Source organism: Passer domesticus, chromosome Z (assembly GCF_036417665.1).
Source record: "Passer domesticus isolate bPasDom1 chromosome Z, bPasDom1.hap1, whole genome shotgun sequence".
NCBI classification, from domain to species: Eukaryota; Metazoa; Chordata; class Aves; order Passeriformes; family Passeridae; genus Passer; species Passer domesticus.
The window spans coordinates 51,511,748-51,653,645 of NC_087512.1; the positions used below are offsets into that span (position 1 = coordinate 51,511,748).

Consider the following 141,898-nt stretch of genomic DNA (forward strand, 5'->3'; position numbering starts at 1 on the left):
CCCGCAGCGGGGCACGGCAGCCGCTCCTGGAACCGAGCCGCTGCGCGGGATGAACCCTCTTCCGTCGGCTTGGAAAGCACAAGGGAAAGCAAGGACCATAAAGGCTGCTGTCCTTGCTATGCTGTGTCCCAAGAACGTTTGGGATGGGATGGATTGCTCCTGTGATCACAGATGAAAAATTTTCCTAAGATGTTGGGCCTTACACATTGATTGACTCTGGCTTTTATTAATTATAAAAAATACTACAATTCCAGATATGCCCAGCTAAAAGGATACAGGAACTAGTAGCTCTGTTTTTATGAATTTGTAGTAGCTTTTTTACAGTGAATTTATTATTCATAGATTTGTATCCATAAATCCAATATCTATCAAGACAGGTAGAGAAGATTACTTTTTCATTCCCAAATACATAATATATCCCCTTGTGAACAGCTAAAACCAGAAAATCTTTTGCCATTTTCTCACCACTCTTTTCTCTGTTTACCCAGCATACTGGACCTGCTTTACTCACAGGAAAGGGGAAGCCTTGGTTTCTCTGCCTCACCCAAGCCCTCCTTACTGAGGAATCCAAAATAAGCTCCATGCTATTATGTCAAAGGCAGATTAACCATTTTGATTACACTAGTAGAGAGCTGGAAATGTTATGTGCTATTGAAACTACCAGCTTTTTCTGGAGAAAATAAAATGCTTCAACTCCTGCAGGCTGTTCAAAAGTCTGGGCTTTCATTTGAAAGTGTGCCTGCTTCAGTGGTGGGTGGTGCTCCCTCTGGAAGACTCTCACTGGTTTAAACAAATGTGACAAAGGTTCTCTTCACAGTGAAGAAGACTGGGCTGTGTCAGGTCTTCAGAGCAGTGACCTGTGGCTTGAGTAGCCACTTTCCTTCTGCTGTCTTACATCTGGCTCTGTGCTTCTCACAGTGATTGCTAGAGGGATGTGCTGATTGGCAATTCAGTTCCTAAATTGCTTCTCGAGGTTAACCAAGTGATGACAGGCTCTGCTTGCCATGCAGCTTGAGATCCTGGATGACATATGCTTGCTAAAGTTGCTCAGAATTAGGATACTGCTTCAGGTCCCTCAAAACCAACAAGTCCTACATAGTCCTTGTAGAGTGGGTCTCCAGAAAAAGCTGCATATTTTTCATATTCTTAGCCCTGTTCAAGCAGCTTCTTTCACTGAATAGACATGTTGCCTGGGCAGTAACCAAAATGGCCTACAGTTGTTCAAACAAACCATTTCTGTGTTGGAGAAACTTAACAGTATGTGGTTGACAGGATGACATGTCAGTTGTGTACTTTCTCACAAGAAGTTTCAGGTCCAAGTCCCTTTTTCAAGTTCCACCTGCAGATTACAGCTTTATTTCCAGTTTGTCCTACTGAGTGCTTGTTCCAGTTTGCAGTTATAGTAGTGTACCAAATGAGGAAATTAGTCTTTAGATAAACTCAGCTACAAGCTGAAACCAGCTGCTGAGATGTCATGGTTAACTCTACTGGTGCTAAATGAAATTATTTCTTCTACAATGCTGTGCTATCCAAGAACATTTGCTGCCAAAAAACAAATTGAGGGAATTTTTTCTTGAGAGTGCATTCCCTGGTATGAACTATAAAGGGTAAAGAAAATTACAATAACTGTGAACTGAGTGATGGAAGGGTGGCTAGGGAGGTAATTAAGAGCTTGTGCTGAAAGGTTAAAATATTTGGAAGAGTGTCATTGTAACTGTAATATTAAAACATTTCAGTAATTTACAAGAACTATTTCCTATGGTGGAGCCCAATTTACTGCTGTTTTTGGGCACTCAATGACACCTTACAAAGTCTAATTCTGTGCAGCATCCTTTGTAAATTGTCACTTGGATGGTTAGCGCCCATCCCTAGGGAATTGTGTGTAACAGAAGCAATAGCAACACAGACTTTTCAGGTTTGGTCTCCTTAATTTACTGGGGGCAGGGCGGAGGCCATTTTAATCTCAGAGGTTATTACAGAAATTTCAAATAGTAAAAACTGAAGGGTTAATTTGAAAACATATCTCCTAAGCTACAAAAAGAGCAGAGTATGAAATTGATAGCATCAATCAATTGATAATTGATTATCTGATCTGTGTTCTGGAAAAAAGGAAGACAGAAAGAAACTTATGCACCTGATGCTATATCTAATGTCTAATGCTTAACACTGATATGTTAAATATAGCTTTTATTTGAAATGGTTATTTTTAAAACAGATACAGACTAAAAAAAAAATTTAAAAGCACGTTTTCTTAATAAACATTGAAGATTGCAGTGGGAGAATCATCTTCCTTCACGAGCTGTGCCAGTGTTTATCTGACAACATCTCTCACAAGGGTTCAGTCTCTCAGATGTTGTAGAACAGGACTGATAGTAATGAGAGCATTTTAGCTGCAACAGGATAATTGGAAATTGGATTTTTCTTTCTGTCATGTCCTTTGGGATCTTCTACAATTTGACAGATAATTGTGATGGTAATGCTGGTGGTGTAATAATAATAATAATACGAAGGATGATCATAAGTATGTCTTGTAGTTGAATAGCAGCCTGAGACAGTTATTTGGGAGAATTTTTATTAAAAGCCCCAGCATATGCCGAGAACAAACCCATTATCCACCTTGTGTGGAGCTGATAATGGTCAAAATGATATTTTTCTCACTTCTATTCAAATTAATCACCTTAGGCAATCAGGGAAGAGACTTTTTCTGGTCTGAAGTATTTAATTTTTTTCTTCACAAAAGCTTTGCAACACTTTACACAGTAATCAGTCACCATATTCCCTTGATTTGGGGAGAAAAACCACCTGAGAACCTCCATGCAAACAGTATGTTGGTGAATTAGAGTAGACAAAAGAAATAAAAAGAAAGGAAAAGAAGGTAAAGAAGAGAGAGGGAGAGGGAGAGGGAGAGGGAGAGGGAGAGGGAGAGGGAGAGGGAGAGGGAGAGGGAGAGGGAGAGGGAGAAAGGAAAATGGAAAAGGAAGGGGAAAGGGAAGGGGAAGGGGAAAGGGAAAAGGAAGAGGAAGAGGGTGAGGAAGAGGAAAGAGAAGAGGGAGAGGGAGAGGGAGAGGGAGAGGGAGAGGGAGAGGGAGAGGGAGAGGGAGAGGGAGAGGGAGAGGGAGAGGGAGAGGGAGAGGGAGAGGGAGAGGGAGAGGGAGAGGGAGAGGGAGAGGGAGAGGGAGAGGGAGAGGGAGAGGGAGAGGGAGAGGGAGAGGGAGAGGGAGAGGGAGAGGGAGAGGGAGAGGGAGAGGGAGAGGGAGAGGAGAGGAGAGGAGAGGAGAGGAGAGGAGAGGAGAGGAGAGGAGAGGAGAGGAGAGGAGAGGAGAGGAGAGGAGAGGAGAGGAGAGGAGAGGAGAGGAGAGGAGAGGAGAGGAGAGGAGAGGAGAGGAGAGGAGAGGAGAGGAGAGGAGAGGAGAGGAGAGTGTTGAAATCACTGTCAGTAGTTATGCTAAAAACGGCAAAAAAATTATGATAACAGCTTTACCTGTGGTGCATCCTTGCCTTTTGACATTTTTAATGGTTGTTGTTCAGTCCGCTCCACACATCACTGGAAGCCAGGCCTGTGCATCTCCTTGTGACTGTACATTAATCTGGGCTGAAGGCTTTGGGCTCTCCCTTCTGTGCACAGAGAGGAATTTCCAACCCTCTAGAACTGGAAACCAGGATTCTCTGGGGTTTGCACACTCCCTCACTGGTGCCGAAGTTGGGAGGAATATTTTGAAAGTATATTTTTCTTGTAGCACTTGATATATTTTCAGCTCTGTGAGATTTTTGGCTTCTTACAAAAACAATTTCCTTATTACTGTTACTGTCATCAAGACAACTACAGGGAATTATTGAATTCAGAATTATTTGTTGTTAAAAAAGGAGATTTAGATGCAAACAATCTTTGCTAGCAGTCATGCCTAACAGTTTACTATAGAAATGATACTGCAAATATTATCCAGGAATAATATTAACCATTAAAGGATGGCAGGTTCATTAACTTATCAAAGAAACTTCCATTGTGAAGGGTCATGTGGAAGAAATGTGATGAAGACTCCATATAGGAAATGTATCATTTATCTGGACAAACAGGATAATATGTAATAGCATAAGATATTATAATGGATGTAGTTCTTACCTCCTTGGATATGCAGGCACTCATTATGAGACAGAGAATTAAAGAAATAAGACTGACATTAAATTACCTAAACACACATGGAAATTAACATTGAAAGTAAATTTTTGAAGTGATCTGTGATAAAACATGTAGGAGATTAATCATATTGAAACTAAACACTAGTCAGTCACTGTTGAAAGTTTATCTGGGGTCTTTTAAGCTACTTCTCAGGAAAACATTCTTTGCAACACAGACTGCAAAATTTGTTCCTTCAGAACTGTCGTATGTAAACTGCAGTTTCTGGAGAGAACATGGAGTAGGAGATAAAACTGCACTTCTGGCAGTGAAAGCCAGTGAAAAATCCCATATTGTTCCACTTTCATTTTCTAAAAGCAGAACAAAAGATTTATCTGCTTGTCTCTTCTCAAATATTTGCAGCCAGTAATCCAGTTGAAAATAGGACATAAAATATGAATAGCTTTGTCTTCCAACTATTTATATCAAACATTTATATACATAATGAGTTTTAAAACTCTTGTTTTTTACTTTGTACCTTTTTCCCAAATAATATGATTGGTCTGCAAAAATTCAATGTAGTGCTGTATGGTATTTTTTGGGAAGTAATTGAATGCAGGAGTATGCACTCTTTTCTTGCTAAGCTTGATAAAATGCACCCTGGGAGAGCTACCAGTTCTCCTCAGGATAGTCTAAAATCCAAAGGAGGCTTGATTAGTGAAAAAAAATATCTGAAATCAATCAGGTAAAATAATTATGGGCTAGTGTGAAGTCAAAATAAAAAGGAAGGAGAAAAACACTAAAATGGTGAACAAAAAAACCCTGTCTTGGCTGCATTTTTGCAGTTCAAAAAACATGCAATATGTCTGGAAATTTTAGAGAAATTGAAACAGACCATTAGCCAAATACACATGATACGCTGAAAAAGGAAAGGAGTGACGTGTGGGTATGAGTTAAAGGAATGGTGTGTGTAAGAAACAAGAGGCTACTGTTTCACAGCAGTGAATGCTCAGGGTATTGACTCCACTTTGTGACTTTATGTTTTAAGAAGGGTCATAAAAAGATGAGAGCATTTGGAGGAAAATAATATAAACAAGGGACCTGTGAATTGTATTAGTTATGAGCTCTCAGAGGAACCTTGAGGAGTCCTCTGCAGTGACTAAGGCTTCACAGCCTGGAAAATGCTGCCACCAAGAGCAGGAAAAAGAAATTATTTTGGTTTTCAGGCAGGCCTCTTCTGATGACCAGTTTGGAGAAAAAAGCATGACGAAGTTCAAGGGTTTAAAAATGAAAACAGCCTGCCAAGCTAAACTCTGCCGCTGGAATTAAGTTCAAAGTATTTGTCAGGAATGGCCAAAGTAGATGTGATCCTGCACGAGGTTGGGAGGCTGGCACAAGTACCTTGGGAATGTGCTTTACAGCTTCTTTCTGACTGGGGGGAAGAATTAAGCTTCACCATTATTACTTAAAAAGCAGCCACCGAGCTTTCGATGTCACCTGCTTTGGTTTGTCAATCGTTTTCATACACATGAGCTGTCATCAACGTGCTGAAGGTTTTGATAACACTTTGCTACCAGCTGTAAACACTGCAAGATGTTCTTGCCTGACTGCACAGAAACAGAGCTCTCCCGTCACAGAAAAGTATATGTTTTATTTGTAATGTCAAAATTACAAAAGAAATTAAAAAAAAAAAAATCAGATGGTTCAGTGAGGGCAGTGAAAAATCTTATGAACAGCAACAGAGCTAAATGAGGATTATACAGTCTCAGAGCAATATTCCTTCACTGCTCTGCCTTAAAATACACCAGGGAGGCATAACTATAACAATGTTTTAGAAGTCTTTTGCCACAAGCAGGGCAGGTTTTAGACATATACATCCCATGGCAGTGTGCCTGTTACAGTCTCCTACTCAGTCTGTGCAGCTAATTAATTAACAACTGCAAGAATTGCACCAGCCTAAAAAAACCCAACAACAAGACCAGAAAAAAAAAAAAAATCCTGGACTGGCCAAATTTATTTCTGAATTTGAGGTATCCCAAAATCCACAAATAAGACCAAAACATTGGTAAAGCTTTGTAATGATAACAAAAGCTCGGGATCTGAATGAAAATAACGTCTGGGCAATTTGTGTAGCAAGTGCCGTCCTGCTGATCTTACCCACTTCTTTAAGTTTGACAAGGAAACATAATGGGTGAAGGGAAAAAGGAAAAAAAAAAATAAAGTGCCCCGTGGAAGGGGTATTTTTCCTTTTACCCAAAATGAGGAAAATTTATTCAGAGCAGGGTACAGCAGTGAATTGCCACAATTTACAAATCGAGCTCTGTTTCCAGTTGGAGAAGGATCCCCTACGTTGCTGGCAAACCTCTTTGCCGTTCCCACCAGGTGGCACTTGGCAACAGGGACAATTCCGTCCCTGTGTCTGCAGTGACTCAGAAAATATCAAAGCAGCCAAACTCTTAAGAAAATATCAGGAAAAAAACTGTTAGAATGCTAACACTCTGCATAAGTCTGGAAATTTTAGAGAAATTGAAACAGAGCATTAGCCAACCACATGATGTGGTGAAAAAGGAAAGGAGTGACGTGTGGGTATGACTTAAAGGAGTGGTGTTTGTAAGACACAAGAGGCAACTGTTTTACTAACTGCAGTGAATGCAGTTAATAAAACGCACTCTGATTTTTCACTCTGCATAAGCCTGGAAATAACCTTTACTCTTACTGACTGAAGTGTGCTCACTTCCAGGACTCGGAGTTGCTCCCATAGCTCAGGATTCTGCCTTAGGATCTGTGAGGAGGTGATGTGACTTGCTTCCTCTTATCTAAGGGAGGACAGTTGCCTTGAGAGTTTTCTTTGGGAGGGCCCCTGATGTGCCACTGTAGTCTTTAGTCTACCTTTGTTTGTAGATAAACGTGCGAAATTCAGCTGTGAAAGAAACTTTTTGACTACTGATTGCTTCCACAATTTAGGCCGCTCAGCGTCCACGAAGTGCTGCTGATGGTCTCAGTCGGGTTTCAGAATGGGAGCCTGGATAATTTATTTGCGAAAGATCCAAGCTGAGTGTAAGAAGCCATCTAAATGAACTGGAGGTTAGTTGTATTTTAATACTGCTTGGGAGATACAAACTGATATATGTGTGCACAAATACGTATGTGTGGGTCTGTTTCTTTTTCTACAGAAGTACGCATTTATATACGCAGGAGTTTTTAGAGGAACCTTAATAAGAGAGGTTTTAACTACAGGCTTCTGCATATTAGTATCTTTTCCAATTTGGAAAGTTTATAGGGAGCGTCAGCCAAAAGGTGATAGCAAAAACTGGGGATTTCCTACTCCGGTTCCGTGCTTATCTCTTGAAAAAACTGTGTGAATGATCATTCTGCGAGCCTGGCAATGACGTTTCGCTTTCTGGGTAAGGCTGGGTGGCAGTTCCTTGAACTGGAAAGCAGGGAGTTGGTCTGAGCAGCTGATCACGCGCAGATCAGTTAACTGTCTTGGAAATGCCACACTGGCACTTAAACCGGTCTTCCCAGCACGGTGGCTTCAAAGGAAACCTGCATTTGCTGATCTTGAGGACAGGCCACATGTGGCTCGGAGCAGGGTTTTGGGAGCAGGCAGCAGTACTGGGCTCATGGTGAGGACAGCAGCAGGGAGACCTGGAAGCCCTCTCTGCTCTGCCCTTATCAGGCCAGCCCCAGCATGTCCCTGGCGCTTATCAGCCCTGGCAGAGCCGGTTTCTGATGCGTTGAGCCTCTAAAGCCCCGTCATAGGGTGCTACAGGGCCTGGCCCCGTTGCCTCCTGCTTGCACTTAAAGGGGCTGAGAAGCACCTTGTGACATATGGAGACAAGGCAGGGCAGTGGTGACAGACCGTGAAGGGAGGCAATGTTGGACCTCATCATCCTCACCCTTCATTTCTTCATCTGCTTTCTCATCACCATTGCAATCTGGTATGGACCAAAGGTACAGTGCAGCCCCCTGCAGCCAGAGAGATACCCCGTCCTCCCCCCATTCCGTGGTTCCCCTTTCTGTGTTTATGAAGACCTGGTTTAGCTTTATTTTTCTGAGGAACCAAGGTTGTATTGGGCATTTGGGAAGAACTGGAACACAGTAGCTAATTGAGTAAATTCAAAGGGAAAGTTGCTTTCATGAAACTGCTTATATTCTCTCTTGTGAGAAGAAAAGTCTTTTATATGTTTGAAATATGTAAGAGAAAGTAAGGAAAGGCAGGAAATTTTGCTAGAAATGTCAGGTTGAATACAGCTTCTCAATAAAAAATGTTTTCTTTCCTTTGCAGAATTTTAATCACTTTCTAGTCATAATATTATGTTAAAGTATTGGATTTACATGTAAATGTTACCTTGCATATCTGAACTGTATAGTATTTTACATTTGCCATCCTTATATTTGTTTGCACATGGGTTTTGAGGGGTGAAAGTGGTTTAGGTGCAGAGTAAACTAATAGTGATTGAAAGTTTATCTTGCCTGAGCCTCAGGTATCTGGTTTCCAGCAGCTGGTTTTCCTTGTCATGTCAGTTCTGTTAGCGAACACACTAACTGAACATTGTCACCAAGCTCTTGTGCTTTTCTACCTCTGCATGTTGATAGTCTTTTACTGAAACCTTTTCTCCCTCTCCTCACATGAAATCCAAATATGAATTGCTTTATAAGTGACCTTTTCCTTTATTTGTCTGTGCGTTTTAAGGATGTGGATTCACACAGCTCAAGCACAGGAGGAGCTGAAATGGAGCCAGATGGTCTTATATTCATTGGCAAAGAAGAGGACATAAAGAAATCTCAAAGAATAACAGCCAAAATCGATGGCAGAGAAATTGTTGTTTTCTACCATGAGGGGAAATTTCATGCTCTGGATTCTCGCTGCTACCGTAAGATATTTGCCTGAGTGATCTCAGTGTTAGAATTAAGCGTAAAATCTGCTGCATAAATTAATATGGTACTCTCTCCTTTTTTAGATGAAGGAGGCCCTTTATGTCGTGGCGAAATAGAGGTATGTAAGCAAAATAAAAATAATGCAGAGGCATAGAGTCATGTGAAAACTCTAATGGATTTTTTGTAATACTTTAATCTGAACATCATATAGAAAAAAACAGACATATACATATAACCTCAGACAGCCACACTACCAAACATACCTTTTGTCCTAGAAGATGACTTGCTATCTTTTCTTCTTCTTCTTCCTGCAGGATATCGATGGACAAGCGTGTATTGTTTGTCCTTGGCATAAGTTTAAAATTACCTTGGAAACAGGAGAAGGACTGTACAAAGGAATAAATCCTCAGGAGCCATCACCAACACCAAAGTGGCAGTCAAAAGGAGTCAAACAAAGGATTCATAAGGTCACAATAGACAATGGAAATGTTTATGTGAGTCCTCCAGATTTGTCTGTGAGCTTTGACTCTGATTATTTTGCTGAAAAGTACAAAATTGGTGGTGAATTAGCTATTGGAAAACCAAGCAACTTAGAAGCCATGGAGTAGGTCATGACCAGAAAGCAGAATCCTGGGGAATGCACAACTGAAGAATCTTGGTTGGGAAATAGAAATGTACTCTGCCATGAAGATTGTCTCCAAATTAAATTCTAATATTGTTATGTTAAAGCATTGAAATACATAGAAATGATAAAAATAAGATGCTTTGCATTGTCAGAAATCTGACTGATTTTGTGCTGAGGATTTTTTTTTTTGCACTTGCATTTCAAAAAAGACTTAATTACAGCACAGTGCCTCACAATATTTGATATTTTGCTAGAACTATATTAATTTTAAGAGGGGATATAGTATACTACGGCTTATAAAACTTAGTACACAATTAAAAGTAGATAGGTGTAAAGGTTATCTTTATATACTTAACAGTTTATACTTCTAATACCTGTGGTAAAAATGACATGGAAATTTTTAATTTTTAAGATATTTGCGTGATCTCTAGCTATTTATTAAATGCCACAAAGGGAAGCACAGAACTTCAGAATATATTGGTGCAGTCTTTTATGCCTATTTGTGCATTACTACCTTGAGTATATTGATTTCTTTTCCTTCTTCTCACTGAATTCCTCTTGTTAGTTCATTGAATAAGCAAGGATTAATTATGTATAGCTTGTTCTTCCTGGTTCTGTTGGTTAAAGAGGGAGCTGTTTGGTGTGATATGTGAAGTAGTGGCCCTTGTTTGATTGTTTTTCTTTATTGTAACCACAGTTTTCTACATTCATTTGAAAAAAAAAAAAAGTGCTTTCTCTGTAGAGGCAAAACCTGTGTTTTTCTCTGTGTGTTTGCTATCCAGTATCAGGTCTGCCCCAAAAAACCCTTCCAAGGACGTTTCTCTGTGAGCTCTGCTGCACTCCAGGTTGTGGTGGGTTCTGCTGTTAGCCTGTGAAGTGCAGAGACAGAACACAGAGCACCACAGAATCACTGAGGCTGGAAAACACCTCTAAGACCATCAAATCCAACCATTAAACCAACACTGCCAAGCCCACCAGTAAACCCTGTCCCCAAATGCCACATCTACACCTCTTTTAAATACGCCATCCTGCAAGGCTGCAATTCTTCAGTGTGGGTTTTTTGTGTGATTTGTTGCTTTTTTGCAAAGTTCATTCATAGCCAGGTTCAGTTTGAAATGCCTGCTCTCCATCTCTAAGCTCCTCTTGTGTTTGCAGCAGGCTGTCTTGCTTGTAATGTATGTCACAGGTAACTAGGCCTGTGTCAACACTGTTGTTGATACAAATGTGTTTAGAAGTAGTGAGGCACAGGGAAGAGTCAAAGGAAAATTTGTACTGCATTTATTACAACGGAAAAAAAAACAAAGTACACAATCAATTAATTTCACTGCACCTAAAATGAGAGGAAACTTCCTCTGGTCATGCCTCCTTGACATGGTTTTTGCAGTTGACAGGGAAAAATTGTCACCTTGAAAATACTGTTGAGCTGACCTACCCCAGTTCTGCATTTTATAAGAACTACAGCGCAGAAATGCTCTTCTTGTCATCCTCCTCTTCCTCCTCCTCCTCTTTCTCTCCCTGACCACTCAGCCAGGCAGTGCCAATGATCAGATGCAAATGCCTGCCTTCTGTCAGGTGAATCACATCTTGATTATCTGCTAGAAAATGTTGTTCTGCACTGACCAGTTCTGTGATTTGTTGGGCTTTTTTATTACAATTTGTTTGCTTTTAAATGAATATGTCAGCTTCTCCTCTTGAAGCCACTGGGTAGATGGCAGGAAGGTGGAGCAGGTACCTTCCTGCCATCCACCCCAGCTGGTGCCCCACGGGGCTTGGGTGGCGTCAGGGCGATCGAGAATTGCTGCCCTTCTCTCCCTTCTCACCCAACTACCCGCACCTGAGACTAAACTTGACCACAAATATTGTGTCCTAGTAAAAGACATGGATCATATAAAAGGAGAGTTTTGCAAGATCTTCAGATACACCTGCATTATCTCATGTGTTTGGTGAGATAGTATTTTTATTGACTTGTCTTGAAGTAGTGCATTACTAGAAATTGACTCTTTAAATTAATAAAGATGCAGCTCAGTTTAAGAAAGCACTGACTGAACAATATGCTATTATCTATATGATGCTTAGAAGAATGATGAAAATAGGAAGTTTTATTTGAAAGCTTCATGGACATGTTTATGCTAGTGGAAGAGTGCTCAGGATTCTGCAGAATTGCATTTGCTGTCTAGAATTCAGAGAAGTGTTTAATCCTGGGCTTATGCTTAATCATATTGAATAAATGCAACTGCATGTCCAGGCATAGGTAAATCCTTTTTCTTCAGTACTTCTCATGCATAATAACTATTTGCAAGAGTTTGTGGTTATTCTGACTCTTTTTTTTCTTAACTGTTCTTTCCCAGGAAGGTTGTGTTAATTTAAAATCTAAAGTTTGCCCATTAGATTTCTTTCCCCTCGATTTGCCTGTTGATGATCACAGAAGGAACAGAAAATTATTAACTTAGGCAGCTGTGAACAGAGCAGGGAAGGTTGGTGGGTTGTTAGTTTTTAATTTTGTTTTACCCTTTCACCTTTCAGTTTTTCCCTATTTCCTTTTTCATTTCTTTTTTCCTTTTATTTTTTTCTTCTTTTTCCTTTTTTATTTTCTCTCTTTTTTTTTTGACAGCAAAGAACAAAGCCTCTCTTTCAACATATTAAAGTCATTACCTTTAAAAAAATGCATGCACTATTCTGAGCTTTGAAGTGCTAGACTATGCACCCAATTTGAAAATAATTTAAATATTTAATGTCCTACAGTGAACATTCTGAGTCTCTTATCTTTCCAGTGCTTTCTAGGTTCCTAGTTATAGTGGTACGAGTGCATGGAGACAGGGAAAGCACAGGGAGGGAGATGAAGAGTGGTTGAGTCAAGGCACTGATGCTGAGGTGGCATTTTAGGCACAGCGAAGAGGCAGAAGGAATGAGTAGCTGTGGGCAGGAGGTCAGTGAGTCAGCGGCTGGATAATTACCCTTTCCCAGAGAGATGTGTTAATGACAGCGATCAACCAAGCCATTCCGGAAAAGTGTTTTGTTTGTTTGTGGGGAGGGAGGTTTAGTTTAATTTGACATATGAACAAATACCATCTGTTTTTCATCACAGATCAGCCAGGTAGGGAGCAGAGAAATGCATTCTGTGCTTTGGAAGGAAAATTTTTGTGATGATTCTGCAAGGCATTCAGTCTCTATAATAAGAAGCAGCTTGAAAACAATAAATAAGTCATGTTATGCTATCATGGAATCATCTTTTCTAGAAAGACAGATGAAAACTGTAGCAGTTTGAAGTGCAGCATGAGCCTTGACCTGATGAACCTGTGCTGCAACCCCTGATTAGACAGTGTTGACTGTAAGGTGGCGCTGTCCTCTTCCTTCTATTTGTAGTGCCTTGTTTTGCAGTGCTCCCCTTATTAAATTAAGGACCCCTTCAATGTAAAACGTGCCATTAAGCTGGGACTGAGAAGTTCATTATGGAGCATATAGCTTGGGGGAGAACAGTTTGCAGGATGGCAGGACACTGAGACAGAAAAATGTTCATTCTGTAGGAAAGCAATCTTAGAAACAGTCTTTCACCACTGAAGCCCTTTTCAATAGCTTTGTGCAGTTCCTAATTTAATACTTAATATTGGAAAGAAATCAGTTCTGAATTTTGTAGCTCTGGTTTCTGAAATGATCAGAAATATCTCTTCTGGTTCCCTTGCTGCTGGTACAAATGTGGACTGTGAGAGTCAGTTCACTGACCCCCATCACTCTGCCCCACTGGCTTGAAAACTTCTTTCCATGGTTACTGGGGAAGCAGGGGATGAGGAATGGAAATAATAGCGGAGAGGTCCTTCAGCCTCTGTGTGTGTGTGGGGAGGCTGGCCTTTTCTGGCAGAGCCCTGCGAGAGCTGCTGCCACTGCAGACCCTGCAGGGCTACACATGAGGTGTCCAGGGTCATGGTTTTATGCTGGGCCAGCAAATTAGCCAGCTGCATCAGCAGGTGAGCAGGCACTGTGCTGAGAGAGGCAGTAGTCAGTGAGGTTTCAGGGGGTGTGACAAATTGGGTCAGTTCTTCAAACTCCATTCTGTGAACGCTGTTTTTGATGTGGCATTTATTCATACAAACCCATGGATTTCACTAAGTGGATTTTTTAGCTGAATGAAGAGTTGCGCAGTTTTCAGCCTTTGCCATCTATAAACTACTAAAGCAGACTAAAAATGAAAGTGACAGTTTTGTCTATAGGTAAGAAAAACTGCAAAAACAGTGTAGATGTCCTAATTAGCCCATTTGTGAGTCTTCCTCCATGAGATTAAGAAGGTTCCCTGACGAGCACTATCTGAACAGTGGAATTGTTCTCCTGAAAAGTGTCAGAGAAATATAGTTTATTGTTGCCAACAATAGTAGTTAGAAATCCAAGGCTTATGAAGACAACTCCAGAAATAATTATTTTACCTGAAAGTAAAATATTTTATCTTTTTAAAACAAACAAACGAACAAACCAACAAACAGTTATTAACTTAATTATTAATTAAATAATTGTTATTAATTAATTTAACTGTTCAAATTGCAATTAATTTTTGTGGCAGCTGTGGTTGACTAAGGATCCACATAATGCAGAGATTACCAGTAAAGGTGATCCCTCTTTATTGAGGCAGTAAAATGGTGAAGTTCTTGCCCTTACTAAGGTAGGTCAGCTGCACCTGAAGGTTTTCTGATTTTTTAAATGTATTTTTTTAATGTGAGTTGTTTAATGAGAGGTTTCACCTCTGCACATATATGTCCTTCCTTGATTTAAATTAACATTTAGATTCACGTTCAAGGGAAAACTATATATTTTTTTATTACTGTGTGTGCTGAACAACCCCCTCTTCCCCCACTCACTCTCCCCCTAAAAAAAAAAATAATTGTATATTTATTTGACACAGATTGCTCCAGGAAAAACTGAATACTTGTGTAGCTTTGCTTTGGCCCAGGAAAGCACAGAAGAGTAGTGAAGTGATGCCCCCCTTTACATTCATTATAAGGCCTTGAGTACTCCTGCATGGCACTGGCTCAGCACCCAGGAGACCAGCATGCCATCATTTGAAAAGCCAGGGATGCTCAGGATCAGCAGCACTTCCCTGGAGGCTGCGTCACCTTGCAGTGCTTATGGTATTTTTCATGAGACTCAGGTATTTTTCATTAAACAATACCTAAAGCTAACAATAAGTTTGGAGGCGCAGGTGTTCACACCAATTTTCATTATTAGTTTTCTTGTGCTAAGCAGAATGGAGGTTTGATGTTAACTGAAGGGATATGCAAGGTCCTGCACCTGGATCAGGGCAATGCCAGGCACAAATACAGGCAGGGCAGAGAGAATGGAAGCTGTAAGGGGAAGGAACAGGGGTGTTGGGACATGAGAAGCTCAAGATGAGCTGGCAATGAGCTCAGACTGCCCAGAAGGCCAAAATGTCCTGGAGCAGAAAAAGCAATGTGGGCAGCAGGTTGAGGAAGGTAATTCCACACTTGCACTCAAGTGAGACCCTGCCTGCAGTGCTGCAACCACCTCTGGAGTCCCACTACAGAGGGATGTGAACCTGTTGGAGCAAGTCTAGAGAAGGCCACGAAGATGACCTGAGGCTGGAACTGCTCTGCTATGGAGACAGACTGAGAGAGTTGGGGTTGTTCAACCTGCAGAAGAGAAGGTTCTGGGCAGATCTTAAGAGTCCCTTCCAGACTGTAAAGGTACTCCAAGAGAGCTGGAGAGGGACTTTTGAGAAGGGCCTGGAGTAACAGGACAAGGGGAAATTGCTTCAAACTGACAAGGGGGCAGGTTTAGATTAGGCTTTGGGAAGAAATTCTTCCCTGTGAGGGGATGAGGCCCAGACACAGGCTGCCCCAACCCTGGTAATGTTCAAGGCCAGCATGGATGGGGCTTTGTATGAGCAGGTCTAGTGGGTGATATCCCTGCCCATGGCAGGGGTGTTGGAACCAGACACTCTTTAAGTGTCCCTTGCAACCCAAACCATTCTGTGGTTTTATGGTTTTATGTGATGTGATACTCTGGTTACTTTTCCCACTGTTTTTTAATAGCTGATGGCTGTGAAACTGAAGCAGAAAAAAAAGAAACATTAGAAATGTTTCCTAGTTTTGGTATAGAGTAATATTCTTCTATTAAAAAGTGCAAATACTGTAAGTGAAATAATAAAAATACTAAATGTGGTTTTGGCATTTACCCAAACACTCTCCCCACAGCTCCCTACTGCAAAACGGAAACAAGAAGGAACCCAAAATTTCCCTCAGGCTAGAAAAAATAAATCTTGACTTTTTGTCTTTTGAAGTTCAAATGGAACAAAACCAGAGTTGTTCTAAGTTCCCTTCCTGTGATGACAGATAAATGATAAATCACATTGTGGCTGCCCCTTGCTCAGGGCAGCAGTTTTGCTCTCCCACAGAGGTGACAGGCTGTCCTATTACTGCAGCTGTGACATATTTACCCCCTCCTTACCTGTATAAAGCAGCTTGTCAGAAAGCTCCCAAGCCCTCCCTGTCCCTGGCTCTGCAGAACTCACCTCAGAGCAGGTGTGGCTTGGTCCACTAAGTCTCAGATTTGCTTGACAGCCTGTGTCCAAAGGATTCTTGTATCAGCAGGTTCAGCTGGAAACACAGGTTTACAGTCTTTGGCCTTGTAGAATGCACAATAACAAAGTAACAAAGCACCTATACAGAAATTTTATGGGGTTTTATCTGTATTCTGTCCAGAAGTGAGTGTTCCCCAGACTTCCAGTTAATGTACCCTCCAGGCATTCCTGCAGAGGGTGTGGGTGTGTGTGGGTGTGTTCCATTCAGAAGCTGCTTGCAACTTCATGAGTCCAGTTGTCCCAGTCTCCAACAGCATTTTATGCACTTTTGCAGGCAGATGTGCACTAAAACTGAACATCTCTGGAGTGCATTAATTATGCAAGTACACAGGCATTTCCTTCTGCAATTCCCTCCTGCTGTTCCAGTCTTAGGACAAACAACATTGCCCACCAGAGACCGTGGGGGAAAGGAGGAAGGAATATCTTTTGTCACTGTCACACTCCTCCAAGTCTTTTCTGCAAGAGTTCCAGATGGGAAGAATATCAGTTTATTTAGACAGAGTTGTTCCAGCTGAAATAATTTTTTTTTTAAATTAAATAAATAAATAAAATAAAATAATTTTTTTTTTTAAAAAAGCAACTTCACATCTACAAATTCCTGGTGTTTAGTTTTAAACAGCTGGATGGTGGTATGGTCTGCAATGTCATCTCTAAACCTCAGGGGTGATATAAACATTAATTATGAGTGAGTGTTGCTAACAAAAATTGCTCTCAAGGTCTTTATGTATCACCCATATACAAGTTTCCTAGCACCCAGGGAAATGGAACAACGGGGGCCAAGCTGCACGACAACCAGCAGAATTCAGGCCTTTATTTCAAAGGGGAGGAATTGAGTTTCCAAAACAAGCTTCCTTCACTCCTTGTAAGAGCTTTTCTAGCCCAGCAGTGCACATCTGAGCTGACTGCAGCTGTGTCCCATCCTGATGAGTGTGGGGCATATGTGATGCTTTCTGCTGAGAAGGTATCTTGGCATGACACCCTGTGGGACCTGGGAATTCATTGTAGTCACAGGCTTATTTTAATTAGAGTTAAAGGGAGCTATGGTACCTGGCTATGCATATATATGCAAATTATGCAAGGTTTCTGAGTAAACAAAGCTCTGCCTACCAGGAGGCAGCAAATGGTGAATTGTAAATGAGATGTCTTCAAGATCGTGTCTCCCTTCAGATGTTCATCCTTTTCAGAGCTTGATAATCCAGATTCCAATAGAAAGAATAGAAGCCTTAGGATGAGGAGTATTGTAGCACCTGTAAATCAGTGGTGCAGCAGAGCTGCTGGCCTACCCCTGTCTCATGCCACTTTCGAATAGGCAGTTGACCATGGACGATTTCTGCCTTGTTGGCCCTGTGTTCCCGCTCCCTCTGGGTGGCTGAGGAGTTGCTTGTGGCTGATCTCCTCCTTCTGAAGTGGCTGCCTGGCCCTTGTCCAGCACACTGGCCACAACACAGCCACCAGCAGGGTGACCTCCAGCAACCCAGCCATCTGTATGGGGCCAAATCCCAGTCAGGAGGATGAGGCCTCCTATTGAAAGCCACATGCAGTTGATGTTTCTAGAGAAGATGTCTCTAGACCAACCAGCTGCAGTCTTCCTGTTACATAAGAGTTTGGGTGCTCAGAACTAACTCTCTGGCAGCCTCTTCTCTCCAACGAGTGCTGGTGGGGAAGATGCTGGAAGAGCTGCTCCACACCCACAGCCTTCTGTTCAGAGGGCTGCCTCACAACTTTTCAGGCTTTTGGGCTGAGAACAAGGTTTTGATGTGTGCAGGGGAAGGTACTGGTGGAGTTTGTGGTTGAAAATTATGTGTGGAGGTGATGGCTGGCCTCTTCTGTCCATCAGCTGGGGAGACCCCCGTGGCCAGTGACAGGTACAGGGAGGAACTAGAATGCTGTCACAGCCTGAGGCTTGGGATTCCAGAAACCTCAAAGTCAAGAAGACAACAGGGGAAGGGCTCTGGGTGGGTTTTGTTTCAGGTATTCTTGACTTCCAAGACACTGCTGTGCACACTTACGCTTTGTAGACAAGCATTTGGATGAGTGAAGCAGAAGAGCAGAACAGATGGGATTACCAGGCAAAAATCTGGATGGATGTATCCCCCTCTCTGCCAGACATGGTCAAAGAAGATGGGAGACACATGGGTGGAATCCAAAAGGCAGGTATATTTCAGCTTCACAAATACTGGAATAAGGTGTCTTGGGGAGTGAGGTACTTTCTGCTGTGCCTCCCAAAAGCAGCCCGTCTCTTGTGATTATTGGATTCCTCATGCCACTGCAATAATACATTGTAACCTAAAATCAGAATTTTTTTCTCAAATGTATTAGGAATGTGTTTAATCAAATTCCAAAAATTTTCTCTGGAAAAACAAAGAAAGTGTAGCTGCCAACTTCAGAGGATTTTTGCTCAGCTTGTACTTCATCACAGCTTCATCCAGTCTGTTTTGGGGTGGGTGGACTGTGCAAGATGCGAATGATGAAAACCAGCATCTTCTCTGCAGAACTGAGATAGTGATTTGGCAATTGGTCACTTACATACCCAGGCTGTCTTCTGCCAAGCATTAACCTTAAACTGTCTGGTTTAGGCACCTCCAGCTTTGCTTCCTAATGCCCCTGAGGATGTGGCAGAGTCCCTGGTAGATGTAGAATGGCAGACAAATCTTTCAGAAGAAAGGAGGTAAATTGAGCTTTCTTTGGTTAAAAACAAGAACTGACTCCAGTGAATACTCCAGTGAATTCCTGCCTGTGGGGTGGACAGTTTGCAGGGTCTCTCCAGGCAAATGAAAACACAAGAGAAAAAAAAGATTGGAAGCCAGGGAAAATTAAATGGAATGTTGGCCAGGAAAGGAGGAGGAGAGAAGAGGAAGGGGTCCAAAAAAATGCATGAGGATCCAGCAAGCCAAGTCCTGGTGTATCCCAGGCTATGCTGCTCAGGCTGTGCCTTTCCCAATTCTAAGTGCTGCTCTAAGTCAGAATGACATGGAGCTGCGTCAGGAGGTCTTAGGTTAGGTATCAGGAAACAGTTTTCCATCCACAGATTGGTTGAGCACTGGAACAAGCTCCCCTTGGTCTTTGCACCAAGCCTGACAGGGTTCTAGAAGTGTTTGGACATGGTGAGACTCATGAATCTGTGTGGTGCAGGGCAGGAGCTGACTTCAGGATCCTGATGTGTCCCTTCCAACACAGGACATTTTATGATTCTAATTTGGCCCAAATTGCTGGCAAGGACCAGTGAAGAACAGCACTGTGCACAGTGTGGAAAGAACTCCATGGGCCCCTCACCCTCCACCCTCAGTCCTGCTGTGTGGCATGTGTGCCTCTGTACATGCACAGGTCTCTATGGGCATCACCCACAAGGAGAAGGTCCCAGAGTGATCCCATCATCAAAGCCAGCATTAATTCTCTTCTGAGCTGTAGTGACCCTGCCCTGGGTGAATTCCTGACCTTGAAGAACACTGGCTGGTGAGGAGCCGGGTCAGGACCCTAAACTTCAGCAGAAAGAATTTCCAGATGTACAAAGAATTAGTGGGTGAGATCTGCTGGGATCTGCCCTTAGGAACAGACAACCTGATCAGAGTTGGCAACCCTTTAAAGAGACTCCTTGGAGCAGAAGACCTTTCCAAGCTGATGGGTAAGGAACCAAGTAAGGTGGACAGGAAACCACCACAGATAAGTGGGAATCTTCTCCTGAAACTGAGGAGTGAGGGGAAGGCACTGCCAATGGGAGCAGGGACTGGTGATCTGGAGAGAGTGCAAGGATACTGTCTGGATATGTAAGCATGGGATCAGGAAGGCCAAGGCAAAAATGAGACAGGGCTTGGAAAGGGGTGTGAAGAGTAACAAGAAGGGATTCTATAAGGACATCAGTTGGAAAGAAAGGCCAAGGACAGTGTACACCTGGTAAATGAGAAGAGAGAACTGGCAACAGCAGATATGGAGAAGGTACTCAGTGAGTTCTTTGCCTCAGACTTCAGTGGCCATCAGGTTTCCTGTGTCTCTTGATTCCCTGAGGCTGCAGGTGGGGACTGGTGAAGTGAAATCACCCCCATTGTCAATCAAGAGCAGGTTGAAGAGCACCTGAAGGAACTGAATGGGCACAAGCCTATGGGACCTGGTGAGAGGCATCCCAGTGCCCTGAGCGAGCATGATATTGTTGCCAGGACACTCTTGTGATGTTTGTAAAGCTACAGCAGCCAGGCAAAGTCCTCAGTGACTGTGAAAAAGAAAGCATCATTCCTATTTTTAAACAGGGCATAAAGGGACTACTGACCAATCTGTGGCCTTCTGTGATGTAGTGACTGCAAGGACTGACAAGGGAAGACTGACTAGTGTCATCTACCTGAACTTCTGTAAGGCCTTTCATGTCACAGTCCCACATGGCATCCCCATGGCCAGATTAGGGAGACGTGCAGCTGAAGGTGGACTGCTTGATGGATAAGGAATTGGCTGGGTGGATGCAGACAGAGCTATGGTCCATGGCCCAGTGTCCAGGCGGAGGCTGATGACAAGTGGTGTTCCTCTTGTGTCTTTGGGCTGGTGCTCTTTACTGATTTTGTTGATGACACAGACAGTGGGATCTAGTGGACCCTCAGCACTTTTGCAGATGACACCAAGCTGGTTGGAGCAGTTGGCACAACAGAAGGACGGGATCCATCCAGAGTCATCCAGACAAACTTGAGTAGTGGGCCCATGACAACCTCATGAAGTTCAACAAGGCCAGGTGATGGTGCTGCATCTGGTTCAAGGCAATCCCAGGCATGAGCACAGACCTGGGGAAGAAATCCTTGGAACCAGCCTTGTGGAGAACAATGGATGCTGGTATACACTGGTGGATGAAAAGCTGGACATGAATAACCCATTTCCAAAACCAGATTTATTTATGTCCTTTTATGATAAGCTATTTCTCACACAACATAGAGAATTATGACACAGCAAAGGCTCTAAGCAGCCAAACACCCCTAGGAGAGGCTGCCCCTCTGGAGTAAGTAATACAAGGGTGCAGGATAATTCAAGAGGCTACAAAGCTAAAATTAAGTGAATTTCTCAAAGCAGTAAGGACAGCATTGAAATCCATGAAGGACATTCAGTTTTCACATGCTGTTCATACTCTCTTGCTGCCCTGATAATTGCTTCTATATTTACGGGTATGCGGACAGAAAAGGAGGCTGAAAACTAGAATATAGCAGTGAAACCATAACAGAAAGGAAAACAAGAAAGTAGAAATCAGGAAAATAAATTTAAAAGGAAACAGCTGAGTGAAAGGCTAATTCTGAAATGGCTCTGTGTATTTTAGTAAATTGAAGGGTTTTCTCAAATATTTTTTTAAAATATAAAATGGTCACCCAATGGTAGATGTTTAACACCTTTATAATTAAAGTTAATTAACAATGTACTGTGCCTTTTGATTCAGAAAAAGTGCAGTTGTATACAAATTAAGATCCATTTATGATTCTTTGAGACCTTACAACTTCAATAATTAATAACTGTTTTTATATGCATAGAGGCTATGGCAGATATTTGTATATTTAGGTATAATCTTTGTTCTTTAATTTTCTCTTCTTAAAATGGATATTAACTCCTATGTTTTGCTAAAATTATTACATAATTTTCATTTAACATAGCTAATGAACATTATCTGCAATCATGTTGAATGTTGTTAGTAAGAAAAAATTAAACATTATTTTAGTAAGAAAAACTAGAAACTTATACATTACTGAAAAAAACATGTGGGCAGCCAAAGGGCTGAGCTTCTGCAGAAGCACATTAAAGCAGATTGAGACACTTTTCTCTGTAAAATTCACGTGCTGGGTCACTCAGTCTTAAGCACTTATCCAGGGGATCATAAGGTGGATTAAAATAGCTCAGAACTTTCAAAACATGCTGAGTGTATGCCATCCCTTCCCTGGCCCTAAATGTCAGCAGCATCTCTGGCCAGGGTGGCAGTCTCCCGAGTGCCTTGCAGGAGAAGACACTCAGGCAGCAGAGATTTGTTGAAGGGGTTTGATCAGTATGTGTGGCCAGTCAGTCCCAGAAGAGATCTTTCCCTGCTCTCTAGTGAGGATCACGTGCTATTTTCCCATTCTTTGCTCCATGCTCACCTCTCCCTGCAGCCTCAGCTCAAGCTCAAGTCAAGCCTTGGGGAGGGGAATCAGGACAGGCTGGGGTGGGGGTGTTGTTCTTCTGCATGACATAATGGTCTGTGTCTGCCTTGTGGCAATGGCTTCCCTTTCTAGAACAGCAGAAACAACATATGAACTACTTTTTTTTGGTCCTTTCACCTTCATTACAATGCAATTTGTAATACTCATTAAACTATGACATAAGAACTGTGAGGTGCAGCTCTGCATCTACAGCTGGGGGCTTTCACCAGAATCAGTGGGGTTTCTTCTGCAGCATGTTGTGCTTTCAGCCCTTCACCTATGAGGCAGGTTGGAGCGTTTAGGCATCAGATGGGTCTCTCCTCATGGCACAGGACCTTGTTTCTTTCACTGCCCAAACCAACATGCTTGTTGGGTGATTCTTGTGTGGCACATCTGCAGCAGCAGACCTGGCTCTTATTTTCCACATGTAACCCTCAGAGGGTTAGCAGATTTCCACAGCTTGTTAGTTGCTTGCACAGCTCTGTTCTGCCACAAACTGGATCTGGTTTTAAATTTAAAAGTGACATACATTTGTCTTTCTTCTTCTCCTCTTGTCAGATAATTCCCCACCCCCTTCATATTTTTATTTCAATATTGCACTGATGACTTTTCCTTGATCCTAAAATTAATAGCCAGACATGGTTAAGGGATAAAGGGTTTTTACTTTGGTATTGAATAAGGATTTTTACAGTGTGGCACTTCTCCAAGGTGGAATACTCAGAAATGCACACAGACGGTAGATTTTGTATAAAATTGTATAGACCTTGTAAATTAGCATATTTAACAAAGATGCTATAATTAGAGGTTTGAATGAATAGCATGATATCTCCTTATGCTGAGGTATTCCCCGTTAGATGGGCCTAATCCTAGTTTACAGGATGTATTGTAGAAGGGACCTTTGTTTCTCAAGATAGTGTAGGATTTCTGGCCTCCAACTGCAAGGCCTTTAGGATGTTTGGTCTTGTGGCCTAACAGAATACCAGGACTATGCTAAGTTATCAGACTTAAAGAATTACATGTATGCATACTAAGGGAGCTGAGAATACATAAAAGGTATATAAAAGAAAAGGCAAAAATTGTCATGACATCAGCACCAGTATTATTTGATCTGATTCACTAAGACTAGAAAAAAAGTAGTGAATATAGATGTTAATAAATGGGCAGGATTAGATAAAATCAGTCATAAACTGTGGCAAGAAAAAAAATTGTGTCTGGGGTCTGTGTATCATAGGAGGCCACCAATATATTCAAAAACTCTTTTAGCAAGGCCTGGAAAATGCCAAAGCAGTGGGAGCAGCTACCACTCCTGGTGAGGTGACACAGTCTGTGAGAAAATGAGATCCAGGGATGAACACAGACTCTTGGGAAGCTGTTGGAAAGGATCCAGTGAAGTTCAGTATTACTGGTTTCTGAAGGAAGAGTGATAAGTATGCCAATAAAAGGGGTCGTGTGGACATAATAATCCTCTTTCATTTTCAAAAAGCCTTTGAGAAGCTTTTTGCAAAGCTTATTAAACTTTGTAAAGAAAATAAGTTGCCACAAGGTTGGATGAGAGATTGGTTTTGGAGTTGAAAGCTGGTATAATAAGAGGAAGTGAGGGACAGGGCTTAGTGGTCACTCTCCAGGAAGGAGGAGATTTATGCAGTCAGGGTATAATTCAGGTCGGAAGGGACTTCTGGAGGCCATCTAACCCAGCCTCCTCTCCAAGCATGTCTAAAGGGCTAAGGTTATGCAAGGACTTCTTCAGTGAAACTTGAATATGTCCAAGGATTCCCATTCCACAATTTGACACAAAGGCCTTTGAATTTGAGCTGTTTTTTTCTTGATACCTCCATCTGTGACCTCTAGCAAGCAGTGAAATCTGTTGGGCTAGAGAGGCATTGGGCTCTGGCTGTGAGTGCCTGTGCCATGCCTGAAATAGGCTTGAATATGCAGGGTGGGGTTGAACTTGGTGGTCCTTAAGGTCCCTTTCCACTCAAACCTTTCTGTGGTTTATGTGTGGAAACTAAAAAAAATTTGCTTCCAAGTTTGAACAACACTACATGATTTTCTAGCATGGTTATGCTGAGAAAAGCAACTGGTCATGAACACTGTTCCTCTATTCCTTTCCCACACACACAGATGGCTTTTGTTGATGGGGATGTGGCAGATGGCTGCAACAACAGAAAACCTCCTTTTTGTTTGCTGGTGCTTTGTCCAAGCAGGGGGGTCTTGGCTGGCAGATCCTACAGCAGCCGTGTCTACTCTGGACAAGCACCAGTAAAGCCAAGCCTATCACAGGATTTTTTTTTTTTTTTTTTTTTTTGCAGTATTAGGAGGAAACAGGTCTATACAGCAAAGTGTATTAGTGCTATTTAGAATTATATTCTATCTTAAAAAAAAATAAATAAACCACCTGGAAATTTACCTGTTCTACAGTAACATGTTTTCTCTTGCACCTGAAGCTGACTACACCAGCATCAGCATCATCAGCAGCAGCAGCAGCAGCAGCAGCAGCAGCTTTGTGCAGTGTGCAGATTCAGCTAATAAGCAGGTTTGGCAACGACTTTGACTTCAAGTACATTAAATTTCCTCATTGTCCTGAAAACATAGGCTGGAAAATTCGGCATGGATCAATGCACATAAGGCTACAGCTTTCACTAGGGAAAAATCCTCCTCCTTGACTTGCCTGCACTTATCTCCTTTCATTAGCAAATATCATTCCCCTTTGTCATTAACGACTGTGTATTTGTTTTCAGTGCTGAGGTACTCACTGGAAAGCTACAACGGAAATGGTTAGGAAAAAAAATGTTCCAGCACAAACTTCACAAGGCCGAATATGCTATTGTTTCCTGGACCTTGTCAAAGACTCCCTTCTCTGCAGTTTAGTCTTTGTTTGTCAGCAGCAGTGGCAAATACTTGGTGGATGAAAGGTTTGCTGATCACAGGAGGGTATTCAATTTTCCAATTGCCAAACAGAGAACAGTCAAGCAATCCTCTGTAATCCTCTCAGTTAAACAATCTTTTACAGCTTTCCCTTGCAGTGCCCGTGTAACTTGTAGAATACATCTAGGGTAGGGGTGCCAAGAAACTTCCCTATTCTTGGTATTTATTATCCTGCCAAAGTGAACTCATTTCCTTTCCTGTTTTGTTTGTTTGTTTATTTGAAATGCATTGCACAATCCCTGAGCAATGCAAGGAAAAATGGGATTATGGACCTACGTTGACAGGAGAACAGATAGCATTCTCCAATTTTAATGCTTGCTTTTAAAATATTGTTTTCAGTCATATGATTGCTGGAAAACCATTATAAAAACAGTTCGGTGTATTTTGAGTATGTAAGCTTTAAGTGTTGTTCATCATCTGAGATGAATCTCACATCCACTATCTGCACACTTTGCCAAAGCTGATACTTCTGTCAGTCCCAAGTAGTTTCCCAGGTGATTGAAGGAAGAAGTGAGAGGAAAACAAAAATGTTTTCTGTGACCCTCTGTTTTCAGTTGGTACTCCTACCCTTGTCACCCCTAAGCAGGACTAGGTCTGCCGCAATGAATAAGCTATGTTAATTGAAGTTTGAGTTAATTGGGTCACTACTCATTAGTATTGCCTTATTTACCAGTCCAGTTTTTCTTGGTATTACAACTATCTGTATGAGTGTCCACATCTGCATGTGTGGGTGTGTTGTAGTTATAATATGCATGCATGTATTTTAAACAAAGGTTATATAAATCTGTGTATGCATACTTGTGTCTGTATATGCATGTGCACATTTATTTCTGTATTTAGCTATTTATGAATTTAGCTATACCAGGTCAGGCTCATTAGTGATGTGAAGAACTTTTCTCCCAAAGGTTTCCTCATTTTCAATGGGTAGATTGCTACAAATAAAAATTTAAGAATTCCAAGGCATCTTTGGTGACCTTTACAAAGTACACAAATAGTCATGGTTGCAAAATGTTGAGTGCTCTCTCGACTCACAACATGATGTACCCATGGACACCCAGTGTTTGGACACCACTGAGACTTTGGATGTGGACAGGGATACATCACAGTCAAAGGATCATCTGCGGAAAAAGCCAGTGGTTTCCTGTGATACTTTTTAAAACTTACTTATGAAACATACATTCTAACTTTTTTCCAGGATGAAATAAAAACACAACCTCCACTTGTCATTTGTCTTTTAGTTTTCTAGAGCAAAGCTAGATTGAAAAGCAGAAGCTAGGATGGGATAAAATGTGTGAAAACAAACAGGCTGGGAAATTATCTGTTGTTTTGTTCTTTGGGTTTTTTCTTTTTTGGTAGTCCCTATACAATTTATAACAAAAATAATAATTTAGCATTCATTAGCAGATAACAATACTTACGTTTTATTAAAATGGTCTTGCCATTCAGTATTATATCTGTATAAAACTTTGTTAGTGACATCAAATGTCATCTCCTAAATTTGCTAATAGTGGAACAGTACTTTTCTCAAAGTATGGATTGTTGCAAGCAAAGCTTTATTCATTATTCTGTTGATAATCGTATCAAGTCCTGTTTTGAATGAGTTCTTGCCCATGGGATTAACAGCAGCATGTATTCACATAACACAGAGTATTGTGTACCATCTAGTATGCCTAAAACATTTTTACTCTTTTTTTTAATTTTTTTTTTTTTAATGTATGCAGTGGTTTGTGGCAGCAAATGGTATTTTTAGAATGGATGTAGTACATCTCCTGTGTAACCTCTGCAAGTGACCCTGCATTGGGGGTTGGGCTAGGTGATCTTCAGAAGTCCCTTGCAACCTAAAGCATTCTGTGATTTGTGTTTGTTTACTATAGTGCGAGACCATCCTTTTGGAAAATAGTGCTTTTGAACACTAAAAAGCCCACGTGACATTTAAGAAATTGTATTACGAATCAACCCACTACGAAAGCACTTTGAACAGCCGGCTGAAAAGATAGATACTATTTAAATAGTAATTTAAAATAGTTTAAATACTTTAAAAGAGGAAGTTTACACCGCTCTCTGCTTTGGCTGTGATAGTCCCAGGTCCCTCCCCTGGTGCAGACAAGCGGTGGCACCGTCCCCTGGTGTGGGGGTGTTGGTCCTGTTCGGGCGGGCGGCAGCAGAAGGCGTGCCGGATGCGACCCGGCTCTGCCCCAGCGCCTTCCCTGCCCCTGCTCACCTGCTGCACCTGCCCTCCGCTCGTCACCTCGCTCTGCCCATCGCTCTGCGGGGCTGGCTGACGTCAGGATGCGGCGGCCGGACCGCCCGGCCGGACGCGGCTTCGCCTTCCCCGGCAGCGCCGGGGCACCGCGGCCACCGCAGCCCGGGCTGCTGCTCATCCTGCTGCCGCCGATCCCGCCGCTGCTGCAGATCCCGATCCTGCTGCAGATCCAGATCCTGCTCCTGTTATTGCCACTGCTGCTGATCCTGCCGCTGCTGCAGCTCCGGCGTGCGGCTGCAGTCCATCGCCCGGAGCAGCCAACCCCGAGTTACCCGGCCTGGCCACAGCCGGGGGAATGCGGCAGGAGTCCCCGCGGTCACCGCAGCGAGATTGAGCCTGGACACCGAGGAATAACAAGCCAAACCAGCTGGGGATTTGCAATGCAAGCAGTCTTTCCAGGTTTCTTTTCTGCTTTGCTCCCACCCTGCTGTTGGATTTGAGATCATGTATGTGTTTTGCTGTTGATCACAGGAGGGTGTTAAAATCTAGGGAGGGAAGAGGATTCGGAAGGATTAATATGTTAGTTTTAATTTAAGGGGATTTTATTTTCTTTCCCCTTATCCCTGCCCTTCATCTTTGTTAACACAACTTTGTCTTTATTATTTTTATTCTAGGTCGGTTAATATTGTAGCTTTTGGGAATGAAAGAGATGGTTTTTCTGAGGACAATCAGCAGCCCAGCCTGATCTGGAATTATCTCAGGAGAAGTGCTCTCATTTCCCAGATTGACAGCAGCTTGTCTGCCAGTCACGTTGGAAACCCAGTTTTTACTGAGTATCAAGCCTGCGTATTTGGAAATGTCAGACTGGTGGTACACGACTGCCCTGTCTGGGTAAGAGATCCATCTCAGTCTTTTTTACTACACTTAACAGTGTGAGCTGTTTTAGTAAAATGAAATTATATCCTAATTTTAAATTATTTTCATTGTTGTGGGATTTTATCTGTAGTTTTATTATTGCATTTAGTAAAAACCTATAAAATGTAACCAGGCAAATGCTAGGAAATCTCCAATGTGCTATAGAAAGGTTGTCATAAACAAACCTCTGCTGGGCCTTCCCTGTAAGATGCTGGGTTTTTTCAACTGTGTTGGTTAGTGGAAATTTTGTGAAAGACAATCCAGAGGCAAACGAGAATGCCTTTTTTGTGATACTGCACCATAATCTCTCTCTCAAATATTTGTCAACAATAAAATGAAATTTTATTTTTCTGTAAAAAAAGGCAGTAAGTTTTCCAGCTGAGAAAAATGACAGATTAAAAGATCTGATAGCTTGCAAAATAAAATGTAGGAAATCATTTTACTCCTCTTACAAAGAATAATCATGTCTTAACATTATTACCTTCATCTGATGGTAAATAAAAAAGATTTTGGCTCTGTTGCATGTTGTCAGCACTTTTGCTAGTAAGTGAGAAAACTTACTTTGGAGTGTGAGCAGATCAATGATTATGTAAGAAATGATACTGATAATCTAAATTAAAACATATTTTATGACTACTTAGTAGCCTTAAAAAAAAAAAAAAAACAACAACAAAAACCTCAGTTTACCAGCTTTCAGAAATTAAAACAATGATCAGTTTCAGCTCCATCATTTTATCCTTTGGGTGATTTTTGTACTTCTGTAAGGGAAACCTTTTGTAGAATCTGCAGGAGCCATAACAGCTCCATGAAATTATCAGAAGCCAGCAATCTTAAAATGAAAGAATCCAGTTTAGCTGTCCTTCTGCTCTTTATTTCTTTTTGCCAGCTGATTACAGACACCAGTTCAGATGGACTGGGGGATCCTGTTTCTAATCTGTGAAGCTGCATGTGACCTGCACGTGCAGTTTGCTGGAGTCACTGGAGCGCAGCAAAGAGTAAAATCTCCTGAATATAAATGAAGTCTGTAGGAATTCAAAGGCTGTTTCAGAAGGATGGAGGGGGGTGGGAAGGCAAGTAGGGGTAGCTGGAGAAGGGGAAGCAAGGACACAGATTGGAGACAGAATTTGTGTGTTTTTACATTGCTTTAATTGCATTTGGCCTTCTACAGAACAAGGTTCAGTTCTGGAGACCTTATAATCTCTGCCCTTCAAAAGTTATTGTCTGAATCACTGCATTTCTAAGGCCTCAGTTTTTTTCCCTCTATCACTAAAGAAGGCAGGAGATATATTACTGAGAAAGTTGAGGACAAATTAGCATTTTTTTCTTCATGGAAGACCTGTCAGATAGCAGGACTGAACTCTGCAGGAGGTTATTTGTCATGCATAAAGCAGTGTCCTTGGTAGGGTAAGGCAGAGCAGGACCATTTCCCACAGCCTGGGTGCTTGAGGTTTACAATGTCACAGTGGCTGGTTCAGGACTGCTCCTCTGCTAGCCTGGGGAAACAGCACAGAACAATTCAAAAGGTTGCCAGATGTTGTCTCAAATCATATTCTGGATAGGAAAGGATCCGTGTTACATGTTACCAACACACAGAGATGGTGGAATGGGCCTTGGAGTATTTCAGCCTTTACCATCTGAGCACCGGGCAGATTTGCATTTTACCTGGGATTTGTACCTCCTCTAGTTTAAACCCATGTGATTTAGGCAAGAGAGTCCTAGACATGAACTTGGCAACTGAGTACTCTGATAGCTGTGTCTCAAAACTCAAGGGTGCCCAGCTGCTCTTTGTGTTCCACAGCCATCAGTGTGGAAAAGCAGTGTTGATGTGGTTTTACTGACTAGAGTTCCACAGTGAGTGAGGGGATCCTTTTGCATGGCAGATTGTGGTGCAGTTTAATTTTCTTGAGTTTCAGTCTGCTGTTGCACCTGTCAGCCCAGGATACTGCTCAGCCTTTTGATTCTGCAGGAGGGTCAGCAGGTCAAGTGTCTTTGGGAAATGACAAAGATAAATTCATATTTGCCAACTTGCAAACTAGCATGTTGTGAGGAGCTCTCCTTCCTCTGACAGTTGCAGGGTGCAGGATGGAAACGCTGAATTTGGGGACCTTATAATATCACAGGACTGTAGAGACAGCAGTGGAACACCACACTGTTCAAAATCTGGGGGCAAAATGTCAGAGTTTCCAAGGACAGGTTGTTCTTTGTGTGCCACTGTCTGTGTGCACCACTGTGGCTTGCTCTGGCAGAGCTGCTTGCTGTGTGCAGGGGACAGGTGCACAGTGCACCAACATCATTGTAAATCATGTGGCCTCCAAACATTTTCTCAAAAAAAGCAGACCTAGGGTAAGAGAAGACATAAAGAACTAAAGAAAACATGTGTGCTAACATCTCTGCTGAATATTGTAATTTTAATAGCTGATCAGTTGCTAATGCATGCTTAAACTGCTCTATAATAAGGCATATTGAGAATGTCCCAATTTTTTTAATTTCAGAGGGGTAAACCCCTGTATGGAGCTGGTAAATCATAAGGGGAAATTCGCAAGATGAATTTTAAGACTGGCTTTGAAAAAGACTTCTTCAATTGACAATCTGTGTTAGATTTGACAGTCTTCAGGACTGAGATGCCATTTTGTTGACTAGCCTGTATTTTGCAATTCCACTTTACTCTAAATTTTTTATGTTTCTGCAGAAAAAAGGGAGGCAAAATTTTTAATATCTAGTGGGACATGAATCTTCCTCAAGTCGAGAATTAAGCATAGTATAGAAGCTGTAATTCATGTTTTGATTAATTACAGTGCTGGAAAATAAATGGCAAAACAAAAAGTCCTTTGTCATGTTCACTACTTGAAGTAACTCTTGTTCTCCCCTCTCTTACTTGGAGCAATACCCCAGGAATATGAGAGTGTTTCTGTCCTGGCCTCGGGGTCTTGCTGTCCTTTTAAACTTTTTCTACTAAGACCCACCTGGTTTTGTTTGTTTGGTTTGGTTTTGTGGCTTTTGTTTGGTTTGTTTGGGTTTATTTTACCCCATGAGAAACAATACCCCCCAGAATTTTCTTAGCTTTCCGCTATTTTATAAAAACTGCTGAGTTCCTAGAGAATTACTGACATCATCAAGTACAAAAATGTTACAGAAGGGGAATATAGAGCAGCTGGGTTTTGGAGGTCGCCTTGTGCTGGGTTAGATACATGAAAAGGGTTGGATGCTCTGCTGTGTCTGCTCAGGGCCTTCCACAGAGCTGCAGACCTCCTTGGGACTCAATAGTACACGAATATAATAACTGCAACTTAAATATATTAACCACAATTTTGAGAAGATGCTCTGTGAACTTTTTTCTAATTCTCCCTTACAACAATCTCTTTCCCTGAATCTTTTTATATTTTTTCCTTTTTATTTACTATACCAACAGGAGTAGTTCCTCAAACACTGTGAGTTTTCTTATGCCAATGATATCATCCATAGTGTAGTTCTCTGGCTTTTTCCTCTTTATCATAATTCTTGTGCTCCTTATGCTGCCAAGGCTGGCTAGCCTATATCACGTCTAAAGGTACAGGAATCTGAGCCACTTTCAGATTTTATTTACTGTTTTTAGAAATCTAGACATATTACTACTTCAGTAAAAACTGACAGCTAGTAACTTTTCAATTTTTCAGTGCGTCGTTCCTTCTCATTTTTAAGCTTGAATGCCTGAAGTGGCAATTTACAACAAATTATTATAAATTTCATTTATGAGAGGATGACAGAGGCCAATATCAATTTCCTTTGTTTTGTGAGGGGGATGTTTAGGGGATTTCTGGAGGAAGTACTTCCATCTGTGCTGCAGATTACTTATCTGAGTAAGTTCAGGGGATTAGTAAATTATGGAGAGTACCCCCATAAAATTTGTCCTGCTGCAGACCTGATAAGAAATTGCAGAGGAATCTTGGGAAAAAAAAAAAAAAAAAAAATAATGGGGAAGGCTCTGGTATGTGGTGTGGAGAACATCAGTGTGAAGAAGGTTTTGGTAATGGAGACTGGGTCTGTAAATGGATCATAGAGAGGGATAACTTTCCAATGTTCCCAGTGCAGTTCTCTTGGATCCTGGGGAAATCCCAGGGGAACATTCCTACGGGATGTCAAAACGCCCTTTTCCCCACAGAGTGGTTTGCATTGCTGCTGTCTCAGACCCAGGGCTGGGATGGTTGGACATGGGGACCCTTATGAGCAGATTTCAGAAAGAGTGTGGGCATTGCAAGAGCACTTGTGTGAGGAATTTCGCTGCCATTCAGAAAGGCATTCATAAATCATTTTTAACAAAGCAAGTATTGTTGTCTTGAGGGATCATGTGATTTTGTAGGAAAATCGTATCTTCAATGCCTCTGAAAGCTTTGTTTTTAACATTGAATCTTGAGAAGTATAGTTTACTAATGGCAAGAATATGTTATGAGATGCTTAGAATGGAGACATGGAAGGAAAGAATTAAGATTTTTCCTAATGTGTCCTGAATGGAACAGCAACAGAAATATAACCAAAATTATAATTAATAAGGTCATCATAAAAAACCTTAGCTGTGCAGATACTTCTTCCTTTTGCCAATGTCTGACTTGTGAAGTGGAGCAGGAAGTATGATGAAGACTAGCTGTTACAAAAAAAATTAAGAAGATTAAGGTTATTCCTGAATTGTAACAGTTGTTCCTCATCTCATGACATTCCCGTTGTCATTTTTGCATGAAAGGTTCTCTAAAAGCAATAATGAAGGAGGCTCTAGATGCTCTGTGTCAGGGATGTTTTGTGCAAATAACCCATTGTTGGAGATATTTTTGTAAGATTTTCGTGGCGCATGAGCATGTACAACACAATATCCTGTTGTACACTGGAGTGAGTGAAAAACAATACACAAACATACCACAAAACCAATATACAAACAATATTAAAATACACGTATTGAATTCCATAGGAAGTTTCCATAAGCATTTTCTATTACTCATGCTTAAAGCTGTGCAGTTACAGTGTATTTGTGCATCTGTGCTCTACTCTTTGCTTATGATACCACCCATTGTCTCCAATCTTGTAGAGATGGGCAGGTGCAAATCTGGGCTGATCTTGAAAATGGTCAGCTGGAAGGAAATTGCAAAAGGACAGATGTTCTTTCTGTCTGCCAGCATAACAGAACAGATAAAGATTCCATGTTATTTTTGGGGTTGTATTGTATTTTTCCTTTAACCCTGTGTTATGTTAAATGTATACAACTCTGTCAAAAGTTGTCCATTGAGATATTAATCAACTAAAGCGTACTGAAGCTGTCCCTTGAAAATTCTCAGTTTTTGCCTGCTTTGTGTGATCAAGTTCTCCAAATGTTCATCTAGATGGCTGTCTCAAAGGACTGTAGCCGGTAGTCCTACTGCTAGAGGTGCTAAATTTGCATTTATGTGTAAGTGTTATATTATAAATTGGGTGTAAATTATTGTATTAAGTGCTAATTGAGACTGTCCTTACCCTGGGACTATAATAGCCTCTAACTGTGTTATCTCAAAAAAACAAATATCAAGAGCAGTGCACTTGACCTCCTCTATTGTCAACATGGTTAAATCATGTGAGAGCTATTCCTGATAAATTGTTAATTGTGATTTACTTATTGAACAAAAGCTTCTATTACAGAGATCAATGGGAATGTGTACTGTAATTTATTTCCTGACTTATTTCTTTGTAAGGTCAGGACCTGAATTGGGAATTATATGAACTGACACTTTAGGCAAATACTCGCTGACTTTAACTTCAATCAAGGTCATGCTACTTCTTGTAGTTAAAAGTGTTGCAGCTACCTCACCAGATTGCAAACAATGACCCTTTTGAAGTGATCAAAAATAGCTATGTTGACAATGCAAGCCATGCCACTTGTTGATATTAATAATCTTTTATGTACTTTACTCACATTTGCAGTGCTCTTATTTCTGTGACTTGCTTTACAAACTCAAATTGCCCCCCACCACCCAAACTTTGAGTTCTCCCCTTTTGTCACTTCTCTGCTCATTTGTTCCTATTTTTACATTGTCTTTATTTCATTGCTGCAAATTTCTATTTTTTTTTCCTCAATGTCCCAAGTTCTTTTAGTTTTGCCTCACATGCTGTGCAGGGCTGCCATAGAATCACAGAATCCCTGAATGATTTGGATTGGAAGGAACCTTAGACATCATCCCATTCCAACGCCTAGCCATGCCAGGGGGAGGCTGCACAAACATGTGCTTGAGAATTGTTAGCTCTTTCCTGCCATGCACAGTAACACCTTCCGCTAGACCAGATTGCTCAGACCCTCATCCAACTTGACCCTGAGCACTGCCAGGGATGGGACAAACTGTGCCAAGGCCTCATCATCCTCTGTGTAAAAAATGTCTGCCTTATGTCCAACCTAAATCTACCCTCATAGTTTAAAGCCATTGTGCCTTGTCCTATCACAACTGGCCCTGCCAAAAAGTTTGTCCCCATCTTTCTTATAAGCCCCCTTTAATTAAAAAAAGGGCAAAACAAGTCTCTCTGTTGTAAGAGGCGATAGTATTTCAGGTCATTGGAGGTTTTCTTCAGTTCTCTGGACAAGTTCCAGACTTCTCTCATGAGTTTTCAATACAGTATACATTCAAAGCCAAGGCTTCCCCTGGTGTTTATGAGCTACCTCCAGGTGAAGCAGAAACTGTGGAACCAGAGTTCTATGACAAATACAGTAGTAATAACCATATAATATAATATGCAATATAATAAGCATGTGGATACAGCACAGCTGTAAATGTACAGAACATCAAACAATTTTAGAGGTTAAGTCCTCAGCATAGAGCAATGAAAATTTGAATGTGAAGTTGAAAAAGAAAGTTTAGGTATGTGATTGAACTGCTTATCCTGAAGACATTAACACCTGGTGAAGCCATGTAGAAGCTCTAGTGATAAAAATCACACTGAATTATTAAGTTTGTATTTAAAAGTTCATAGGTATATAGGATAATTCTGTGTAATCCTTTCTTTAAAATGGCATGATTAATAATGTTTTTGTATGAGTTGCTGAAAATATCTACTACTGAAGGTGCTTTTATTTCCTAAAGGAAACAATTTTAAAATTAAGTAATTAAAGCAGAAAAGATTCTTCCTGAAAAGAGTATTCCCTGATAAAACCGATTTTTAATTCTTCTTGCAGAATTCCTGAATTCAGAGAAAATATTTATGATTTATTATAACAAACAACTTGCTCTCCAAACAAGGAAATTACAAAGCAGGAACTCTGCTCATTGTTGCATGTCTTCAAATAAGATCTAATCAGACAAAAAAATACGTAAAGTTTTGCACTAAGAATATAGAATATTTTATCTTTTTCTTTATAGACAGTAAATTCTTGAGTGGTGTTTTTTATTTTTTAGGGTATATTTGACAGTGACTGGTACACTTCCTGCCGGCTCATTGGAGGAGCTGATATTATTGTGATTAAATACTCTGTCAATGACAAGACTTCATTTCAAGAACTAAAGGACAGCTATGTGCCAATGGTAAAAAAAGCACTAAATCACTGCTCAGTTCCAGTAATAATTTCTGCTATTGGAGCAAGAAAAAATGGTATGTATCCATCCTCCTGTAACAACAGATAAAAGCTCATTTGGGAGTTGGGGATAGTGAAATTTCAGTAGAAGCTGGTTGTTTTTCCGAGCTGCTAACAGAAACAATTAGTCTGTCAGGATGACAGTAGTATGCACATGTATTTTGGCTCTCTAAACTGATGTGCTGGCAAGAACACTGTGCTTAATTAACCCCAGTAATGAAAGGCAACCTATCCTTCTTTGACCTCTGCAATGACTCTTCTTGTGGAGCCATCACACATGAGGATTAAATCTAGTCATTTGAATTAAGCAACATACATTTGGGTATATCTCTAGTGTATGAGATTAAAATTATGTCCAGCATTCTGAAAACCCTGGAGAGAGGGTGGGAAAAGCCTTGAAATTCTCTGGGATTTTTTTCCTAAAACAATGAATGAAAACCACAACCCCGACTTGTCTTTTACTTCGTGATACTTTACTAAAAGAAGTGTTTCTGAGCATCCCTCCTTTTAATGATGAGAGATGATGATGTAAGTGTAGACATTTCTTTTGTACTGTACACAGAAATATTAATACATATGAAGTATGTCTTCTGTGGATGGAATGCTCAGTGTTGCTAAGTGTCTTCTGTTCCTTTTAGCTCAGTGACAGATACAGGACAGTTAAAGAGCTGCATAACAGTTAAATATTTACTTTCTTCCATTTAGTAATTCAATTATACGACCAAAAGCTTTCATGCTGTGATTTATACAGGAGTAATAAATCTCCTGTTCTAAAGGCAAGGTCTTGGTAAATTGTTTGTATTCCCCAAGCATTTCCTTACACTTTGTGTTTAAGAATAGGATATCACCAAACTGAGTGACTCCTCTAGTGGTTATTTTTTCTTTTCCACTTAGTTTTTTTCTGTCTTCCTCCCTAAGTAACATGGCCATGAGAGACGTCAGGCTGGATGTCTGGGTTTACTCTGAGACCTGTCAGAGCAAACTGCTGTGCACACACAGAACCCTTTTGTTTCTAGGAGGTATTTGTGAACACAGCAGTTTGCTCATACAGATTACTAAAACCTTAATCCTCTGTAGTGGTAAATGTTGCTGCCAAAACAAATTATTAAAAAAAACCCAGAAAAAGCTGTTATATCATGTTATCCATAGGCAGAGGACATTAGCGTGGAGCATGTCCTCAGCACATTTGAAAGCACATCCATGGCTGGCACATTCTTACTGTCATTTAGCAAAGCTGACCCAGTGTGGCTAGAAGAGTTTTAACATTTAAATGGCGTAATCTTAAACATACCAATGTACCTATTTTGTTGTTGTGGTATTTGTTTTGTTTTGTTTTTTAATGTATGTGAAATATATTGAAATATATGTAAATGATCCCGCCATGTACGAATCCATCAAAGGTTGGTCTGGAGTGGAAATTTTCTTCTTTCACTACTGTGTCCTGCATGGACAGGCCACAATAATTCAACAGGTTTAAGGGTGGCATTCATGAATGATAACACCTGCAGGCTAGTACAGGACCTGGGCATGAATAGGTATTGAGCCAAAGCCATATCTGGCATCCTTAAGCCTGGCTGAACTCTTCCACCTTAACAAAATCAATAAAGTAGTGCTAATGTAATATGTATAGAGGTTTGTAGAGTGAGCAGTGTTTTGAATTGATTAATATGAAGTTGGGGGTTTTTTCTGTCATTATAGATTTCTTACTATAAAATTCCTATGTTTTCATTTCCCTCTTTGTTCTCCTCTGAGTAGGATACCTTTACAGTTATTTAGGAGTCTAAGAATTCTGCATTGTTTGGCCAAAATGGTTCTTTTTCATCACTTTTTACCCCAGGAGTGCCTTGCACCTGTCCCCTGTGCACTTCAGACAGGAGGAGCTGTGTCACAACCTCTGAAGGAGTTCAGCTTGCAAAGGAACTCGGAGCCACTTACCTTGAACTGCACACTCTTAATGACTTCTACATCCAGAAATACTTTGGAGGAGTGGTGAGTGAGAATCTGCAGTTTTGGAAAGAGGGTGGAACATGAGGTGGATGACTGATGTGAGGGCTTCAGAGAGCCAGGGGAGGTACACCCTGGGCCCTTCCACCAAGTGCCAAGTTCCCACCAATCCAAAATTCAAGTTACATATTAAAAAAAAAATTCTTCAAAGCGAGGGTGGTCAGACAGTGGAACAGAATGGCCCGGGGGTCTGTGAGTGCCCCATTCTTGGCAGTGTTCTTTTCTGGGTTGGAAAGGTCTTGGAGCAATCTGATCTGTGGAAAGTGTCCCTACCCATGGCAGGTAGATTGGAATTCAATGGTCTTCAAGGTACTTTCCAAGCCAAACCATTCTAGGATTCTATGAGTCTATGATGCTATCTGAATTAGCAGTACCAATATTGCTCTGGTTTTAAATATAAAGATTTAGGAAAGCTATCTGATACACTGCAGTGAGTTTTCCACTTGTATTCTTGTCCTTTTATCTTGCTGACTAACACCCAGCTGAATGAGGCCACTCTCCAAAATACAATGAGCATCTGAAGAGGTTGGTAGATTGAATATCTTTGTGTCTGTCAGTTCTAGGAAGATTAAATACACAAAAATTAACCACAACCATTTGAATAAATAGTCTTTTAAATTGTGCTAGTTTTATCTAAATATGGTAGCTTCTCGGAAATGAGTTTTGGGACTCTCCTGGATGACTGAATAGTGTCAGCAGCTTTAGCCCTGCATACAAAACCTGTTATACTCCTTAATTTGATGTATAGGTTGTTATTAAATAACAATATTTTAAAAATATATATATTTATTGTCTTAGCTGGAATATTTTATGATCCAAAGTTTGAATCAGAAGTCATCAGAAAAAATGAAGAAAAGGAAAAAGACGCAGAAGTGCCATCGGGTCCAACCACCTCAGCTTGAACAGCCAGGTGCTCTTTGATATCTGAGCTCTAGTATAATTCCTTATGTGTGTCACTTTATTTGCACATTTAATATTTTTTACTACATTTTTTAGTAACAATTGTTACTATGAGCTGTGCTATCTCTTGTCAGCAATTCTGGTTATGTTGCATCATCTTTTAGTGATAGTTTAATTTACTTGGGAAGAATTGTATGGCAATCTATAACATCACAATGGAATTCTAGTTTATTTAGATGTAACTAATAGGAATGGTTTTCTTGTGGACTTATGAAAGCATGAATTGATAAAAGCTTTCCATAAAATCTTAACAGACAGATTACAACAGGACGTTTTTAGAGCATGAATTATTATTCCACAGTATAATGAAATAGTGTTTTTGTTTGCTGAAGATAAAGCAAAGAAGTACACACCTTTATGAGATTTCTGAGCATTTGATGCATTTGTTCAGTGAAAAAATTACTGACGAGTTACCTACAAATCTGTAGTTGTCTCTTCTTCCATGTTCTAAAAGTTTGCTCAGACCTCGTACATTTGGAATACACCGTCAAAGTTTCTTTATAGAATAATTTTCTATAGAGGGTTCATGAAAGGACAGACATTTTACCATTAAACTGTTTCTTAACTTTCTTACTAAACGTTTCCATTTTTAGAGTATTTTACTCAAGATACTCAAAGAGCATATAAGAAATATTCTTATTGAATATCTCTTTTAAAAATTAAACTGACCTCATAAGGTCAGTTGTCCTGTGGTTAGCACTTGCTAAGATTGTAAAACTTAGGTTTTACAGCCTGACTTCTTTTGCAGAAAAGATGCCGATCCTGAAGGGTGAAGCCTCGCACTACAACGCAGACCTGCACAACCTGCTCTGCTGCTGCCAGTGTGCAGATGTGGCCTTCTACCCTGAGGACCTCAGCACAGCAGTGGAGGCTCACAAGATCATCCTCTGCTCTGTCAGCCACCTCTTCATGCTGCTCTTTGGGGTGAAGAGACCATCTGATGCTCACGATGCCTCCGTTGTGCAGCTGGCACAGAGCCTCTTTGTGGTGGAGGCAGGCGATCCCTTCCCCTCCTCCCCCCATGGTGTCCCACCCTGTGTCCCACCAGTCAGGGTGGTGGTGAAGGATTCTGTCTTCTGCTCTTGTCTCCCGGACATCCTCCACTTCATTTATTCAGGTACCTGCTGGGAACAGATCTGGCAACGTATTTCCTATTGTCTCATGAAGGAATATGTGCATCACCTTAATGAACATGGCTTTGCTGTTGCTAGATGATATCTCACCTTGTTTCCACAAATAGTTTATCCCTTGTGATTACTATACACAATAAAAACCAGCATCACCTATAACAAAAAATAGGTTAGTTGTCATTGCAGATTTAATAGGCCTAAATTAAATTAGTTCACAGGCTGACATCAATAACATTCAAAATTTTGCCAAAAAAAATGTAGTTTGAATCATTTTCAGATCCTAGGCTTTTAAAATATTGTAAATGGTTCTAAACACAACGGCAAGAGTGCAGAGTTACTTTTGAAAACTCAAGTAATTTTTATTCTGAGTATGGTGCAGCTGAAGAGTATGGTTGATGCCCTGTGGGCTCCCAGGACAAGTGAAGAGAGATGAATCTTGACTCCATGTTTCAGAAGGCTGATTTATTATATTATGATATATATTATAGTAAAATGATACACTAAAACTATACTAAAATAATAGAGAGAAAAGGATCCATCAGAAGGCTAGAAAGAACAGGAGAGGAATGATAACAAAAGCTTGTGTCTCTCGGAGAGTCTGAGCCAGCTGACTGTGATTGGCCATTAATTAGAAACAACCAACATGGACCAATCACAGATGCACCTGTTGCATTCCACAGCAGCAAGTAGTTATTGTTTACATTTCTTTCCTGGGGTTCCTCAGCTTCTCAGGAGAAAAATTCCAGCAAAGGATTTTTCATAAAATATTATGGCTACAAAGAGAAAACAGTGATAGGTGGGTGGAGTGTGGAAACCTCTGTGTTTTGCATGAATTTGCTACCAGCTGGTACAGACTGTGACCTCACCTACCTAATGCCAGCTATCAAAATGGCACTGATATTTTCTAAACTTTTCAGATGTTACTTAGGAATCCTCAGCAGAAAGATCTGGGTGGTTTGGTTTTTTTTTTTCTGGAAGTAGCCAATGCCTGTTCTTTATAAAATGTTTTTCAACTTGTCAGAGAATCTTTCAGCTTCCAGTTGGAGTTTGTACATCAAAGGCAGTTCTTTCTAAAATAGTAACAAACAAAAAACAGATGGAAATTTTTTCATTTAAAAAATCCATGAATATATGAATTTTTTGTTCTTATTTATTTGAGACAAGGATATGGGATTAAAACTGGATTTTTAGCAGGTGATGGATAAATACAGTATTTTTAATTCATAGAATAATTTAATAATTTGGGTTGAAAAAGACCTTTAAGATTATCAAGTCCAACCACTAACCCATCACTGCCAAGCCTATCACTTAAACAATGTCCCCAGGTGCCATACCTTTGAAGTGCCTCCAAGGATGGTGATCCTACCACTGCCTTGGGCACCTTGTTCCAGTGCTTGACAACTCTTTAGGTGAAGAAATTTCCTGATATTGAATCTAAACCTCCCCTGGTGCAACTTAAGGTGGTTTCCCCTTGTTCTGTCACTTATTACCTGGGAGAAGAGATGGTCCCAGCCTAGCTACAACCTGGTCCGAGGCAGCTGAAGAGAGCAACAAATTCACCCCTGAGCCTCGTTTCCTCCAGTTTGAACATCTCTGTAAACATCTTCATCTGTTACCATTTACAGCTTGGGTCTAGTGCCTTGTGTGCACTAATTTTCATTTTTTACTTTCCTTTATGTCAGCCAAGGAGCTGTGAAACTGCTACTGCAGGCAGAGCTCTGCTTTACTCTCAGCTCGCAGCCTGAGGGTCATTGTGGCTTTTGGTGCCCCTGAGAGGGGAAATTGCTTGAGGTGCAGACTGAGAAGAGAACTAGTCATGAGTCTTCAGATTTTCAGAACTGTGACATGATGCCCATGAGGTTATAAACCCTTAACCAGTGTAGCATAGATGGGAGATAATTTTGCTGAGGATGCTGTGCTGTAGGGGCTGATTGAGCCTCTTGACAGCAGAGCATCTTCAGGGCTGTGCTGTGTTGGGCTTGTCACTGAGCTTGATCTATTTCTGTCTCCTCCTTGTCCTGGGTTAGAACTGAAAGCCCCACAGTGCCTCTGAGACTTTCTTCAGCAAAGTGCATGAGGACAAACTATCTTTGTTTTTACTCTCTTCATTTTTCCAAGAAAGTTATTGAGACACCTCAGTGAATGTCATGGCTTTGACTGCAAAAACAAGAATAATGGAAATTCTACTGCAAACCTTGTGCTGATTTTAACTATGAGGACTGAGAATGTAACTGTGCATTAAGTTTTTCTAGTTCAGACATCTACAGAACAATGCAGCCAGCAGCACAGACAGAAGCTAAAAAAATTCCACAAACGTTGAAACATTAAGGATTTTTTTTCCCCTGAATCCCTACCTGCAATATGTAGTGACTGAACTGCGGGAAATTAATACATTAAGTGTGAAAGCGAGATGCTCTAGTAGTTTGGTACTTGGTTGCACTATAAGAAATACCATGGAAATTTAATGTGCAAAAATTGCATTGTGCCCTTCCTAAAAGCAAAGATCTGGCTGATTTATGTGCAAACCCCCATTTCTGTAGTGTGTGTTTGGCATTGATATAATCTTTCCTCTGCCTGCTGAGGCCTGTGCCTTGCTGATTTATAATCTGTCTCCCCTGGTTTTGTGACAGGTGTTTTCCAGTGGGAACGATTAGAAGAGGACATAAGAAAGAAGCTGAAGGATCCAGATAAAACAGAACATGTGCTTGAGAAAGTTAAATGCATCCTGAAAACTCCAGGGAAGGTACATCTAACTCCCTTGGGTCACCATTAGTTCCTTAAGTTTTTGAGAAATTGTTTTGTAGGCAAGGTTTTCTTGTCAGTCTTTGTTTTAAAGTCACTTTGGATTAAACAGCCTGTACTTTTCCATGCTTTCAGTGGGTCATTTGCAGGTACATAAACAGAGATCCTGATGTAACATGCAGAATGAATGTAATTGGTAAAAACCACACAAGCAGATATTTTAAAAGGATTACTCATATTCACAGCTTTGAACATTGTCTGGCAATATAATTATGGATTCCCATGTAATAGAGGCTGGCCAGGAAATATTTGCTCCTAAGCCAAAAGTTCTGCAGTATTTCCAGAGGGGTGGTTTCTCATGTAAGTGCTGTGATGTGGAAAGCTGTTTATTACTCAATATATTTAATTCAGTAGAAGACCACAGAAAAAAATGTAACATATTATTAAGTTAATAAAAAGTCACACTGTAGAATTAGTTTTAATATAGAATTAGTTTTTACATTTTTCTTGGAGCATGTACATTCCCTGATAATATAGAAATTGCTCTAATGATTTCTATTGATATAGAAGGGAAAACCTCTCAGATTCTCTTAAAACAATACAATATAGACATCAAAAAGTCACTAAACTGTTTTCAGTTTATGACTGCTCTGTCTTAGGCTTACCAGCCCTTAGTGCCCATAGCTAAAACATTTATATGTTTGGCCTTGGAGAGCCCGAAGACTTTTAAGATAGTGAGCCTGAGCTGTTGTAATTTCTTTTATTCTTTTTTTACGCCTTCAGGGTACTCTTATTTCCCATTTAAGCATTTTTCTTTGGAGGCAAAAAGAAGGAATCGTGATTTTTCTTAGGAAAATGAAAAAATTTATAAATTTAACATTTTAACCATAAATCCAACCTCATCTGAATTTCACTTGTCACAATCTAGCAACACGATTTTAATATTGTTCCTTTTAGCAGCTTTAGATTACACTTTTAAGGTAAGTAAACCAAAACTGAAAACTAACTGGGAGTATTGGGTTTTGGAGGGTCTTGACACTACCAGGTTAATATAAGAGGAGTATGTGCTCCAGCCTGTGAGCTCCCCCTGCCTCTGGGAGGCAATTCCAGGGCAATATAAACATGGAACTTCCAGCTGCCTTGCCCCTGTACATGGCATCACACTGTGGGGTGGATGTGTGCCCCATCCCTGCTCTCCGCAGAGCCCTCAAACCTCGTTTTGCTGCAGCATTGGGTCTGCACAGGGAATGCGTCAAAGGTTTGGCATCCAGAAAACTGATGAAGCCCAACCTGCCTATAGGGGCTGGATAGGGGAGTTTCATCAGAGGTCCAGAACACCAAGGAGAGAGAGCTGAGGTGTGACTGTGGGGGACAAGAGACCTCTCGAGCTGCTGAGGAATTCACTGCAGGGAATAGGACTTTAGAAGATAAAAGATGATTGCAGAGGAATGCACATGCCAGAAGCTGTTGTTTATTTTCCCATATAAATGATGTCCCATAATGTTTAGTTCTGTGTGCAGGCACACATGACAGTGCTTTATTACCAATTTATTTTTCAGCTAAACACTGCAAAGGACTGCAAGTCTCACCAGATAAAACAGCTCTATAGTACTTCTCTTAGGCTATTCTTTAACACACCTGTGCTGGCTGATGTAATCTTCAAAATACAAGGTACAGTACCTCTGTTCCCTTGGTCTCCAGCCTTTACCCTTTTACCCCTCTTCAAGAATATGGGACATAGAGGTGTCCATGTTCCATGGCATCAAAACTATGGAAATATGAGTACTTTGCTGTCACTGCAGAAAGCGGGGAAAGCTTGTGGATGCCCTGCAGCGCTCTCCACTTCCAGCATGGTCCATCTGGGCTGAGCCTATAGGAATTCCCTCTTCCTGTTATGGCCCACTGTGCCTCTCTGATTTACATTATTTTTATTCTCTTTAATTCTACTTTGTTTTGCAGTATTTTATTTTATTTTATTTTATTTTATTTTATTTTATTTTATTTTATTTTATTTTATTTTATTTTATTTTATTTTATTTTATTTTATTTTATTTTATTTTATTTTATTTTTTTAATCTCACTCCTGTTCCCAGCTGCACAAGCATTAGGGCATACTCAAGGGCTCTGCCTAACATCACACCTTGGAGAAGTATGAGGTTCATCTCTATGCTTGTTGCCCTCAGTGGAAAGAGCAGAGATGGTGGTTATTGGCTCCTGGCCAATATCCCCCTGTCCATCTCAGGTGGGTGCTGGCTGTGGAAGCACATGCCTTGTCCCCCAGAAGCTGACAGGGACTGGCTTCACTGTCCTTGCCACCAGGGTTTGGTGACCTGCAGATGTGGTGCCACTGACGCCCACCACATTTTACTACCTGATGTGCTGCAGTGTCAGGATTCAATATTTTGTCTGGAAATTGAATGTTCTCATTGTTACAATGAAAAATGCAGTGTGAGAATTGTGCTGCATGCTTTTGTAAGAATAAGAATGACATGGTTTTTAAAAGCTAACACTATTCTCTGTCTGTCCATCCTCATCTTTCATGCAGAAATGGTCTTCTATAATTAGATAATTATTTTCAGATGTATATCTCAGGGACAAATATGAAGCATTAGCTCCTCAAACATAAACACAGAAGGACAAGCAGACTCTTTCTAGATGTTCTGTTTAACACACAGAGAATACTCCACAAAAATATCATTGTAAAGGAGTGGGAAATACTGATTTTGAACTCAATGACATGAACAATTCATCTCAGTGTCCCATTCCTGAGAGAGTCTTTGTGGGAAGCTGATGAAACCAGAACAACACTATATATTTTACAGGAATAAAACCAAAATCTTTGAATGGGTTGACAAGTATTTTAAAAAAACATGCTTATCCACTAATAAAATGTAAAATGTTTTTCCTAATAATTGATACATCTTCCAATTTTTTTCTCAAGTTCATCAGAGTAACTGCATCAAAATTAATTAACTACTAAGAGAAATTTAAGGCCCTAATCTTAACCAGACAAACACATTTGTAAGTTTTTGAGCTTTCTAGCTTACAGAAGTATGGAAGCCAGGAAAAATTGGAGCCCTTTGTGTCAGTGTAAAGACATAGAACATGACTGAACATCTTAATTAGTAGATAAATGTCCATTCACAAGCACATAGAGGACATATAGCATGCAGCTTAGACATTTTGAAAGTAGAAGTACAGGGGGTAGAAACAGGGGAAAAAAGACAAAAAATGCCAGAAGGCATCAAAGAATTACTCAGGTGCCAATGTTGTGGTTAAAGACATAATTAAAACAGTAACTTCTTTGTAAGTATATACAATATATTGCATGTGAGTTAATCTGTTTATTATAATTTTGATTAAAACATTTGCATCCAACTCTAAATGCTCATTTTGGTTTCGGTTGCTGTCCTGACTGGCACTTGCTTGGCACTTCCTTGCATACTGAACTGGACTTCCCAGTCCAGCTGGACTCTGCAGCCTCAAGGGCCTCTACCCCTCTGGGCTTTTGGCCTCTCCAGGTCTTCCAAAGGCTGTAGAAAAGCAAAGGGTGCACTTGCAAATGATAGAAAATTAATACATTTTTGGAAAAAAATCACCAGTGTTTTTTTCATAAGACAGCCATTCAGGAAATTCACTTAGGCACAGTATTTAATCTAGTTAAATTTATACTTACTTATTGGATTTTATTCTATTTATTCTATTCTCAGTTGGTTTAGTCTATTGCATTTTGGCTTAAATAATTTTTTGTTTGTTGATTTTGTTTTATTTTACTATTCATTATTCACCTTAACTAGTATGCATACTTAACTAGTATGTTGAAAGTGTCAACTTCCAACACTTAATCATGTTCAGTGGGGTGAAGACCTTCTAAGAAGACATGAGCTTTAAAATGAAGATCTTTCTGTGTTATGTAAAGTCACTGTATATTTATTTTAGTCTTACATCCTGCAGGTGCAACTGTACCAGCCCACAGGGCAGTTCTGGTGGCTCGCTGTGAGGTTATGGCAGCTATGTTTAATGGTAATTATCTAGAAGCAAATAGCATTCTGGTTCCAGTGTATGGGGTTTCCAAAGACACTTTCCTGTCCTTCCTAGAGTACCTTTACACTGACTCCTGCTGCCCAGGTAAGGAGACTGTAAAATACATTTTTATATCTGTAACTCATTTTTCCACAGCAAGGCATTGATAGAGAGTAATGTAGTAGCACCTATATAATGGAAAAATGCCAATATTTGAATGTGCAATGTCTTGAGAAAGATAACTTTTTTGTATTGTGCAATAAATACAAAAATCCATCCTATACAAGTAAAATAGAAGAAATGTTTCTAATAAAATTATTTATTTGCCTTCTGCTCACATAACAAGACTCAAATTTCAATTTAATTTCTGATCCATTATAATATTGGTAATTTTTTTTTAACATTTCAGTAATATTACTTTCTAGTCTAGATTCTGTGTTATATTTAAAAGTTGTCACTTCTTGAACACATATAGCTGAGGGTACTATAAACAAGGTCAAATTGCAGGAATACCTTATTTATACACAAAGGTTAAATTGCAGGAATACCTTATTTATACACATGGTTATGTTATGTATATATAAACCCAGAAAAATAAAATATAACAATGGGAGTGTTTGGCAAGAAAAATTGAGCTAGAATATTCTTTATGTCTCAATCTTTATCTTTCTTATGAGAAGAAAATCTGAATACTAAATCTAAAGCAGGTTTTAAGTGTAGCTAATTTTCCCTTGATATACGAATAAATGATACTGTGATATGTATTTTTGGTTCTGGTTTCTTTTGAAATAATTATTCTACCTTATTCTTAGATATTCCATGTTTCTCTTTTCACTCCACCTAAAATTTCCTTGTTTATCAGTTTAAAAATGCAACCACTGTGCTATATTAAAAAAAAAAAGTAATTCTTTTTTTGTCTTTGGACTTTATTTTTGCTATATTTTCTTGTATCATAAAAGTGCTTTTCTGAAAGAGAACTTAGCTAAATCCACTTACTAATTCTCTAAATAGATCAGCAGCACTTGGCTCATCATCTTCAAGATCCACGATATTGACAGCAATTCTTTACACCCATCTGCCAAAAAGTTCTGAACACATTTTTTTTTCTTAATTGAATGGCTTATCTGGAAAAATAAGGTGATACAGCAATCAAAAATTTATAATAATGAAAAAATAAAACAAGATGATCACAGAAGTCTGATTTTGTGTTTGTTGTTAGGTATTTAAAATTCAACTTGGTGAAAAATAGCTTTGGTTGTCTTGTCAAAAAGGTAAAATACATGTAACTTGTGTCTTCTTGTTTTTTAGCCAGTATTCTCCAAGCGATGTCTCTGCTGATCTGTGCAGAGATGTACCAAGTAATGAGACTCCAGCATATTTGTGAACTTTACATCATCACGCAGCTTCAGAGCATGCCTAGCAGGGAACTGGCTTCCACAAGTCTCAGTATTGTTAGCTTGCTCAAAAAAGCTAAGGTATTATTGTACATATCAAATGAGGATATATATATGTTGACTTTAATAAGTTGGTTTAAAAATTTAAAAAATATTAAGAGCAATTTCTGTTCCCAAGGAAACATGTTGGTATAAAAATCTGTTTACTAGGGATAAATGGTGAAACAAGGGTGGTCAGAAGAAATCCTTCAGCCTTTAATTGCCAAACGTGCAGTCACAGAATCACAGAATTGCCTCTACCAATGTACCCAAGCCTGCTCCAGCACCTGACAACCTTTACCACGAAGAAATTTTTCCTACTATTCAACCTAAACCTCCCTGGCACAACCTGAGGCTATTTCCTCTTGTCATGTCACTTTTTATCTGGGAGCAGGGACTGACCCCCACCTGTCCACAATCTCCTTTCAGGGAGTTGTAGAGAGTGATAAGGTTGCCCAGAGCCTCTTTCTTTTCCAGGATAAAAATCCCCACCTCCTTCAGCTGCTCCCGATAAGATTTGGGCTCCAGACCCTGTAGTCACACCCTCATCTGTGGAATTTGTTTTATAATGGACACACTCACACTACATAGAATATTGAGAGAAATGCATAGAAGCATGAAAAGAAAAGATTACAGGCTGAAAAAAAATGAGAGACAATAAAGGCAGGGTTGGAAAACAGAAGAGGAGAATAAAAACTAGATTGCAGGATTTTCTGCAGAAAGAGGAGACCACAAAACCAATATGCCACATTCCTTCCCTCCATTCTGTTGAAGCTCTGCTTCTGTGCAGATGTCAAGATTTCCAAGATTTGTGATACATTAAGGTTTTTTTCTTCCTCTGGGAGAGGGACTTTGTTAATTTGTTCTCGGGTGTTCACCTGTTTACATATTTCTACTAAATGACTTTTCCTTCATTATCTTCCATAGTCAAAACTTTATTTAGTAAATTGCTTAACAGTGGAAACTGGAAATATTTTGACATGTGAGATGTGGTTATGTATTAGACATTATAGCATTAAGTGCCTTTTTTGTCTTTTCTTTCTTCCTACAGTTTCACAATTCTGATTGCCTTTCAACTTGGCTTCTTCATTTTATTGCCACTAACTACCTCATCTTCAGTCAAAAGCCTGAATTTCAAGAACTTTCAGGTATTCCTGTGTTCATTTTGAAGAGACAAATGTTTTTATATTTTGCTGAGATGAAAAGTGATGTTCTGAATAATACCATTTTTGCACGAGAAAATAATTAGGGTTTCTTTAGGATATTCCAGCAGGACGTTTCACCATGCTGCTGTGGGATGAGCACACAACATGACACAGCCAGCCCTGCATCACTATTTTTATGGTTCCTATTGGGATGGCCAGGTTTCCACTCATAAATGAATTTGCTGGAACAGTTTGGTCATTGTATGTCAGCCCCTTCATGTTATCTTGCTAATTTAAATCAAGGTAATGGTTCATTTTTGATACTTCTTCAAGTGCTGGGGTTTTCCTTTAAGAAAATAGGATTCTTATAGTATGCTCCAGCAGATCTTATAAAATGAAAAAATTATGGCCCATTCAAGTAAATAAATCCAGCTTCTTCCAGGGACCCAATATTTATTTTTCCAAGCATTTGTATTTGCTTCCAGTGGTGTAACTAGAAAGTTTTACTCATTGCCTGTGTGATTTTCATTCACCCTGATGAGCAGTGCATCTCTTTGACCTGTGACACTCGAGGTTCAGGACAGCAACACAGCAGCAGGCAGTGGCTCTCCAAGGGCTTTCCGAGACCTGTGATCTTCACAGAAATGCAGAATTAGCTGAGTTGAAAAAACACATATGGATCACTGAGTGCAACTCCTGGGTCTGCACAACACCATCCCCAAGAGTCACACCATGACGAATTGTCCAAAAGCTTCATGAACTCTGTCAGGCTGGTGCTGTGACCATTGTCCTGGGAGCCTGTTCCAGTGCCCAAATACACACTGGGGGAAGAACCTTTTTCTAATCCAGCCTAAACCTCCCCAAGGAGGCCTGAATACCAGTTCAGACCATACCCTTCGAGTGTCTGCCACTTCTTTTCCCCTCTGCACCTCTTCTTCTCCTCCTCACATGGAAGTTGCAGACTGCAATGAGGTCTCCCCTCAGTCTCCTCTCGGCTGAACAGACCAAGTGCCCTCAGATGCTCCTCACACAGCTTCCACTCAAGGCCCTTTACTGCCTCCTTTGGTCACTCTCTAATAGTTTTAGTGTCATTCTTATACTGTAGTGCCCAATCTCCCCCAGACTTGAGGCAGTGCCATCCAGTGGACAGCACAGCAAGACAATCCCCTCCCTTGCCTGGCTGGCCATGCTGGGCCTGGTGCGCCCAGGACAGGAATGTCCCTTCTGGCTGCCAGGACATTGCTGACTCAACGTGTCATCGACCAGCACCCTCAGATCTCTTTCCAGGGCACTTCTCTCCAACATCTCATTCCTCAGTTTGTCCATACATCCAGGGTTGCCCCACTCTACCCATCCCAGGTGTAGAGTCCAGCACTTTTGCTTTTTGAACTTCCTGTGGTTGGTGAACACCCAATATTCTAATTCATTGAGTCCTCTCCGCAGGGCCTCCCTGCCTTTGAAGAAGTCAACAACTCCTCCCAGATTTGTAGCATCTGCAAATTTGCTCAGTGTCCTTTCCAGTCTTTCATCCCAGACACTTATGAAGATGTTTAAGAGCACAGGACCAAGGATGGAGGCCTTTGGAATCCCTAGTGACAGGTCCCCAGTCTGATGTCACCCCAGTCACTGTAACCCTTTGTGCCTGACCTGTGAGCCGCTTGCTCACCCTTCACAGGATGTGTTTATGCATCTGTGAGCTGGACATTCTGTCAAGAAAGATCCTGTTTTAGTGAGAAACAGTATCAAAAGCTTTACTGACATCCAAAAACATTACATTACTGGCTTCCCTTGATCAGTTAGGAGGGTTACCTTGCCATAGAGGAAATCAGATTTGATTAGCAGGATATTCCCCTGAAGCCGTGCCTTGTGCCCAGGTGGGTGCAGTTTGCCTGCCCTCAGGCTCTCCTGGCTGTGGGCCTCTCTGCTGTGCCTTGGTCTGAGGCCCTCAAGGAACCAGGAGCAATGGATGCAAACTGGCTCTGGAATATTTGGGGTTAAGGGGACGAAAATGCATCTTTCTGCAAATGCAGAGGGGAGTAATCTAGATAGTCTTATATGACTATGTCAGTGATTAAATGCAATGAACCACATGCAATAAGAGTTTATCATCTTGCTGAATTCTTAGCTGCACTCCTCACCTCAGTACACTTTCTGTATTGATCTTGAGACAAAGTACTGGCACAGGAATTGACATACCCTGCTTTACAGTTCTGCAGCATAGAAAAATCCTTGCATACCACCTATGACTATCCTCTAGGGATAAAGTATGCTCATCTTTAGGAAAGTCTCTTTGCTGTCCTTAATAAGTATTCTATTCATTTTTTCAAAAAACTTTTTTATTACTTACTTAATAACAAGGAAATATTGTGTGGTAACTCCTACATCTGTGCCATAGCAGAGCTCAATGCAAAACAGGCAGCACTCATCTCTACTTTTGTAGTTGTATTTATATCTTTAATGGTTTTTAATCTATATTAAATTACTTCTTGCAGGCTGTGCATGTGTGTTCTATTTCTGTATATTATATTGAATTCCTTTATTTCTTTTTCTAGTGGAAGAGCGCAATTTTGTAGAGATGCACCGATGGCCTTCAAATTTGTACCTGAAGCAGCTTGCTGATTACAGGAACTATATCCACTCTCAGAAATGCCACTGCACAGTAATGTAAAGAGACTGAATACACATCAAGTACATCTCAACTGCAAAATTTCGCATTGGGGATTATATAGAATATAAAAATCATGTCAAGAAACCTGACACTGACCTCCTCTGGAAATTACGGACATTCTTTATTTTGCTAACAAATAACTTATTTTTACCGTGAAGCATTGAGAAATGGACACTGGAGATTTATTTTAAGCACAAGGATTTCATATTCATGGGGATTAAATGTCTTAGAAGACAGTGCCATGACTGGCTTCTGCTCCCCTTTCTAATTTCCTTTTGGTTTATTTTATTTTTTTCATGTTATTTATGACTGCTAAACTGAATCTGTTGAAAATAGACTGGTTCTGTAAATCTGTGTGTAATAGAAGCATAGGGATACAGTAGCAGTGCAGGGAAGCTGAGAAGCCAGGTCATAAGTTCTTCAAATACTTCAGGATACAAAAATTTTCTGCAGCATTTGTTAGTTCACAATATAATGGGTAGGCTTAAGAAGCACTGTAGTTGCTACTAATGTATTACTCCAGAGAAGGCCTGTAGTTCTGTTAAAACCTTATGAGTAGATATTTTAATTCCAGACAAATGCCTATGCATTACAGTATTCTCTAGTGCCTCCAAATATCTTAAGAATGACATAATTTTTCCTGCCAGTAGGTAGGAGAAGAAAGCCTGTTTTCACACTCTGCAGAACACCTTTGTTAGTGTGCTCATATTGTATTTTTCCCCATGAGAAATGAAGAGTGGGAAAACTACGTATACTCAGAGCATATCTGTATGGTACTGATGGACAGGGAAGAAAGGTAGAGGGATCAACAGCCTTTCTTGGGGTTTGAGCAAAAAAACTCACTAGAAGAAGTGGCTTGTAGTCACCACAATACATCTTAGATGTGCTGATCATGAAGGAGATGACCCTCGCAGATTTGCCAGTGCTGCCAGGATTGTTGGCTTTTGTGGTGGGACTTCGATCTGAAACCTCCCCAGAAGGGATTCAGTTCAAGTTTAGTTATCATCATGTGCCTGTAAGCTACACCATGTGAGATAAACCTAGCTGTAGATCCTTTCTGAGATACAAGAGAAAACCCCAGAATATTATGACTGGCATGATCCTTGAAGATGCTATTTAGCATCTTTATTTTCTTGACCAAAATAACTTGTCATGCTGCTGACTTGTATGTACATAGTATGTGCTAATGCCAAAAAGAACCCAGCTTTTTCCTGAGCATAGGTGCTTTTCTAAAGCAAAATCTAATCAAGGAACTAAATGTCTCATTATCATTCTTGAACTTTCAGATCTGGTTTTTCATCTGCCTTTGTGATGTGGTATGTAGCCTGAGACTGTGGCATTTCTACCACATCAAATGTACCTGGAAACTGCATCTGTGGGAAGGTGGAAAGACAAATTGCTGGAACTGAATCTTTTTTTTTTTAAGATATAAGAACATTTTTCAATACTGTTTTATAGATAAACTGTTCTTTTCAATTTCCATTCTAGAGTCATAGAGATTTTTTTTTTGTGACACTTTGCAGAACTTAAGAGAGTCTTTCCTTCCCTGTTTTTGTATACATACAAAATAAAAAAGAGTTTATGGCTCAGCTGGCTGCTGCAGACTTCAAATTCCAAGGTTAGTTTTAGGCAAGAATGATTTTTTTTTAAACTCTGCATCTGCAAATCCTAAAGTTATTTATAAGATAAATATACTTATCTAAGTCTTGCATATAGGGAGCTTAAAATATAGAGAATGATAATGCTTTTTCAGGATCATGAAAGAGAATTGAAATTATTAAACAAAAAAAATAGTAGAAAAGTAATATGTATGGAACTGACATGAGAAAAAAGTAGTTTTTGTAGTTATATAGTTATCAAAATTTTAAGCAAAATTAAATTACTGGATAGATAATAAAACTGTAAGGTTTTTGAAGCTAAAGTAATGGAAAAATTTGTGCATACAGTTAAACAACAGCTGGTCTAGACATCTATAGCATCCTTGGGTGCTTCTAGCAGAAGTCAGCTCAGTTATGAAAAGTGGGGATTAAATGCTTCACACTGACATCCTGTGCAAAAGTGACACAAAAGTTCTATGAATGTTAGTCTAAGCTCCGTATAGTCCTGCATTTTTAATGTTTTGAAAGTTTTCCCAGTTTTCCCAGTTTTCCACTAGGAATTCATCTGTTGCCAATGATTTGTGTGTAGGTAACACACAAGAAAGTACTGGTTTTAATTTTCTGTAAATGTTTTATAGTTATTTAAAAATAGGCTTAATGGAAATATAAACACTTTCTATCCAAACCAGAGAAATATTTTGCTATAATGCATTTTAGTCAGTGATAGCCACAGGTTTTATACAGAGAAGTCAAGCAGAATAAAAATATTTAGTATTTATTCAGAGATTCAGAGATTAATGCTTACTACTGTGCAAATAATAAACTAAGTTTCCATTTTACTGTGTATCCCCATAATGCTGCCTGTATCAGGTGCAGATGTGTTGTACTTGCAGACATACACCATGTGATAAATTTTAAGTCATAGAAGAAATCTCACTAGACATTCTTATTTTCATTCTCTAACATGATTTTCTGTAGAGATATATGTATCTTAGAGCTATTTTTAAGCCTTTTTTAGCATTTGGAGACATGACTGAAAGTAGATAATGATGCTTTGTGAGTTGCTATTCTTAGCTGGTTTTAGTGGAGGCTTTAGGACTGTATCCATCACAGATAGTCAGGAATTAGGGCAGTTCTGAATTTGGTATTTATTTATAACTGTGCATGGCATAAAGTAAAAACCACTTTGATATAAACCTCTCACCTTATACTATGGTATAAAATAAAAATCAGGAACCAATTGGAAAAAAAAAGTTATTTAAAGAAAAAGGTGGTTTTGAAAAAATAAAATGTTTCTGGAATGCTTCCACTGGTTCCAACACCTCCCAAACTCCCCTGGCACTGGCAGCATTGGGATCAAAGAAAGAGGTCAGTGGTGAATTTGGATGTCCCTAGGCAGTACCAATAGCATTTGAAATTATATGTTTAGGCTTAAGTTTAAGTAGAGATGCAACTCCTGAGTCCTTCATTAGAACTAACTCTCAAAATTAACTTTGAGCAAATAATTTTTTGAATAGTGGATGACACTGTTAATTTTTCTATCCTCTATATGTGTGTTCTTGTCCTAAACTAGCACTAAGCTTTATAGAGACTGAAAAAAAGTTTTCTGCACTAGTAAGGTTTTCCATATGATAGTCAGAAAACCTTTGTTCTTGTCCTTAAGACATGGTGTGGTTGATTTGGAAAAAAAAACAAACCAACAAACAAACCAACAACACCAAAAAACCCCAATCTGTTAGAAAAAAGAACAACTATTTTATTAGGCATGTCCTGAAACTCTTGTATGTTTTTCTTTTAGTGTATCCTGACTAAATTACACAGTTTTAGATTGAATATGTAAAATTTTTGATACAAAATTAAAAAAATATTCTCTAATCAGTATTATGTGATTACTTATGGATGTATATTAACATACGTGAGTGTTACACTGGTGATGTTTTTTGTAGCTTATTGGAATCATAGAACCATACTGGCTTGAGAAGAGCCATTGGCTTGGGCTGCAAGGGACTTAAAATCATCTTGTCCCAACACCCCTGTCATGGGTAGGAACACTTTCCTCTAGACTAAAGCCCCAGCCTCACCTTGGACACCTAGGTCCTCAAGCGAGCACCCACTGAGCCACAACAGCAGCACTGAGCACTGATGAAAGCTGCAGGCACTGTCCCAAAAGCCAGAGTGTGTTCAGACAGCAGTGGGAGAATTTAGGAGGAAGGGTTTGGTTTATTAAGCATTGAAGAAAGAGGGAAGAAAAAGGAAGGGGAGATCAGATAGCAGAGGATCACTAGTCTTGGGTCCAGCATTGATTCGGCTAGTTCCCCATCCAGGCTCTGTGGGAGTACCTTTTTATAGGTAAGTATATGTAGGCTCCCTGTAGTTTTTTATTACCTGTCAGACTTTTCCAGTGGTTTTGAAAAGAGGAGGCAACAAGGACACTATTAAGACTCATCCCATCTTCACTGACACTACTGTAAATCTGTAGTGATTTAGTTGATCTACTTTACAGATCTGTAGATCTGTAGTGATGTAGGGAACCTGATTATCTTTTTCCTAAAAGCTTGTCTGGTGAGATTTTTGCTATCTTGTAGCAAGTGCAGAACTGCAAGAAATTTACTGTGGAAAGGGATGCATGGATGGATAGCTAGAAATCATGCAGAGGATTGGCACTAACTTTGATGTAGATGGAGTCTTCTTTCCAGGGTTGTGACATGGTATTCAGCCATCACGGGTTACCTGAGATCATTTGTGCTCACTTCACTGCAGTGGTAGTAGGGGAAGCTCTGCTGGGGGAGAACAACACAGTCTTTGCTGTCATTTTAAGTCCACAGTGTTTCTTAGAAAACAAGGCAAAAAGTGGTGTCAGTATGAAGACAGACACATCAGCCAGTCCAGATCTGCTCCAAAAGCCTCAGGTTGAAGACAGAGAAGGCAACCTACAGTAGCAACATTTCACCCAAGTATAGAGGGTGGTTTGGGGTGGAAGGCTGAATTCTGGTCAAAGCTTTATTTTTAGAAGGCTTGCAGTTATTCCTCCTCTCCAGGTCTGTACTTCTGACTTCCCGTAAAGTGATGTTCTCACAAAATATTTTTACTGCATGTGTTTCACAATAAATGTTATTATTATGAAAATGGCTATTTTGAAATCATGTATCTTAATAAGTGTTGATGCCATTCTTAGCCTGTATATCTGGCTGTCACATTTGGAAAGGAGAAGGAGGTTCAGGTCAAGTGGTGGGGAAAAACACACAATCCTCCAGTACTGAAATCCATCCCTTTTCTCAGTTCTGCTCTACTCCCAGCCTCTTGTTCAAGGACAGCTGAAAACAACGGCTGAGCCCAACTACAATATCACTGCATACATCTTCATCTTAGGCAGGCTGCTAGTCAAGTCCTTTGTGTATCAGGGAGGCGGACTTCATCAGAGAAAAGCCAGCCCTGATTCTTACTTTTGTGGCTGTCAGGGTGAAGACTGTTTTAGGATTTTTAACTTGAAAGATTTTCCACGTCACCTGGAGATTCACCTGGGAACTTCAAGCTGAAGATACTAAATTCTCACTATTCTTTGCTGAAAAGGATAAAGATCGGGGGCCTGGATATAGGCTGTAAATGCAAATCAACAACTACCTATATTGATTTATATGTTCAGCCATGCTGAGTTAACCAGAGAAATCAGCTAGACAAGCCTGGGCCATGACACTCCCATCCTTTTGAAGACTAAGGATACTCCAGTTCATATACAAAGACTTTCTAAAGACCGGGACATCTTTTCATTCATTAGCCTGATGAGTTCTGCTTTTTCCTAAACCAAAATCTTCTTGCCTGCAGCAGCAGGTGGGGACCACCCCAAGCATGGGTGCAGCCTCACTAGCAGCACTGCAAGCTGGGATGCTCAGATCTGTTTTGCACCACAGGTTATCTCAGCTGTGAGCAGGTGTGGGACAGAGAGTGGTGAAAGGCTACTGGTAAAGCCAGCAGGGTGCTAGCTCCCCATCATATTCCTCTGCCAAGGACACTGTGCCCTGCCCCACTCCCAAGGGTCTCAAGCATCCTTCTGGTCCTCAGGGATGCTCCTGCTTTTTTTCCCCAGATATGAACTTGAAGAGTTAGATCCAAGCTACGCAGAGCCTCCTGAGCTCACATAATAATTTTTAACATGCGTAGAAAGCAGCTTTCCAGCAACTACAATTGATTGGATTGATGGCTTTTTTGTTGTAAAATTCAAGTATTTTTCCACTTTAAGCGGTTGTGTTGTTTTGTCTTTTTTTTTTTTTTTTTTTTTTTTTTTTTTTTTTTTTTTTTTTTTTATCTTTTCCTGTTTGGACTAGAGAGTTTTTTATTTCTCATTTGGTATTTAAAGGAATCCAGACAAAAATGACAGCCAGAAATACAGAGGCTTAATAATGTGGACATTACACATCCTAACAGTAGTTTACAGGAAGAGTGAAACATGACCCAGAATAAGGATGTGCTAGTAAAATGTCTGTCTCAGCCCACCCTGGCCAGCAGCACTCTGGCACGCTCTGTCAAGCAGCAGCAGCCAGCAGGCCCAAGGGAGGCACCCCACCACAATTCACCCCATGGCCCCACGGCAGCGTCCCTGGGGCTGCTGCACTGCAGAGCTGGAGGAGCATTTCTGCCTGAGCCAGGCAGAAATGGACCCAAGTCTCAGGGTTTAAGAGGTGGCATTTTCTTGAACTTGGCTTGAAGGAGAGCAGAAGGGCAACAATGGCTCAGGTGTTCAATCACAAAACACCCCGAGGCCTCTCAGGTACAGGGACTCAACATTGTTGTCATGGAGACAATGGAGGAATTTGTAGAATACTCTCCAAGGAAGAAAGGGGCATTCACAGCCACCTTTCAATGTTCCCAAATATTGTCCTCCCTCAGTCACTTCCATATGTCTCCCCAAAACAAGGTTATGGTATTGCTGGTAACACCTTTACCCTGTCAGCTGAATAAATAAAGGGCAGGAAATTTAGGAAAAGGACTAGACATCAAAGTCCCCATAGGTCTGTGCAGGAATCAACATCTGTGTCTCTCTAGAAAGGCTGGTTGAGACAGACTAGTTTTAAAAGTGCTCAAAAGGGGACAGCGTTTATACAGTGACACTTGAACCCAACTTCTTTTCAAAACCCATTGAAGTACCTTGCCTCCAACACTTGTAAATGTGTTTAACATACCACTTGCAAAAGAACCGGATATTCCTTTGCTCACTGACAAGGTGAGGCCATGATCTCCAAGCAGTCCTGAGAGCTGCTTTAGCTGACAGCTTAGAGCAGCCCGTGTGCACTCCTCTGCAACCCTCCACAACAAGGTCATTTGGGGACGGCGTTGTCCAAATGTCTACATCTTCCACCACTTTAGGCAAAGGACTTAAATTAACAAGAAACACCCCTATACTTACCATAAAGAATTTACATTTGCTACAATATTCTCTTAAAATGAGCACAACTTCATAGTAGAGGTAATGGGCTTCCACCCACTACTGATAAAATTTATTTCAGTGGACAAACCTAAGTCTTGACCTGAAAAGAAGTGACCAGAAGAAACCCACTCCAAATATGATACAAGCAACAATGAGAGAAGGAATTACCAATAGTGAGATTTCTTTATTTTTAAATTTCAATACTATCCTCTTTCAACTTCTTAAATTAACTCAACTTCTTTGAACTAATCCTACATTTATAAGACATAATCCACTGCTAAGTGCTAAAATAACCTACTGTTCTATACTAATTTGTATAATACTAAAAACCTAATCTTCTAGTTGAAATAAAAAATCCTGAGTTCAAAGATGTTCCTCTGTTGAAGCAGATGTCTGGTGCCAGTACTCCACTCACTGCTGGTCAAATTCAGAAATGCGACTCTGAATATGGGCCAGCTTCTTGTGGAGGTACTGGCACCTGCTCCTCATTTCAGACTACCCTGGGGCTACCCTGTGAGGGAGAAAGCAAAAGAAAATCAGGGCATGCAAATGCTTCTGCCTAGTTTGGAAGGTGATGTCCTTTGCTTTAAAAAAGCCTTGAGGCAGACTCAGCAGTTGCCATGGCCCTGCAGGTCTGGTGTCACACGTGCCTGTTGTAAATGCTGATAATCTGCTAGGATTCGATGGTGCAGAATCTTTAAGAAAGAAAAAAACAAAACATGAAGAATGTTTTATTACCACCATAAAATGCAAACTTTGGTAAAACACTAAAAGTACACTCAGACTGACTCTAGAGATTTTCCGTCTGTGAGCCACCACTCTTCTGGGAGCTCTGCAAAACAAATCTCCATCTCCCAGCATCACCCAAGATCTGTAATTAAGCCTCTCAATAGGCAATAGAAGGAGTCCATGCTCTAAGACTCTGCTTGGGACATCTCTCATAGACAACTGTTTCTTCATTGACAGCTCAAACCAGGGCTTTTGGGCTGGGTCTTGCAAAAATCAGACCCAGCCCAAGCAGTGTCTGAGCATATATGCCAGTTCCACAGTTTCCCTCTGTTCACTGAGCAGCTCCAGGGAATCCAGAGCACTACTGTGATGAAGCACAGTCTTCATGGTTTCATCCTTCTTTACCTGATAGGCTTTGGAGCCTGGAGTCAGAGACTTCCATTGCTCCTGAAATTGTCTGAATTTCTTGATGATCTTGTCAATCTTAAAATATAAATTCTGATATCCCTCATACTCTGCATTGAAGTCATCCTTGTAGCGCTGGCGTTGCTCCAAGGAGACAATGGCTTCGTATTTTCTAATGGGAAAAATGAGACCATTTTTCTCTGAGTGAACTCTAAGAGAACACTCTAGTATGTTTCTGTTCCATAAAACACGCATATAATTTTACACCAAGCACAGGGTAATGTCAAACATAGACATTCAAGCTTTGAGTCAGTGGCTCTGGGACTCACAGTTTCGACTTTCAAGCTCATGGGCTTCAAGAAAATGCAGTTGGGTAAATCTAGGAATCTGCCACATTTCTATGTGGCCCATTTCTAGTTACTAATAGCTTACATTATAGAGATTTTCTTCATTAGCAAGTGGAGAGCATTTAGAAATTATGTGCCTTCATTTCAAATGTCAAATGGCAAACACAGCAGCATCAGGAAGAGAAGAAACATTGCTAAATTATAATCTCTTCCTATGTAAGAAAAACTTAAGTTACATATAATTGCAAAAATTCATCTGCAAAATATTTTTGTAAAGGAATGTATTTATGGAGTTGAGTGCACAGACCTGCCCTGGGCTGCCTTCCCCCATATGTGCTGAGCAAGTCCAACAATGAGAAAGCCAAATTTGTTCTTTGACACTGGGCCTCCTAAAGCCCAGCAATGCCTACCCCTGCTCAGAGAAAGCGAGAAAGCTCAACACACACCTGAACTCCTGGGCACTGTGCACTCTGTCCGTGCTCTCCTGCCGCTCCGCCTTTCCTGCCTGGGCCCAGGAGTCCTGACTGGCAAGATCCTCTCCTAGCGGGACCTGCAAGGAATAGGCAGGGAAAAAGCACAAACAAGCAATCAGGAGCAGGGAAGTTGGCTCCTGAGAGCTGGCAGAAGCAGCAAGCAGCAGCTCCCCTGAAGGCAAAAGCTGTTGTGTGGGGCTGTTTATGTGGTGTTTATGTCCCAATTAACCCTGGAGTTGCTCTGGGAGTGTCTGAGTAGAAGTAGGCAACATTTCCCTGCTCAGCTCTGCTCAACTGGCTTCCCCTCAGGATTTCAGGCCTTCAAGAGCAGCCAACAGGAACTGCATTCCAGCCCTTCACAGACAGATTTGGTCTCTGCCATGCAGAGCTGCTCAGGAGTCTTCTCAACACTTGGGTCATATCAAAGTTAAGGGGGCAGTCAAAGCAGTGCCTGTAGCTACCTAGATAGGGCGTGGAGAGGGGTGGGTCCCTGCCGACAACAGCGGCTCCTCGGCACCCCACAAGGCTGTGAACTGCACCTGGGGACCTCTCTCTGCTGACAGCAGGAAGCCTGCACAGACTCTGCACAAAGGGGCTGACTTCCACACCAGTAGCACTAAAGGACATCATGCTACTGCTTCTCTGACACCAAGGGAAGTTCACAGTCTCTGTGAGAATGCCATGAAAATGATGCCTGCATTTGAATTTTCAGATGCCATTTCCCATGGATCAGTGGCTGGGATGAAGTGCGAGGTCATGGCAGGACTCCAGCCCACAGCATCCTCATCCTCAAAGGGCAAGGGCTGCCTGCTCAGAAACTTGCAGCTCTGCACTGCCCCAAAGCTTTGCACTCAACCAACCAAAGCTGCCACTGATTTCTGCAGGATGCTCAGGCCCTGGACTGACAACACCTGGAGGTTTGTTGTCCTTTGTGTCCCCTTTAGCCTCTGGAGGAAGAGAGTGAGCCAGAGGAGGTTCTGCTGCTGCTGTGGTGCTCTGCAGACAGGCAGCAGCGTGAGGGACAGGGAGTAACCTGTCATTTAGAACCTGATTTCTCCTGAGCTCTATTCCCAGCTGTCCAAAGCAGAAGTCATGAATTTGGATAAAAGTGGGATGCTCAGTCATTAAAACTCAATTAAAGTAGTCAGATGTTTAGGTCAGGCTAAAGTTGAGACAGGATTGAGCATGCTTCTGCAGGAGATATTTCAGGCTGGCTACAATCAGCATGCAGCCTCCTGTCTGCAAAGCTTGACTTCCATTAGTTAAAACCTCTTCAGTGGAAAAGGAGGAAAGGATGGAATCCCTCTGGTAGTGTTCATGCAGACGTGGACATGGACTTTCTTTTGGCCTGCCAGGCTGACACTCTACTGCAACAGGCCAAGCCCACAGCTTTCTCCACACTCCTCAGACACCAGGAATGTCAAGGGTGCCCGTCCCACTCACCGAAGTGCGCGCTTGACTCCTTCCACCTCTGAGGCGAGCTGCCAGGGGCAAGGGAAAATGAACCAGGTGCTGTTAGAAAGCTGTTTGTGCTGAGGAAGCCCACAGAACAAGTCCACCCAAGCAGAGAGCACTCTCATTTCACAACATCCCTCTAGGATCAGCATTTCTTTAACACAGCAAGCAAGTCTGCAGGACAATACCCTAGGCTGTGTCTACCTTTTGTTCAGCTTTGCCACTAAGGAACTAGAAACTTGGCCATGAAGATGCAAATTGTTCCTTAGCAGGCAGTGCCTACATTGCAGCTCATTGTCCAGCCTACAGCTAAAGCAGCTTTTTTTTCCTCTCTTTCCTGGACTTGCTTTTTCTTTTTGTAAATTGCATGCAGCATGTGCCACGCGGTTGCTGTAAACAATTCCCACAAAAGCTTCCACCAAACCCCTCTCAGCGCTTGCAGTTCTGTTGGGACACAGCACAGGCCCAGCTCTGGGCTTCAGGAGCACACACCAAGTGCTCGGCAATTTGCCCTGCAGCGCAGAGCCAATGGCTCTTGGAGCACACAGAGGGGGTCCAGTTAGACAGGCACATCCTTTAAGGATGGAATGCAGAAACAAAGATGCTTTTCCTCAGTTCTGGAGAGATCTGCATGGTTTTTTAAAGGATGCCTGCAAAGCTCTCCCAGTCTGCATTTTGGAGGTTCCTACACACCCTTCTGGGCAAGAGACACCCCCTTTTCAGCTGAAGCTGTTGACAGGAGCTTTACCAAACATATGGCATCTTTATGCCCTTTTTGTTCCAATGTGCTGTCCCAAGGGAAAAAACAGCCAAATGAAGAAAAGCTTTCCGAGAAGCCACCAATGAAAAGGCGCTGCTGACTGCTCTACGGACTCGCTCCATCCTCTGAGCAGTGCTGCTCGAGTCCGTAGGCCGGGAAACAAAAATGGAAAAAAAACCCACACTTGCACAAGTCCTGAGACTGTGCAAGTAAAAAGGGGAAAACCGGACACTTGCACAAGTCCTGAGACTGTGCAAGTAAAAAGGGGAAAACCGGACACTTGCACAAGTCCATGGACTGTGCAAGAAAATAGAGAAACAAAAGGACACTGGCTGTAATCTGAGAACAGCTCAGTCGAGGTGATCCTCCTGCAAGGAGCGTGCCAAGAGCTGCTCTGGACGCTGAGGCCTCGCAGGCACCAGGAAAACCTCCTGCTGACAACGCTGTGACGTGGCAGCCCTTTGCTGACATCACAATAGCAGCCGCTCTGGCTTGCTCTGTGAATTCATGCATGGCAACCAAACCTTCCCTACAGCTAACGCAAAGAAAAGCCCAGAAAGTTCTCCTCTGCCCCAAAGCAGCACAAAACTCCCATAACCCAAAGCTCAAAGGATCCAAGAGTAACACAAAACAGGCACCAAGCCCATACACCCTGTACACCGAGCTGAACACTGAGAAAGAGCCAGCATGTGAGGAAACCAAAGGCAACGTGCCCTTTTGCCCAGCAGCACTTCTGACTAAAACCAAGAACACTTGCTTAAATGCTATGGATGAAATCGTGCTTTGCTAATATCCTGGAGAGTTCCCACAACTGGAACGTCTGTCATTCCCACCCATTTGCTGCATGGCTAACATCAACCAGCAAACTGTAGGGCTTGCTGAAGGAAGAATGATACCTAAGTGGGGAGAAAAAGCCAAGTAGCCAACCTGCTGCACACACAGCACACTGCTGCTGCACAATTACGGAACCTTTCTGCCGGGGCTGCGGGACGGTCCCGCCGTGGCTGCGTTCACCACAGCCTGGCCCGCTCGGCTGCTTTCTCTTTCTGACCCTCCTGGGGAGGCTCTGACATTTCCTCTTCCCTGATGGAAGTGCAGCTGCTGCCAAGGGAAATGTCCCCATACTGACTCAGTGTTCCCTTTGCTTCCCACATGTCCCATCTGCTGTCCCTGTCCAGGAGAGCTGCTCTGCCCGGGAGGAGGAGGCTGAGGGAGAGGCTTTGAAGATGGGGCAGCTGGAATCCCTCTGCTGGCAGTTCTGTTTAAAATTACATGGGCTTGCATATAGGCAGTGATAATTACATGGATATTTACCTATGTAGGTTGCCATTTGTATGGTTTTATTTCTAGATGTATGTTGTTATATTTATGCATATTTTCATTGTTGTATGCTATATATATGTATGTGTATATATACACACACATGTATGTTTGTAATTATTTCTATGTGCTTATATATGTATCTATACACAATTGTTGTTACATCTGTATTCTATTTCCTAGGTTTACAGTGTGTAGGTATCTATTTCTGTTGACGTAATTGTAGGTATATGGCTCTCTAAATAGGTATATTGGTATTTGTATTGGTAGATACATGTATTTTTGGTTTTTTATATGTGTATCAATCTATTTCTGGATGTAATTATATTTACATATGTATTTACATATGTGTGTATATATCTGTAGATGTATATATAGATGTGTGTATAGATGTAGATGTGTATATATATATGTATACATATCTGTATACACATATCTAGCTGTATATTTGTATTGATGCAATTGTATGGATATTTAGGTTGGTACAGTTGTCTATTCACAGATTGTTTTATGTATCTATTTATATATCTATTGTATATAATATATAATATTTAATCTATATTTACTTCTGTAAATATAGATTTGTGGTGGCTATATATGTATTTCTTCATGGCTTGAGTAGAGGAAAACGAAAATTGAAATTTTGAGATTGAAATTTGCGTTTCGGTGCAGCTGGGTTTGTTCCATATTTTGCTGTGGAAAGTATCGCCTGCCGGGGGGTCTGCGTACAAATCACAAATGGGACAGTCCTGCAAGGAACGTGCCTTGGGCTGTTTTATTTTCCAGCATCACTCTCATTACATGGTTATGACAATGGGAAGATGCCAGCAGCTCACATCCCAGGCAGCAGACCAAAGCTTAATGTTACAACTTACTTTATAAGTTTTTTGACCAACCCCACAAAGCAAAAGCATATTGACAGTAGTTCCATCCAACCACTATAAGCACACCTACCTTTTGTTAAAATAATGCTTGCTTATTTCAAATACAATACCTGCTTGTAAGCCTTAAAACACAATGCACAGAGCTCCATTATTAAGCTTAGAACTCCCTAATAACCCTCTAGGTATACTTTTCTGCAGCTTAGGGGCTTATTCTAGACAAGTGTTAATACACAGACCATTGTTCTATTTGTCCTTACTTTTCTACTTTTTACATAATTTTTCTGCCAACTTATTTTATAACTACTACTTTTATAACTACTACTTTAATCACAATTCTGCTATCTCTAAAAGATACCTTTTACAACTTTCCCAAAATCCTCTGATTTTATGGTTTACCATAGAAAGTAGGGTAAAAGCTCTAAATTCCCAGCAGAACCTGACTACCAGCCCACACTGACCTGAATGAGGCCCAGGTGTGCTTGCTGCATGCTGGTCCAAGGGAAAAGCTGGAACAAAGTCCCCTTTTCTTGCACATGGAGCCTGTCTGTACTGTTGTCTCCAGGGCTGTCTGTGTAAGACACAGCAATCCAGCCAGAAACTGCGGATATCAGAGTTCCAACAGCAACCTGCTTCTCCAGGGTGAGGGACGAGGCCAGCCTGAAACCTGAAAGGTGCTCTGGGTACTGCAGAAGGCCAGGCTGTCCTTGTGCAGGGGTGGCCTTCACAGGGGACCTTGTGCTGCTGACAAAGGGCAGCCAGTGGCCTTCCTCAAAATGTTTTTTTTGTCCAGCTCTTGGAAACATTACAGCCAGCAACAATTCCTGCTGCTCACACCAGCCCTTTCCAAGCAGGAGGAATTTGTGTAAGCAGCCTGACAGCTTAGTGGCAGGAGAATGAAATACTCAGCTGAGTGTTATGAGCTCTCTGCCAGAAGCCACATCCTCAGCCTCTCAACTCCTCCAGTTGTCTCAGACGTGGAGGAAGCAGCAGGAAATCTCTGAACCTGGAGGGGAAAGCAGAAGGAGGAGAGGCAGTGGCTGCTCCCTGGGGCCTTGGGAGCAGTGAGAGCCATCCAAAATAGGACCTCTGTTGGGCTGTGGAGATAAGAGTGATGAACCATCAATGCTCTGCCTGAGCCTGGAGCCATCTGTGAACATGGGCATGGAAATCTGACCTTGCAAAACAGAGAAAAAGGTGTCCTTGGGTATTTGCCAAAGCTTGGAGGGGCTCTGATCCACCTGGTCTAGTGGATGGTGTCCTTGTCCATGGCAGAGGGGTTGTACCCAGAGGGTCTTTAAGGTCCCTTTCTACTCAAGCTGCTCTGTGAATCTGAATTAGAAACCCACAATGACAAAGAGAATGCAGCAAACCTGGGTCCCGCTACGTTATTGGAGGTTGCTGCAGTCACTTGTGTCACCTGTCTGGTTTGTATCTGCAGAAATTTTCATGGTCCCAGTGTTTTGATGTGATTTTCCTGGTTCATGGCCCCAAAAGATGCCGGAACAGATTATTTGCAAGCACAGAATTGGTTAAGCTGCTTGTGAACCTGATGGGAGAAGTGTATTCATGTTATGGCAGCATTTACCCTGTACAGGTGATATTTGGTTTCTATGTTGAGTATGCAATGTTCTCGCACAATGTTTGTATATGCATAAATACTGGCTTCAAATCCTAATTCCATCTTCACATATGGATGTGTAATCCATCAGAAATATTTAACATGGAGCCATATTAGCTTTGGGGCTGATGGTATAGCTTGTTTGAAGTGTGTGATGAGTAATGGTAGTTCTAACAAATACCACTTTTGCTAATTCAGGTTTGTCCTTTATCAACCCTGTTGCACAGAAATCACTTTTTCACAGCAGAGACTTGTGGCTGCAGCTCTCTTCACAGAGAGCAGCAGGAACAGCTTCCCCAGGTTTTTTCTGGGGAAGGCAGTGAGAAAGCTCAGAGAAAAAGAAAAACAATTCTTATCTCTACTTGCTCCATCTGTTGTTTGGGTTTCTTATATTGTAAACCTTGTTTTAGTGATATGGTAGAAGTAGATATTCTACAGGTAAAGAATCTCCCTGGTCATTCTACATCAGCATCTGATTGAGGTTCTGCTTGACAACCACCAAATTGCTAAGGGAACCTCTTAACTGTGTTTGTTCTTTCTTCTGCAAGAGCCCAGCAGAAGAATTGCAAATGCAGCTCCTTTTCTTTTTATTATAGTAAAAGGGGTGAATTATGGCCACAGCTATCTTCATAGAGAGCAGCAGGCACAACTTTCCCAGGATTTTTCCTGAGGAAGGCAGTGAGAAAGCTCAGAGAAGAGAGAAGAAGAAAAACAATTCTTATCTCACTTGCTGCATCTGTTGTTTGGCACTTGTGGAATGTGTTGTGGAAATTGTTTACCCAAAAGGGATTTGTTAATTGGACCGGTGATGGTTGTTGGATTGACTGACCAATTAGGTCAAAGCTGAGTCATGACTGACTGTAAGGGGTCACAGGTTTTTCTTTAATATAGTATAGTATAGTATAGTATAGTATAGTATAGTATAGTATAGTATAGTATAGTATAGTATAGTATAGCGTAGTACAATAAAGCATTTCTTCAGCCTTCTGAAATCATGGAGTCAAAGCTCTTTATTCCCTGCTTGGGGACTCACTGCTACTATAGACTAAATTAAATTCCTCTAATACAGATAAGAATTTTGCAATTCAGGCTGATCAAAGGGGAAGTTTTCTGCTATTGTGCAAAGACAATCTAAATAACCTGTTTGCTGTACATCCTAGAGGGGGTTTTGCAGTTTAGGATGAAAAGGAAAAATACATTTCTCTTCAGAAGAATCTTGAAAGAGCTTTTTGTATTTCCAGAAGCAGCTACACTGATATTGACCTATGTGGGAAACGGATTTTTAGAGAGTTCTCAGGGCCTGACAGAAGGCCCACACATTATGCATCTATATGCAAACTTTGAGGTAAGAAATGCTGATCTAGAAGTGCTACGGAATAAGATAGCTATTGTTGAGGGAGGAATGAAGCTAGAAAAAAGTTTCAAAGGATGCTCTTGTAAATAAGACTGGATACTTTGGAGAAACAGAACTATGAAAGATGCATTGTAGTGGGACCCATGAGGAGTCGTTTTAGATGATTGGCTTTAAAGCATCTCCAGCGTGGTGTGGCAAAAAGCTGATAGGCCAAGAAACACTTATAGTGTATTGTAATTAGGAAATAGTCAGCTTCTGATTGTGATAGCATGAATTATAACATCTATATTACCTCACCCTTCTTATGAGACTGAAAATAAAATAAAAGTTTATAAATGCCTCTCAGTTGCCCCATCTATGGGTCAGAAAAGGGTACTGTCTGGCAAATTGGTGTTCCTGTGTCAGGAGCAAATCACTTGAACAAATAACTGTCCGACTTAAAAGCCCTGAGGTAATTTTTGTAAAGTGTTGCTGAGAGAAGCACAAATCCCAGGATCACAACTCTAACAAAAAGAGAGAAGTTGGATTTCTACCCTCATTGCTGGCTCAATCAGGACAGAGATCCGTCAAGGACTTGCCTGTGGTTCAACATCAGGTAAGCCTTGGGGAACATGTTAGGATACAAAGACCAATTTGCCTGGAGATGTTTATAAAAATCTCAAAGATCTGGTCAAATGTAATTCCTGTAACATTTCAAAAACCAAGTTAAAAGACTTACTATTATACATTCAGAAGCAGTTTCCAGCTGCGGATGAAATTTCTATGTTGTCACTCCCCCTCTAGGAACTTTTAGGACTAAAACTATACAATACTTTCACCATAAACACAAACAGTTGATAAGTTACTACCGATGTATCGTACAATGATTGATATGGTTAAACATTCTAAACGCCGACTTCCTCGGCGCCTCCCCCCAACAGTCCCCAGACACCCGCTCTGCTTCAGCCGTGACCAGAGACCCTGAAATTCTGAATGGGGCTGTGACACCCTCACCCCTAACACCGTGGTGTGCCCCCCGAATTTTGCCATTTTCTGAGCCATGTCCGGGTCCCCTCTCTGCCACCCCAGAATGTGAACTCTTTGTGGCTTGTGAAAAAGAGTGGGGGGAGAGAAAGAGGGAAAAAATTCTCTACACCAGTGTCTCTGCTAGCAAAAGGGAGGATTTCTCTGTTAACATTACAAAATAGGCTCTAGTCACCATGAAATTCCTCTGAGACAGTCTGTGATTTACAAGGTTGTAAGGGAGGAAAAGAACAGTGAGAATTCTAGTGATTCTGAAGAAGTAAGAAGTTAACCTATTACATACTAGTCCTGCAAAAACAGAAGGAAAACCTACTTTACCTTATTTTGATTTAGGAAATAATTCAAAAAGTCTGACTGATTAGGCTAAGATAAGATGTAAAGTCATACAAGATAAAACCATCTCTGAAGCAATCCCAACTTATTATCCCCAGGGACATGATGCAAACAAACAAATTCCAAATTAATTTATTTTAAAAAAAAATTTACCGTGAATACATTCCCACAGTAAATGTATTCATAACAAAACCAGGACATTTTAATTATAGGCAAGGACACTAATAAAATTCTTGGACTTTCAATGTTTCCAACTTCGACTTTCCAATGTTATCTCAGCAAATTATAATGAAGAGCTGATGATTTCAGCACTTACTTACAATGCTCCGATGGTAATTGAACCAAAACCAACAACAGCTATCACTATTACATTACCACTGAGTAGAAATAAGCAAGTTGTATGCTGAGAAATGCCTTTGGAGAGTTCTGGCCTGGTGCCTAATGTCCTTTGGATAAGACATGTTGGCAGTGAATGGCCAGAGCTGACACGCAGTCTAACACACCTTGGTAAAACCATTCCTGTTACAGGTATGCTGAACATAGGAGCAGATGTCACTGTGATTTCTCATGCATCTTGGCCGAGCAATTGGAATTTGGTAACACCCATGGGTGCTCTCACAGGAATTGGAGGAGCTACCTTGTGTCTGCAAAGTGAATTCATTATTACTGTGACAGGTAGGAAGGAAGGAAGAACAGCAACCATCCATCCCTCCATGGTGCAGAAGCCCATAACAGTATGGGGAAGAGACGTGTTGTCCCAGTGAGGAGCAAAGACAGAAGTGGATTTTTTTATGAAAACCACAGTGACATCTGCCACTCTGAAGTTATCATGAAAAACCAGTCAGCCAATTTGGATTGATCAATGGCCTCTTAAACAAAAAAAAATATAATATTCTCAAAAAATTAGTAAGTGAACAACTACAAAAAGACCACATCAAACCTACAAACAGTCCCTGGAATTCCCCAGTTTTTGTCATTCATAAGAAAACTTCTGATTCCTGGAGATTGCTCCATGACCTGAGGAAGATCAACAAGACCATAGAGGACATGGAGCCTTTGCAACCTGGACTTCCCTCTCTTTTGATGATTCTAAGAGACTGGCCTCTTGTTGTCATCTCTGGATGCTGACAGAGAGAAACAGATAACTTTCCCAGACATTGTCCTAGGGAAGTTGTGAGAACACTCAGAGAAAGAATTAAAACAACTCTTATCTTAATCTCTGCACCTGGTGTTTGTGAACATGTGGAATGTTTGTATGTGAACATGTGATGTTTATGGAAAGATATTTACAAAAAGGTGTTGATCCTAATTAATCAATGGTGTGAGGGGTGTTGTTTAAGAACCAATCAAGTTCTGGGTGAATGATCCTGTCTACAAAATATGTGGAGTTCCTAATAAATCTTGCTTTATGCCTTCTGAGCATGGAGTCAATGTTGCCTTCCTTCAGCCGTTCCTCACTCAGCAGTGACGTCTGGTTACCCCTCCAGAAATTGCAGGATAAACAGGACACTGTGGATCTACCCTATTGGGAGACGCCGCGGTGGCCCCTCTGCTCTTCCCCAGGACAGACTGGACGCCCTCTGTCCTCCATTTAAGGGAGGTGACAATGATTCTACCTGTGTCCTCCTTGAGACAGCTGATCTTTTCATGACCACAAGTAGCAGCCCAAGGCCAAAGAGCTAGGGTGGAACAGCTTTTCTCAGCATAGCTAAAGTGTCTACATCCCAGGGTATACTACTGCTTTGTGTGGGCTGCTGGGAAAGATTTCCTTTAACATGGGGAACCAACTTTTTACGGAAGAGAGATTAGTTCTTTCTGCACGGAAGGGTGCTTTGCCACATATAGGGGCTCCTGTGTCAGATCATTCCCTGCATGCTTGACTTGCCTGAGCAAGGTCCTGGTAGATGCAGTAGATGCAGACATCACATTTAATGCAGAGACTTGCCAGTTACTAGGCCTGTGAGAAGAGTTCATCAACAGAGATAAGACCACACCTCAGTTAGCAGTCACCCGGAGAGTCCTTTCAAGAGCTTTTCAAGGTTGGATCCCAAGGGGAAGTGAAACAGAAATGGGGAACTCAGAAAGGGAAGATGTTCTCTCCATGGACACAGACACCCTGGGAGGAGAGGAGGCCGGGTGGGTGGCTGCTGGCCCTTTCTCGGCTCTGCCCAGATCCCAGGAGACATGGTGATTCCCTGCAGAATTTACCCCTCACCCAGGGACTATGTTCCTCCAAAACATCTTCCCCCCCCCCCCCCACGATTATTGTGAGAAACAACTGCTCACTTTGAAAATGTAGAAAGGTTTATTAAACCTTGATAGAAATACGACAAAAGGACTATATATGGAGAAATTTGCAGTGCTGGGAACTGCCCCACATAGATACCATGTGGATGGTTCATCTTCAAGATGGACGCTCAGTCTTTTATACCCCTGGGGGGTTGCATCAGCCAGCCCTGGCCCCTCCCAAAGTCCATCAGTCAGTTCTTCTTTGCCATTTATTGGTGGAGACTGCTTTCTTCTAACCTGATTGGAGATCAGGTGTTGCCATGCCACATCCCCCAAGCAGCAAGCTTTTCCATTCCCAGCTGCCCCATGCAAGGGACACAAGTGCACACCTTCTTTCTACCTGTCCTAGACAACCCAGGCTGCCTGATGGCAACAATACGGGGTTGGGGGTGACACGATCCGTCCTAAGGACGTGATTCGTGTAGGTTCTTTTTCACTGATCTCAGGGTGCAAAAACTGACACGACAAGGGGATTTGCAGTAAAATCAAAATACATGTACTTTTATTAAATAACCATAGAGAAGATGCGTTAGAGAGAGGGGAATGAAGAAAGGGAAAAGAATAAGGAAAAGAAAAGGAAAAGAGGGAGGGCAAGGAGATGTATAGCTACCAGACGTGCGGATGACAAAGTCCATCGAAGTCCGGTCGACGAAGAGGCCTGTCGTCTTCACGTCAGGGGAGATCTCAAAGGTATCAGTCAGGTCTAACCTTTTTTATAGTCCTTTTGAAATGGGGGGGAAGGGGACCCATTTCAAAATAGTCTATTGATAAAGGGTACAAGGAGTCCATCAGTAGTCCATCAGGAACAGGTGTCGTCAGCAGCAGATGTCATAGGCAGGAACCATTGTCTTCTCGGTCCAGTGGTTGCTTGCAAAACTTGCTCCGGTCCCCACGCATACCTTCCCTCACCCTACGGTGGGGATTTCAGTCTCAGTCCTTTTGGGAAAAGAGGGGAGCTTTTCCATGTAGGGGTCGCACGTCTCAGTCCTTGAGGGGAGAACCTTCTCCCATCTCAGTCCATCTGTCACGGTGGTTGATATACGGTGAATGGAGGGTCCTTTTGTGGTGACCTCCGGGAAGGTCATTCCAGAGAGAAAGTCCAGCCAAGTCAGAAGGGTGGAGAAATTCCAGCACTAGCGTTGCTAGGTGATGCAGGCGAAGGAGAGCACACTGCCCCTTCTTGGGTGCAGTGTTCCATGAGTTGAGCAAACACACCCATAGGCAATAATCTGGCTTGGTGGACCAGACAGACCTGGATTTTCAGAACAGGATCTTTCCCTTTCCCCGGTGGTCTTGGCTTTCATGACGATCGAGAGGCAAAAAATGAGGGAAGTTTCGGACAGACTCTCACAGGGGGTGGGGCAGGGCAGGAAAGGGAACTATGGGAAGAACAAAGGGCATCTAAACTACAATAACATAACTATACATCACTAAAGCTTTTCTTAATATTCACACAATAGTTATCCCTTTTCTTGCGAGAGCAAATCATCTCATTATCCATCTATTACAATTATATAAAGCCAAAATATACCTCTCCTGCGACACCACCCCTGACGACTTTGGTAGCCACATCCCAGTTGGACCTGGTGGAGCGTCTCCCTCCATTCGCGCCACCTCCGGCTCCCCCGGTGCCAATGGCGGCAGCTGGAGTGCCCCCACCACAGCCAGCGTTTCCAGCTCTCCCTGCACTACAAGAGATGGCGGGGGAGCCATAGCTGAAGTTAGTTTCACCCCCCTCAGCAATGCCAGCTTTCCCTGCTCCGCAAGCAGCTTTGCTCCATCACAGCTAGCCCCCCACCCCCTGCTGCTTCCTTTCATTCCACTGCCAGCAATAGCTGGGACCAGAGCCCTTCCCCCCGGCTGACCACTCATTCCTGTCCACTGCCACCAGCAGCAAGGGCAGTTCCACTCCAGGTGGGTGGCACGGCAGGAGCCGTGGTCCCTGAGCCCTGCCATTGCCTTTTCAACCAGCAGAGTTGGTGCAAGGGTTTGCAACACCTGTTCCCCCTTCTGGGAGCGGAGCTATGGGTGCCGTGCCTTCTGCTCCAACTGTATCAGCACCATCACCCCCAGCGCCTGCCATAGCCCCCCCCTCCCAATTCAGCACCTCAAGCTGGCCTGCCCCCCTCCGCTTCCTCTAGGCTGCCCTGTGCGTTGTGACCCCAGGATGCGGACAGTGCACTGATGAAGATCGGTAGTGTGTCCCACAGCAGGGGAATGGCCTGGCAGCCAAACTCCGAGATTACCCTTGAGCTACCTGTGGACTCTGCCACCATGTTAGGTGACTGTGTGACTAAATCATGCTGGAGGTTTTTGGGACTCTGTCAAACTTCAAGATCTGGAAATGGGGAATTGAGACTTGCTAGGGAAGATGGGGATGCCTGAGACTGGAATTACCAAAGCCATAGCTGTGGGAGGGGGTGGGAGGGCTGGGAGCTCAGGGGAGAGCTGGGTCATTGTTTCAGCTTCTAAGAAAAAGAATAATTACAGACTAACCAAAATATAAAATCTTTACTGTCACTACCAAAGAAAAATAACACATACTAAATGAAACTCCACCATACAGTCAGCTACCAACTAATGAAAGACATTACACTCTTTCCACAAAAAATTCCTATCACATCATAAAAACAAACAGAAAATTAAAATTTGCCATAGAAATAATCATATCCTCAAAAATAAAAATATAAATAAAATACCGAAACTGTGGGAATTTTAAAAATTAGAAGATTTTGGGAAAGTTGTAAAAGGTAGCTTTTAGAGATAGGAGAATTGTGATTAAAGTAGTAGTTATAAAATAAGTTGGCAGAAAAATTATGTAAAAAGTAAAATAATAAAATTTTATCAGTAGTGGGTGGAAGCCCATTACCTCTACTATGAAGTTGTGCTCATTTTAAGAGAATATTGTAGCAAATGTAAATTCTTTATGGTAAGTATAGGGGTGTTTCTTGTTAATTTAAGTCCTTTGCCTAAAGTGGTGGAAGATGTAGACATTTGGACAACGCCGTCCCCAAATGACCTTGTTGTGGAGGGTTGCAGAGGAGTGCACACGGGCTGCTCTAAGCTGTCAGCTAAAGCAGCTCTCAGGACTGCTTGGAGATCATGGCCTCACCTTGTCAGTGAGCAAAGGAATATCCGGTTCTTTTGCAAGTGGTATGTTAAACACATTTACAAGTGTTGGAGGCAAGGTACTTCAATGGGTTTTGAAAAGAAGTTGGGTTCAAGTGTCACTGTATAAACGCTGTCCCCTTTTGAGCACTTTTAAAACTAGTCTGTCTCAACCAGCCTTTCTAGAGAGACACAGATGTTGATTCCTGCACAGACCTATGGGGACTTTGATGTCTAGTCCTTTTCCTAAATTTCCTGCCCTTTATTTATTCAGCTGACAGGGTAAAGGTGTTACCAGCAATACCATAACCTTGTTTTGGGGAGACATATGGAAGTGACTGAGGGAGGACAATATTTGGGAACATTGAAAGGTGGCTGTGAATGCCCCTTTCTTCCTTGGAGAGTATTCTACAAATTCCTCCATTGTCTCCATGACAACAATGTTGAGTCCCTGTACCTGAGAGGCCTCGGGGTGTTTTGTGATTGAACACCTGAGCCGTTGTTGCCCTTCTGCTCTCCTTCAAGCCAAGTTCAAGAAAATATCACCTCCTAAACCCTGAGACTTGTGTCCATTTTTGCCTGGCTCAGGGGGTGCTCCTCCAGCTCTGCAGTGCAGCAGCCCCAGGGACGCTGCCGTGGGGGCCATGGGGTGAATTGTGGTGGGGTGCCTCCCTTGGGCCTGCTGGCTGCTGCTGCTTGACAGAGCGTGCCAGAGTGCTGCTGGCCAGGGTGGGCTGAGACTGAGGATTTTTGAAATTTACCACTTCATGACTTATCTTGCCATTTATGGATTTTCTTCAAATTTATTCTACACAGTACAAAACAAGTATTATTTCCATGCTTTTACACGTCTAAGCTTCAAATTCTTGGCCAACTCTCTTTTCCCCTCCAGTTCCTTGTGTGTTGGGCTGGCTTCCCTTAGGGGAAGGTGTATCAATGCACTGATCCTATCCCCTTGTCTTGCTGCAGGAGTGCTTAGGCACACTTGAAATAGTCCTTTTCACTTTTCTTTAGGTGGCTTGTTGCTGTGCTTTCTGATATAAGACACAACATAGTCCCCAGATTGATGAGGATGTATCTGAGTATCCAAAGCAATCAAGGATGGTCAAACCAGAAATTTGTGCAAAGATTGAGAGCACTTTTAACAAAGATGATAAAAATGGACTTAAATTATCATTTCCTATCACATAACTTTCTATAGAAAGGATTGGAACTTGGTGTTGTCTTCCACAGAGCATTTCCTATGGGCTCACTTTTTCTTCAGAAGCCACTGGAATTCTGATCCTTAGCAGTGTAAGGGCAAGTACTTGTGCCTACTTCAGTGAGTTTTCCTGGCAAAATTTACTAATTTCTCTTTTAGACTCTGATTTGTTCTCACAGTTTTGTTGCTGGGGTAAGACCTCCTTGGGCAAAGTAGGTTCCATTTAATTGGGAGTTGTCCTAGGTTACAATGAAAAGATGCATTCTATTCCCATCCTCAAGAGCTGTTTAAATCTGGAGGGGCATTGTTTTTCCCTTATCTCCTGTTAATGGGCCATGATTGCCTTTCCTCAGAGATAACTCCCTCCAGGAGCCATTTCTGTTTAATGGGCAACCAAGGACCCACTGCATGACTCAGAATGATATCAGCCCATTGTGAGATGCTCCACCCAGGGGGGAGGAGCTCAGCATCCCCACCTGAATATAATCTGGGATTTGGGAGAGAACAAGGGGTCCCTAACCCAGTGGTTTCCAGTGGAGAAGATATACTAGGTCTTTTCTATACGATTACCACTTCAACAAGACCATTTCATCTGGACTGCTACCACCACCCTAAATAGCAGGGTGTCAGGTTGTATTCTGACTCTGTCAATGGTTTTTCTTTTGTATAATTGCATGTATTTTGGGTTTTTTTCCCCTTTTTCTAATAAATTGTATTTCTGTCTTGGAGTTTCTTACTGGTTTTGCTTTCAAACCAGAAGAGGGCCGCATTGCTCTGCACATACCCAGGCCACCCACAGCACAGAGCTCTGGTACCTAAAAAAATAAACCAGAGGAAAACAGCTGGAATAGATTTCATTTTGACCTTTCTTACCTGCTAACAGAAGTTGCCAAAATGAAAGTCACCAAGCAGGGCCTGATCCCTGCTGCCAGCTCAGGGTCAGAAAGGAGGCATTACTTTCCAGCACTGGGTGCATAGGGAATCACTTCCCTAACATGTGCACACCCAGCAATCTCACCTACTAGCTTGTATTCGTGGAACTAAGACATATTCAATATTTTGCTGAAACTCACAGGCTAACCATCACCCCAAATTTACTGACATATTTAAATCAGAATTTACTGACATCAGAGTAGGAGTGTCCTGTAGGTCCCTGGTGGTCGTTGCCACAGGTTCAGGAGGAGACCCATGCACAAAAGAACCTAAGACACAGCTGGGCTTGCAAAACAAATTTATTCTATTAGTTGCAGTAGCAAATAATACATATCAGCCTCTGGATTCCCAAAAATCCCCTGAACATAGGAAGGAGATGGAGCGTGGTGCTCGGTGTCAGGGGCAGGTAGGCAGTGCACTTCCAGGACATCCCCTGGATTAAAACAGTGTGCATCTCATCCTTCTCACCCCTCCACCCCAGAACCAGGCCTTGATCTCCTGCTCAGAGTGGGATTTTCCCAGTTACAGTATCAGCTCACTCACGGCCGGCATGTGAGGTGAGGCCACCATGGCTCACCATACTCCATGACTCTCTGCCAACAAGGGCTCCATGATGCATTGTTCCCCTTTCAAAGCTGAACTGCACACCCACTGACCAATACATTCTTTCTCTTTCAAGGGGCAAGTTCCCCCCCTTTAAACAATACACTTTTCTTCATTGTCTTGTCAACCTGCTCAAACATGGATCAAATATGGCAGGGCCTCAGACACGACTCCTCTTCCTGACGCAGTAGTTTGGGAAAGATCCCAGTCCTCAAATTCTCCTTTTCTGGTCAAGAGCCTCCCACGAATACTTGCTTCCCTTTGAATGCATTCCAGCTACCTTCTTAGCAGAACCACTGTGTTTATTCTCAAGGCTAAGACAGCCACTTGCACACATGAATCACTGCAATGGGGGAATACAGGCTTCAGCACTGCCTGTTAAAGCTAAAGGAATTCACAAGACTAAGCCCTATTTGTTACACTTAATGCCTCTCTTTCCTTTTTCTGGGAATCAAACACAAGCATTTCATCAATACACCCTGCAAGTGATACATTGCTGTGTCAATAAAGCAGACGGGACTCCGTTTCTCCATGCTGAGAAAGCCAATTTTAATTCACATAATTCATTTTTATACAGTTTTCACAGATCTCGGATTCAACTCCAACTGGCTGGTAGTTTCCTTGCCACATTGCTTAGAAGATGTTTTTGTGTGTACATGCTAAGACTCTCTCTTTTACTCATGTGTTTACATTTTTCCTTTGTGGACTCTCATGGGACAGATTCCTTGTTTATTACAGATGCAAAGTTTTCTTACCACAACAACTTGTTGTGCTAGCTGCACTCATTCTTATGATTTCTCACATGCGAAGTTAGCTAGTTACACATAGAAGACATAACAGGCCAGCTGGTAATTTAGCAGAGCAAGGCCTGATTTTATACGACCTTTCTTTTCTAATACCCCTACCTGTGTGCAACACATAGTGACTTTCTTTCAGAAATTAATAAACACAGATTGCCTACTGAAATTATTCTGCTCTCTTCCAAATCGGTACACTACTCAAGTACAACCCTCAGGCACATCCCCAATTCCCTCTCTCCCAGCAGCTCAGAGCGGCATTGCACAGCACTTGCTGTGCTCCAGAGAGCACAAAGCAGGCTGGCCTGGTGGCCTTGGATATTTCTGCAAGACATTTCACACCTTTGCTGTGGCTCAGAGCAGAACTCCAGGCCTGCAGGCGCTTCCTGGCAGAGCTGTGGGAGGCTCTGGCTCCTGCAGATGTTAGCTGCCAAGCTGTCAGTGCCTCAGGCTGGCCTGGGTTGCCCTGGCAGAAGCCGTGCCTGAAGGACGCTGCCCTGTGCTCCAGCCTGCCCAGCAGCCCGGCTCCCTGCGCGGTGCCCAGAGTGCTGCACACACTGCTGCCCTTTGCCAGGAGTCACAGGGCAGCCAGCAGAAGAGCAGGAATCCTCAGCCAGGCCACCGGCCCTCGGCTGCCCCTGGCCTTTCTCTGCTCCTGGGCAGACTCCAGACGGCCAATGCCTCCAGTCTGGGCTGTGGCCAGCACGGCTACGCTTCCCCTCGGGAGCAGCCAGCTGCCACCTGGGCTCTGAGAGCGGAGGATTCGCCCGCTGCCAGGAAGAGGCACCCAGGGCCCGGCTGCTGCCTCTTGCAGCTCCCAGGGCCTCCTTCCAGCCTGCCTCTGCCCAGGCTCAGGCTGCTCCGGGCTCTGCCAGGCCTCTGCTGGGGCTGCACCCCGGGCAAGGCCGGGCCCGCTCTCACCTCACACTCGCTGGCAGCTCTGCACCAGAGGAGACCTTTCAGAGCCCCCTCTCTGATCCTTCTGCTTTCTCACTTGAGCAAGGCTCTCCTCCAGCCAAACAGATTGCACTTGGGAATACAAATCTTGAGTCACAGCTGCAGGTCTGAAATAATCTGCACAGGGTGTCTTCGCTGCCCCACTCCTTTGTTTTTTCCTGCAAATGCCATTGCTCTTTCTGCCCCAACAAGACATACCACAGCTGGGCAAAAAAGGGCCAGTGGGCCCTATTCCAAAGGCAGCATGATCTGGAGAGGATGGATGAACAAGAGCCTTCCCCATTTACAAACCATACAAAAGAAGCCATAAGTGTGACTTAGCACCAACAAAAAGCAAGAAGGAAATGTTGAGTTTTCTGAAAGGGTCAGAAGGAAGGGAGTCTTCCAATTGAGTTAATGTTTCCAAAACTTTATTTCATTCCAATCCTAATCTATAATCCTATTCTACAAAACTCTTCAACAATCCTACTCTACAATCCTACTCTAAACTAAATATGGAGATTATATCTTGACATGATTGTTACATTCTCGTCTCCTATTTTCTCTTCTTCATCACTGAGATGATCAGTGGTGCCAGGATGGATGCTGGCTTGGCTGATGTTACAAACGGATGCTGTCCACAGGGAAAAAAAAAAAAAAAGCAAAGAACAGTGAACCATGACTTTCCAAGCTCAGTGCTTCACAGGCTCAGTGAGGATTCCTCTAGTTCCTAGAATGACCCAGAAAGTATAACAATGGGACCATCTGCTCCTCAGTCATCATGTGCAGGACCTTGCCATCACAGGCAAATGTGTTCCAGAATCCCACTCATTTGTTTATTGTCATGTCTTCATCTTGCTAGGATTTTTTCCCTGCCAGTTATCTAGAAATGGTGCATTCTGTCCCTGGGGTTTCCTCCTTTCAGGAAACTCCACTGAGTCATATGGGTCCCTGCCTTTAAACAACAGGCACTGTGCTGATTTCCACAGGGACACAGAGCAGTGTCTACCTTTCCATGCCCTGCCCCTCCTGTGCTGGATGGCACCTTCCTTCCCAGCAGGGACAGCCCACTGGCACTGGGTGCTGCACTTCCCTCTCTGCCACACAACCTGGCAGTAACCCTGGGCCAGTTCCTGTCTGCTTGAGCGTGCCAGGCAGCAGATGGGGCTGGGACAAGTCCCTCTCAGCTCTCCCTGTTTGCGTGCCAGAAACCTGTAAGGGTGGGGTGGGGGCACAAACCAGGGCCCCTCAGAGGCTCACAGTGAGCCCCCACAGCCCCTCCTGCCCACAGCCAAATCTCTGACCACCCGGCCAGGCCTGGCTTCCTTGGGTTCCTGCACCACCTTTGCATGTCTCTGTACCCTGCATTTCTCTACTTCAATTCTTTTGCCATTAGATAAAACAGAGCACCCCATCAAATTACAAAACAGGGTGACAGAAACAGTCAGTGGACAGAGCACCTCTCCTCTAAGGAAATACAGAGAGGTGGAGTTATTCAGTTGTGTGAAGAACAGGCCCCAGGGAGCCACTTATTGCCATTTTCCAAGACTTCAGAGTGGCTTTGAAGAAAGTGGGGGACACTGTTTTTTAACAGGACCAGTTACAATAGGATGTGGGTGAATCTTTTTAAACACAAAGGGGATCCAGTCAGAGAAGTTTGAGGGAAGAAATTGTTTCCTCACAGCATGGTGCCACCCTGGCACAAGTTGCCCTAAGACCTTGTAGGTGGCCCATCCCTGGAACCATTCCAGGTCAGGCAAAAAGGGACTTTGAGCAACCTGATCTCTTTAAAGATGTCTCTGCTCATTGCAGGACACTTGCACCAGATGACCTTTACAGGGCCCTGCCAGCCCAGCCCACTCTAGGATTCCTCACCGTTTTCATTTGAAGAGCACCAAGAGTGGAGGTGAGGAGGAAGGGGGCTCATCTGATGCCTTGGACTTCCGTGGAGGAGGAGCCCATTCCTTGCACCCTGTTTCACCTGCAGCCCCTTTGCATTTTACCTGCAGGAGTTCCTTGGCAGACCAGCGCCGCTCCTCGTCTTCCTGCAGGCAGCAGCTCAGGAAGTCACGCAGCCAAGCCGAGAGGAGCTTGGGATGCAGCAGCTGTGGGGTCCCTATTGTGGCTATCAGTTGTTTAACCTGGAGAAAAAGGAAACAGGAGGCTCCACCTGCTTCTTTCCCATCTGTGACTGCTCTCCCTGAGCCCATTGTTTAACCCCTGTTCTTCAGTGGCAGTTACTGCCCTGGCAGAGACCCAGAGATGCCTTTCCTTTGCCAACCAAAAACCCAAACCCCGATGCAGGCACAGTTTTCCAACATCCTGCAGATCTTGTCTTGGCTGCTATTTCATTGACTGACCTAGTTAGTGTGAACTGCAACCACAATGGCACACAGGACATGGGACAGGTGAGAAAGACAGCAGGATCAGTGAGTATTTGCTCCTTACCGAGGCTGGACTTTGGTTGTTGTAAGGAGGTTCTTGTTCTACCATTTCAATTCCCACAATTCCAAAAGACCATATGTCCACTTTGGGGCCATATGGTTGACGCGTCACCACTTCAGGTGCCATCCACCAAGGAGTCCCGGCTACTGAGCACTGTCTACTCTGCTCAGGAGTGAGCTGAGTAGAGAGGCCAAAATCAGCTGAGGAGAAAGCAAAATACTGTTTTTATTTTAATTCTGTGCAATTAGGAAACCAAGCAAAAGAATTCCCCAGTAGAAGTTTGAAAATGTGTTGTTCAATCTCCTGGACAACTGTCCTTGCTCTGTTTTCTCAAGGCTTGAGCCAAGGAAATATGGCATTGGCAACTTAAAAACTCCTCACATTTTTTTAACAATGCTTCCAGCAGTGGCTTTTGTTCTTTGGAAACTTTAGACTTGTAACTCCCTCCCTCTGCAAGGGACACACACAGACCAGCACCACTCTTGACTGCTTGTTCCTAGTCATACCTCTGTGCACATTGCAACCGTGTCACCAGCTCACTGCAGGTGTCCCTGCACTGCCACCAGCACCATTTCTGGGGAGCTGGCAGTCACTCCAAGCAGCCCCACACCCACATCCCTGGAATGCTGCAGCTGACCAAGAATACACTGACCCAGCTTGACAGAGCCATCGGTTCTGAGAAGGATGTTTTCACTCTTCACATCTCGGTGGATCACGTAGTTTGAGTGAAGAAAATCCAGTCCTTGCAGGCACTGAGAGAGAAAACAGAAACAGGAGGGCAAAACTAAGTGATATGATTTCATCACAAAAGAAAGGAAACAAAAAATCAAAAAGATTCCCTATCCCCAGGGGAATGGGGAGTAATGGCAGAACACAGTGCCACTGAGAGGAAGAGCTTGCTGCTGCAACACTTGCAGAGCAGGACCTTTCTAACCAAAGGCATGTCAGCTTTTGAAAGAGCAACAGCACCTGCTCTTGTAGACTGTCCCCAGCACACCACACCCCTGTGCTGCTGCAGGGGATGTGCTCAGAAGCAAAGAGCGCTTTGGCTGCACTCCTATCCTTTTTAGCTGAGGACTGAGAGAAACGAGTCTCTCTCTCTTTTCCTTTGCTGTTCCTTTCAAATCCTGCCACCATCACCTTTGCTTTTACAGGCAAGGAATGCAGTGAAGACAGGCAAAAGTTTAGAGAGGCAAGATGGAGAAGAGCAAATACAAGAGGCAGAGCGAGAACACAACAGCAGGAGATAAGAGTACAAGAACTGAGTTCAGTGAGTGCAGGAGCACTGGCAGCAATTTCACTTGAGATGCTTCTACTTGCCCATAGCATAGCAGCAACACACAAACAAAGCTTGGCACATGAAACCTCTCCTGTCCTGAGCCCCTGTTTCCCAGACAATCCTGCCCAAGCCCTCAGCTGCACAGATGGGATTGCTGACCTCCCGACTGATGGCTGCCATCTCATCCTCAGACAGGTAGCTCTTGCTGATGATGTCGCTCAGAGCACCTCCGTCCATGTACTCCATAACCAGCCAGAGTTCCTCACCCAGAAGGTAGCTGAAAGAAGGAAGCAAGGGCGTGGAGATAAACATGCATGACTACGTTGATATTTTCCTTCTGGGTTTCTTGTTTCCAAGTCCCTTTGTGACTAGGAGAGAATCAAAGGAATAGACATTCCCTCTAGGCTGTGCATTGTTTGCAGTCTGTGCAGTCTCAAGGAGAAAGGCACAGCTGTGAAAAAGGAGATGGCTAAGATGGCCAGCAAGCGAAAAGTGCAGTTTAGTAACAGCCCAGATAAAAAAACTGTCAGGCATGGTGCTTCTGGAAATAAGCACCTAGTCTTCCTGGCATGCAATGGCAAAGAGGAGTAAGGATCTACAGGAAATCTACTTTAGGATGATTCATCAGCACTTAAGAAACTTTAAAAACTGAATCCCAAAACAATGTGGAAGAAGTGAACTTTAAGGGTATTGACTTAGTAAGATACAGCTGATCTAGGTTTTGAATAATTTTTCAATAATTTTTAAACTATGTCTGCCAGAGAAGACTCATGCAGACAAGATGCACTCTTTTATCATCCATTGGAGATAAGTAGAGAAATATTAATAAATAATAATTAACAGCTCTATTTTCTGCCACAGACCAAACTGAGTTTTTAACCTCTCATGTTTACTATACGTAAATGTACATTCATGCGATAAGACAGACCATGACCTCTCACCTGTCTAAATAATTCACAACACTGGGACTCCTATACTTCTTCATGATCATGATTTCATTAAAGGTTAGTTGCTTCCTCTTCAGTCCTTTTAGATGTACTTTTTTTATGGCCACCTATAATGGCATTAAAAATCAGTAACTTGAGAAGCTGGTGGCACGAGACCACAACAGACATGGAGTCAGTGATTTTGCAATGACACAGCCGAGCTGTGCCAAACTGCCTTGTGATTAGGCACTGCAGTAATTAGGAACTGACATTCCAACAGCCCATTTCTCTGCTCCCTTGGGGGGCAGTTACAGGACACATGGGGCCACTGACATTTTGCTTTTCCACTTGGTAACAGGGGTGTGTCAACTATCAGCCACAAACCTCTGACCACACTCTCTGCTGCTTTGGATGGGATTCAGAAGAAGTAATCCAGGCCTTGATACTCTGTGGATACATCTTGAGGCATGGGCAGGGCTTAGGGCTTTTAGGGACACCTTGCAGATCTCTCCCTATGTGCAGTTCCCAAGTGCAGCACTGCAGGTGGCTAAGGAACTACCAGGAACTTTCAGATGTATTTGCTGGCAGCCAGAAATGAGAATTCAGGACTCTGAAGCTGTAGCCGCAAAGGGCAGTGAGGTGCTCTAAGGCACCACCTTTGTTTTAGCCATGGAGAGCGAGTGGGCGCGTCCTTCTCTGAAAGGAACCGCTGCCCTCCGTGCCTTCCTTCTGGCAGCTGAGAAGGACAAAGCCCCAAATGGATTTTGCAGGCTTGCACCAGTCTGTGCTTCTTGTGCCTTTTCAGCACAGCTCTACCCAAAGCTCCAGCCCCAGTTGCTCACACCAGAAGGGAAAACCCTCAAGTGCAGCAGTGTCTGCAGTGGCAGTTGACATTTACCTCTCCTCCTGTGACATTGTCCACTGCTCTAACCACATCTCCAAAATACCTAGAAACAAAACAGAAGCAGAGAAAGGAGAAGCTGTTTAGCTCTTGGAGAGAAAGCCAGCCCACACAGGAGATCTCTCCTGTAAGTACCTAAAACCTGCACGATGCAGGAGGGCTGTGCCAGAAGGCAGATGATGCATTTTCCTCTCAAGTGCATGGGCACTGAGCCTGTTCCTGAAGCACTGGGGTTCAACTTCTAAAGGGAGTTTGTTCTTTCATGTTGGGTTTCAGTTTCTAAACTGTGTGGTTCCTATCCTAAACACAGAGTATTTCCTTTCGCAAACCATGGGAAAGAAATGTTCCTGAGAACTGTTATCTGACAGCTTTGATAGGGAGTAGGTTGCTCTTTCAGGCAAACAAGATTCTTCTTTTTTCATTAGTGTGGCAGTATGATACAAAAATACTAAAGAAATTAACACAGAGCTGTCCTACACTTGAGAGAGAGGAGATATTCCAGGTTCTGTTCCTTGATGCAGGCAAGACCTCGGCAGCATGGAGATGCTGACAAAGCCTTCTGAGCACAAACAAATTCTGAGCAGCACTGAGAGATGGGACAATCTATCCCCAGTGTGTAAACATGTTTGCAGCTGGCCTGACTTCACGCTGGAAAGACATTCCACCAGAAAAACTCCTGGACCATGGCTGTGTAGAAGTAACTGCAGTTGGACTCACCCGCTGCCAATGTGTTCCAGTTCAGTGTATTTAATCGTGGGATTTCCCATGTTCACCATTCTCCCTGAGGGAAACAAAATGCAAGATGCTCACTTTAAAGCAGAGATCCAAGCTTCCAGGACATAGAAAAGGCAGCCCCACTGCCTGGGACTCTGAGCCCTTTGTAGTCAGCTGGGTAACAACATCAACAACAACCACAACAGCAACAGGACAGGCAGCCCTGCAGTGCAGATGGCTGGCACAGAGACTGATTTTGTCCAATCCTTTGAAGAGTTCTCTTGACAGGAAACAAAGCACAGGGAGATTCATTCCCAGGAGAGGAGGACATCTTCTCCCCCTTTCAGCAGTTTGCCAGAAGAATGCCGTTCTGTTTGTAAACCACAGCAGCTCAAGCTATAACCAATCCTGACGGAGCTTTCACCATCAGGACCCTCACCATTTATGAGCAGGCTGAGCTCAAAGATGCCCCTCTTCCAGCTAAGGAAGGCTCCAGCCTCTGCAGTCCCACCAGCAGGGACAGGGACAGGACAGCTACCACAACAAGGCTGGCAAAGCCCAAGCAGGAGCACTGACAAGCAGTGGGAAGAAGCCACAGGCAGCCTGAGCCCCGTACAAGCTGTTGCCCCATTCAGGACACAACAGGATGGGCTTTGAGATCAGACACAGCGAGGTGCAGATCAACGCCCTTCTTGTCCCAACAGGTGATGGCAGACCCAGAATCCACTGGGCTCTGCTCTCTGCCCCACCAGATCTTATCTGAGAGCACAGCACTGGCAGCTGTTATGGGCAAGAAGCAAATTAAATGCCTTCTGCTGCAGAATCACAAAGGGCTTGATGTGTTTTCCCAGAGACTGATCTGAGCTAGGCTTGGGCCAATGGGTAGGATTCTAACAGTCATGGGAAAGGGTGGGAAACAGGTATGAAAAAGTGCCATGGATCTGAGGAATATACCATGGGTGGGCTGGAGGCTCTCTCCTGAGAAATGGCTGCAGTACAGTTTTATCTGATCTCGCCACTCGGATGTGTCTCTTGGACACATCTTTATAAGCATAAAACTAGAATATTAAATACAGGTTGATATAAAAGTATCTGTTTTGTCTTCGGGAGCACATGGAAAATACCTCCTGCTCTCTAGTTGTCTGTAACGTGATGTTCTTTCAAAGTAGTTCTTATTGACAAAAATATAGCATTCTCATGAAAATAAACTGTAGATGTAGTAGTGGTAACAGTAACAGTCATAAGCATGACATCAGTAAGACGTGAGACTGAAGGGCTTCTTCAAGATGGAGAAAAACCAACGCAACCAAAAAACCTCACAAACCAACAACAAAAAAACCTCCAAAACACAACCAAAAAACCCCACAACAACAAAAAAAACCCAACAAAAAATAAACAAAACAAAAACACCCCCCCCTCCAACAACAACAAAACAAACAAACAAAAAAAAAATCCCCAACCAAAAGGACAAAACTCCAAAACCAGTGAATTTCTGTGAAGTTCTTTTGCTCTGATGACTGGTTAGAAATCAGGAATCTAAGGAGAATTTAGGAAGTTAAAAATTCTGTTCAGTTTGGCCACTAGCACACAGGACTTGCCTAGATCATTTGCTAGCTCAAAGCCTTCTGCTGGTGCAAGAACAATCCCTGCTTCAGCATTTAGCAGAGAGGGAAGCTCAGGCAAAGCCAAACCAGTCCAAGCTGCCCTCAGAGGCAGCAGGAACACCCAGAGTGCTCTCTCGCTGCCTCAGAGCACAGCACTTCCTCTGGGGAGTCCTGAATGTCCCCAGTGGGACACCAAAGTCAGGAGGAGCATTTGGTACAGCTGTGCTGACGCCTGCACAGAATACACTGTCCCTCAGACAAGAAATACACCAGACATACCCAGCACCTCCAGGTACCTCTTCTCAGTCTGCTGTTTGGGAAAGATGAAGGAACTGCCCGAGTTCGAGTTCCCAGGTTTGACAGAAGGGGCTCCTGGAGGTAATGCTGCTGTGGCAGAAGATTCTGTGCCAGAGCCCATGATTTGCTGGACCTGTAGCACTTGTGGTGGGCACTGTTCACGTGCCTCATGCCAGCCTTGGGGCTCTTCATTGCCCGTTGTTTTTCGGAAGTCTTCGCAGGCTGCCAGGTGAGATGTCGATACTTGCACCTCAAATCAAACAGAACAAAGCAGTCAGAGACCACAGCTTGTCCCTGTCAGCCAAGAGTCACTGACTATGTGGAAAGGGCAGGAACTGATTTACAAGGGATACAGACAGCTTGTTTCAATCCTCCATCTGGGTCACCATGTTCCACTCTAAAAACACCTCAAGAAACAGGGAGAGCAGGAACAGTCCAGCAGGAATCAATTTGGATGACTGCTGGCCAGAAGGCCAAAGGACAAGTCCCACTGTCCAGGGCAGCAGCTGAGATTCAGCACAGCAGGAAATGTCCTTCAGAGTGACTGTGATCCACACTAGAGCAGGATGGCACTCAGAGGCACAGCCCCATTCCCTGCTGCTCTGCAGTGGAAAGGCAAGAAGGGCAGAAAGCACCAGTTTGGTGACTGCACTGGCTGTCCATCCTTCACTCACTTGCTTTTGTAGAGCCTGAGGGAGGCAATTGATTTCCTCTCTGATGATTTTCATTTCTTCCTCCAGCCTCTTCTCCCTTGCCTTGTTCCCAGCTTCAGATTCCTGCAGCTCTGCCTGCACATCTTCCTTGATGGTCTGTAGACAACAATGGAGAGGAAGTTTAATGAGTGGAGTGGCTGCCACTTTCTCACTTACCTGGTTTTGTCGATCGCTCCTGTGCTGATGGAGATCCATCTCCTCTTGAATTCTTCTCATGTCTTCCTTCTTCCTCCTCTTCACTGCCATGATGGGACTCTGAGCTTCAGGCAGCTCTGCTTGCTGTTCTGCCTTGATGTCCTGTACATACAAATGCAGAGCAAGTGACTGGGAGCTGCCATCAGGCTCAGCTTTTTCCCCTTGCAGCCTCAAAATCACATCTATTCAGCCACTTCTTTCTGCTTCCTACCCACATCTGCTTCCACTGCAAACCTTCTGTCCCAGTGCTGATCTCTGCAGATTCCAAGGCTCTGTGCTTTCAGTGCCTGTGGGACTCCTGGCCTCCTCAGGCCCAAGAGCTCTGTTTTATGCCCCTCTTCCTGCCCTTCCCTCTGTCACCTGGCCAGTCAGGCTTACCTGGCCATTCTGCTGTGGCTCTTCCACCTGCTGCCTGAGCTGCTCTTCCTGCTCTCGGGCTGGGAACAGCTCTCCCTGAGCCTGGCATGGCATCTCTGATAAAGCCGTCTGTGCCTGCTCTTTCTCTACAAGGACCTGCACAGAAAGCAAGAGAAGATGGGTTTCAACTTGCCATACAACATTTGTGGGCCAAGACTCAAAGGCTGATGAGCTCACACATTCCCAAAGCTCTGTGCTGCTGCTCTCCTGGGTCATTCTCTGCCTGGGGGGAGGCACAGATTCCAAAGTGACCCTGGCACTACAATCAGGGGCCATCTGGCACTGAAGCTCCAACAGCCTGTCAGGCAGCTGACAGGGAAGGTGTGGCATTTCTCAAGGCTCTGGTGAGGGCCTCCCTCTGCTCCTGCCATGTCCTCTTTGTCTTTCAGTAGTGACTGACACCCAGCCCTGTCCCACAGCTTCATCCTGGCTCTGCAGGTGGCTTCCTAGCTGAGCTCACCAGCATTCCTGCTTTCTGACATCTACACTCTTGTTAGGAATCCTGGTCATTCAGGAGATAAGGGTGTGTGCAAAGATCCTCTGATGGAGGTCACAGAGCCTCTATGGCCACCTCAGTATATGGAAGAGGATCAAGGTGTTTCTTCTCCTTCTTTTGTCAGCTGAGAATTCTGACCAGCAGTAACAGAGACTCTCAAAAGGCCTCATTAATGAATGCACTTACACACCCCTGGGGATGCCAGTGAAGGAAAGCATGTGTCATGTAATGCATGTATGAGCAGAGTCACCAAACACCACCTAACCATGGAATTGTTCCACCTCTCTAGGACAGGGAGAAACTTAAAGAATTAACTGGGGACTTCAGGGCAGAAGAGGCTGGAGGAAGAAAACAACTCTGAGGGGAAAAAACCCACCATATCTGGAGGGGGAAACATCTCTGCCTGCTCAGAATTGGTCGACAGAATGTGTCTCTAATCCTCTCCCAAAAGGGATGCTTTAGGTGAGCTTTGCACCTCCAACTCCTTTGGACCAGAGCCGTAAAGATTCAATAATGTAAATGTTACATAGATTGAGAGAGATAGAGAGACAGACAGACAGACAGACAGACAGATATATAGATAGATTAGAAAGACAGGTTGATCTCACTACTATAATCTCTCTTTACTGTCCTCTCAGTTGCTACACACATCAGCACTTGGTAGCCAGTGGCCCCAGTCAGCAGCAAGCTTGAGATTGATGTCTTATTGCTTCAATAAATCACACTCTTGGGGAATCTGGAGCATGTAGGTCCTTATGGAAAGTTATCTGACCCAGAGCATTGCACTGGAAACTTCACTCTTTCTGCATCTGTGTTCAAGCAAGTTCTTCTCATGGGCTAGACGCCACTGACACTGCTAAAGTAACTGTAATCAGAAATGCAGCCAAGCCCCTTCCAGCTCTTCTGATCTCTGAGGACCAGAAAGGATGCAAGGGCATTTATGTCCTGCTCAATTCCCAAACACAACACACAATGATTCCCTGGGCTGCAAAAAGGCACAGGCACTGTTAACCTCAAAATCATCTGTAAGCCCATATTGGCTGGCCTGGAACCAAAACAGCTCCATCTGAACAAAGATCCCTGCATCGAATGATGACTTCGCAGGAAAAAATACTTCAGTCACCAGAAGTGACACCTCGGAAATGAGAATTCTACCAGAACCCGTCCCAGGGCTGTAAAAGGGCAGGAAATAATGAGGAACAGCATCTTAGTTGGGAGAAAAAGAAAATTAAAAAACCCACATCCTTGAAGCAAAGACAAAAATAGAAATGTAAAAAAAGGGGGAAAGTCACTTCAAAACTGGCTAAAATATTCGGATTCCGTGAGGAGATGCTGATGGTCCCTCACCAGCCTCCCATTGTGCAGGCTAAAGTTCCCTCCTCACTGGCCTTGTGCTCCACACCCTTGCCCGGCTCCCGTGTCCTTCTGTGCACACGCTCCAGCCCCTCAAGGACTTTCTGCTTCACAGGGGCCCACAAGCTGCACACAGGGGCACACAGCACTCGCTGCAGCTGCGGCCACAGTGCTGCCCAGCACAGGCCGACGCTCGCTGCCCTGCTCCTGCTGCCCCTCTGCTGCTGACACAGCCCACCCTGCCCTTGGCCTTCTTGGCCGCCTGCCCACAGGCTGGCTCTTGCTCAGCTGCTCTGGACCGGCAGCAGCCCTGGCTCCTTTTGCCTTCCCAGCCTCAAAGTTGCCCATCTGATTTCAAATACAGCATCCACCATTTAAACAGTGCCTTCCTGTCCTGAGGAACACAAGACAGCATTCAAGGACTTGCAGCTTCGCCCCCACTCCAGGCTCCAAGGCACTTTCCAAAGCTGCAGACTTCATCCTAAATGCATCAACAGAAACTTGCCCCTTCTGCTTTTTGCCTCACCAGAAGGCTTCACAACTACGCGCTTCCTTCCTTTGGCCACACCGGACAAGAATGGCCCGCCACAGCTTCATGGACAGCACACTCATCTCCTTGCAGCTTATCAAAAGCCAAAACACAGCTGGGCCAAAAGAGTCTGTGCAAGTGAAGAACTCCTCAAGAAAACTGCAGAAAACTTCCACAAGCCAAAGACACCTTTCCATGAGGGAAAACCAGAACACAAAGCCCTGGGACCTCCAGCACTGCCACGTGTGCCTTTGGCCAAAGCACTGCAGAAGCCCAGAGATAGCGCTTCACTGAGCCAGGCAGCCAAAAGCTCACCCAGAGCCCCCAGCTCTTCGGTGCCTCAACATGACAGATCAAAGGCCAATTTCCAGCTGTCACGGCCTGCAGGAAATGGCTACATCCTGCAGGACTCCAGCACTCTGCCTCCTCGGCCAGCAACAGCAAGTGCTGCCTGCTCACAAACTTTCACCTCTGCCTTGCACTAAGGACAGCAGCACCCACACCTGGCACTTACTCTCTTGGGATGATCAGGTTGTGCTGTGACCACAGCTGGACGCTTGTGGTCGTCTTGCTCATTTTGCTCCTCTTTGGCTTCTTCTCCAGGAGCAGAGGGAGCCAGAGGAGAGAAGGCTGTTGCTTTTGTCACCTGTGGCAAGAGAGAAGCATGAGGGACAGGCCATTACCTACCATTGAGAACCTCGTTTCTCCTCACATCTACAACAACATCTTCTAAGGAGAACTCATCGATTTGGTGAGCAATGGGATTCTAAGTCTCTCCAACCAGATTAAAATGGGCCAATTCAACAGAACACTATATGGCTATGAATTCTATATCCCTCATTTGCTGTTATCAGCAAGCAACGGTGTCTCTGTAAAATGGAGCTCTTATTTCTTCAAAGCTCTGAAATGGACAAGTAGAAAAGAGCCAGCAACGCCTTTGCTATTGCTGCTGCAGATAGGGAAAACTACAACTGGATCAGAATCCCATCCAGTGCTGGAAAAGAGCAGTAAATGTTGTGCAGAAGTCCCCTTGCTGGCTGGAAAAAGGGAAAATGAACAGGACTCCTCCTCCTAGCATACCAAATAACCTACAAGCCCCAGGATGGAAGTGTCAGCTACTCCAGTGCCTAAAGCACTTGGATGCACTGAGGGCAGGTTTGGCAGGGCAACAGCCCTTGTGCCGAGCACTGTCATGTGAGGTTTTTATGGTATTGTTCAGTTCTAGTTTTCAAGTTCTGAAATTTAAATTCTGAAATATTCACTTATGCCTTTTTTATTTTTGTGGCAGGCATGAGAATGGATTTTCTTTGGGCCTTACTAGCTGGCCCACTACAGTCTGCTGCCACTAGCTAAGCTGACAGCTCGCTCGACAATTCTTAAACACCAGGAATATAAAATATTCTTTTATCACTCACCTCAGGAGCAGCACCCCTGAATACATGCTTTAGGTGACCTGTAGTAAGCATGGAAAATGAACCAGATGCTGTGAGATAAATGCCGGGTCTGGTGAATCCCACAGAACAAGTCAACCCAAACAGAGATTATTTTCCGTTTCACAACATCTGTCCAGTATACACATTTCATTCACACAGCCACAAGAGATCAGGACCATATTCTTGTTTGTGTCTCCACTTTGGCCTGTTTAGCCCGTAAATGAATACCAAAATGATCAAGAACATGCAAATTGTCCTTTAACACTAAATGCTCCTGTTCTACCAAACACATAGAACTGTTCTAAAATCCTCTCAGGTACTTGTTAAAAAAAAATCAGTTGCATGCACTAATTCTCACTAACTTGCTGGAAAGAGTTGCCCAGAAAAGCTTCCCCAAAATTCCAGTGGGCTGCTGCAGTTCTATTGTGAAGAGCAGATCAGCAGATCTAGGGTTCAGGAGCAGACACTCACAGGTTTGGAGTTTGCACTTCATTGCAAAGGGAATCATTATTTAAGCACTGAGTAAAAGATCAAGTTAGACAGTCAAATCCCTTCATCACAAAATTCAGAAAGAAAGAAGCTTTCCCTGAATTCTGGGAACAACTGCAGAGTTTTTAGAAAGCTTTCCAAGAAGGCCTCCCAGTCTACATTTTCAAACCTGTCTTGCTTGTCCCAGCAAACTGAGGAAATGACAGACCCTGCTGACAAAGACTCTCCTATGGAGGGAAGAGAATCCCTGCAGGTTCCCTTGCAATGCTGCCCCTGTGGCTACAGACACCCCCTTTTTAGCTGAACATCTTGACAGGAGCTTTACCAAACCAGCAGCATCCTAATGCTCTTTCTGTTTCTGAATCAACTCAGTCACTAAGAAAGAGCAGGAAGACATAAAAAAACCATTGGTTTGGTTACATCCAGGGAAAACCTCTACTTACTTGCCAGTTGAGTCAGAAAATAGCCGGAATAAGTAATGCCATAAGCAGTAACCACTGCAGCAGCAAGCTGCTGAATCATTGTAGCACTGCTGTGCAAGTTTGCATGCTGTGCTCCAACACTAGAACAAACAAGGCTCCTGTCAGTGTGCAGCTGCCCACTGACAAATGCCTCAACGTGCAGGGTGCTCCTGCTCTGAGCAAGCCCTAGGACTGCTCTGACACTGAGGCCTTCCGTGCACCAAGGCAACCTTCTCATGTCACCACTATGACGTGGCAACCATGCCCTGACATCACAAAGCAAACGCTCCATGTTGGTCTGTGACTTTATGCAAAGCAATAACCAACCTTCCCTACAGCAAACACAAAATATCCTGGGAAGTTCTCCTTGGTCACAAAGCAACACAAATTCCTCTCCTGGGCCAAATCCTGTTGTTCAAGGGATCCAAGAGCAACTCCAAGAGTGTCCCAAGCACCTACAGCCTGTACTCCAACAGAGCACTCGGATGGGACCCAAGCAAAGGAAACCAGACCAAAAAAATGGCCCCAAAGCATTGCACATCTGAGAAACGACCCTCACTTTTAACATTTTAAAGGTTTATTAAACCTTAACAAGGACTGAATAAGGAAAAATTGCAGCACTGGGAGTCTCCATGACCATTACAACAGCTCATCTGCAAAAGGGATGCTCTTTCTTTTTACCATTAGCCCCTCACAAAGTTTTGTCAATGTTCACTCTTTCTCTGCTGTCCATTGCTAGAGATTACTTTCTTACATCTTGATTGGAGGTCAGGTGTTTTACACCTCGCCTCCTGGTCAAAAGCCAGCCCTCCCCAAATGCCCCGACTACCAAGGTTATTACAAGGACGAGGGGAAAGAGGACTATGGGATGATATATTACGATAACATCACTTTACATTTTAAAAACCCCATAATATCTACCTCTTAATTGTGAGAGCCAACCATTACATTACTCATCTGTAACACACAGAACCAGGAGAGAAGCCACTGTTGGCAGAACAGCGGAAATAATTGATAACAAATCTCCCCATATATTTGCACATTTATAGGACATACCCAGGACTCCTGTGTATGTATGTCTCTACCTTTATTCCCCTTTGCAAGCAGTCAACTGGCAACTTGTGGAGAAACCAAGGGCTTTGTGGGGGCTGCATTGCTCTTACCATGCCCAGGCCACCCACAGCACAGAGCCCTGGTACCTAAAAAAATAAACCAGAAGAAAACAGCTGGAATAGATTTCATTTTGACCTTTCTTACCTGCTAACAGAAGTTGCCAAAATGAAAGTCACCAAGCAGGGCCTGATCCCTGCTGCCAGCTCAGGGTCAGAAAGGAGGCATTACTTTCCAGCACTGGGTGCATAGGGAATCACTTCCCTAACATGTGCACACCCAGCAATCTCACCTACTAGCTTGTATTCGTGGAACTAAGACATATTCAATATTTTGCTGAAACTCACAGGCTAACCATCACCCCAAATTTACTGACATATTTAAATCACTTCTCAGAATTTACTGACATCAGAGTAGGAGTGTCCTGTAGGTCCCTGGTGGTCGTTGCCACAGGTTCAGGAGGAGACCCATGCACAAAAGAACCTAAGACACAGCTGGGCTTGCAAAACAAATTTATTCTATTAGTTGCAGTAGCAAATAATACATATCAGCCTCTGGATTCCCAAAAATCCCCTGAACATAGGAAGGAGATGGAGCGTGGTGCTCGGTGTCAGGGGCAGGTAGGCAGTGCACTTCCAGGACATCCCCTGGATTAAAACAGTGTGCATCTCATCCTTCTCACCCCTCCACCCCAGAACCAGGCCTTGATCTCCTGCTCAGAGTGGGATTTTCCCAGTTACAGTATCAGCTCACTCACGGCCGGCATGTGAGGTGAGGCCACCATGGCTCACCATACTCCATGACTCTCTGCCAACAAGGGCTCCATGATGCATTGTTCCCCTTTCAAAGCTGAACTGCACACCCACTGACCAATACATTCTTTCTCTTTCAAGGGGCAAGTTCCCCCCCTTTAAACAATACACTTTTCTTCATTGTCTTGTCAACCTGCTCAAACATGGATCAAATATGGCAGGGCCTCAGACACGACTCCTCTTCCTGACGCAGTAGTTTGGGAAAGATCCCAGTCCTCAAATTCTCCTTTTCTGGTCAAGAGCCTCCCACGAATACTTGCTTCCCTTTGAATGCATTCCAGCTACCTTCTTAGCAGAACCACTGTGTTTATTCTCAAGGCTAAGACAGCCACTTGCACACATGAATCACTGCAATGGGGGAATACAGGCTTCAGCACTGCCTGTTAAAGCTAAAGGAATTCACAAGACTAAGCCCTATTTGTTACACTTAATGCCTCTCTTTCCTTTTTCTGGGAATCAAACACAAGCATTTCATCAATACACCCTGCAAGTGATACATTGCTGTGTCAATAAAGCAGACGGGACTCCGTTTCTCCATGCTGAGAAAGCCAATTTTAATTCACATAATTCATTTTTATACAGTTTTCACAGATCTCGGATTCAACTCCAACTGGCTGGTAGTTTCCTTGCCACATTGCTTAGAAGATGTTTTTGTGTGTACATGCTAAGACTCTCTCTTTTACTCATGTGTTTACATTTTTCCTTTGTGGACTCTCATGGGACAGATTCCTTGTTTATTACAGATGCAAAGTTTTCTTACCACAACAACTTGTTGTGCTAGCTGCACTCATTCTTATGATTTCTCACATGCGAAGTTAGCTAGTTACACATAGAAGACATAACAGGCCAGCTGGTAATTTAGCAGAGCAAGGCCTGATTTTATACGACCTTTCTTTTCTAATACCCCTACCTGTGTGCAACACATAGTGACTTTCTTTCAGAAATTAATAAACACAGATTGCCTACTGAAATTATTCTGCTCTCTTCCAAATCGGTACACTACTCAAGTACAACCCTCAGGCACATCCCCAATTCCCTCTCTCCCAGCAGCTCAGAGCGGCATTGCACAGCACTTGCTGTGCTCCAGAGAGCACAAAGCAGGCTGGCCTGGTGGCCTTGGATATTTCTGCAAGACATTTCACACCTTTGCTGTGGCTCAGAGCAGAACTCCAGGCCTGCAGGCGCTTCCTGGCAGAGCTGTGGGAGGCTCTGGCTCCTGCGGATGTGAGCTGCCAAGCTGTCAGTGCCTCAGGCTGGCCTGGGTTGCCCTGGCAGAAGCCGTGCCTGAAGGACGCTGCCCTGTGCTCCAGCCTGCCCAGCAGCCCGGCTCCCTGCGCGGTGCCCAGAGTGCTGCACACACTGCTGCCCTTTGCCAGGAGTCACAGGGCAGCCGGCAGAAGAGCAGGAATCCTCAGCCAGGCCACCGGCCCTCGGCTGCCCCTGGCCTTTCTCTGCTCCTGGGCAGACTCCAGACGGCCAATGCCTTCAGTCTGGGCTGTGCCCAGCACGGCTACGCTTCCCCTCGGGAGCAGCCAGCTGCCACCTGGGCTCTGAGAGCGGAGGATTCGCCCGCTGCCAGGAAGAGGCACCCAGGGCCCGGCTGCTGCCTCTTGCAGCTCCCAGGGCCTCCTTCCAGCCTGCCTCTGCCCAGGCTCAGGCTGCTCCGGGCTCTGCCAGGCCTCTGCTGGGGCTGCACCCCGGGCAAGGCCGGGCCTGCTCTCACCTCACACTCGCTGGCAGCTCTGCACCAGAGGAGACCTTTCAGAGCCCCCTCTCTGATCCTTCTGCTTTCTCACTTGAGCAAGGCTCTCCTTCTGCCAAACAGATTGCACTTGGGAATACAAATCCAAGTGGCAGGAACACAAATGTTCTTGAGTCACAACTGAAGGCCTGAATCCACCAGGATGTCTTTGCTGCCCCACTCCTCCTTTGGTTTTGCCTGCAAACGCCATTGACTTTTCTGCCTCCACTAGAAATACAGCTGGGCAAAAACCAAAGGCATTTCATATTCTGGTCATATTCCAAAGGCAGTGTGGTCTGGAGAGGATGAATGAAGAAAAGCCTTCCCCACTCACAAACCATACAAAAGAAGCCATAAGTGTGCTTAGCAGCAATTAAAAACAACTGGCAATTCAGAAGGAAATGTTGAGTTTTCTGAAGGGGTCAGAAGGAGGGGAATCGTGCAACTGAGTTGATGTTGCAGAAACTGTATTTAATAACAATCCTACTCTATAAACCTGTACTACAAAACTACTTAATCCTACTCTAGAGTCCTACTCTACAATCCTGCTCTAAGTTGGTTATCGAGATGACATCTTGATCATTACATTCTTGTCTCCTCCTTCTTCTTCTTCTTCTTTGCCAAGTTGATGAGTGCTGCCAGGGTGGATGCTGGCTTGGCTGATGTTACAAACGGATGCTGTCCACAGGGAAAAAAAAAAAAAAAAAGCAAAGAACAGTGAACCATGACTTTCCAAGCTCAGTGCTTCACAGGCTCAGTGAGGAGTCTTCTAGTTCCCAGAAAAACCCAGAAAGTAGAGCAATGGGACCATCTGCTCTCCAGTTGTCATGTGCAGGACCTTGCCATCACAGGCAAACCTGACCCAGAATCCCACTCATCTGTTCATTGTATTGTCTTCATCTTGTTGAGATTTTTGCCCTGCCAGTGCTCTAGAAATGTCCCTGGGGTTTCTTCCTTTCAAGAAACTCCAAAGCCTCACATAGGTCCCTCTCTTTGAAAGACAGGCACTGTGCTAATTTTAGATCTTCACTGCTCTGTCAGGGAAATACCTATCTTTCCATGCCCTGCCCCTCCTGTGCTGGATGGCACCTTCCTTCCCAGCAGGGACAGCCCAGTGGCACTGGGTGCTGCACTTCCCTCTCTGCCACACAACCTGGCAGTAACCCTGGGCCAGTTCCTGTCTGCTTGAGCGTGCCAGGCAGCAGATGGGGCTGGGACAAGTCCCTCTCAGCTCTCCCTGTTTGCGTGCCAGAAACCTGTAAGGGTGGGGTGGGGGCACAAACCAGGGCCCCTCAGAGGCTCACAGTGAGCCCCCCACAGCCCCTCCTGCCCACAGCCAAATCTCTGACCACTCGGCCAGGCCTGGCTTCCTTGGGTTCCTGCACCACCTTTGCATGTCTCTGTACCCTGCATTTCTCTACTTCAATTCTTTTGCCATTAGATAAAACAGAGCACCCCATCAAATTACAAAACAGGGTGACAGAAACAGTCAGTGGACAGAGCACCTCTCCTCTAAGGAAATACAGAGAGGTGGAGTTATTCAGTTGTGTGAAGAACAGGCCCCAGGGAGCCACTTATTGCCATTTTCCAAGACTTCAGAGTGGCTTTGAAGAAAGTGGGGGACACTGTTTTTTAACAGGACCAGTTACAATAGGATGTGGGTGAATCTTTTTAAACACAAAGGGGATCCAGTCAGAGAAGTTTGAGGGAAGAAATTGTTTCCTCACAGCATGGTGCCACCCTGACACAAGTTGCCCCAAGACCTTGTAGGTGGCCCATCCCTGGAACCATTCCAGGTCAGGCAAAAAGGGACTTTGAGCAACCTGATCTCTTTAAAGATGTCCCTGCTCATTGCAGGACACTTGCCCCAGATGACCTTTACAGGGCCCTGCCAGCCCAGCCCACTCTAGGATTCCTCACTGTTTTCATTTGAAGAGCACCAAGAGAGGAGGTGAGGAGGAAGGGGGCTCATCTGATGCCTTGGACTTCTGTGGAGGAGGAGCCCATCCCTCACACCCTGTTTCACCTGCAGCCCCTTTGCATTTTACCTTCAGGAGCTCCTTGGCAGACCAGCGCCGTGCCTCGTCTGTCTGCAGGCAGCAAAGTCATGCGCAGCCAGTCCAGGAGGAGCTTGGGCTGCTGCAGCTCTGGGGTCTCTACAGAGGCTATCTGTTGAAGATTTATTTTTTTTTTTGCAGGTTGAGGAGTTTTTGTAAAACAATGGCTATATTCAGCCAATGCACAGTCCAGCCTGCTGGTTACAATGGGTAATGGACATGTTCACAGACAATGAATAATGGACATATTCAGAGACAGGGTCAGTACATCCTTGAGAAAGATACAAGAAAAAGAGCCATCAAGACTCACCAAGTTTTCCAGCAAGTTTGAAAGAGTAAGAAAAAAGAAGCAAAGGTTGGGCCAGATGACCACAGTAAAGCACATGAAAAATCAGACTATCCAATCAGCATTCTATTTTGGACGCGTGAAGAGCTAGGATTAACCAATCATGTATTATCTAGAGATATGTGAACAGTAGAAATTTATTATAAATATAGCTTTTTTTGGGCAATAAATTTGGCTTCACTTGATCATATTGACCATGATATGATGTCCCACCCCTGATCCCCATACTGCATTTTTCTGGTGGAGAATGCGGGTACCCCCAGTGTGATAGCAGTAGAGGGAGTCGAGGATGGCAATTTGACTGCTGTGCAGAACATCAGAGCCAGCCTTCGAGGAGCGGAGAAGCCGGTCGAAATTATCCTCACTGCCCCAGTGAGAAGAAAAGGTTGCAGACTGGAGCTCCAATTGCAGATGACTTGAATCTCGCCCTGATCAAGGTGAGCAGCTGGGAAGGAGATGGGGTCTGAACACAAATTGGATGGTGTCCAGAAACTCCTCCAATATATCCTCTCCAAGAGAGAACAAAAATGTGATGCTTCCATTTTGAAAAGACTAATTCACTGGGCTTGGGACCGTAATCTCATAGCAGGGACACAGGTTGCTTTTGAAATTCCGACATGGGAAGCTGTGGGGCATATGATATGGGATTTTATTTCATCTGGTGGTAGTGAGGCAAAAGAGGCACCTAAATATGCCACTTTGTGGAGAACTGTTATAGATGTGTTGCAAGCTCTGAAGGCAGAGAGAAAGGCAGCTGCTGCAGCTTGTGCCTCACTGGCTGAGTCAGAGGAAAACCCTCAGGCATTTCCAATAACTCCAGTAACTCCAATTCAGCAACTGTTCTCTACGATCTTAGATATCCCCTCACACAGTCCACAGCCCCTCAACTCAGTCTCAACACCAGAATTGACTGTTACACCAACTGATCCTCCAGCTCAGAGCGAGAATGCAGAAGCTGCTGCCTCTTTGTGAGGATTAGGCTGTCAAACAAAAGACAATTTTACTCCAAGCGAAGGAACTGTTGATAACAGTAACTTAGAAGCAAAACATGCTGAGAGTATAAGGATAAGGAAGGAGATGTTGTCACGAGTGGTGCTTCTGTCGAGGAGGATCTGAAATCCTTAGTGGACAATTTGCAAAAATTAGTGATTCAACAAAAAGATGCAGTTGTCCCTAAAAAAGACTACTCTTTTGAGAAAATGGAACTGTCAATGATAGTAGGTTCAAATAAGGATTCAGGAAGGAGATTTATGACCTCTCACTCTGTTTCAGAGACAGAGTCAGAGCCAGTCAAATGAAACACTCTCCTTCACACTGTTAAGAATGTGGAATTAGAGTTAGAATGTGATCCAGAAATAGCAGCATCTCAGCAACGAAAGTGGAAGGGAGTTATTACAGAAGCTATTGTGGAAGGGGCTTTTCTCACAAACAACATTGAGGCTTTCCCTGTAGTTACTAATGCTACAGGCAGAGCTTGGGAACCTTTAAATTAGAAAATTCTTGAGAAATTGAAAGCGGTGATTTCACAATTTGGTATAAAATCCCAACTTGCACAGTCACTTCTGCAGTATGTTTTCACATCTAACACATTAATCCTAGCCGATTTCACACCCTGATAAGGCTTATAATGCCACCCCATCAGCAAGTAATGTTCCATAAAAGCTGGGAAGCAAGATATGCCCAGGAAGCAGCAAGGCCTAGAGATCACGGTGACCCTCTGTATGGTGTAACAGCACAACAGTTGCTTGGCAAGGGACCCTGGGCTATTGCCACTGCTCAAACTAGAAGCATTGATCTAGTCTTACAGATGAGCCAACAATTAGCATATAATGCCATCCTCGCACTTCCAGATGGGTTACACACTAAGTTTTTCACTCAAAATTCATCAAGGAGTAAATGAGGACTTTGATAAATTTATAGATTGATAACATGAAGCTATTTATGATCATCCTGATTTGGAATCAGACACAAAGGTACAATTGTTTAATATGCTGGCTTTTGACAATGCTAATGATGAAACTCAGTAGATTTTGGGTACTTTAAAGAAGGGAGCTGATGTCACAGAAATGTTGGAGCTGATGGCTAGAACTACAGAAAGACAAAAAGCTGCAGTACAGGACGCAGTAAAACCACTGATTTCCAAACTGCAAAAGAAAGCAGAATGGAAGAACATTAAGTGCTTTGGGTGTTCAAAGTCAGTGTCACTTAGCAACAATGAAAAAGTTTTGTTCCATCTGCAAAAAAGATAACCACAGTACTAAAGAATGTCGTTTCCAGGGAAACGATTTTTGGAGCATGCCCCCTCGCACAACGACACAAGCTCAGGGAAATGCATGGATAGCTCAGCCTCCAATGGAGGAGGAGAAGGATTATACTAACTGAAATCATCAACTTCTGGGAGTGCCGGAGTGGACATGGAAACCGCAGTACATATTACCACCACGGACTGTGCTGTACACCTGATAGATACAAATGTGAAAGGACCCTTGGGGAATGGGCTTAGTGCTTTTCTGTTAGGGAGATCATCTGCTAGAAGAAAGGGATTGGATATAATTCCTGGGGTTATTGATGCAGACTATCAAGAGGTTATTAAAATAATGGTTAGGACATTTTCCCCTCCTGTATCCATTCCCAAAGGTTTACAAATTGCTCAACTTGTTCCTTTTAAGTCTTGTGTCCCCTGTACAGGCTTCAAGGAGCGGGGAACAGGAAGTTCTGACTCCACAGGTAAACCAGAAGTATATTGGGCCATGGCCATCACAAGAGGTAAACCAAACAAACAGGTAGCCTTGACACATCCTAATGGTGATTCTATTACTAGGACACTCATAATTGACACTGGAGCAGATGTAACCATCATCTCAAACACAATATGGTCTAAAAATTGGGCATTGATAAGTCCTACCTTAGGTATTGCAGGAATTGGAGGAACTCAGGCAACTCAATTAAGCAGTGATGTGATTGCTTTTACTTTCCCAGATGGAGTGAGTGTATCTACAAGACCCTAAGCCATGCAAACTCCTGGAAATTTATTAGGTCTCCTTGGGAGAGATCTATTAAGCCAGCTAAAAGCAACCATTGTTACATAGCCTTTTTAGCAGTGGCCACTGGAGGGTAGCCAATCCTCAAAATTAGCTGGACCACTGATACACCTATGTGGACTGATCAGTGGCCACTGTCAAAAGAAAAACTGCTAATAATCCAACAATTAGTGCAAGAACAGCTTGAAGCAGGACATATAAAGCCATCTAATAGCCCTTGGAACACCCCAATTTTTGCCATCCCAAAAAAGAATGGGAAATGGTTTACATGCCATTAATGCAGTAATGCTAAGTATGGGTGCCTTGCAACCTGGTCTTCCATCTCCTACTATGATACCTGAGTCATGGAATCTATTGATCATTGATCTCAAGGATTGTTTTTTCACTATTCCCTTGCATCCAGATGATACTAGTAATTTTGCATTCTCTGTTCCATCTATTAATAAAGCAGAACCCTACAAAAGATATGAATGGCTTATTTGACCCAAGGAATGCGTACCTCACCTACAATGTGTCAAATTTATGTAGCTTGGGCACTAGAGTCTGTTTGGCAACAATTCCCTGAATTTATCATCTATCACTATATGGATAGTGGCTGGAAAACAGTTGGACTCTGTAACTGTTTTAAAAACCATGACAGCTTTGCTAGAGGAAAGGGGACTAAAAATTACCCCTGATAAGGTGCAACATACAGCTCCTTGGAAATATCTTGGGTGGCAGATTGATCAATCTTTAGTGAAACCACAGAAATTCACCATCACCACTGAAATTAATACTGTGCATGATGTCCAGAAATTAGTGGGGGATATTCAGTGTATTAGAACTATTTGTGGGATAACTAATGAAGAACTTGAACCATTAATACAGTTACCAGGTACTTCGTCTCAGGCAGATGAATGTTGGACCCTGGATAAGAGACAATAGCAGGCCTTGGATCACATAGCCACAAAGGTTGCTGCAGGGCATGCACATCACATGATCGAGGATGTTCCAGTTCAACTCATGATCATCAATCAGAGCAAAGAGGGTGACCATTATGCCAAGCATCCTTTTGCCTTAATTTGTCAGTGAATAAAAACTCAGGCTAATGCCCCAGTCATTTTGGAATGGGTATTTTTACCTGTAAAGCAGTCTAGAACTATTACCTCTCGATTGGAACTTTTTCCTCACTTGATTGTGAAAGGTGGAGAATATTGGAAATCTGGGGACATGAACCATATGCAATTATAATACCTTTGGTTAAGTGGTATCTTGAATGGGGAATCATGCATTCTGTTCCTTTACAGATAGCTTTGGTTGATTATGATGGTAAAATTCATAATACTTATCCACAACACTGGGTGTTATCTTTATTCGAGCATCAGCATCTGGAGGATAGACCCTGGAGATCTGATTGTCCAGTATCTGGGCTGACAGTGTTTACAGATGCAGGTAAAAGGTCAAAAAAGGCTGCCTGCATGTGGCAGCACTATGGAAAAAGCATGTCATTTTTGGAGAAGTAAAAGATACATTGCAGACATTAGACTTAAAGGCTGTTATTTGGGCTTTTGAAAATTGGGACAATGAGGCCATCAACATTGTTTCTGATTCACTTTATGTAGTTGGCTGTTTAATTTGAGTTCCCTTAGACTCAATGGAAGAATTTGGAAATTGGACCAAAGTTCAAATTGATGGCAACTTAAGTAAGGCCTGGTCAGATCGGTGTACCAATCAAAATGGGGTTATGACAGAAAACTGGTGTGAAAAACAAGTGATCTACAAAAACTCCTTAGGAGCTCAAGCATTTACAATTGCTCGAGACTTAAATACTACAAGTCAAGAACCACAAGAATTGGATATTTTGGGATCAATGCCAGGAAATTACTGTTTGTTCTTTGGGTACTACAAAGGTAAAGAGCTGATTAGGGAGAAATCAGGAAAACCCAGAAATGACAGCACTTGGTATTTTTGTTTCTTCTGGGTATTACAATACCACAGCATACCGTGCCAATTGGACACAGCTTGTACCCATAAAACAAAAATCAGCTAGGATGTTACCTCCTGGAGTTTTTCTAATTTGTGGGGATAGAGCTTAGCCTCCAATTCCTCAGAAAGCACTAAGAGGACCATGCTATTTTGGGAAATTGACATTGTTTGCCCCAAACATTCAACAGATGCTTAATATCAGGCACAAGTTCCAACATGCAAAACGTAGTGTGTATCTATTAGGGTCAGACTGTAAAGATGATGTAGAATTGTGGAATCGACCTTCGGTTATGCTAGCCTCAATTTTTTTCACCAGGAGTAGACTCAGCACAGGCCCTTTCTCAGTTGAGACGATTATCTTGTTGGGCAGGGAAACAAATTAACATTACATCCACAATACTGAATGAGCTTATCACTAATGTAGGTAGTATATGGCACACTGTGTTACAGGACAGAGCTGCCATAGATTTTTTATTACTAGCTCAAGGACATGGGTGTGAAGATTTTGAAGGAATGTGTTGCATGAATCTCTCTGACCACTCTGAATATATTCACAAGAAACTGTCACTGCTTAAGGAAAATATGAAAAGGCTCACAGCTGTCGAGAATTCCTTTGATGAGTGGCTAAAATCCTGCAGCATAACAGGTTGGCTTAAAGATTTAGTATGCTTTGGCATTATGATACTTTGTATTCTTTTGACAATTTTACTTATAGTGCCTTGCTTACTACGCTGTGTGTAAAAAATCAGTCTGGCTTGGGCAAAAACAAGAATGGGGAACTGTTGAAGATTTTTTGCAGGTTGAGGAGTTTTAGCAAAACAATGGCTATATTCAGCCAATGCACAATCCAGCCTGCTGGTTGCAATGGATAATGGACAATGAATAATGGACATATGCAGAAATGGGGTCAGTATATCCTTGAGAAAGATACAAGTAAAAGAGCCATCAAGACTCAGCAAGTTTGTCAGCAAGTTTGAGAAAGTGAGAAAAAAGAAACAAAGAGTAGGCCACATGACCACAGTAAAGCGCATGAAAAATCAGACTATCTAATCAGCATTCTACTTTGGATGAGTGAACAGCTAGGATTAACCAATCATATATTAGCTAGAGACATGTAGACAGTAGAAATTTTTTATAAATATAGCCTTTTTGGGGTAATAAATTTGGCTTCACTCGATCATATTGATCATAATATGATGTCCCATTCCTGATCCTCCGCACCGCAGCTATCATGAATTTAGCCTGGAGGAAAAGAAAACACGAGGTTCCACCTGCTGCTTTCCCATCTGTAACTGCTCTCCCAGATCCCTTTGTTTAATCTCTGTCCTTCAGTGGCAGTTTCTGCCCTGGCAGAGACCAGAGATGACTTTCCTTCACCAACAAAAAACCCAAACCCCAATGCAGCCACAGCTTTTCCAACATCCCGCAGATCTTGCCTTGGCAGCTGATTTCATTGACTGACCTACTCAGTGGGAACTACATCAACAAAAGCACTTTTGCTTCTCTGAGGATTCACACCAGCTTGACAGGCTTTTTGGAAGGGGGACTTTGCTATACTAACTAATTCCAAGGATTAGTACATGAAAGGCATCTCTGCAGCGTTTGTTGGTCCCTTAAGCACAGCTGCCATAGAACAAAACTCATTGAGCATTTTCTCCTGTTCTTGAAATCAATGGTAATTGGAAGGAAAAAAAGGAAATCCATCAGTTAATCCCCAGGTAAGGAAATTAACATCTACAATCTCATATTCAACTCAGACACATTAAGATGCCCACACAAACGTGTTGGGATGAAAATGCCTGCTTGGGCACATGGGAGCAACCTGCAGCTCTGTCTCTCAGCAGTCTGAAAATTTCAGCTTCCCTTACACAGCAAAAGAAAAACTTCTCATAGCCAGAAGAAGCAGAGGTCACCATGGTCACCCTTGGCTCATCTGGATACTCAAGTCAATGCATTAATGGTAGGCCCATCCCAGAAAGTGCCAGGAAACAAATGGGAGGTTTTGGCATGCTCTCCACATCACCAGGCTCTGGCTTGGTGACATGGAGAACATGGCTTGGGCTATGAGACAAACATGGTCACTAGGTGTTTAAGCAGCACTGTACAAAGAAGCAGAAGAGACTCTGTGTCCTCTACACCCTCCTGCTTAGGTTTCAGGCAAGCTTCTCAGCGAGAAGAAACTGCACAGGGAATGCAGTTCCTCTCTAAAAACCACTGGTTTAGAAACGTTGTTGGGTTTGGGTTTCCTTCCTTCATTTCTGGAAGGATAACAGCTGTTCTAAGATGCTTGCTTCCTATTATTAGGGCCATCTACATAGATTAAAAAAATGGAACCACTTAGAACCCAAAGGCAAGTGTTGCCTGAGAATGGAGTCTGTTTGCATGTGGTAAGGCTTGAGTTCCCCCACTGATGCAACCAAATCTACAGCAGGTGCTGATGTGTTGCAGAGACGTTTTTAGGAGGGGACCTTGGTGAAGTAGTTCCATCAGATGGCAATGGGATTTTGTCCAATGGTACACAGGACATGGGACAGGTGAGAAAGACAGAGGGATCAGTGAGTATTTTCTCCTTACCAAGGCTGGACTTTGGTTGCTGTAAGGAAGTTCTTGTTCTACCATTTCAATTCCCACAATACCAAAAGACCATATGTCCACTTTGGGGCCATATGGTTGACGCGTCACCACTTCAGGTGCCATCCACCAAGGAGTCCCAGCTACTGAGCACTGTCTACTCTGCTCAGGGGTGAGCTGAGTAGAGAGGCCAAAATCAGCTGAGGAGAAAGCAAAATACTGTTTTTATTTTAATTCTGTGCAATTAGGAAACCAAGCAAAAGAATTCCCCAGTAGAAGTTTGAAAATGTGTTGTTCAATCTCCTGGACAACTGTCCCTGCTCTGTTTTCTCAAGGCTTGAGCCAAGGAAATATGGCATTGGCAACTTAAAAACTCCTCACATTTTTAAACAATGCTTCCAGCAGTGGCTTTTGTTCTTTGGAAACTTTAGACTTGTAACTCCCTCCCTCTGCAAGGGACACACACAGACCAGCACCACTCCTGACTTCTTTTGTTTCCTTATGTCACTGTGCACGTTGCAGCTTTGCCATCAGCTCACAGCAGGGTCCCATTTCTGGGGAGCTGGCAGTCACTCCAAGCAGCCCCACACCCACATCCCTGGAATGCTGCAGCTGACCAAGAATACACTGACCCAGCTTGACAGAGCCATCGGTTCTGAGAAGGATGTTTTCACTCTTCACATCTCGGTGGATCACGTAGTTTGAGTGAAGAAAATCCAGTCCTTGCAGGCACTGAGAGAGAAAACAGAAACAGGAGGGCAAAACTAAGTGATATGATTTCATCACAAAAGAAAGGAAACAAAAAATCAAAAAGATTCCCTATCCCCAGGGGAATGGGGAGTAATGGCAGAACACAGTGCCACTGAGAGGAAGAGCTTGCTGCTGCAACACTTGCAGAGCAGGACCTTTCTAACCAAAGGCATGTCAGCTTTTGAAAGAGCAACAGCACCTGCTCTTGTAGACTGTCCCCAGCACACCACACCCCTGTGCTGCTGCAGGGGATGTGCTCAGAAGCAAAGAGCGCTTTGGCTGCACTCCTATCCTTTTTAGCTGAGGACTGAGAGAAACGAGTCTCTCTCTCTTTTCCTTTGCTGTTCCTTTCAAATCCTGCCACCATCACCTTTGCTTTTACAGGCAAGGAATGCAGTGAAGACAGGCAAAAGTTTAGAGAGGCAAGATGGAGAAGAGCAAATACAAGAGGCAGAGCGAGAACACAACAGCAGGAGATAAGAGTACAAGAACTGAGTTCAGTGAGTGCAGGAGCACTGGCAGCAATTTCACTTGAGATGCTTCTACTTGCCCATAGCATAGCAGCAACACACAAACAAAGCTTGGCACATGAAACCTCTCCTGTCCTGAGCCCCTGTTTCCCAGACAATCCTGCCCAAGCCCTCAGCTGCACAGATGGGATTGCTGACCTCCCGACTGATGGCTGCCATCTCATCCTCAGACAGGTAGCTCTTGCTGATGATGTCGCTCAGAGCACCTCCGTCCATGTACTCCATAACCAGCCAGAGTTCCTCACCCAGAAGGTAGCTGAAAGAAGGAAGCAAGGGCGTGGAGATAAACATGCATGACTACGTTGATATTTTCCTTCTGGGTTTCTTGTTTCCAAGTCCCTTTGTGACTAGGAGAGAATCAAAGGAATAGACATTCCCTCTAGGCTGTGCACTGTTTGCAGTCTGTGCAGTCTCAAGAAGTAAGGCACAGCTGTGAAAAAGGAGATGGCTAAGATGGCCTGCAAGCGAAAAGTGCAGTTTAGTAACAGCCCAGATAACAAACCTGTCAGGCATAGCGCTTCTGGATATAAGCACCTAGTCTTCCTGGCATGCAATGGCAAAGAGGAGCATGTATCTAAGGGAAATCTTGCCGGAGAGAGAGAGTAGGGGTAGGGGAAAAAGGAAGAGGGGCCTCTAGAGTCAAAGATCGAGTCCTCATAGAAGTATGATCAATGCTGCATTTTATTGTTAGGTTCAGGGTACATTTATATGGTTCTAGAGTTCAAGCGACATGGGAAAGTATCTGATTGGTTAACAAAGCATTTATACATAAAACAAAGACTATTTCTTAAACATATTTTGGTCACGTAGCTCAGCTTGTCAGCAAGATCAGCAGAACATCTTCTTATCCTCTGCTAGAATCTTCAGACCATGTTCTTTCGCATCTTCTTCAGTTGGCAAACTTTCTCATGCTGGCTGTCCAAGGGCCGCATGCTTCTGCTATCAGGCACATACCCGAAGTGCTGGCAAGCATGCTTCTAAATCCACAGAATGTCCAATGTTTTTTGTCTGCAGGGTTGTGCACACAGGCCACAGCATCTGCCCAAAATGCTCTCTAACAGGGAAATCTACTTTAGGATGATTCATCAGCACTTAAGAAACTTTAAGAACTCAATCCCAAAAAAATGTGGAGGCAGTGAACTTCGAGGGTATTGACTTAGTAAGATACAGCTGATCCAGGCTTTGAATAATATTTGAATAATTTTTGAATAAATTTCAAATTTTTGAACAATTTTCAATTATTCAATTTTGAATCATTTTCAAGAATAAATTCAAAATATTTTTTAATAATTTTCAATAATTTTTTCTCTGTGTGCCAGGGAAGACTCATGCAGACAAGATGCATTCTCTTCTCATCCATTGCAGATGAGTAGAGAAATATTAATAAATAATAATTTATAGCTCTACCTTCTGCCACTGACCTAAGTGAGTTTTTGACCTCTTATGTTTGCTATATGTAAAAGCCCATTCATGGGATAAGACCATGACCTCTCACCTTTCTAAATAATTCACTACATCATCTTCACCCTTTCTATAATTTCATGGTTTCAGGGTACATGGAATAGCAGAGGAAAAGACATGAAATGTGACCACGGCAGTGAGTTAATGGGGGGAGTTCTGGAGCACTGATGTGCAAGGAACTCCAGATGAAATCACATTTTGGGCAAGAGTCCTCTTAAAACACTAAATGCATCTCCTGGAGTATCTGTGGCCTTAGTTTCCCCAGAAAAAAGGGAATATCTTGGTACTCTGAAATTCCAGCTGCTGCCTGCATATTTAGACCGTTACAAGTCCAATTCCAAATGAAAATGAATACAACTGCATATTTTAAGAAGCACTTTCTCAAGCAAGGAGAAAACATCCCTCCCGATAACATGACAAAGAAGTCCCGATGAACAAACTTCCATCTTTTTCCACATGGACTGTGAAGCACCAAAGTACAGCAGTGGACATCCTCCCTGTGCACAGGTTTGAAGAGAGATCTCTGCACCCTGAGGCAGAGCCACGTGGTGGTTGCACACAGCATCCTTGCCTCACACCAGCCAAGCCTCAAACCAGGAGAAATTAGTTCCAAGTGAAGAAAGAACTGCTTGGGCTGACGACTCTCAGGGATGACAACAGCCAGAGGCAAGAAGGGATGATGGCACAGCATGGCCCACGTGGTGATGGGTCCTGGGCTCTCCAGAGTCATGACAAGGTTCCTCTGGCCCTTGTACCCCACTCTGCAGGGACACCAACTCCAGCTCCTTCCTGAGATCACTCCCACCAGGGGCCAAAGCCACCCCCCAGCTGTGCCGGTGTCCCCAGAGCAGGACCAGCCCCAGGAGGAGGCAGGTCCCTCTGTCCAGGGCACCAGCCCCAGACCCTCTGCTCCCACCCACGGTGGGCGCTGCTCACCTGGGCAGCCCCGGTGGTCCCTAAAGAGAAAGGCCCCAGACCCTGATGAGCCTCCCCATCCCTGCCAGTAGCACGAGCAAGGCTCCTTCAACCCCTTATTTCAGAAAAAAGAAAGAAATTGTTGTTATTTGCCCCACAGAGTCTCTGGGGGGGAGACTCCTCAGCCTTCCCCTCATGCTCCATCACGGGTGGCACCCATGTCCTGTGGGGCACAGCCTTAGGCCCAGGGCCATGGGGGCAGCACCTTTTCCCACAGGAAATCCAAGGCTCCAGTCTCTCTGGATCTCTCTGCATGGCATCTTGTCCCTCAAGAGAGTCAACAGCCCCTCCCAGTTTGAGATCAGCAGCAGCCTTGAATTGGGACATTTAACTGCAGCATCCCAATCTTTGAAAAATCCCAGCCTTCTCCTCCAGCTGAGCTTCCAGCTATCCCTCACTTGGTCAGTTCCCATGAGGTGTCCCACAACAACACAGGGAGGCCCACAAGACCCTGCTGGCAGCCTGGCTGCCCTGATTCACACACATTTTCCTTTCTTCCCACAGTTGTGCAGCTTGAACAATAGGAAGGGGCCCTTGTTTGGTCAGCAGTGAAGTGTCAGACTGCACCTTGCTGGCACAGTGCCCTTCCCAAGCTTCAGGATTCAGGTGGGGAGGACAACTCAGCACAGGCAGGAGGAGAAAAGTCGAGCTGCACCCCTGGGGCACCATCTGTGTATTTGCAGATATCCTTTCTTCAGGGGCCCACATGCTGTCATTTGCAGTGTGTCCTTGTCACCTCAGGAGTACTCTCAGGATGGAGGCCTGGCCTTGTCATTGAGCAAATGAAAGAACTGCTGCTGAAACAAAAGGCAGAGAGAATTCCTTCCAGGGTTTGGAGCCCTCCTGGACAGGACCCATTCTACTGAACAAGCAAGGCTGAACAGTCCCACAGCCCTAAACACAGCTGCAAAGTGTCCTTGTGCCCATCACCCTCGATCCAGCAGGGCTGCAGAGAGGACAAACTCTGACCTTAAACCAAAAGGGACAAAACCTTGTACAGGGCCTGGCCTGGAAGGCCTGGATGTGATGGCCTCTCCCAGGGAGAGAGACCAGAGGCCCTGTGAGTAGAGACCAGGACTGTTCCCAGGAAGCCATGGCAAGGTGTCAGGAGCAGGCATTAGAGACAGGGCCAGGGAGATGTGATGCAGGTGCTGAGGGAGAGCATCATGGAGGTGTAGAAATTGAAACTAGGAAAGAGCATTTCCTTTCTTCTCCTGAGAGCATGTGTCTGCAGGGATGGAAGGCCTGCTGTGCCATCACAGTATTAGAAATGAACTTTTAGATACAATTAAATGGGAAAAGTTGTGGGGCAAAAGAAATTTGTTTATTAGTAACAATTCACCTGAGCTGCAGGTATGCCCTCTTTGCCCCAAGAGCCATACACACACACACTCCAAAAAATGACTACATTTTATCCCCTTTCCTGGCCAGGGGCAATCCCTGTCCCCTTTCCCATTGGCTGGGTACTTGGGAATTTCTATTTTCTCCTCACCACTTATTTTCCTGTCTCCACTCCTCTGATCTTACTTCCTTTTTGGTCAGGTCTTTAACCTGCCTGCTTTCCCAGCTCACAGCAACACCCAACAAATTAACTGGAGCAAATCCAAACCAGAAATGACAACACACAGAACCAACAACTTTCATTTTTTTACCTAATAACCTTTTGCGTTCAGCAAAATATTACCTCATCTCTGACAACAGGGTAGAGGACTCTGATGTCACCAACCTGTGGATGGTGACATCAGGCATTGCTGGATTGTGACCTCACCTTCTCTCCCTGCTTATCTTGGGGTTCCAAGGAGTTTCAATGCCTTTTGTGCTGTCACAGGGCTTGGAGGCTGGTGTCAGAGAGCAATGGACTGTGACATCACAGGGGGATGGATTGTGACATTGTGCCCCTCAATTCCAAGGAATACTTTTGAAAACCACCTCCCAAAGTGAATCTTTCTCCAAGCAGATGGACTGGCAAAACCCACGTACAATCAAGTGATAAGGCAGAGTCTGTACTCTCACAAATTTGTTTTTCCTCCTAACACCTCTGAAAACCTCTACTTTTTTCTGTTTTTCTTTCTGCTTTAGAATCTGTGAGCAGTAGACAGGAATGTTTTTGACTGATGGAAAAACGCCATGTGCTGTTGATTAGGCATGCTCTTGTCCTTACCATAAAGAAACTACACTGAACGAACTGAAACATCAGGGATTTTGTGGGAGGAGATAGGAGAGACAAAATCTGTTTCATTCTTTAAAGTTGTCTGGAATAATTCTGCAAGTTTGCCAAGTGCACAGAGATGCAGTCACTAGAATGAGGCCATTACTCACATCTGGCAACCCTAAGCCTTTGCCTCAGTTTTCAGACAGTTTGTAAGTGAGGGATGCATGCAAGATTAGTCTAATTAGTAAGGGTAAAGTTTCACTTAGAGTTTGATGTGTGGGGATCTCTGCAGTCCCAGAAGGTATGCTGAGACCAATTTCTTTGGTTTCATTCCCTACAGCAAAAAATAAAGGAAAAAAAAAGATTAGGCTCTTTCTGGGCCACGCCGTGGCAGCTCTGCCCTCTCAGCCTTTGCCTTGAGCCCTTTGGTTCTTTTCCCCGAGCCCTGATCCCTGTCCTCAGCCAAGGGCCCCTGGAACCCTTTCCAGGGCTGCAGGAAAATCTCCCTCAGCCATGACCACGGAAGAGCTTCTGGAAGAGTTTATAGTCTCTTGCTGGTTCTTAGAGAGAATTGGTATGGATCAACTTGGAGCTGTAGAGGAACAAATTTTCAGGTACTATTCCTCTTCAAATTTATTTTGTTCTAACCCAGAAGGAAGACAAAGAGGAGCACTAGCACTCTGCTGGTGCTAAGTTATGCTTGCAATTAGTGTAATGGTAGTCATTAAATTGGGGAAAGCAACAAGAGCAGTGCAGCAAGCATTTCACACAATACAAGTTAGGACCCAGCCCAAAAGATCCCAGAGTTGATGCAGTTTCACAGCTTAGTTTTGCCAAGGAAGTTTGTGTTGTTTTCTTTTTCCAGGAATGCTCCTACGTCCCTGCTGAAGATCAGCAGAACCAGTCTGGGAGCAGAGCAGCTGCCAGCAGTTGTAAATCGAGATGTGATGATCATTTTTCACTTAGGCTCTGTCACCTTTGGCATAGATACAAGAGGCTCTTTGTTCCTTTTCATAATGGGTATGTAGTGGGCCAAATTTTCTCTTTCCTTTTTATAGAAACCTTCCTAGAATTGAGATGGAGCTGTGGGAGAACCAATGTAATTTTGAATTGCCATAGTTGCTTCTACTGACAATTTTCTAATGTTGGTGAATTGTCTGTATTCTCATCACAAGTGACATGTTGCAAGACCAAACAGGAGTCAAAGAACTTCATTTTATTTTTTTAATTAAAAAAAAAAGTGGTGTAGGAAAAACTCCTATAGTTTTTCTCAACATAACCTTCTACATATTTGAAATCATGTTAACCTTCCCAGCTCTGCCTTAGAAGGTTTTACAAGTATTACAGTCTGGCTACATTTTTCAGATTTCATAATAAGGAACTAAAGAATACTAACAGAAAACAAAAAATGTCCCATGAGGAATGGTTCCCTTCACCTTCCTCAACTCCTTTTTGGTCACCATGCTGTCACCCCAGCAGCAGCACCATCGCAGCAGTGAGTCTCAGAGGTGGCAGCTCTCTGGCCCACACGGTGCTGCTGGCAGAGCCGGCTGCTGCCTACTCAAGGCTCAGGCAGGCCCCTGAGCTGCCGAGCTGCACGGCCAGAGCCATCTCGATGCTGCAGTGCAGGCCAGAGGCGCCGCTCAGCTGGAAGCTGCAGGACTTGCCGGAGGGCAGCGCCGTGAGCTGGCAGTGGCGCGACTGTGGCAGAAGCAGCCAGGCCGCCAGCACCAACATCTGCACCCAGCGGGTGACTTTCTGCAGGTCCAAGTAGGAGCCCGTGCAGAGGGTGTCCAGCAGGTACCACTCCTGATCCGTGGGCAGCTGGCCACCAGCGGCGTGCAGGAAGCACGTGTGCCCCAGCAGCTGCTCCCCGGAGCACAGGCACTCCAGCGCCACACGGATGCGCCTGGCTGGCGGCCACTTGGTGCTCTCCGGGCTGAAGGAGTGGCCGGGGGGTGGCCGCAGGATGACCAGCGTGCGGTAGGTGCTGCTGCTCTCCTGGACGCTGCAGGCTGCAGGGCTGGCGTCCGTCCCGGCAGCTGGGTGCAGCTCCGGCATGAAGCTCCTCCGGGAGAGCACTCGGCAGACACCGAGGAGCTCGTCCACCAGCTCCTGCAGCACCTTCGTGCTGGGCAGGCCCTGCTGCAGAATGACAGAATCACAGAACAGCTGGGCTTGGGAGTCACCTTTAAGGACCGTCCAGGGTGACCCCACAGCAATGAGCAGGGACATTCCCAAGGAGATCAGGTTGCTCACAGTCTACTCCAGCTTTATCCTGGATGTGCCCACTGGTGATGGGCTGGGCACAGCCAAAATGCTGCCACCCCTGCCTGCACTCTTGTCCTTCTCATGCTCACTGACCTTCTCCTGGCTGCTGGATCCCTCCTGCCTCCTCCTGCTGGCAAAGCCACACTTTCCTCTCCTGAGCAGCCAGCAGGCCATAGCAAGAACCAGAACCAGGGCTGCTGCACTGACCCAAAGAAGCCACTGCTTTTCCAGTGCAGAACAGAGCAAGGCTTCCATGGTCCCACTGCTCCCCTCGATCTCCTGCAGGAGCCGAGCCATCTCTTGATGCAAATACTCCTCGCGCTCCAGCATCTGTTTCACTTCATGCTTGTCAAATTGAAGTTCCACCTTCAGCCCAGCATGGGTGGCTAACAGGGCCAGGACAAAGGCCACTGTTGGAGACATGGCCTGGTGGGAGAAAGGGGGTTCAGCATGTCTGGCTAGGAGGGACCAGGGGGGCTGGTGACACCTGGAATCTCCCCAGAGTCTCTCTGGGCACCTGCCACGCTGAGAGCCCCAAGCCCCACTTCCCTCAGCCCTGAGGACAGTGCCCTGCCCTGGGGTCCCAGCTCTCACTCTGGCTTTAAATCCCCAGGGCACCTTTCCCAGCCCCCATCCAGCCCAGCATTTCCCCTGCATGTTCACTCACTGGCTGCCAGAATCCAACTGCCCAGAGCTGCTCCTGGACACAGATGCCTGCATGACCTCTCCTCTGTGATGTCACAGGCAGCAGAACCATGTCACTGAGCTGCCAAGCTGACCGTGCCCCTGCTCACCCTGTGACCCAAGCCCTGGCATGTCCCAGCCCCCAGAGCCACACCTGCCAGGCCACGAGCCCCAGCCTTGGTCCCCACTGCTGGCCTCAGAGGCTCCTGGCCATCCTCACCCTGAGTGCAAAGCCAGCCCCAGGAGCCCCCCAGGGCGCGCTGGATCCAGGCTGAGACACCCTCAAGCCATCACTGAAAGGGACATGGATGGGGACTGCAGCTGGATCTTCCAGTGCTCACCACCCCTGACTGTGCTCCAGGTGAACTCAAACCACACCTGCAGCAACTTCAGAAGTGTATAAGAGTCTTTGTTCTCTATGTGTGAATTTCATGTAAAGATGTATACCAATGTTCAATCACTCAAATACATGCAAGTAACCTGATTTAAAAAAAAAAACCAAAACACTGCTCTGTTGTTTTGACATTTCTGTATTCCTTTGACTTCGTCTATCATACTTAAATATTATCTTCCATTTGTTCACATCCTTCCTTGACACTCGCTCTCATCGCTTTGGTCCGTCTGGTGTATCATAAGTGAGAGTATCCATGGGAACAAGTCTGTCACCTTCCGAAGGGATGATTATACTCCTCAAGGATGAGGCTCATGGAGGCCACGAAGCGGGCGTTGCTGCGCTGCAGCCCTTCCTGCACCGCTGCATTGCACTCCATGGTGTGGAGCCACTCCCGCCACCAGCCGCCCCTGCTCTGCACATGAATAAGACTCTTTGTTCTATATGTGTGAATTTCATGCAAAAATATATACCAATGTTCAATTGCTCAAACATATGCAAGTCATCTAATAAAATAAAAATAAATATTTTTTTTTAAAAAGGCATGGCTTCTTTTATAGATTTTTCTTGTAGCTTTTAAGAATGCTTTCAGTTTTCGAAATTCTGTTATATTCCAACAGCACAACTGTGTCTCCTTTTTATAAGGGTAGTTAGAAGATCCCAGTAAATTTGTCTTAAGAATAATAAGTCTTTAAAGCCATTGAAAAGCAGAGAGGTAAAACCCTCTAACAGCCTTACTAAAAAGATGTGTAACTAAATACAACTTTGTCTCTCTATGTACTTTAGATGTAAAAAATCCATGAATTTAAATTTGCAAATACTCATTTATTGCGGTGTGATGTCATGGCTTGCCTCAGTTTCCCTAGCCCCCTCCCCTGAAGTTTCCTTCCCCGGGGGGGTGTCAATCACCTCTCCTTTCCCCATCCTTGACCCCTGCTGGGCACTGTCTATCAAACCAGAAATTCCAAGGGGAGCATTGAGCAATTGGTAGGTTCAAAGGATGCTCTCCACCCCCCTTAGGGGCCACTGCCCACCCAGGTGTCCTTCTCACCTGAGACTCCCTCTCCCTGTACCTGGTTGGTGGTCCCTATGATCCCTCCCTGCCCCCTCTTCCCAGGTAAAAGGGCCAGGAAACCACGTGGTCGGAGTTCTGTTGGAGTTGCTGAAGGCTACGCCACCAAAACAAAAACTCTGGATTAAAAACTCTCCATCAGGACCCACTCCTTTCTTCACCTCGCCTTAAGGGTTTCTCCAGCTCAGGAAGGCCTGATGAATGACCCCCTCAGCAGCAAGCTCCAGCTGCAAGCACTGGAGCTCGCAGCATGCCCAGACTTGTCTCCACGTGCCCAGAAGCGACCACAGGTACTGAATAGCATCTCTGGGGAGAAAGGACCACAGGTGCTGCTATTTGGTCAGTAGCCGAGGCCAGACAGACCAAGGCAGTCCTGTTCAGTCATATTGGTAAACTCCAATACTCAGTCTTTACTAAATCTTGCAGCCTATCACAGTTTAATTTTTTCTTGCAGATGTATCCTATTTACAGGTTGTTCTCCGAGAAATTACCTCCAAGGGAGCCCTGCTTGCCCATGCAGCCTCTTGGAAACCTTACTCCCCACCAGGAAATAAATGGTGCCATGGCCAAAAACACCCTGTGACTTCGGGAAGCCTGCTCTGCTAGTACCTAACATTAACATAATTCATGAACAAAAAAATTAAGCACAACAGATTTGTCCATCAGTTTAAATCTGGCTGCAGAAACAACATTGACTTTTGAGGCAAAAAAAGGAAAATAGCAGCCTCAGTATTGGCCCCTGGGGTTAATGCTGCAAAAACTTTTAAAAAAATTGCTGAGAGAATTGAAAGTGCTCACTCAGTAAGCAAACCAGTGCTACCTCCTATGCCCCGAGTGAGCTGCTACCAAATGCTAATAACACCAAGCATGGAACACTCTAAAACCAGCAGCAACAGACTTTTCACTGCTCACCATGGACACAGCTGCCACGACTTTGAAAGGATGTACTGCTTCAACTTTTCTTCATGCCCAATATCTATCCACGTAAACATCCAGAGCTGAGGGAGCAAGTAAAGGACTTAAAAGCTGAGAAGAACTCAGATGGCATCAATGAACTTTTCAGACAATGGGGGTTGACAGGATAGGTTTCATCATTTGTTACAGGAATTTTTCGGGTTGTAATCATTGTTTTTACTCATGTTTCCCGGTTTAGTTAAGTGCCTGCCTTCCACTGGGGAAGTCTTCATAGTAAGCAATAACAGGGGAGTTGTGGAATCCTCTGACTCCTCCCCCTCAAGGAAGATTAGATCACAGAGTTTTCCCCACCTAGGCTGATAGAGAAGACTTAACCCCTGACGCTCTGCAGCACTTCTGCCAATCCACATCAGATTGCCTCCCCCACTGGCCAGCTGACACCGCCCACCCCAATTATTCATCCCTCATCCCCCCTAGAGGTTGCTGCTCTTGGCCCTGCCCTTTGCCTGCCCCTGTGCCCTCAGGTCATCGGTCACTGACCCCACACTGAAGTCCTGCAGACCACATGGTTTGGTCTTTTGTCTCTGGTCCCTCTGGCGTGCTGGATGCAGTAAAACCCTTGCTGGACTATGCCATGCAAAGACCCTTCCTGTCTTTCCTGCGCTGAGCTGTCTGTGGCGTGTGCGTGTGCATGGACTGGAAATGGCTGTTCTCGTAGCCTTCCTCTGAGCAGCTTCTGAAGGAGATGCCTCCAAGAAGGTTGCAGCATTTCTACCACCCTGCAGCAGTGATACACTAAACAAATACACAAAAATCAACGTAGGTTTAAAAAATAAAATTTTTTATAAGTTGCTACACCGGTGCTGCCAATATGCAAATATCAATTTACAGTTACAAAACAAATTTATTGTTACTATTATGCAATGTAAATATTTACAAATATCAAATAGTTAAAAAACCCTAATGTACTGAAACTCTCTACAAACACTCACTATAAACAAATATCAATTGAACAATTAAATTTATTACATATTACTACAACTGTACTGCCCATATACAAACACAGGAATATCAATATTCCTCTCTAAATAACTCTAGACCTAGAACTAAATGAATACAATTTCAGAACTATACAAATCCATATGTGTTTCAATATAAGTAAATACACCACCATAACAATGTGCAATGTAAATATATATTAAGTGTTACATATAATAAGACATATACATAAAAATCCTATATATAAATACAAATATCAATGTACCAATATAAAAATCCATCTAACTTTAACAGTGGAACTATAGAGCTGTACACCTGTGCACATATGTGAATATAACAAAGCAGGGGCGTAAAGTGAACACAGACATATAAATACAACTAAATACATAGCTACACATATATATAACTGCATACATATATGTATATATTTATATATTTACATATTTACATGTATACATATATAAATATAAATATACACACGCACATATAACATACATCTAAAAATGTAACTAGATACACATTCATAATATCCCTATACAAATATCAGTCTATTTATGTAAATATCCCTACACTTGTAACTATCCAAGTCTAATTGTACCCATCCATAAACAGAACTAGATCAGGAGGGATTGCAGCACCCCATGTTCCCAGGCTCTCCCTCGGTCTCTTCCTCCTGGGCAGAGCAGCTCTCCTGGACAGGGACAGCAGATGGGACATCTGGGAAGCAAAGGGAACACTGAGTCAGTATGGGGACGTTTCCCTTGGCAGCAGCTGCACTTCCATCAGGGAAGAGGAAATGTCAGAGCCTCCCCAGGAGGGTTAGAAAGAGAAAGCAGCCGAGTGGACCAGGCTGTGGTGAGCTGTTCACTTCTTTCAGGCATCCCAGTTGCTCTGGGGGAACTCCCTCATGTCACGTTATTGAACCACCTCTGCACTTACCAAGACTGTGGCCCCCAAATCAAGCAGTATTTCTGTCTCCAGCTGCTTGCACCAATGACAGGGAACGTCCTCTGACAGAGCTGGGGCACAAAGTTACCTTCCACAGTTCATCTGACAGGGCCTTGGTCTTCCTGTGCTTCCTGTCTTTCTCCTTATCTTCCACTTGGAATTTTTACAGCATTTCTTTTTCTTTCCCCTTGATCAGTGCTAAAATGCATGCTTCTCTTCAATGCTTGAGTTTGTTCAGTGATCCTGTCAGGTGTTTTCTCAGAAGCTTTTATCATGGAATTGAGTGTTAATTTCAGCAATTTTGGTGATTTTCTGTTTGATTTATGCAAGTCTCCTGTTCAATATGGCTTATGAAGGTACAAAGAGAAAAAGGATGTTTCTGTATGTCAGTTCACTAGTGGAATATTCTTGGATAGAGAGAGTGATTAGCTGCATTTTACATGTACTCCTAAGCTGAAAGTGCAACAGGTAACTTGGGGAGAAATTAAAGCCAGATCTCTTCTCCTACCAGCCTGTATTCAAATGTAAAGTAAATAGAGCAGGGTGAGAATGTTAGTGCTCAGTTCCTGAAGTGCCTCATTAAGGTGTTCTTAGAGTAATGGAGATAAAATCTGGGCTGGTTTTCCTAATTTCCAGACATTCATTGTCAGTTTCATTGACTCTGAAAACAACAGAGATGTGCCCATAATAGCTTATGAATCCATTTGGGGATGTTTAGGTTCAAGTACTCTGAGGCTTTAGCTTTTTAGATCTCTAGACAATGCTTCCAGGGTATTTGTTCCCTAAGTATTAACAAAAGAAGAATAAAAAAAAAATCCCTATAAATGCTGGATATAAAATGCAAATAAACTTGATAGCTCTCCCAAAAAACCTTAAGAAAAAAACCCACACAAGTATTCTATACAACCAGATAATTATTCTACAGAATAAAAAAAAGGGGCATGTTGTAGAAGAGAAAATTTGTACCATAGTGCTGCACAGAATTACGTGCTTTCAAGCTTTTTGCACTTCAGGGGCAGTCCTTCTCTGCACTGCAATGCTCTGAGCATGTTTTGCTCACCGTGGCAGCTTTCTGCTCTCTCCTGGTGCAGATCATCCTCCCAGCCAAGGCTGAGCGCAGCCACCACAGCTCGCAGCACCTTCCCACACAGCAAGAGCCGAGTGAGAGAGAGATGGCTTTCCCCAGCTGCTGCGTGTTCTAACACTGCCACCTCGCAGCTGCTGAAAGCCTCAATTCCTGGGTTGCGGCATGTTAGTTTATTGAGTCACATGCCCCGTTACCTTGTGGTATGTTCAGGTGTTCCCCGAGTTACTACAGTTAGTTTCTCCCCTGTGTTATATCCTCCTATCCAACTGTCCCTCCAGCAATCTCCCCAGATTTTTCCTTGTCAGTCAAGACAACCCGGCCCCTTTGCCCTGTCCATCAGCCCAAACCCTACCCTTTGTTCCAGAAAGTTCCCTGTCCCTCATCCTATGATCCAATCCCTATCCCAACCCTCTCTCCTCCCCTTGTTCTGATTCGTTGTAGCCCTCAAAACCACACCCCGAGACTCACTTATGGGTTACTATATGGTGTCCACCTTCTGTTTTGAAAGATTTTAAAAACTCGGGCCCAGGGGTGTGTTGCTCTTTTTTGGCTTGTGATTCCCCTTTTAGTGATTTTCGGCTGTTTGTGGTGCTTCTGCTTCTCCTAATAAATTTGCTGGATTTTGCACCGCAGAAGAGCCTCCTCTGCCTCCTTCACTTGGTGCTTGTGGCTCCTCCAGGGGTCTGTACTGCTAGGCTGGCTTAGAGGTTCTGGCTCAGGCAAAGCCCCAGTCTAGCCACTTCCCAGCTCTCACCATTGCCCCTGGAGCATCACAGAGCTAGCCAGGGCTCTGGAGGACAGGGGCAGTGACCCAAGCCCTGGCATGTCCCAGCCCCCAGAGCCACACCTGCCAGGCCATGAGCCCCAGCCTTGGTCCCCACTGCTGGCCTCAGTGGCTCCTGGCCATCCTCACCCTGAGTGCAAAGCCAGCCCCAGGAGCCCCCCAGGGCGCTCTGGATCCAGGCTGAGACACCCTCAAGCCATCACTGGAAGGGACATGGATGGGGACTGCAGCTGGATCTTCCAGTGCTCACCACCCCTGACTGTGTTCCAGATGAACCCAAACCTCAGCTGCAGCACCTTGAGCGCATTGACCCTTCTTGCCCATCCTGGAACGTGGTGTTCCCACATCATACACGAGCCCTTTGCAGGGAGTGACCAGCTCCCAGCTAATGTGCTACCCTGGCCTTACTTTCTATTTCCCAGCAATGAACTTAATGGATGCACTCATGAGAATCCCAGCACATCATTTGCTTCTCAGGAGCTCTTAGGCAAAAAAACTCCACTCATCACTGGTTTTAGCACAGAGAAGGAGGCACTGACAAGTATAAGGCACAGTCAGGGCTCTAACATAAGAATTCCTGAGCCACTGGATTCCACACATTGCTGTTTCCAGCTGCTTGGCTCATATTTTATAGCCAGTGGTGGACGGGGGCTGCTGCTGACAAGGTGGGAAAATTTTGAGAAATGAAGGTACAGGAGACAACCAAAACCAAGAGGCAAGAGAGAAGACACTTAGAAATACAGAGCACAAGAGAAGACCTTGGAGATGGCTCAACAGAAATTGCCAGCAGCCACGCCCGGAGCCCGGAGCTGCTCACTGCCACCACAGGGGCTCTTCAGTGCCCTGCTGGTTTGTGTCTGATCCCTGCTGGGCTCCCTCTGCCCCTTCAGCAGACACAGCCCTGCCTGGAAAGGGCTCCATGCTCTGGTGTTCTCAGCCTGCTGCAGGCTACATTCTTAGGAGCGCTGAAAGAAGAGGTGAAACAAAGCCATTTTCTGTGCTGCCTGCAGCTCGGAGTGCCCGGAGCCCGGGCCCGTGAAGAGCTGCTCCTGGCGCTGGCTGTGCTCAGCCCGCTGTGCCAAGCAGCCGCGGCCATGGAGACACAGGCGGGAGCTCTGCCCGAGGCCGGCAGCCGGCCAGGCCCGGCTCGCAGCTGCGAGGACGCCGGCAGCCTGTGCCTGAGCCGAGGCCGTGGCGGGGGGTTTGCGGGCAGGGCTTTTGCGAGCCGGCCGGAATGTGCCGCCTCCCGTGTGGGCCCGGCTGCGGCAGAGGCAGCGGGAGCGCGGCGGGGCCGGCAGCGGCGGGCAGAGGCCGCGGAGAGCAGCAGCCCGGCCGGGCCCGCTGCGGAGCGGCAGGGAGCTCCCGGGCAGCCCTCGGCCGTGTCTGTGCCCGCCGGGCAGGAGCCGCGGCAGGAGCCGGCCATAGCGGCAGCTCGCCGTGCCCGGGGCCGCGGCCGCAGCTCTCCCCGCCCGGCCGCAGCAGCAGCCGCTCGCCTCCGAGGCTTGTGCTTTAAAAAAAAAAAAAGGTTATTCACCATTCCCTGAAATAATCAAATGCTTAAGATGCCACTTTCAGAGGGGACAGAGGTTTACCAATAAATATGACTGAATTTATAAGGGAAAATTTGTTCCATATTTATTCCAAATTTGTTCTAGAAGTAAGAAGTACCAGGGCAAGGGCAAGCTGGAATTATTCATAACCACGATATTTAGCTGCTGATAATTTGCTCCAATGATGTGGGACATCTCTGTTTTTGCATTGCAAAAAAGATGCTTTTTTTCAAATTAAAAAAAAAATAAAATCAGACATTGCAGAAATACATGTGAAAAAGAGGTGAGGATGAGCTTCCAGCCATTACAGGGAATTGCAGCATGGCAAATTTCATGGGTATTTTGCTATTTGTCAGTAACAGTGAAGTATGGCTACAATAAACCATGGTACGAATGGTGAAAAAGTACTCCCAAAGTTATAATTAAACAAAAATTGCTCTTTCTGTATGTAATTTTTTTTCCTGAAAGTTAATGGAAGAAGAGCTGTAGCCTGGTTTGTCAGGGACATGGTAGCAGGGGTAAGCAGCAAGCACACGAGAGCCCTTGTAAGAGAAACTCACTCATCAATAAGTGACATGACTGGGTGTGGGAACTCAGTACATCACTCCGGATGTCCAGAGCTACCGAGACAACCCTTGGGGGGCTTGGAGGTCCTGGAATGTTGCCAAAAGTACCTGGTGGCTTGACTTTGATCCTTCTAAAGAAATGACACCTGAATGTGAGGAAATGAGAGAATTTCAAGCTTGAATGGTGAGGGGATGATATTCACTTGATAAAGCTTAAATTATAATGCACTGTACAGGGGGGTTTGGAATTCTGTACATGGGGGTCGGGAGTCCCAAGATGGAGGGATTTGGGCGTGCCCTGTCCTTCTTCTTTCTTCTCCTTGGCATCCATGTTCAGGATGATGTTGGCATGTGTGGATTGGTTCATAGTGAAAGTGCACTTGCCAACAAGGGCGAAAAGTATTGGAAATTGAAGGTAAATATCTTATACGTAGTTTTTACTATAAAAGAGACAACCACCCCGTGGGCAGGAGTGAGTGCCCTTGGCTGTCTTGCTGATCAGACCTCGGCTGGACAGACAGAAAAACTTTGTAGATAAGGAACAATAAGCTCAACTGAAGACCAAAAGTAAGAGTCCAGACTCCTTCTTCGAAAGCATGGCCTGCCCAGAACCACCTTTTCCCATGTTGGGGCAGAGACAAGTGACAAACGACCCTGGCAACTGGGAGAAGGCAGCACTGAGTGCTCACCTTGGGAAATCTGTCAGGTTTATTACAACAGAGGAGTGCATTTAAAATTAAACAGCAGACATCAATGACATGAAAGCAGTGATTCTGGGTTTTTTTCTGCTTGGATCTCAGTGAGCCATCACTAGTGGTTGCCATCAGAATAATTAATTATCCTTATCCATGAAAAGTTATTTAGCAAAGACTCCTGTAAACTGAAGCCCCTAAACCAAAGGTCTCTCTAACATGCAGGATGGAGAACTGTGCCTCAAAGTGCTGCCCCTGCCAGATGGTGAAAGTCAAGCACAGAGCAAATCACCCTCTGCAGAGGTGGCGAGCCCTACTGTGGAGGGCTGCTCCTGTTGCTGAGCTCTGCAGCACAACATTTATTATATTAATGGCTTCACCTGGGGTTTTTTTCCCTAATATTTCAGCTGAGGTCTTGCAAGAGGCTGATTTACATCTCTGTGAGTCTGTGTATCAGGCTGCCTTTCCTTTCATCTGGTGGTTTGCTTGTCACTGTGACTTAGATCGGAGGCTCTGCAGCAATGGTTCAACACAGACAAACCACTCCATCTGCTCCTTCATCTCCCTGCCGACAAAGCAGATACAACAGGTTTGGTGTTGTCCAGTGAAGTATTAAAATTCAAACAAACAAGCAAACAAACAACAAAAAAAGAATTTGTAGTGAGGAATCACAATGAAAATTTACAGCCCTTCCTCTCTCTCTCTCACATACGCTGAAACCTGTTTACTGTGTTTCTCCAGGATAACACATTCATCAGACTATGCGACTACTTTTTTTTTTTTTTTTTTTTACAACAGGTATCTGATGTTAAAAATATTCCTTGTGATTAACCTTTTTAACATTTAGCAGTATCCTAGCTCTAGAATTCAGCATGTGTAGAACACACTTGATTTTTAGGAGGTGCAGGCTGGTCTGTGCTTCTCTGCTTTTCTTATTTCTTTTCAGGGAATAAGATGCAGTGAAAACATAGGAACTGTGCTTATGAACATTTAATAATGATTTAGGAATTTAAGATCATTTAGTGCAAGGTATTTTTAAGTTCTCATTAAGCTGTAATTGAAACATCATCCTTGTGGATATTCTGTGAAGTAATTTCATATTCATGACCTGAGAGTTGAGTCAAACCTCCAGAGTTAAAGATTGCTCAAGATCTAATTCTTCTGTGGGCAATATTCTCAACTATTAAAGGCATTATAAATAAATTGCTTAATTTAAAAACTACAACAAAATCTAATAGACCTTTCCAGTTAAATTAAAGCTTTTCAAGAAGACTTGATTAATGGTACACTGCATTAATTAATTTTAAATATATTATCTTTGCATTTCTAAAAAAGACCTTTAAATATGCTTAGTCTTCTATACTTAAGAAGAAAAGATGAGTATTTGCAGGAAACCTCAAAAACTACAGGGTTTTCTTTGTGCAAATGGACAGAAGAGAATCTTTATTTCTCATCACAGTTCTTCTGCCTTACCACATTTGTGTTTCAGATCCTCAACTATCACATGAGGAAAAGAAGGAAATCATGTCTTTGTGATGCATTTGAATTGCTTTATTTCTGTATCAGTGCAGGCAATAAAAAGCACTTAGATTAACATGAAGTCTCTAACGGAATTGTAAAGTGTGAGGCGCTATTAGCCCCGTGCCATTTAGCTATAACCATGAATACAGCTTTAACAAAAATCTCAGGGGGCTTGGTAGAGGTGATTCCTATAGGCTTCCCTCTTTATTTGAACACAGTTTTAAATTTCTCAGGGTAAAGTTTCTTCCTACTCTGTGAAGGTCCAGCCTCCACTTCTGGCAAGGTCCCACAAGGGCTGTGAGAAGCCTCCCAGTACCAAGACAGGGCTGATTAGGGGCTTTCTTGTCTCTGACACAGGTTGAATCCCTGAATTACGGGATTGAGGCAGTAAGTGCTGAACATTGCTGCTGTTCAATCAACTCGTGCCCAGGTTACCTCCTCTTCTTCTGCCTTGCTTCTGCTGCATCCTGCAGTCACACTGCACTTGCTGGGCAGCCTCTGCTCAGCAAAGCTTCTGACTGCCCCCTCCACAAAGGAATTTAGGGCAGCTCCTTGCAGCCGGGGAGTCTCCCTGGACAGACTGGTAGAGCCACCCACAACCCCGACAACAGGCAAGGAAGCTGCAGGAAGGTTTAATTTCATCCCAAAACAGGCACCTTCATCTGCTCCTGCGAGTCATCCCACATTCTCCACTGACTGACTGGATGGATGCCCACCGAGCACATGGGACTCCAAGGAGCTGCTCTCATGGACACCTCTGCAGGGACCTGTGATCCACTGAGTGAAAACCCTGCCTGGGATGAGCCAGTTAGACTCTGCTTCACAGAACTGCCAGAAAGAAACACCCTGGCTTTACCAGCTGGGTTTTAGTATTTATTTTTATTCCATCTACCAGAAGGATGCATACATTTTTCATGCCAAAGATTTCATCAGTCACCCAATCACAGGAACTATCCTGGATTCAGTATCCTGAAATATTCCCAAAAATTTTCCCAAGGAAATTAGGAGGAAAAAAAAAAAAAAAGTAAGCAGAAGGACTGTAGCCATGATATTTTCTGAAAAATCCTTTTGCCAGGATTTTCTCCTGAGAAACTGAGGAGCCTCAGGAAACAAATGTAAACAATAACTATCTGCTGCTGTGGAATGCAACAGGTGCATCTCAGATTGGTCCATGTGGATTGTTTTCAATTGATGACCAATCACAGCCACCTGTGTTGAGGCTGTGAGCAGTCGCAGGATTTTGTTATGCATTCCATTCCTTTTCTTTCTAGCCTTCTGAAGGACCATTTTCTCTCTATTCTTTTAGTATAGTTTTAGTGTATCATTTTAATATAATATATATGATAATATAATAAATCAGCCTTCTGAAACATGGAGTCAAGATTCTCATCTCATCCCTCACCCTTGGCACCCTCGAACACAACAACAAAAAGACTGTGATCTTTGTTTTTTACTTATTCTTTTATGTAAACTGCATTTAGCTGAAAATGCTTTGACTAGATTTGGCTTTCTTCATTAGGTGGTTCTCGATTTGCCACCACCACCACAACACCTGGGCAGGTCATTCTGGTGTTCACTGTCATAAAGTTCATCACAAGTTACATTCTCCTCCTTCTCCCCATTCTGCATGCCCACCATGAGGACTGATAGCCATATGCCTTCAGGAAAGCACCCTTATTGCTGGACTGTGGTTCTGGCAATGGGGAATTCTATAAAGTGTGGAATAAAACAGAATTATTATTTCCAGTTCATGGCATTACCTCATTTTCTTATTAAAAAACCCCCAAAATTGAAGTATTATGTTTGTTTGGTTACATTACTTTTATTCTCTTTTCTTCCACACAGTAAATTTGGTAGATAATATTCTGATAGAAGTGAAACAGGCGAGCTGTGGCTGCCCAAGGCTGGAGTCACCGCCTTTGCCCAGGAGCCACCACAGCCAAGTTCCAGGCGGCCTGGGGAGCACTCGGAGAATCTGAGGCAGCAGAATTGTGTCTGGGTCCCCGTGCTGGCTGCCAGCAGAGCCCCGGCAGTGGGTGCTGGGATCTGGGGTCCCCCCGTGGTGGGGATTGGTGTGCCTGGGTCAGGCGCTGCATTGTCTGTCTGGAGCCACCTGGGGATCGCCGTTACCAGCGGGGCTGCGGTTGGGAGAGGGGAGAGTTGTGATACCCGAGCTGGGGGACCCTCGACAGCCTGCGGAGAGGTGTTCGGATAGGAGGGACCCCTGGGACCCTGAAACATGGCCCCAGAGAGGGGGGGAATTCCGCAGCCTGGAGATACTGGGAGCATGGACAAGGGGGACCCATGGGTGCCCCAGAGAGGGGGGGAATTCCGCAGCCTGGAGATACTGGGAACATGGACAAGGGGGACCCATGGGTACCCCAGAGCCCTGAAATGGGGACCCCAAGAGGCAAGACCCTGGAACTGCTCTGACACCAAACTGGGGAGCCAGGAAAGGGGAAGCACTGAGATTCCTGGGACCTCCGGCAACCCAAACAGAGAGGACCCCACAAACTCCAAAGAGGAAAGACCAGAGTGGGGGAACTCCTGGGTGGGAGTTTTTAATGAATCTTGGTGTTTCCGAGGCTTTTATGGACACAAGGTACCTGGTAGATTCTATAGATAGATTTGGGCAGAAGGAACTCCCAACCCCATATATTCTCTTGCTTCCCCCAAAAAGAGCATTTCCCTTTCCCAAACCTTGCGTGAATGAACAAGCAGTCAACAAGAAAAAGGAAGATGCCCCAGAACATCCAGGCAGGTGAGGAGAAGTCACTGCCCCTTTCCCCCTCCATCTCCCAGCCCAGCATCACCCCTGGCTGCAGGACAGCCCCACTGCCAACACTGTGCTTCCAGGGATGAACTGGGGTGGTCTCCTTCCCCTTCATCTGGCATGGAGGCAAAGCCCATCCTCTCCTTGTTCTTTCTCCCCTAGACAAGGAGCTGAGGATGGAGACCAGGAGGACAAATCCCTGTGGCAGAACCTTGTGGAAGAGGCTGTTTTGAGCAGCTCCATAATGCAGGAATGCAATGGGGAGGATGAACCCCAGAGATCTTGCACAAGGGGCTCCAAATCCAGCCCAGGGAGCTCCAAGGAGGAAAGACCCACCCTGTGCCAGGATGGCAGGCAGAGATCCAGCTGGAGTTTGGAGCTCTACAAGTGCTTAGAATGTGACAAGAGCTTCAGCTGGAGCTCTAGCCTGACATGTCACCAGAAGATCCACATTGGGGACCAGCCCTGTGAGTGTGGAGAATGTAGGAAGAGCTTCATTCAGAGCTCCAATCTGATCTGTTACCAGATGATCCCCAGTGGGAAACTGCCCTACACATGCTTGGAATGTGGGAAGAGCTTCAATAACAGCTCAGTCCTATTGGAATTTACCAATATTACTGGACGGGACTGCCTTGGTCTGTCTGGCCTCGGCTACTGACCAAATAGCAGCACCTGTGGTCCTTCCTCCCCAGAGACGCTATTCAGTACCTGTGGTCGCAGCTGGTCACGTGGAGACAAGTTGGGCATGCCCCGAACTCCAGTGCTTGCGGCTGGAGCTTGCTGTTAAAGGGAGGTGACTCCTGAAGCCTTCCTGAGCTGGAGAAACCTTTAAGGCAAGGTGAAGAAGGAGTGGGTCCTGATGGAGAGTTTTTAATCCAGAGTTTTTACTTTGAGCCTCATGGCCTCTGAATCCTGCAACAACTCCAGCAGCACTCTCCACCAGAACCCCAACGGCATGGTCTGTTTGTCCTTTTACCTGGGGAGAGGGCAGGGGAGGGAACAGAGAGACTACCAACCAGGTATGAGGGGAGGGGTCTTGGGTGAGAAGGACACCTGGGTGGGCCAATGGCCCCCCAGGGGGTGGAGAGCATCCTTTGAACCTGCCAATCACTCAACGCTCCCCTTGGAATTTCTGGGTTCATAGACAATGCCCAGCAGGGGTCAAGGGTGGGGAAAGGAGAGGTGATTGACACCCCACCTGGGGAAGGAAACTTCAGGAAGAAACCAGGGGAAACTGAGGCAAGCCATGACATTACAGTGCAACCTGTCCTCTTTAGGCACCAGCACATCCCCAGTGGTGAACAGCCCTTGGAGTGCCAGGAATGCAGGAAGAGCTTTACCACGAGCTCCTACCTGATTTGCCACCAGTGGATCCACACTGAGGAGGGACCCTATGAGTGTCCTGATTGTGGGAGGAGGTTTTATACAAGCTCCAATCTCCTCCTGCACCAGAAGATTCACATGGAGGAGAGGCATTTCCGCTGCCCTGACTGCAGGAAGGGTTTCTACCTCAACTCCAACCTCATCTCCCACTGGTGCATCCACACTAGGAGAGGCCCTACAAATGTCTGGAGTTTGGGAAGAGCTTCTCCTCGCAGTCATCCTTGACCCAACACCAACGAACCCACCAATAAGGGAAGCCCTGTGAATGCCCCCAGTTGCACAAAGAGCTTTGTCCTCTGTTCCAACTTCATCCCTATCACAGGACCCATGTTGGGCAGAGACCTGGTGACCTGCATTCCCCAACATCCACATTGGGAAGACACCTGTCCCTTTGCTTGCACCTGGCAATGATGTGAGGTGGGACCAAAGAACATGAGAGTCTGGCCATGTCCCCATCATTATCTTCAATCCCACCTCAGGCCATTGCCAGAGACAGAGAAAGGAACTCTCTCCCAAAGAGAAGGGAGTCCTTTCCAGGTGGAAGAAAATACATGGTCCAGAACAGCCGGGTCAGCGTTGTCACAGTTTTCCCTGTAAATCATTTCTTTGTCTTATCCCTTCTGTTCTCAATATTGTTGCGGTTCCCAGTAACTTGTTCTTATCCCAGCCCGGGATCTTTGCCTTTTGTGCTTTCACACAGGGCCACTGTTTACACAGCTGGAGCCCTGATCAGTCACCAGGAGGCATTTCTGCTCATCCATGCTGTAGTACTGTGAACTCACTTGAAATTTTGGTATTACTGCAGCTGAATGAGGCTTTGCCACTGTTTATGCGTAGGCTGATTGCTGTCCTTTCCTTTGCATAATTCACCAAACAACAACAAAAGTACAGTAAAAATGGCAGCTGAAAACAATTTAAGAAGGAAAAAACCATTTCCCCCAGAAAGAACTTTGTCAAACCAGAAACAGAATCAACTCTACTCAAGGATGTGTTGCAAATTCCACCAACAGACATGAAAACGTTTGACACCATAAATGTGTGTGGGTTCACCGCTTTCCCAAAGTGCTTTCAGCTTCATTTGAGGAGTGAAACAAATTCATGCTTCAGCAGCTGATGCATGGGCTAGGCGCACCAGGCAGCTGAGCTGCTTTGTGCAGCCAGAAGTAAAACAAACTTTCTCAGCAGTATCTGGTTTGCTTTCTCTTTAATTTCTTCCCATGTGAAAGGAGACAGACTTCAGGCTTATGGCTTCAAGGATGTTTGAGTTTTAACCCACTCGTAATTCACCTCATCTGCCTTTTTATGTAACCTGGTCTCATAAAACAGATAGATTTTTATTTATTTAACATGGGACATAAGGACAGCTCAACAACTGCCCCAGTGTTTCATTTCTTCAAACAAAATTGTATACAAAACAAGTTCCATCAGAGTCAAAGCAAGCTGCTGCATGGTTCAGTTAAAATAAGCTCATTTTCAGAACTAAACCACAAAGTTGGGAATGTGAATAAAGGTGTGATATTGCTATAAAATGAACTGGCAAATTCTGTAAGTTCATGATTAACCATTACAGATGGATCTTCTCCAAAGAAGACTGAAAGAAGAATTTCTTTATTAATCATGACTGTATAATCAAAATATGTTTAAGTCCTGGGTTTTCAACTTTTTTTTTTTTTTTTTTTTTTTTTTTTTTTTTTTGTAAATGTTACATTTAGCATCATGCTTCAAGGGAAAATAAAAACTGTCATATTTCCAATTTAGGTAAAGTATACTTTTGAAACTAAACATTTCAGTGCTGTTTCTTTGGTTTTTAAACTAGTACTGTAACTCTGAAATATTGCTATTTCACAGCTCTTAGGTCACAGTATTTTACTCTAATAGAAGTAAGTTTGACTTGAGACTGTAAGACCATTAGCTATTACAGTTTGTTGGTTTGGGGTTTCTTTGAACACATTTCTAATAAAGCCTCTTTTTTTGCAACATCTTGCTGTTACTCTGACACTTTTACCACGTCCCCTCCTGCAGATGGATAAACACATGCACAGATGTAAGACAATCCAAACTTTAAACCCCAGTTAAGGAAATACGGATTTTGGGGCAGGACGTGGAAGCACTACAACGTAGCCCTGTAGACATAAACATGAATGTGTATTGTAAACTCCATATCCATAGACATGTGAGTCTTAGGCAAAAATGATCATTATATTGAATTTTCTAGAATTTATGGAGCAATGGCTTTAACGTGGGAAGTAGATAAGCAGGATGTTCTGATAAGCTTAAGGTAAGGAGCCTCAATCCACAATTGCAGAATGAAATTTAGTTATAAATATACCTGAAAATGAGATTAAAACACAAACGAGGTTGCATGTTGGGAATCCAAAGGGAAAATACAACTTTTTTTTCATGAAAGAGGAAAGAAAAAGAAATAGAAAATTGGAGAAATGCCAAGAGAAAATATGAGAAGTACATGAAAAGGGTTAGTACCACCATGGGTCCAGCCCTGGTTTCTCTGTCAGGTATGACCCCAGGCAGCCAGACCAGTAAGGTGGGACAGGAGAAGCCTTGTAGGAGCAGCTGGGACAGCAAAGGACAGCAATGACAGCAAGGACTCCCGACACTTTTTAGACATGTTGTGCCATGTTGGACACTGGTTGATTTAGGGGTGTCTTGCTTTAGGAGAGATGGTAGCAATGGCACATGCACCACAAGCACCCTCTGGGCTACGGCATGTCCAACATATCCCTCATGAACTCCCTCATGATCTCTGCTCTCCTGAGGAGTCCCTGAGGTCCATCGTGTGTCCAGCTCTGCTGGATAGCTGAACAAAGTACCCAAAGCTGGTGAGAAATGCTGTGAACAGCACCAGCACCAGCTCCCTTAGAACAGGAGGAACACCTGTAGCTGATGCTGAGTGAGTGCAATGTGCTGATGGGTGGTTTGGCAGCAGAGCCTTGACTTAGCACCATGCAGGAGATGTCCCCTTGTCCGGTTTTGTTTTGTTTCCTTTTTGCTCCCACTGCTGACACGGAGCTGCTGTGGCTGAGGCTGAGACACCCCTCCTACCTTGTCAGCAGCAACCCCTGTCCAGAACTGGCTATAAAATATGAGCAAAGCAGCTGGGAACATCAATGCATAGAATCCTGTGGCTCAGGAGCTCTTATGTCAGAGCCTTGTCTGTGCCTTATGTCTATCAGCACCTCCCTCTCTGTGCACAAAATAGTATTTGGTGGAGGTTTTTTGCCTAAGAGGTCTTGAGAAGCAAATGTTTTATAGAGATTCTCATGAGTGTATCCATTATGTTAATTTCTGGGAAAAAGAAAGGCCATGGTAGCAGATCAGCTGGGAGCCGGTCACTCTCTGCAAAGGCCTTGAGTATAATGTGGGAACACCACGTTCCAGGATGGGCAAGAAGGGTCAATGTGCTCAAGGTGCTGCAGCTGAGGTTTGGGTTCACCTGGAGCACAGTCAGGGGTGGTGAGCACTGGAAGATCCAGCTGCAGTCCCCATCCATGTCCCTTTCAGTGATGGCTTGAGGGTGTCTCAGCCTGGATCCAGAGCACCCTGGGGGGCTCCTGGGGCTGGCTTTGCACTCAGGGTGAGGATGGCCAGGAGCCTCTGAGGCCAGCAGTGGGGACCAAGGCTGGGGCTCGTGGCCTGGCAGGTGTGGCTCTGGGGGCTGGGACATGCCAGGGCTTGGGTCACAGGGTGAGCAGGGGCACGGTCAGCTTGGCAGCTCAGTGACATGGTTCTGCTGCCTGTGACATCACAGAGGAGAGGTCATGCAGGCATCTGTGTCCAGGAGCAGCTCTGGGCAGTTGGATTCTGGCAGCCAGTGAGTGAACATGCAGGGGAAATGCTGGGCTGGATGGGGGCTGGGAAAGGTGCCCTGGGGATTTAAAGCCAGAGTGAGAGCTGGGACCCCAGGGCAGGGCACTGTCCTCAGGGCTGAGGGAAGTGGGGCTTGGGGCTCTCAGCGTGGCAGGTGCCCAGAGAGACTCTGGGGAGATTCCAGGTGTCACCAGCCCCCCTGGTCCCTCCTAGCCAGACATGCTGAACCCCCTTTCTCCCACCAGGCCATGTCTCCAACAGTGGCCTTTGTCCTGGCCCTGTTAGCCACCCATGCTGGGCTGAAGGTGGAACTTCAAGTTGACAAGCATGAAGTGAAACAGATGCTGGAGCGCGAGGAGTATTTGCATCAAGAGATGGCTCGGCTCCTGCAGGAGATCGAGGGGAGCAGTGGGACCATGGAAGCCTTGCTCTGTTCTGCACTGGAAAAGCAGTGGCTTCTTTGGGTCAGTGCAGCAGCCCTGGTTCTGGTTCTTGCTATGGCCTGCTGGCTGCTCAGGAGAGGAAAGTGTGGCTTTGCCAGCAGGAGGAGGCAGGAGGGATCCAGCAGCCAGGAGAAGGTCAGTGAGCATGAGAAGGACAAGAGTGCAGGCAGGGGTGGCAGCATTTTGGCTGTGCCCAGCCCATCACCAGTGGGCACATCCAGGATAAAGCTGGAGTAGACTGTGAGCAACCTGATCTCCTTGGGAATGTCCCTGCTCATTGCTGTGGGGTCACCCTGGACGGTCCTTAAAGGTGACTCCCAAGCCCAGCTGTTCTGTGATTCTGTCATTCTGCAGCAGGGCCTGCCCAGCACGAAGGTGCTGCAGGAGCTGGTGGACGAGCTCCTCGGTGTCTGCCGAGTGCTCTCCCGGAGGAGCTTCATGCCGGAGCTGCACCCAGCTGCCGGGACGGACGCCAGCCCTGCAGCCTGCAGCGTCCAGGAGAGCAGCAGCACCTACCGCACGCTGGTCATCCTGCGGCCACCCCCCGGCCACTCCTTCAGCCCGGAGAGCACCAAGTGGCCGCCAGCCAGGCGCATCCGTGTGGCGCTGGAGTGCCTGTGCTCCAGGGAGCAGCTGCTGGGGCACACGTGCTTCCTGCACGCCGCTGGTGGCCAGCTGCCCACGGATCAGGAGTGGTACCTGCTGGACACCCTCTGCACGGGCTCCTACTTGGACCTGCAGAAAGTCACCCGCTGGGTGCAGATGTTGGTGCTGGCGGCCTGGCTGCTTCTGCCGCAGTCCCGCCACTGCCAGCTCACGGCGCTGCCCTCCGGCAAGTCCTGCAGCTTCCAGCTGAGCGGCGCCTCTGGCCTGCACTGCAGCATCGAGATGGCTCTGGCCGTGCAGCTCGGCAGCTCAGGGGCCTGCCTGAGCCTTGAGTAGGCAGCAGCCGGCTCTGCCAGCAGCACCGTGTGGCCCAGAGAGCTGCCACCTCTGAGACTCACTGCTGTGATGGTGCTGCTGCTGGGGTGACAGCATGGTGACCAAAAAGGAGTTGAGGAAGGTGAAGTCAACCATTCCTCATGGGACTTTTTTTGGTTTTCTGTTAGGATTCTTTAGTTCCTTTACTATGAACTCTAAAAAATATAGCCAGCTGATAATACTTGTAAAACCTTCTAAGGCAGAGCTGGGAAGGTTAACAGGACTTCAAATATGTAGAAGCTTTTGTTAAGATAACTTATACGTCCATAGGAGGATTTCCTACAGACTTTTATTATTTAAAAAAAAATAAAATTCAATTATTTTACAAACATTCAGTCTACCATCAAGTCAGTAAGAGAAAGGAGAAGCTGGGTCAGAAGAGTGCTACGTGCATGAGTGTGGGGAGGGTCAGCTTACTAGAGGGTTGGTGTGGCAGTAAGTGTATCTAAGGATTTTTGTGGGTGCAGGCCTTGCGAACAGGCCCACTAGACAGCCAGTGCTGTTCCTTTTTCTTTATTCAGTCCCTTGTTGTGGTTCAAGAAACCTTTTAAAATTTTAAGAAGTGAGACGTTGTTTCTCACAATGCATAAAGCTGATGCAATATCAAGGGCATAGAAGGCAGAGCTGCCATTCCGTGCATGGGTGTCTGGCATTTTGCCAAGCACCCAGCGCTGTCCATTTTGCTTCGTTGATTTTTTTATTGCTCTCAATAAAACATCTATAACTCATTCCCACTTGGAATCTGGGTCATTCATAACAACCCTGGCCTCGTGAAGAGCTGCTCCTGGCGCTGGCTGTGCTCAGCCCGCTGTGCCAAGCAGCCGCGGCCATGGAGACACAGGCGGGAGCTCTGCCCGAGGCCGGCAGCCGGCCAGGCCCGGCTCGCAGCTGCGAGGACGCCGGCAGCCTGTGCCTGAGCCGAGGCCGTGGCGGGGGGTTTGCGGGCAGGGCTTTTGCGAGCCGGCCGGAATGTGCCGCCTCCCGTGTGGGCCCGGCTGCGGCAGAGGCAGCGGGAGCGCGGCGGGGCCGGCAGCGGCGGGCAGAGGCCGCGGAGAGCAGCAGCCCGGCCGGGCCCGCTGCGGAGCGGCAGGGAGCTCCCGGGCAGCCCTCGGCCGTGTCTGTGCCCGCCGGGCAGGAGCCGCGGCAGGAGCCGGCCATAGCGGCAGCTCGCCGTGCCCGGGGCCGCGGCCGCAGCTCTCCCCGCCCGGCCGCAGCAGCCGCCGCTCGCCTCCGAGGCTCCGGCGCTTCCCGAAGAGGACGGGCCCGGCCCCCGGGACGCGCTGGAGCCCCGCAGCGAGAGGAGCCGCCGGCGCCGCAAACGGCAGCGCGGATGGCGCGGCTTGGGGAGGAGCAGATGAGGCTCTTTCTGGGCCACGCTGTGGCAGCTCTGCCCTCTCGCCTTCGCCTTGAGCCCTTTGCTGCTTTTCCCTGAGCACTGATCCCCGTCCTTGGCCAAGGACCCCCGGAGCCCTTTCCAGGGCTGGGGGGAAAGCTTTCTCAGTCACAGAATCACAGAATCACTGGGTTGGAAGAGACTTTCAAGATCATGGAGTCCAATCCATGCTCTAACACCTCAACTAAACCACGGCACCGAGTGCCAAATCTAGTATTTTTTTAAACACTTCCAGGGATGGTGACTCCAAAAGCTGCCTGGAGGGGTCTGTCCCAGGAAGAACCAAGGTAGCACTGGGGCCTTCTACCCACAGCGCTTGGAGCTCTGGAATTTGTTTTTGGAAGTCTTCTGGAAGTCTTTCTGCTTAAGGAAGGGCCTTGGAAAAGTATTGGGAAAACTGGTCATTAATACAGTAGGCTACAGAGCTACAAATATATGTGCGAAGAATATAGAAAGCATATAACAGAAAAAAAAGTCAGAACCCAAATGGCATCAGCAAGGTCCTGGGCTTGAACATGTATGTCCAGATGGCCTTCTCAGCCCTGGGAACCAAAGGAATCCTGTTTGAGCCTGTGGGGAGATGAGTTTGGGAAGTAAAAGTTCATTTCTTTTTTTCTCCTTGGGGCAGGGCAGCTCCTGTTCCTAACATCAGCCAAACCTGTCTCCAGCCTGATGCCTCTGATTGCTGCAGCAAAACAATTCATGGCAGGCAGAAGACACTGACACTTCCATGGATATGGCTTTCTCCAGTCCTGGCTGTGAGTGGGAATCAGAATAAAAACTCCAGAAACCACAACTCCATTGGAAGATTTCCTTCCTTTTCATTGTGTAGATAAGCTCTGTATCCACTTCTGAATTGTCAGTTGTTTGTTAAGGCTGGGAAGTTCTCTTTTACGATTTTTTAATGTGGTTTGGAACTGAATAGTGGTCTCCTTCCTTCACAAACTCCAGCCCAAACTGCCTTTGGAACATGGCCCACTGCCAGTTCTTGCCCAGCCATGGTACTTCTGGATAAGAAAGCAAGGAAAATGGTATTTGCAGCCAAAAGCCAACAAAGCCTGGGACAGCCAAAGCACCCTGTGGAGATCCAGGCCTCCAGCTGTTACTAGGAATCAGCAGAGTTCCAGCCAAATGGTTCTGTGTCACTAAGTGCAATCTCTTTGCCTGGATCAAAGCCTTGCTCAACTAAAAAAGCAAAGGTCAGTAAGGGTGCTCCCAAAGGCCCATCACATCATTTTTATTTTGCTCATCTGGTTTAAGTTTGTAACTAAATGTGTGTCTGCAGTTAAACTGATGTGAGGGGAAAAAAAAAAAAACCAAAAAAACCCCAAAACCCCCCAATAACAGGCTCAAGGAAGGGCCATGATATTCCAGAAGAGGAATCACTGGTGTGAATTTCCTGGACTCCTCTCAATCCTATTAAAGAATTGTAGCCCTGATTTAAAACAGACAGGTATGAAACAATTTTGAGAGACAGAGTCTAAAATGGCTTGTGGGTGTTTTTTTAAGAATGAGGAAAATTACCCTAAAGGTGTTTTCATAACATTTTAAAATATACTACATAAAAATCAACAACTGCAATAAATAAGAACTAAAAAAATAATTAGAAACAAATAATTAGAAACACGGAAATGTGAAAATATCAATGCACATTTTCATAAAAATACGAAATTACTGAAATTACAGGCAAAAAGTACATATACTAAACTCTACTATAAAGGTAGGTAAAGCTGTACTTTAATTACATTTACATTTAGTTACATTTACAACTGTACTTTTTACATTGCTGGAGTTTTTTCCTTGTGAAGAGGAGCTAGGATATTGCTGAAGAAAACTGACACAACCAGGACGGGGCAGTGTGCCATGCTCTGTGCAGACGGCTGCCAGGGGTTGCCTGAAGAGCGCCCTGCTGCAGCCAGAGCCCTCCTGGCCTGGGGCCCAGGCAGCCCCAGTGGGCCCTGCCACAGAGCAAAGGGCCAGGGCAGCCACCTCCTCCTTGTCCTGCTGCCGCCACCGGTCCCTGCTGCTGCTGAGGGAATGAGAACCAAAGGCCATCTGTGGAGAACACCTGGCCAGCACCACCGCAGCCTGTCCTGCCCTGCCCTGCCTTCAGCACCTTGCGGAGCCATGTGGCATCATGGGCAAGGAGCCAGCAGCTGGCCTGTGCCTGTGGCTCATGTTAAAAATAGGTTAGAAACTATTGTAAAATAGTTGATAGATCATGAAGCATGTACTGTTAGTTTGGTTATTATATTGTAAAAGGGGTTAAAAGGGTAGTTATAAGAAATATGGTACTCAATGTACCATAGTACACCTAAGTAAAGTGCACCACCCCCCAACTGAAACGATGCAGCCTGGACAAAACTGTAATGGGCCAATCAAGCACCTTAAACCTTCATGCAAATGAAGGATCCAAAACCAAACCAATCCAAAGGGACAAAAACAGGATAAAAAGGCACTTCTGACCCACTGGATCTTGTGCCACTCCATCTGGGACATTGGAAACATTGCTACATCACTGGTGAAAAGACCCAGCACCAGCATTGCAGCATCCTCGACAGGAACGCTCCTGCTTGGCCTGTGGGCCCCCTTGCTTTAGGCCTTTCTTTTCCTTATAATAAATGCTGAAATCACTTTAGTACTGGGAGCCTGCTCTTGTTTTTAACAGCTCAGAGGCTCCTGAGAGCTGGCATGTAACTGGGAAAAGGTGCCCAAGCCCTGGCCCTGCCCTCTCCAAGCTGTGGCAGCAGCGCAGACTCTGTCTGTGCACAACCACCTCCAGTGCCCCAGTCCACTGGGTGCCCTTGCCTGTCCAGAGGACACCCTCCCTCAGGGTGCCACAGCTGCATAGCCACACTTGGGGGAACAAGTGAGCACAGCTTGGCCAGAAGAAGAGGTCACCTTTGCTTCCCAAAGTCACCTGGCGAGAGGTCAAGTCCTTGTCCATCGCCGGACAGGGCCATGGCAGGCCCTGGCATGGGATCAGCCTGCAAGAAACCAGCTGCACTCACAGAGCAGCCCCACAGCACAAAGGCCAGCAGTCGACCAGCTGCAGTAGTCTGAGCGTGGCTGGGCTCTGCCCTGCTGGACTCTTCTTCCTGGCTGAGGAGCTGTGCTGCTTGTGGGCTGCTGTGGGAGCATCTATCTCCCTGCAGCAGGAGAGGAGCACCAGCAGCATGCCCACACACAGCTCCTTCAGTGCTGTGGAGAGGAGAACCAGCATGTCCTGGTTTAGGGGAAATTTGGGAGAAAGCCTCCAAAGGGGGCCCCTCAGAAAGCAAACCCATACGGCCCCTCCCCCTCAACCGGTTCGGGAAGGATTCCTTGGAGAGAAGTGGAAATAACCTGTTTATGTAACAGGCAAAGCACCCCCCAGCACATAAAATTAACAATACTGGATGACAACACTCTTTCACTGCTCTGAAAAGGATCACCAATTCAGAAAGTCTCTCCTGGGAGTGGTTGCTCTGTTATCGGTCCCTCCGGTGCTGGGGATGGCTGCTGCAGGCCACAAGGTGCACTCTCAGTGTTTCCCAGGTCCCAGTCTGGAGCAGGCTCGAGTGGTTCCAAGAAAGAGAAAGAAAAACAGTCCAGGAAAAATACTGGACTGCTTAGCTTAACTAACTAATGAGAAGAAGAAAAGGCAAGAGCAAAGCAGAAGCAAGAGCAAGCGCAAAGTGAAAGCAAAGCAAAAAGCAAAAGCTGCACTATGTAGTGCCCCGTCTCTGTGTCCCACCAGCTGTGGGGGAGCAGGCTGATAACAAAACAAAACCAAAACTTTGCTCTTTAGAGCCAGTCTTGAAGGCACAGAACATAATATCCAGCATAAACAGAACACATGATTGGGGATACAAGCATCATAATGTCACCCTAGGACACAGTATCAGGCCCTCCTGCCCCTCAGCCCCTGGGCAGACACGTTTGCCCACACAGTCCTGCCCCATGGCCAGGGACACAAGGGCAGGACAAAGGCCTGTGGTGTGGGCAGGACGGAGGTGCTGCCCAAGCCCTGGCTCCCTCTGTGCTGCCAGAGCAGTGGCTGTTGCCCCTTCCTTCTGGTGTCTTGGCTTAGGATAAATTTCTTAAATACTTTTATTCTTGTGTTATTTTACACAATGATGTTACTGATGTATTGCAGAGGTTTTGGAATATTAATAAGCTATTAAAAACAAAGTTTTTCTGCTTTCAGGAGTTTTATCGTCTATGGGTTCTTTGACAGTTTAGGTAAGGTG

General features: G+C 44.3%; 4 protein-coding genes and 3 long non-coding RNA genes across 19 annotated transcripts; 2 read left to right on the forward strand and 5 right to left on the reverse strand.

The window, feature by feature from the left end:
- The first annotated feature begins 6,995 nt into the window (after positions 1-6,995).
- RFESD (Rieske Fe-S domain containing) lies at positions 6,996-16,733 on the forward strand. 7 transcript variants are annotated; one of them, XR_010352318.1, is made up of 6 exons: positions 7,758-8,068; positions 8,811-8,991; positions 9,079-9,113; positions 9,310-9,489; positions 14,509-14,754; positions 16,478-16,603. XR_010352318.1 is itself a non-coding variant. In XM_064403268.1 (5 exons), the coding sequence occupies exons 2-5, from the start codon at positions 8,850-8,852 to the stop codon at positions 16,716-16,718; spliced, it is 594 nt and encodes a 197-aa protein (XP_064259338.1). In that variant the 5' UTR covers positions 6,996-7,198; positions 8,811-8,849; the 3' UTR covers positions 16,719-16,733. The 7 variants fall into 7 exon arrangements, 6 of the variants coding, with proteins under 6 accessions (XP_064259338.1, XP_064259337.1, XP_064259336.1 ...); XM_064403268.1 differs by lacking the exons at positions 7,758-8,068; positions 14,509-14,754 and adding an exon at positions 6,996-7,198 and having other exon boundaries at positions 16,482-16,733; XM_064403267.1 differs by lacking the exon at positions 14,509-14,754 and having other exon boundaries at positions 7,748-8,055; positions 16,482-16,733.
- A 10,554-nt stretch (positions 16,734-27,287) lies between these two features.
- On the forward strand, positions 27,288-55,516 carry RHOBTB3 (Rho related BTB domain containing 3). 2 transcript variants are annotated; one of them, XM_064403264.1, is made up of 12 exons: positions 27,288-27,968; positions 28,137-28,353; positions 35,757-35,949; positions 37,770-37,921; positions 38,735-38,846; positions 39,645-40,013; positions 42,657-42,769; positions 44,328-44,439; positions 46,723-46,896; positions 48,100-48,266; positions 49,276-49,372; positions 51,922-55,516. In XM_064403264.1, coding segments are annotated over exons 1-12 (1,824 nt in total). In that variant the 5' UTR covers positions 27,288-27,966; the 3' UTR covers positions 52,038-55,516. The 2 variants fall into 2 exon arrangements, with proteins under 2 accessions (XP_064259334.1, XP_064259335.1); XM_064403265.1 differs by having other exon boundaries at positions 27,288-27,921.
- Positions 55,517-59,271: 3,755 nt separating this feature from the next.
- On the reverse strand, positions 59,272-66,137 carry ELL2 (elongation factor for RNA polymerase II 2). 5 transcript variants are annotated; one of them, XM_064404871.1, is made up of 5 exons: positions 63,215-63,628; positions 62,455-62,492; positions 60,985-61,088; positions 60,192-60,363; positions 59,272-59,752 (listed from the first exon to the last, which is right to left on the reverse strand). In XM_064404871.1, the coding sequence occupies exons 1-5, from the start codon at positions 63,219-63,221 to the stop codon at positions 59,666-59,668; spliced, it is 408 nt and encodes a 135-aa protein (XP_064260941.1). In that variant the 5' UTR covers positions 63,222-63,628; the 3' UTR covers positions 59,272-59,665. The 5 variants fall into 5 exon arrangements, 3 of the variants coding, with proteins under 3 accessions (XP_064260941.1, XP_064260939.1, XP_064260940.1); XR_010353668.1 differs by lacking the exon at positions 60,192-60,363 and having other exon boundaries at positions 62,671-63,628; XR_010353667.1 differs by having other exon boundaries at positions 59,272-60,363; positions 62,671-63,628.
- Positions 66,138-80,039: 13,902 nt separating this feature from the next.
- On the reverse strand, positions 80,040-94,098 carry LOC135290624 (serine/threonine-protein kinase PAK 3-like). Of its 2 annotated transcripts, XM_064404559.1 has the most exons (14): positions 93,860-94,098; positions 92,910-92,947; positions 92,009-92,140; positions 89,078-89,212; positions 88,466-88,801; positions 87,774-88,041; positions 85,894-85,957; positions 85,174-85,222; positions 84,291-84,403; positions 83,509-83,626; positions 82,723-82,822; positions 82,074-82,270; positions 81,629-81,766; positions 80,040-80,259 (listed from the first exon to the last, which is right to left on the reverse strand). In XM_064404559.1, exons 1-14 carry the CDS (start codon positions 93,936-93,938, stop codon positions 80,182-80,184), a joined length of 1,845 nt encoding a protein of 614 aa, XP_064260629.1. In that variant the 5' UTR covers positions 93,939-94,098; the 3' UTR covers positions 80,040-80,181. The 2 variants fall into 2 exon arrangements, with proteins under 2 accessions (XP_064260629.1, XP_064260630.1); XM_064404560.1 differs by lacking the exon at positions 92,910-92,947.
- Positions 94,099-107,527: 13,429 nt separating this feature from the next.
- LOC135291510 (uncharacterized) lies at positions 107,528-109,078 on the reverse strand. The gene is made up of 3 exons (XR_010354323.1): positions 108,939-109,078; positions 108,153-108,252; positions 107,528-107,720 (listed from the first exon to the last, which is right to left on the reverse strand). It is a non-coding gene; the product is annotated as an uncharacterized LOC135291510 (long non-coding RNA).
- A 10,463-nt stretch (positions 109,079-119,541) lies between these two features.
- On the reverse strand, positions 119,542-122,543 carry LOC135289816 (uncharacterized). The gene is made up of 2 exons (XR_010352559.1): positions 121,729-122,543; positions 119,542-121,450 (listed from the first exon to the last, which is right to left on the reverse strand). It is a non-coding gene; the product is annotated as an uncharacterized LOC135289816 (long non-coding RNA).
- A 3,812-nt stretch (positions 122,544-126,355) lies between these two features.
- On the reverse strand, positions 126,356-134,641 carry LOC135290867 (uncharacterized). Its single transcript, XR_010353690.1, has 2 exons — positions 130,350-134,641; positions 126,356-128,577 (listed from the first exon to the last, which is right to left on the reverse strand). It is a non-coding gene; the product is annotated as an uncharacterized LOC135290867 (long non-coding RNA).
- Between the last annotated feature and the right edge of the window lie 7,257 nt (positions 134,642-141,898).

What these genes read in the sequence shown, in the direction of transcription:
- RFESD (XM_064403266.1), top strand. Translation starts at nt 7,991, where the DNA reads ATGTTGGACCTCATCATCCTCACCCTTCATTTCTTCATCTGCTTTCTC. An exon ending in TCTGGATTCTCGCTGCTACC is followed by an intron (nt 8,992 to 9,078) that starts GTAAGATATTTG and finishes CTCCTTTTTTAG; the next exon opens with ATGAAGGAGGCCCTTTATGT. An exon ending in TATGTCGTGGCGAAATAGAG is followed by an intron (nt 9,114 to 9,309) that starts GTATGTAAGCAA and finishes TTCTTCCTGCAG; the next exon opens with GATATCGATGGACAAGCGTG.
- RHOBTB3 (XM_064403264.1), top strand. An exon ending in ACCTCAGCTTGAACAGCCAG is followed by an intron (nt 38,847 to 39,644) that starts GTGCTCTTTGAT and finishes CTTCTTTTGCAG; the next exon opens with AAAAGATGCCGATCCTGAAG. An exon ending in CCTCCACTTCATTTATTCAG is followed by an intron (nt 40,014 to 42,656) that starts GTACCTGCTGGG and finishes GTTTTGTGACAG; the next exon opens with GTGTTTTCCAGTGGGAACGA.
- ELL2 (XM_064404869.1), bottom strand. An exon ending in GGAGTCAAGCGCGCACTTCG is followed by an intron (nt 61,089 to 62,454) that starts GTGAGTGGGACG and finishes TATTCCTTGCAG; the next exon opens with GTCCCGCTAGGAGAGGATCT. An exon ending in CACAGTGCCCAGGAGTTCAG is followed by an intron (nt 60,364 to 60,984) that starts GTGTGTGTTGAG and finishes TTTTCCCATTAG; the next exon opens with AAAATACGAAGCCATTGTCT.
- LOC135290624 (XM_064404559.1), bottom strand. Translation starts at nt 93,938, where the DNA reads ATGATTCAGCAGCTTGCTGCTGCAGTGGTTACTGCTTATGGCATTACT. An exon ending in AGCCACAGCAGAATGGCCAG is followed by an intron (nt 88,802 to 89,077) that starts GTAAGCCTGACT and finishes TTGTATGTACAG; the next exon opens with GACATCAAGGCAGAACAGCA. An exon ending in CGATGGCTCTGTCAAGCTGG is followed by an intron (nt 82,271 to 82,722) that starts GTCAGTGTATTC and finishes CTTTCTCCTCAG; the next exon opens with CTGATTTTGGCCTCTCTACT.